This window comes from Oncorhynchus kisutch, linkage group LG30 (assembly GCF_002021735.2).
Source record: "Oncorhynchus kisutch isolate 150728-3 linkage group LG30, Okis_V2, whole genome shotgun sequence".
NCBI lineage: Eukaryota > Metazoa > Chordata > Actinopteri > Salmoniformes > Salmonidae > Oncorhynchus > Oncorhynchus kisutch.
Window position 1 is genome coordinate 9,495,250 of NC_034203.2, and position 128,434 is coordinate 9,623,683.

General features: G+C 43.1%; 4 protein-coding genes across 18 annotated transcripts; 2 read left to right on the forward strand and 2 right to left on the reverse strand.

The window, feature by feature from the left end:
• Positions 1–4,475: 4,475 nt before the first annotated feature.
• On the reverse strand, positions 4,476–10,700 carry LOC109875008 (nucleolin-like). Of its 11 annotated transcripts, XM_020467127.2 has the most exons (15): positions 10,582–10,614; positions 9,988–10,095; positions 8,834–8,909; positions 8,545–8,721; positions 8,261–8,389; positions 7,962–8,039; positions 7,739–7,862; positions 7,451–7,587; positions 7,216–7,342; positions 6,962–7,104; positions 6,660–6,789; positions 6,338–6,474; positions 6,121–6,247; positions 5,802–6,034; positions 4,476–4,837 (listed from the first exon to the last, which is right to left on the reverse strand). In XM_020467127.2, exons 2-15 carry the CDS (start codon positions 10,003–10,005, stop codon positions 4,803–4,805), a joined length of 1,671 nt encoding a protein of 556 aa, XP_020322716.1. In that variant the 5' UTR covers positions 10,006–10,095; positions 10,582–10,614; the 3' UTR covers positions 4,476–4,802. The 11 variants fall into 11 exon arrangements, with proteins under 11 accessions (XP_020322716.1, XP_020322720.1, XP_020322721.1 ...); XM_020467131.2 differs by lacking the exon at positions 9,988–10,095 and having other exon boundaries at positions 10,582–10,700; XM_020467132.2 differs by lacking the exon at positions 9,988–10,095 and having other exon boundaries at positions 8,545–8,718; positions 10,582–10,594.
• Positions 10,701–29,526: 18,826 nt separating this feature from the next.
• Positions 29,527–47,024, forward strand: dis3l2 (DIS3 like 3'-5' exoribonuclease 2). Of its 2 annotated transcripts, none has more exons than XM_020467480.2 (21): positions 29,527–29,648; positions 31,158–31,960; positions 32,111–32,241; positions 32,469–32,522; positions 32,604–32,705; positions 34,156–34,330; positions 34,492–34,532; positions 34,780–35,009; positions 37,392–37,565; positions 37,808–37,887; positions 38,041–38,153; positions 38,304–38,411; positions 39,726–39,959; positions 40,254–40,333; positions 40,450–40,633; positions 40,900–40,986; positions 41,809–41,956; positions 42,324–42,454; positions 42,870–42,974; positions 43,724–43,828; positions 44,610–47,024. In XM_020467480.2, the coding sequence occupies exons 2-21, from the start codon at positions 31,195–31,197 to the stop codon at positions 44,706–44,708; spliced, it is 3,147 nt and encodes a 1,048-aa protein (XP_020323069.1). In that variant the 5' UTR covers positions 29,527–29,648; positions 31,158–31,194; the 3' UTR covers positions 44,709–47,024. The 2 variants fall into 2 exon arrangements, with proteins under 2 accessions (XP_020323069.1, XP_031666056.1); XM_031810196.1 differs by lacking the exon at positions 29,527–29,648 and adding an exon at positions 29,727–29,881 and having other exon boundaries at positions 44,610–46,921.
• Positions 47,025–54,663: 7,639 nt separating this feature from the next.
• On the forward strand, positions 54,664–84,900 carry myo7bb (myosin VIIBb). 2 transcript variants are annotated; one of them, XM_031810764.1, is made up of 48 exons: positions 54,664–54,790; positions 55,184–55,221; positions 55,902–56,003; positions 56,386–56,538; positions 60,005–60,189; positions 60,391–60,512; positions 60,604–60,746; positions 61,112–61,225; positions 63,840–63,993; positions 64,158–64,234; positions 64,740–64,859; positions 65,147–65,289; positions 65,431–65,641; positions 65,731–65,866; positions 66,002–66,171; positions 66,327–66,470; positions 67,161–67,319; positions 67,469–67,561; positions 67,745–67,839; positions 68,075–68,159; positions 68,398–68,616; positions 68,706–68,915; positions 69,122–69,436; positions 69,689–69,844; positions 70,037–70,105; positions 70,205–70,329; positions 70,549–70,675; positions 70,854–70,973; positions 71,582–71,755; positions 72,642–72,869; positions 73,652–73,819; positions 74,051–74,168; positions 74,325–74,451; positions 75,290–75,462; positions 75,787–75,968; positions 76,857–76,969; positions 77,216–77,370; positions 78,586–78,739; positions 79,006–79,161; positions 79,385–79,490; positions 79,587–79,700; positions 79,826–79,937; positions 80,191–80,297; positions 80,585–80,770; positions 83,253–83,369; positions 83,758–83,841; positions 84,120–84,239; positions 84,471–84,893. In XM_031810764.1, exons 2-48 carry the CDS (start codon positions 55,204–55,206, stop codon positions 84,567–84,569), a joined length of 6,558 nt encoding a protein of 2,185 aa, XP_031666624.1. In that variant the 5' UTR covers positions 54,664–54,790; positions 55,184–55,203; the 3' UTR covers positions 84,570–84,893. The 2 variants fall into 2 exon arrangements, with proteins under 2 accessions (XP_031666624.1, XP_031666625.1); XM_031810765.1 differs by lacking the exon at positions 54,664–54,790 and having other exon boundaries at positions 55,204–55,221; positions 84,471–84,900.
• A 22,514-nt stretch (positions 84,901–107,414) lies between these two features.
• LOC109875023 (angiomotin-like 2a) lies at positions 107,415–116,881 on the reverse strand. 3 transcript variants are annotated; one of them, XM_020467150.2, is made up of 10 exons: positions 116,761–116,881; positions 114,837–115,639; positions 113,446–113,614; positions 111,543–111,687; positions 111,288–111,377; positions 110,087–110,558; positions 109,818–109,919; positions 109,495–109,655; positions 109,079–109,213; positions 107,415–108,712 (listed from the first exon to the last, which is right to left on the reverse strand). In XM_020467150.2, the coding sequence occupies exons 2-10, from the start codon at positions 115,574–115,576 to the stop codon at positions 108,618–108,620; spliced, it is 2,109 nt and encodes a 702-aa protein (XP_020322739.1). In that variant the 5' UTR covers positions 115,577–115,639; positions 116,761–116,881; the 3' UTR covers positions 107,415–108,617. The 3 variants fall into 3 exon arrangements, with proteins under 3 accessions (XP_020322739.1, XP_020322738.1, XP_031666424.1); XM_020467149.2 differs by lacking the exon at positions 116,761–116,881 and adding an exon at positions 116,311–116,646; XM_031810564.1 differs by lacking the exon at positions 116,761–116,881 and adding an exon at positions 115,841–115,956.
• Positions 116,882–128,434: the final 11,553 nt, after the last annotated feature.

Below are 128,434 nucleotides of genomic sequence, written 5' to 3' on the forward strand. Positions count from 1 at the left end.
GTGATGAATCACTCTTCACCATCTGGCAGAATCTGGGTTCGGCAGATGACAGGAGAATGCTACCTGCCCCAATGCATAATGCCAACTGTAAAGTTTGGTGGAGGAGGAATAATGGTCTGGTGCTGTTTTTCATGGTTTGGGCTATGCCCCTTAGTTCCAATTAAGGGAAATCTTAACACAACAGCATACAATTACATTCTAGATGATTCTGTGCGTCCAACTTTGTGGCAACAGTTTGGGGAAAGCCTTTTTCTGTTTCAGCATGACAATGCCCCTATGCACAAAGCGAGGTTCATACAGAAATGGTTTGTCGAGATCGGTGTGGAATTACTTGACAGGCCTGCACAGAGCCCTGACCTCAATTCCGTCGAACACCTTTGGGATAAATTGGAACGTCATCTGCGAGCCAGGCCTAATTGCCCAACATCAGTGCCCGACCTCAGTAATGCTCTTGAGGCTGAATGGAAGCAAGTCCCTGCAGCAATGTTCCAACATCTAGCGGAAAGCCTTCCCATAAGACTAGAGGCTGTTATAGCAAAGGGGGGACCAACTTCATATTAATGCCCATGATTTTGGAATGAGATGTTCGACAAGAAGGTGTCCACATACTTTTGGTCATGTAGTGTACCTTGACATTTTTACCTTTGCTTGCGTCAGAATCGGCTCGAAATTATGTCAATCCTTTTCTGACAAAATCATTGGTTTAACGTGCTATACAAATAACAATATTAATTGACTGACACTTGGCTTATCTGTGTTGTTGGTCTATGTTGTCTTGTTGAGGCCTCCTTAACAGCATTAAGAAAGGCTGTGTGCTCTTCAACCCTGTCTGTGTCAATAAAGATGTTGCAACATGTAAATGTTTCATTCTGTCCAGAAGAGGTTAAAGAGGGATTTTTAAGCCTTGAGACAATTGAGACATGGATTATGTATGTGTACCATTCACAGGGTGAATGGGCAAGACAAAAGATGTAAGTGCCTTTGAACGGGGTATGGTAGTAAGTGCCAGGCGCACCATTTTGTGTCAAGAACTGCGCTGCTGCAAGGTTATTCACGCTCAACAATTTCCTGTGTGTATCAAGAATTGTCCTCCACCCAAAGGGCATCCAGACAACTTGACACAACTGTGGGAACCATTGGAGTCAACATTAGGAAGGTGTTCTTAATATTTTGTGTGTATTTCCACACTATGAGTTTGGAATAATACTGTGAAAATGATAATAATGCCTTTTTAACATGAGAGCACTTTAAAAAGATTGCCAGAAATGTCTGCCTGTTTTTGGTGGGAGGGAGTTTTGACTTTCCATTGTGACATCACCATGCTGTAAATGAGTTAATACACCAATAAGAAAGAGAGTTCCAAACTTCTCTGCCAATAACATATAATTTTCAGTTTTCCCCTGCCCACTCATACCACTTCTTAGCAAAATTCTTGCATGGGAAATTGAGCTGGGTGCAGGCTGGGCTTGACTGGGTGCAGGCTGATCACTGATCAAGAACCATGTCTACAGTCTACTTCTCCGATTTGATAAGAGGTGGACTTCTAAACTTTGTCACTAATAAAAGTAGTGTCCGTAATGGTAGTATCAGTAATGGTGGTCTACTACACTACAGCATATGAGAGAATATTAACAATCACTTTTGTTGAACCTTGATGAAATGCTATTTTTCACCCATTGTACACCTGTCACTCTGCAAGAGGCAAAGTTTGTTTGATGAATGTTTGTTTGAAAAAATGTGACAAACAAAAATATTCCATTTCACAACCCATTTAATCAAGTATTTCTTTGAAAGTACACACATGGTAAATACTGAGTTTACAGAATTATAATACTATTATTATACTATACTATTGTTACTTCATTACAGTAATATCCTGCCCCCACTCACCTTCAACTTATTGGCAATTCAAAAGTTATATGTTCGATATATTTGCTTATAAACATGTAAAATACTGACTTACCAGAAAGCCTCTGGCCTCTTGCTGTCAGAAATCACTAATATTATTGTGGGTTAAAATAAGTTTTCAGAGGGGGGGGGGAGGAGAACATGTTCCAATTAATTAATTCAGAAATCTGTTTTCCATTGCTTTACACTACCCTATGCCTATCCAAGAGATGACAGAATTCTAATGACTTAAAATCGATTGATACCAGGACAATGCATGGCAACAGAACAGGTGTATTCCAAATGTAACAGTATCCTTATGTAAATGACCATATTACACTCAGGTTGGACATTGACATATTTGTAAAGTATTGTTTTCTGAGTAAAACATTGACAAAATGGTAGCCTACTGAATTAAAAGCCTTGGGCCAGTCACCGAGAAGTTGCTGGTTCCAATCCCTAAACAGGAAAGGGGGAAGAATCTGCCCTTGAAAAAAGGCAGTTAACCCCCAACAACTGCACCCTGGGCGGCGATGATGTGGACGTTGATTAAGGCAGCCCCCGGCACCTCTCTGATTCAGAAGGGTTGGGTTAAATGCCTAAGACACATTTTAGTTGTTTGCATTCGCTTCTGCAACTGACTAGGTATCCCCCTTCCCTCAAAACTCAACTAATTTGTTAAATCTGACAATTTCATTTGTTCATTATATGTAGTAACTGGTACATGGCCTATTTGGTCCACCAATGAGACCAAGTAGTCTAGATCATTTGATGACATGTGGAGGCTAAATTACACGCAACATTCGATTTCTAATGAAGCATAAGATGGGACATAGTGAGTATATCCCACTCTGCCCAAGTCGCATCTTCTGGTCTGGAATTTACTCCTCTGTATCATACCCACACATAATTACAATACCAGTCAAAAGTTTGAACATGTTTTTCATTTTTTTCTTCTACATTGTAGAATAATAGTGAAGACATCAAAACTAGGAAATAACACATATGGAAACATGTATTAACCAAAAAAAAGTGTTAAACGAGCCACAATATATTTTATATTTGAGATTCTTCAAAGTAGCCACCCTCTGCCTTGATGACAACTTTGTACACTCTTGGCATTCTATCAACCAGCTTCATGAGGTAGTAACCTGGAATGAATTTCAATTAACAGGTGTGCCTCGTTAAAAGTTAATTTACAGATTTTCTTTCCTTCTTAATGCGTTTGAGCCAATCAATTGTGTTGTGACAAGGTAGGTCTGGTATACAGAAGATGGCCCTATTTGGTAGAAGACCAAGTCCATATTATGGCAAGAACAGCTCAAATAAGCACAGTCCATCATTACTTTAAGACATGAAGATCAGTCAATGCAGAACATTTCAAGAACTTTGAAAGTTTCAAGTGCAGTCACAAAAAACATCAAGCGCTATGATGAAACTGGCTCTCATGAGGACCACCACAGGAAAGGAAGATCCAGTTACCTTTGTTGCAGAGGATAAGTTCAGTAGTTAACCACCTCAGAACGCAGCCCAAATAAATGCTTCTTCGAGTTCAAGTAACAGACACATCTCAACATCAACTATTCAGTTGAGACTGGGTGAATCAGCCCTTCATGGTCAAATTAATGCAACAAAAAAAAAACACTATTAAAGGACACCAATAAGAAGATGAGACTTGCTTAGGCAAAGAAACACAAGCAATGGACATTAGACAGGTGGAAATCTGTCCTTTGGTCTGTTGACTCCCAATTTTAGATTTTTGGTTCCGCCGTGTCTTTGTGAGACGCAGAGTAGGTGAACGGATGATCTCTGCATTTGTGGTACCCACCGTGAAGCACGGAGGTGTGATGGTGTTTTGCTGGTGACACTGTCTGCGATGTATTTAGAATTCAAGGCACTTAACCAGCATGGCTACCACAGCATTCTGCAGCGATACACCATCCCATCTGGTTTGTTCTTAGTGCGACTATCATTTGTCTTTCATTAGGACAATGACCCAACACACCTCTAGGCTGTGTAAGGGCTATTTTACCAAGGAGAGTGATGGAGTGCTGCATCAGATGACCTGGCCTCCACAATCACCCGACCTCAAACCAATTGAGATGGTTTGGGATGAGTTAGACTGCAGCGTGAAGGAACAGCAGCCAACAAGTGCTCAGCATACGTAGGAACTCCAACTGTTGAAAAGCATTCCAGGTGAAGATGGTTGAGAGAATGCTTTGAAGAATCAAAAACATAAAATATAATTTTTGGGGGTTACTACATGATTCCATGTGTTATTTCAGTTTTGATGTCTTCACTATGATTATACAATGTAGAAAATAGTAAAAATAAAGAAAAACCTTTGAATGAATAGGTGTGTCCAAACTTTTGACTGCTGCTGTATACTCTGGTACTATAGCATTTACTAAAGTGTTTTTGTTTTATCTTTAACATCGAAGCTTTCTCCTTGAGGAAACCTACTGTAGAAATACTAAAAGTCCACATTTTCCATAATTTGTTGCACATTTCTGTAGCAAAAAGACACAAGATCCCTCTAAAATCTCACAAAATAAAGATTTTCAAAAAGAAAAATCTGAAAATCCACATTAAATTTGGGAACCCTTTAATTACTCAGTCTTCAATATAGTATTTGCATAATCAAGAAATTAACAATTAAAAGGTAAACTAATGGAAAACAGACAAACTCAAACAAAATGTTACACATACAGTAAGTGTGTAAGACATTACATTGTTAAGTATGAACGTGGTAGAATCTTTTCACATAAATCATTTAAACTACGAACAAATTCATTTGTTTTATTGAAATTATTAGGGATAGATGCCCATTACAAGCTTGTCAGTTAATTCAGATGTTGAATTAGAGCTCAGCTGCAGCAGTCCATTGTAAAAAAAAAAAGAAGATATTTGCTGTTTTAAGTCCTCCTTCCACCGCCGCCACCACCTCTGCCTGAAAAACAACAATAACAACAAATGACACCATCTTCCAAAGCTTGATAGAATTGTTGGTAGATATAACTTGAGTAAAGAGACATTTCAGGCACTAGAACCACATTAAAAAGTGTGAAGTACACACACACACACACACAGTTGTGAAGAGGGCATGACAGATTTGGCACAGGCACTCAGATCATCAAAAAGTTATACAGCTGAACCATTGAGAGCATGTTGACTGGCTGCATCACTGATTAGTACGGCAACTGCAAGAAACACGACTGCAAGGCACTACCGAGGGTGGAAGGTACGGCCTAGTACATTACTGAGGCCGAGCTCCCTGGCACCCAGGACCTCTATACCAGGCGGTTTCAGAGGAAGGCCCCCAAAAAATTGTCAAAGGCTCCAGTCACCAAAGCCATAGACTGTTCTCTGTTAGCGCATGGCAAGCGTTACCAGTGCACCAAGTCTGGAACCAACAAGACCCTGAACAGTTTCTACCCCCAAGCCATAAGACTGCTAAATAGCTATCTGGACTACTTGCGTTTACCCTATTTTTTTTTTACACCGACAACGCGCACACACTGGACTCTCACTCACAGATAATTACACAGACACACACATGCATACTGACACAACACACACACTTTCACACTGCCCATATACACTGCTGCTACGGTCTATGTTGTTGCCAAGTCACTTTACCTCATACCCTTGCACATGGACTCTGTACTGGTATTCCCTGTATATAGCCATGTTATTTTGACTTGGTATTGTTATTCGCTGCATATTTATTCCGGGTCACTATTTCTATTTGATATTTTTTTATGGTTAACTCTGTATTGTTGGAAAAGGACCCGTTAGAAAGCATTTCACCTGTTGTTTACGAAGCATGTGACAAATCAAATTGGATTTTAAGTATCAATTGATATGTCCTCATGACTTTTCCCAAAAATTAAATTCAAACTAGATGACCTCACCTCCTCGTCCACCCCTGAAGCCTCCACCCCTGCCCCTGCCTCGACCGCCACCTCGACCTCCGGGTTTCCCTCTGAAGCTCCTGTTGAAGCCCGTTCCTTCTCCACGAGGTCCTCGTTCGCCCTGGGGCGTGGCATAGATCAGGGTCACCTTGCTCCCGTCAATCTGAAGGTCCACCACAGCCTCCTTAACAGCCTTGCAGACCTCTATGCTCTCAAAGTCCACAAAGCCAAACCTGAGAAGTACGAAGAAGGAGTATTCAAAGCACTGTCTGAATGTAATAACAATGTGGTTTCAAAAGGGTCATATTTTGAAACATACCCTCTAGATTCACCAGTCTCCTTGTCTTTCGTAACTCGAGCTTCAATGGCACCTTCAAAGGAGCTTTTCAAAGTCTCCTCGCTCGTCTCCTTGGCAAGATTCCTGACCATCAATGTCTTGGAAGGAACTACCAAGAGAACACACAACACATAGGTATGAATGATGGCACAGTCAAACAATGTGAATTATTCACCTACGAATGTTCTGCTATATTCACCTGAGTTCTCTTGGTCACCTTCTGGCCTCTTCTGGCTGAATTTTACTCCGATGGCTCTTCCACAAATCTCTTTGTTTAACGATGATTCCATGGCTTCTTTGGCATCCTCCACACTTTCAAACTGAATGAAGGCATGACTTTAAAAAAGGGGGGGGGGGGCGACAAATTGACACAATTGTCTCAAGTTACCATGTCCATTCTGAACTTGAAATTACTATCAAATTCATCCGAACAGAATATTTATAATGATCTATTTGATGGCGCTCAAAATGTTCAGTATAGCGCAGCAAAAAGCAGGTGCAGCATCAATGTGCACCCTTACCCTCTTGGTTTGCCACTGCTCTGTGGTATTCTGACACTGACTGCTTTGAGAAAGATCTTCCTTAGGGCATCCTCTTTCGCAGTGTAAGCCAGGTTTGTCACCAATAACTCGTTATTCGGTGTGGCCTCAGCTATGGAACAGAACATTTGAGGACATGTTAACCAGTGAATGAATACACTTTGTAAAATCGGTCTCATCTCGAAGATGCTATAGAGCAACGTGACTAGCCATATAGCTATTCAAGTACCTTGTGCTTCTACAGTAATGGGAATCCCAGTGACTTCATTTCAGTCTACCCTTACCTGGAGCATTGATCATTTTTTGTTGTTGACTCTTTTCTCCTAAAAAGTCAATAACGATGACACGGCCTTGGACATCAGTCCCCTGCTTCTCCTCCAGCACTTTCTCAGCAATGGCCTCCGTTTTGAACTCTATGTAGGCAATTCTGTCACAATTAAGTAGACGCCAAGTGTTAAGAGCTGAATCCTGGGATCCACACGGTACCTTGTAAATCAAGCATTGATATCAAACGGGCACTTCGGATGACAACTCTCACCCTTTGCTTGGTCGGCCAATGCCTCTAGGAAACCTGATTTCGACCGCTGTGTCAAAGACTTTCTTCAAGTCCTCCTTTGTTGCCGAGAATGAGATATTCTTGACGTACAAGGTCTTGGCATCTTTAGCTGTGTGGGGAGGGAGATGTCTGTCAATACATAGAAATCAATCAATCAATTCTAGAAATGTCTAATATATCAGTAGCATGGAAAACTCAATCAAGATGAGACTAGTACCTTTTTTTTCCTCTGCTGTGACATCTTTGACATTAGCCTTGCCTAGCCTTATCTTTTGGTCCAGGATCTTCACCCTATCCAGCTCAAGGGCTTTTGTCAAGTCTTCCTCTGTGTGAAAGTCTACATATGCAAATTTCCTAGAGAATGCATCCCCAAAAAACATTTGACATTATGTCAATATATTTGTACAAATCCTTTGCCATGGAAAGGGGAATAATCTGTCTCGTGAGGAAATGTACAAACATTTGAAGAGTTTAAGTTTATTAAGTGCATAAAAATGGTACCCACTTTGTTATGTCCACTCGAATAGCTTGAAATAACAGACTATGCGACGTAAAAAAGTTGGCCAAGGCATCATTGATTTCCTCCACTTCCTTGGATGTGTTCAAGTTACCAACAAAAAGACAAAAACCTAATAAAAAAAAAGAAACAAAGGAGCATGTTAGCTCACTGACACCATCAATCAAGCACGCAAAACAGGAGTGATATTAACTCTTGCTCATAACCATACCACCATTAATGCACTTTGTTTTCTTAGCTGGAGAAGTCTCATCCTCTGCTTTCCTCTTCACTGGGGCTACTGCAACAGCTGGAGAGAAACGCACATAGACACATGTATTAAACCCTATTCCATACATACCCTGATGGAAGGGGGGGGGGTGATTATTAGTCCAGTTGCGTTACGCAACAAAAACTTGAGTTTTTAATGGATAAATGAAGGTAGGTGCCTCCCCTTTTGCTTCCGTTTGGTTCGGAGTGAACACAACCCTGGCAAAAATGCATTACAATTCTGTTGTTCTTTGACCTCACCCTGGTCATTTCCATTGGTCTTCTCTTCAAAATTACTGGCATCTTCGATGGCATTTTCTGACTCTAAGGTGACCTTAACAGCTTCCTCCTCAGCAGCAGGAGTTGTGTCCATCTGCTCCGCTTCACAAGCTACATAAACAATATTCATTAACAAAGGAAATACCTACTGAATTTAATGGAACAGGAAATGTTTTGCATTTAAGAAATGTCATATGAACATTATCCCTATTCCAATTACATGCTGGGACAATGTCATACACACTAAATATATGGTCTATGCTTGCCTTCCCTCAAAGCATTTTCTTTAACTGGGACATCTTTGACCTCCTCGTTCTCTGTAACATCATCTTCAATGGGAGCTACTTTATCTCCATCCTCATTAGCATCAGGTTCTGTGGAAAAGATGACCTGTGGAGTAGGGGCAGCTACCTCTGTTGATGCTGGAGAATCAGTCTGGCCTTCTGAAAGTTACATTGATGTATCAAGGACGCATTAAACAAGTAAGTTTCTCAATATACGTTGCATTAAATATTGCACAGGCTATAAAGGAGAAAATAGTTGGGAACCACTTACCAGAATTATTTTCATCCTGTTTGTCGTCACCAATCTCTCCAACTTTCTGTCTAGTTGATGTTCTTGATGGGGTTCCCTATAAAACAACCTTTGGGATAAGCATTTCAACTGGTGTTCTTTAACCCATCATCACCAACCAATCACAAACAGACAACTGGGGGAGGGTTCGATTAATCCTGCCTGGGTTTAAAATTGATTGCAGTAGTAGAGCTTGCCAGTTTGTATTCCTAAAACCAGGAAATAAATTACCTCTGGTTCGTTCAGACATCCCTTTGTGAAAAATTAATGGGGAAAGAATAGGGTTATGGAATAAACACAGAAAATAAGGTCTGAGCTTAACACAGGTTTAGGAAATCTCATTTAAAAAATGTCTATGAGATAGCAGTCGGTTAACAGGGCCTTTACGAATTATGACGCCTTTATGTGATTTATGTATTTTAATATTACATAAATTCTTCAAAATTCACTGAAACGACGTTAGCTGACGAAGATTATATCCTAGAACCAAACGTATAAGATCTCAAACCTGTGTTTACCACATACCTCGTTTTCAGCGTTTACCCAAACCCAAATATAATTTTCCTCATAGGCTTTGTCCAACGAACCATGGTGGAGTTATTGCCTACAAAAAGGCGCCATTACATTATATTAGTGAGATTGTTTCCCCAAGCAAAATGGATTGCTTTTGATAAACGCTTCATCTGCCTTTTCAACGAAAGTTGTCTAGACAACTCTAACGAATTTCATGGAAATGAGATGTTTCAGGACAATGTACCATGCTGCCTTGTTGACAAAATGACCAAGCGGCTCAGATTACTGCTTGCTTTCGCCCGATGACGTGACGGGCCTATCTATGCCGGGTGTCCCGCCGCTCAGTGTAATCGAACCCGCCCAATGAGTATTCGAAATAGATCAATTGTAACTCAATGTTCAGCACGTGTTTCAAGTGAACAACAGTGATACAAAATAGCTAGGTAACTAGCTAAACATTCCATGCCCATAGAAGTGTAGTTCCACAATAGCTACAGTAGTTAACTCATTTGCTAACGTTAGCTAGCTAGCGAGTTCAACCATGTTGTCATTTAACTTGTGGCCGTGTGAGACCAACTGTCGTGAACCATTAAACATAAGGAGATTTTAGATGTCATTCTTACTTTGCCTGATTGTGCCATGGTTTCGGAATTCTTCTTTTAGTTAGCTAATGTACTGTGCACACGACTGTTCACATGAACGGCCATGAACGGTGGGCGAAATTTCCTTCTCTAGTAGAGGGGGAGGGGCGATACATTAATATTCATGATTTTCGCCGTAGAACCCGTCGGGTTACAGGTTGAGCCACAAATAGAACAATGAGTTGAAAAAATAATTGGTTGAGCCTTCTTGAGTGCGCAAGGTAACACAGACGTTCAACAGAGCCGCCCGTTTACTTAGTTCGTGCCGCCGGTTTTTTAAATATTTTTTATTCAACTATATAATTTACACATCTTATATATTGAGAACTTGGTGGCGCTTTTACAAAACCATTGGTATTGCTCATTACAAGCGTTGCGATTTTGACATTCGAAGTGTTTGTTATTTGTGACAAGACACAGCCCATTACTTGCACCACGTTTTCATTATACGATGTGTCAACCCACATTGTCATTCATTTCGTCAACAACAAGTACAATATTACAATGTTGTTCCAATATGTGAGATAATTAAGTTATCGGTAATATCGTATAGTTTTGGAATCGAGACATACGTACTTTCGAGGCAAATACACAGGTTTCTCAACTCATACCCTGACTTTGAGAAGGGATGGCGTGACGATTAGTTTAGCAACAATGTGATGCGGCATAACAACGTGAACGCGATTGGTCGACCGTCTGCTTGGTGAGGCGTTACGTGCCTCCATTTATTGGCCAATGGGATTCCTTTCTCCAATATCTCTGTGTATGCGTGAGGGGTCGTCACTAGTTACCACAACCACAAAGTTGTAAATCCCACCTCAAATCAAAGTTTATTTGTCACGTGCGCCGAATACAACAGGTGTAAACCTTACAGTGAAATGCTTACTTACAGGCTCTAACCAAAGGTACCCAAAAAAAAGGTGTGTGTGTGTAGGTAGGTAAGGAAGTAAAGAAATAAAACAACAGCAGAAAGACATTTGAAAAAAGAGTAGCAAGGCTATATACAGACACCTGTTAGTCAGGCTTATTGAGGTAGTATGTACATGTAGGTATCGTTAAAGTGACTGTGCATATATGATGAACAGAAAGTTGCAGAAGCGTAAAAATAGGGGTTGGCGGGTGGTGGAACACAATGCCGATGTGCGGGAGCACTGGTTGGTCGGGCCAATTGAGGTAGTATGTATATGAATGTATAGTTAAAGTGACTATGCATATAAGACAAACAGAGAGTAGCAGCAGTGTAAAAGAGGGGTTGGGTGGGGAACACAATGCAAATAGTCCAAGTAACCATTGGTTACCTGTTCAGGAGTCTTATGGCTTTGGGGTAAAAACTGTTGAGAAGCCTTTTTGTCCTAGACTTGGCACTCCGGTACCGCTTGCTGTGCGGTAGTAGAGCAAACAGTCTATGATGGGTGGCTGGGGTCTTTCTCAATTTTTAGGGCCTTCCTCTGACACCGCCTGGTGTAGAGGTCCTGGATGGCAGGCAGCTTTGCCCCAGTGATGTACTGGGCAGTACGCACTACTCTCTGAAGTGCCTTGCGGTTGGAGGCCGAGCAATTGCCGTACCAGGAAGTTATGCAACCAGTCATGCAACCATGCTCTCGATGTTGCAGCCGTAGAACCTTTTGAGGATCTCAGGACCCATGCCAAATCTTTTTAGTTTCCTGAGGGGGAATAGGCTTTGTCATGCACTCTTTACAACTGTATTGGTGTGTTTGGACCAGTCTAGTTTGTTGTTGATGTGGACACCAAGGAATTTGAAGCTCTCAACCTGCTCCACTACAGCCCTGTCAATGAGAATGGGGACGTGCTCGGTGCTCCTTTTCCTGTAGTCCACAATCATCTCCTTAGTCTTGGTTACATTGAGGGATAGGTTGTTATTCTGGCACCACCCAGCCAGGTCTCTGACCTCCTCCCTATAGGCTGTCTCGTCGTTGTCGGTGATCAGGCCTACTACTGTTGTGTCGTCTGCAAACTTAATGATGGTGTTGGAGCCGTGAATGGCCATGCAGTCGTGGGTGAACAGGGAGTACAGGAGGGGACTGAGCACGCACCCCTGGGGAGCTCCAGTGTTGAGGATCAGCGTGGCAGATGTGTTGCTACCTACCCTCACCACCTGGGGGCGGCCTGTCAGAAAGTCCAGGATCCAGTTGCAGAGGGAGGTGTTTAGTCCCAGGATCCTTAGCTTAGTGTTGAGCTTTGAGGGTACTATGCTGTTGAACGCTGAGCTGTAGTCAATGAATAGCATTCTCACGCATGTGTTCCTTTTGTCCAGGTGGGAAAGGGCAGTGTGGAGTGCAATAGAGATTGCATCATCTGTGGATCTGTTTGGGCGGTATGCAAATTGGAGTGGGTCAGGGTTTCTGGGATAATGGTGTTGATGTGAGCCATTACCAGCCTTACAAAGCACTTCATGGCTACGGACGTGAGTGCTACGGGTCTGTAGTCATTTAGGTAGGTTGCCTTTGTGTTCTTGGGCACAGGGACTATGGTGGTCTGCTTGAAGCATGTTGGTATTACAGACTCAATCAGGGACATGTTTAAAATGTCAGTGAAGACACCTGCCAGTTGGTCAGCACATGCCCGGAGCACACGTCCTGGTAATCCGTCTGGCCCCGCAGCCTTGTGTATGTTGACCTGTTTAAAGGTCTTACTCACGTCGGCTACGGAGGGCGTGATCACACAGTCGTCCGGAACAGCTGATGCTCTCATGCATGCCTCAGTGTTGCTTGCCTCGAAGCCAGCATAGAACTAGCTCGTCTGGTAGGCTCATGTCACTGGGCAGCTCGTGGCTGTGCTTCCCTTTGTAGTCTGTAATAGTTTGCAAGCCCTGCCACATCTGACGAGCGACGGAGCCGGTGTAGTATGATTCAATCTTAGCCCTGTATTGAAGCTTTGCCTGTTTGATGGTTCGTCGCAGGGCATAGCAGAATTTCTTGTAAGCTTCCGGGTTAGAGTCCCGCACCTTGAAGCGGCAGCTCTACCCTTTAGCTCAGTGAGAATGTTGCCTGTAATCCATGGCTTCTGGTAGGGGTATGTACGTACAGTCACTGTGGGGACGACGTCCTCAATGCACTTATTGATAAAGCCAGTGACTGATGTGGTGTATTCCTCAATGTCATCGGAAGAATCCCAGAACATGTTCCAGTCTGTGATAGCAAAGCAGTCCTGTAGTTTAGTATCTGCTTCATCTGACCATTTTTTTATAGACCGAGTCACTGGTGCTTCTTGCTTTAATTTTTGCTTGTAAGCAGGAATCAGGAGGATAGAGTTGTGGTCGGATTTACCAAATGGAGGGTGAGGGAGAGCTTTGTACACGTCTCTGTGTGTGGAGTACAGGTGATCTAGAATTTTTTTCCCTCTGGTTGCACATTTAACATGTTGATAGAGATTTGGTAGAACTGATTTAAGCTTCCCTGCATTAAAGGGATTTCTACAATTGATCTTCTTGCATCTGCTTTTTTAAAAATCCGTACCGTAACTACACTGCTAACCTTACACCTAACCTTAAATTAGGACCAAAAAGTGAAAACTGTCAATTATTTATGCATTTTTCCCGTGATGTATTGTTGTCTCTACCTTCTTGCCCATTGTGCTGTTGTCTGTGCCCAATAGTGTTTGTACCATGTTTTGTGCTGCTACCGTGTTGTGCTGCTGCCATGTTGTGTTGCTACCATGCTGTGTTGTCATGTGTTGCTGCCATGCTATGCTGTTGTCTTAGGTCTCTCTTTATGTAGTGTTATGGTGTCTCTCTTGTCGGGATGTGTGTTTTGTCCTATATTTTTGATCTATTTTTTTATCCGAGCCCCCATCCCCACAGGAGACCTTTTGCCTTTTGATAGGCCATCATTGTAAATAAGAATATTTTCTTGACTGACTTGCCTAGTTAAAAAAAAAAGGTAAAATTTAAAAAAAGGATTAATAAATGAATTTTTACTGCAGTATACAGCAAATTAGATTTTGTTGCTATGGTAAGTAATGGAAACCATGTGTGAGCTGGCCGGAAGTCCTTGCTGTTGAGAATGTGATTAATTGCATTGATCACACATAGCAGCATTTGGTTGAGAGGTGGATAGGTCAACACTTCACAACAACTGAGGAAGGCAACACAGTGGGCCAAAGAAGAGGGCCATCCCAATGTGGCTGATAAGACGTTTCTACCCGACACCAAAATATGTGTGGAACATCCAATGCTCTCTAGCCTCCACCACCAGGCTGGATGAGAATGACAGCATCAGCGTTGACAGACTGGTCAAGTCTGAGCTTCAACAGGTTTTTGTTTTCTACCCACCACTGTTCCACTCCAAAAAACAACCACTTGTCATTGTACTGCAAAGTGTTTGGCAGAGAGAGAGCAACTTGCCAAATATGGAAACGGAATGGTTTTCCTGGATGCAACCTACAAAGGAGTCACAGCTTATGGTTATGCATTTTATGCATCATTAATCATTCAGCATGAGAACGGCTGTGGAATTTCTGTTGCTTACTTCATTGTAAGTGAGGAGACAACAGATGTGCTGAAGGTGTGCTTACAGATGATCCAACAGGTTCCCCAGGATTTTCACAAAGGTGAAAAGCTCTAGCCTTTTAGGGGCCCTAAGTGAGATTTGGATGCGGAAAATGTTTTTAGTGCCCACCCTCTTGACGGTGGAGAGCAACATTTTAGTTTCAGTTCATTTCCTGCAATTATACACATTTTATAGTGACTTATGACATGTTAAAATGATATCTGAGTGAGAGTGACTAACAAAATCAATGGGGGCCCCCTGGAGGTTAGGGCCCCTGGGAACGTGCCCTCCGTGCCCGATCGGTATTCGGCAATGATTACATACGTTTAGATGGCTGGCTAGACTAACTACTACCAATTTAAAAAATGTTAGATGACTGACATAACAAGAGAAAAACTGCTGATGTACAACCAAATTTCAAATTTCAAATTTCAAATTTCTCAATAGTAAGTTGAGACCCCGACTGAGTGCCTAACACCTCGATCACACCTAGTTTTGGTATGCCAGAAGTACATTAATTTCCAATGGAACTCTGCTTTTACCTTGCAGCATTGCATTGCAGAGAGGCAGTTGCAGTGCGTTCTGTGTGGTGCATACGTTGGATTTCTCTAGTGTATGCATCACATTGTATGTGTAGACGGCTTGATGGAAATGGTAGCTGAAAGTTTAACTTTTGTTGCACACATATCTAGATGATGCTGCATACTATTCTGTGCAATGACGCTGTAGGTGTGATCGAAGTTTTAAAAGTAAAAAAATTTATACTTTTTGGGGGAGTCAGGGCCTCCTAGTGGCTTTATGTCGCTTACACCTGGAACCGGCCCTGTACCGGCCCAATTGAATCCAACTCAACTCATGAGTTTTGAATTGGCCACACCCCACAGGATGTAGAATTTGAATGACAGGAAGTAGAATTTAATCCAGTCAGAGATACTGGACATAATGATGAGATGCTTGGGTCTCTGCCCTAACATTGGGAATTTCCTGTTTACTACTTCAATTCAAATTCAAGAACTGAAATTGAATTTGAGGTATTCTCAATTCAATTCTGAATTGAGCCCAAACCTGCTATTAATGTGATTAGTCATATATACTCAGTTTTTTATTTAGGCTATGCACATATGGATGGTCAAGAGAAACTGAGGCCATTTGACACAGGAGAGCAGGAATACTGTTGTCCGTGCAGTTGTGGCCATGAGGAATGAATTGCACAACAGTAAGATCACACAATCTTTGTAGTTTTTGTAAAGGTGTAGCATGTAGTTTTGTCCATTGCTGCCCTCTGTGACACTATAAATGTGAAAACATACATTATACATTTCTAATAGCAGCATATGTGTAAACAAACAAAAGGTACAAATGGTACGTAAAGTCCAGTGTAGAAATGTGTATTAGTGAAATAAAATCGCTGGATAAGCAATCAATCAATTTTCACAATGCTAACTGTAGTGTTGTCTTAGGGCCAGTAGGATGCACTTGTTGTCCTGGTGTAAGGGAACATCAGATGTTAACATTGAGTGAATCAAAAAAAATTCCTGGATTCCTTGCATCCCCTCCTATACCTTCTCAAAGGGCATTGGATGAGAAGATCTGAGGTCCCATCCCTTGGATCATGACTTCCAATTTGAGAAACAGAAGAGAGGCGAGGAGAGAAGAGAAGAGAGTGCAAGAAATGAAGGAAAATCTTTTGAGATTCGCCCCTAGATTTGCTTTTGACCCTAGTCCATTCCAAATTAAGCACGTCCCTTTCCATTTTCCCTCCATTTGAGTGAGCCCTCCGCTGACGTTTCAATAGCTTTTCAGCAAGAGAGCCCTTCCCTTCTTGCCTAATAATCCCATTTTCTGATTTGGTAGGCTGCATTTACACAGGATTCTACCACCACAACAGCAACACCAACAACATAGTTGAAAGATGTGAAACTTTGCCTTACCCTGGTGGTAGTCAATTACCAGAGAAATTTGGTATGTTTGTATTTTGCCTAGTAGCCGGGGTTTGTTTTGTCATTGTGGTGATAGGGTCCCATTCATTCTAGAAATATGTACAGTCCAAAACAACTTACTCACAGATAAATTCAAGTTGTCTGTTTCTTTCTTTAAAAAAATAAATAATTGTCACTTTTTTATTGTTGTGTCCTTTAAAAATGTAACACAGGCAACATCTTAAGATTAGGATACTGTTATGATGTGACTTGAACTGGAGGGTTTGTAAGACATAATAATAAAACACACCCCGTCACACCCCGAGCAACTAAGTATCTAAGGTGGCAAAACACAAACCTAAAAACTACAATGAATGGGGCCCATTCAAAACAATTCATAACTATCTACTAAGTACAGTAAGGGTTAAACCAGAAGAAAATGCTTCTCAAAAACATGTAATTTTGCCACATCGTATTCCAACTATATTTAACAGAGAAAATTGCAATTCCTTGACAATTACAACCATGATCACTACTGTAAAACCTCCTTTCAGTTTAAAATGTTTGAAGCTGCAAGGAAAAGTCTTGATTTGTACAATAATGCATTTTACCTTTTGACACCAAAACTCTTCTTAGGTTCTTTCTCTCTTTGAAATACCAATTCCCGAGGGGAAAACCAAACAAGAGGGTAGATCAGCTGCTGAGACTCCTGTACAGCGATGCCCAGGACTATTACAGGTACATTCTGTTCTGTGGGCAGCAAATCCTTAGTAACTTAAGTCATAGTCTCTCGATATTGTAAGGATGAATTGCTATCATAAATAGAAGTAAGCATACACTTGAAAATTGGCCATCATCAAAACCAACCAAACACCAGATGCTTGACTGAAGAAGATACGGTATCTGTCAATTAAACACAGGAGATAATGGATTAAAAAAATACAAATCCTCTGGAATTCTCCCACCTGTTTCTTATTACATGTCATTATTCTCTTAATATATACATTTATTTTTCAGTTGCCTAGATCACCTGTCACAGATCAGACACATGAAACCTGCCAGGAAGGACCCCTCTGCCACTGAAGCTGCCGATTTGATGAGGAATGGAGTGGATGAGGGCCTGGTGATTGACGGCAATGGCACCTGCAGTGTTCCTTCTCAGTCCAATCCACAACATTACGTTGTTGATCCTGTGAACTTCACATGTGTGTGCAGAGCCTCTCAGTCATGAATTGTGTGCAAGCACATTTGCAAACATGGTGTTGTTGGTCAGAGGTCAGTCAGTGAATGAAATACGGCAAAAACGTGCTCAGGTTATATTGGAGAAGTCATACCTACTGATAGAAACAGTCTAACTGTATTTTTGGATAACGGTAGTACTGGTGTTGTCAGTCTAGAGGATGGTTATTGTTCATGTAACCCCAGCAGCTTTGGGCAAAAGTGTGTCTGTCAACATGTTTATCACATGATAACAGAGGACCAAACTGAGCATGAGGTAACTACATCAGTCCAAAGCAGGACCACCAAGCACTTATTAAGCAACGCCCCCCACTACTGCTACACAGACTGGCATGCAGACCATGCTTGCTGAGCTTCACCAGTGGAGCACCTCTTCTCAGTACATGGAGACAAGATAGTTTTTCAACTCTGTAGAGAGCCTACGTGATTGCCATTTGTAAATGTCCCTCTTGCACATCAGCCTGCAAAATCACACCTCTACATCCATACAGACAATGATCATCCATACTATCATCTACCTCTCCATAACTTTCAATGTTTTATGTCGTTGCCATATACAGCCTATAGGATACCTACTGCTTCTGGTGGTCAGGTGGTTTCAAAAGAGATTCCACTTCAGATAATTCATCTGATTCATGAAATGTATTCATCTCATCTGGGGGTGGTGAACATAATATTCCCATGAGTATTTTAGCCAGCTGTCCCAATAGCAGCTTTAACGTTAGATTATAGTTTAGCTAATTATTTATTGATTACAACCCTTACAAAAAAAGTTAGCCGTTTTGAAACTGCAGTAAAGGTGCAGCAACTGCAGTCGACTGTGGTATTTTGGATGCAGTAATTGCAGAATGACACTGCAAAATTACTAAAGTAAAAAAAAATGTTATACACCGCAGTGTATTGTAGTTATATCTAATATAAAGTCTGTGTTTCGTGTAGGATTACCCTGGCGTGAGGTTTTGATAGCCATGGGATTATTTTTCTAATGTGAGTTTTATAAATATTTTCGCCTCAATTTACTCTCAACATTTCTAAATGCTGGCTTTTCGGTTGGTGATGACGTCGGGTCCGGGAGCCGCAGCCGATGGAACCGGGGGGCCTAAGCCAGCTCGTCGGGCTTCCACGCCCTAGCTGGCTCGAGAGGTTTTCTTGTCCCGGTTGGCTCGGCAGGCGCCCATCCCACCTCAGGCCTCAGCAGGTTCGATAGGGTTTTACGCTTCAGCCGGGTCTCATCAGGCTCCCACGTTCCAGCGGGATCATCAGGCTGTCACGCCTCAACCGGGTCGTCAGGCTCCCATGCCTCAGCCAGTTCGCCAGGCTCCCATGCCTCAGCCAGTTCGCCAGGCTCCCACGCCCCTGCTGGTTCGCCAGGTTGTCACGCCCCAGCCAGCTGGTCCTGCTCCCGCTGCCCCTCCCCTCTCTGACGAGGAGGAGTAGTAAGGATCGGAGGACCAATGCGCAGCGTGGTACGTGTTCATGCTCTTTATTAAAACAAGCTAACACTGAAACAAAACTATAAACGACACGTGAAATAGCCAACCGAAACAGTTCCGTGTGGAACACACAGACACAGAAAATAAACACCCACGAAACACAAGTGGGAAAAGGTTACCTAAGTATGATTCTCAATCAGAGACAACTAACGACACCTGCCTCTGATTGAGAACCATACCAGGCCAAACGCAAAACACAACATAGAAAACGGAACATAGACAAACCCACCCAACTCACGTCCTGACCATACTAAAACAAAGACATAACAAAGGAACTAAGGTCAGAACATGAAACAATATCTATTTATTTGTGGTGGTACATGCATTCACACAGTCTTGATTTATATGATCAGTGTCACTATTAGATTGATATGTCAAGTGATAAAATTCCAAATTTTCAATTAAAAGTTGCAATTGTGTGAGAAAACAGATTGATGGCCTCGTAAAAAGAGGAGGATCCCATCAGCTACCTATAAGGTAGGCCTACTATATTTATTTCTCAACGTTCCTAATATTAAGCACATTGCTTCTCTTTGCAACAGGAGTATAGCCTACCTGGCTGGCATGAAAATGAACCATGGGAAAAGCGTCCTCCATTTGCTATTTAAGTACATAGATATTTTTTTTTACCCCCCATGCCCATTTCAAGACAGGTGCATGATAATTGTCCATTCTAAAACCAAGACACATTTCACACATATATTATTTAGTATATGTTAAGACAAGATTAAATCAAGAATATTCTGATGGGTGACAATATTAGCCTATCACTAGAACCTATTTTTTTTAACCATATTACTCCAGTGATAGCCTCTACAGGGCTTGTCATGACATTGCCCTGTTGAGTGAGGTTCATAACCCCCCCTCTATAAATACCTTTTCAATTCTCTCTCTCCACTCTACAGAATGGACTCTTGGAAAACCCTTTGTTACCACAGAGAAAGTATGGTCACATCAAAAGTTTGGAGAATGGAACAAGGGCAACTTGGTATGAACTTTGAACTATTATTCACTAAAGAAGGAGTGAGACATCCTAGACGTCGAGTTATCAGCTGCAGCTGTAAACATAACTACAACATTCTACGACACTACAACCAGAAAGATTATTCACAGGACAATGGCGATCTCGGCTGAGCAAACAAGTCTTCCATCTATCGAAGCGCAGCTAAGAGTAAATATATATCTTGCATTTCCCTTTTCCGAATGGGCAGTTATTAGAATGCATAAGACCATCCATGGTAGCATAGCTTCTCAAGGTCCGATAGAGACCCAATCCCTTTGTCCTTCAATCTTCTCGCTCTTTCATTCAAACCCATCCCTTTCCTTTGTGTAAACAGCTGTCATATCGGATTAGTCCACCAGGGACTTTTTCGTGACATGATTAGTAATCGATGTCTGATCTATCCTGTGTAGATATATAAATATGTAATTATGTGTGATTATTTAGGTATTTAGTAAATAAATAATTAAGCCAATTTGTGTATTGCTGATTCAACTTGTTAGCCAAGGTTCGTGCAGATAACCAAGTACTTTACGACAATCAGAAGGAGACTGAATAAGGTGACGCTATTGATATAAAAGATCTTCAGATCTTTCAGAGTTTATTCGGAAGACAGCAGCTCAATAAACACTCTTCCATGGTGCCCCAGGTTATTAATGTTACATAATGTTACATAGTTTAATTCAATCACGTAATCAATTAAATGTTAGGTAATCGACTTGATAAAATAGCCTGTCATCTCATTTAACCATAGTCAGAGACACAACAGGCTGATTTCAAAGCGTACATACAATACCTAAACGTTCGATAAGGTCACAAGATGCAGGCCTCCTTATTGACCATAGAATTTCTAAGCAAACAGCTGGAGGCAGGGCTTTCTCCTATAGTGGTCTGCCTATCCGTGTGAGAGACGCAGACTTGGTCTCGATCTTTAAGTCTTCACTGAAGACTCATCTCTTCAGTAGGTCCTATGATTGAGTGTAGTCTGGCCCAGGGGTGCAAAGGTGAACGGCAAGGCACTGGAATGATGTACTGCCTTTGCTGCCTCTGCCTGGCCGGCTAGAGTCTCTCCACTGGGATTCTATGACCCTATAACGGTGGCTGAGTCACTGGCTTACTAGTGCTCTTCTATGCCATTCCTAGGAGGGGTGCATCACTAGAAAGGGTTGAGTCACTGACGTGATCTTCTTGTCCGGTTTTGCACACCCTCTGGCTTGTGGTGGAGGAGATCTTAGTGGGCTATACTCAGCCATGTTTCAGGGAAGTAAGTTGGTGGTCTGTTGATATCCCTCTAGTGGTGTGGAGGCTGTGCCTTGGCAAAGTGGGTGGAGTTATATCCTGCCTGGTTGGCCCTGTCTGGGGGTATCATCGGACTGGGGCACAGTGACACCAGACACCCCGTCGCAGCCTCCAGTATCTATGCTGCAATAATCTATGTTCCCGGGGGCTAGGGTCAGTCTGTTTTATCTATATTCTCCTGTCTTATCTGGTGTCCTGTGTGAATTTAAGTATGCTCCCTCTAATTCTCTCCCTTCAATCCCCGAGTACCTGAGCCCTAGGACCAGACTAGCTGTCCATATGTTCTACAGGTTCTGATGGTCAGTGAGGATGAGAAATGGGACCGTGGTGCCATCCAGCCAGTCTCTCCACTCCTCTATTGCCAACATCCCCGCCAGGAGCTCCAGTACACCGACATCATAGTTGCTTTCTGCAGCAGACAGTGTTTTAGAGACGTATGCACATGGATACATTTTTTGTGGATTACCTTGACATTGTGACAGGACGGCCCTCAAGCCCACTTCTGAGGTGGTCACCGCAAAGGGCAGCATTGGATCAGCAACGAGGAGGAGGTGAAACACCCCTTCAGTAGGTGGAAGGCCTCATCAGCTGCAGAATCCACACCAACTTATGGAGGCCACCTTTTGAGGAGAGAGGTGAGGCAAAAACTGTTGTAGTCCCTTTATGATGAATGGGACTGGCCATGACCTGAATTCATCGACCTTACTCTCCTCCATAACCACTCCCTGCGGGTTGATCCGATATCCCAAGAAGGAGACAGCGGCCTGATGGAGCTGGCACTTCTCCGCTTTGACGTACAGATGGTTCTCCAGGAGGCGTCCCAGGACTACCCGGACGTGGGCGAAGTGCTCCTCCAGAGTGGTCGAATAGATCAGGATGTCATCAATATACACAACAACCTGTTCCGGAACACCTCATTAACAAATTCCTGGAACACCGACGGAGCATTGGCTAATCCATAAGGCATCACCAAGTACTCGTAGTGCCCAGACATCGTGCTGAAGGCCATCTTCCATTCACCCCCCTACCGGATGTGGATCAAATTTCAGGCACTCTGCAGGTCCAGCTCAGAAAAGAAACGGGCCCCTGTTCAATGGCGGCCGGCATCAACGGGAGGGGGTAGTGGTACTTGGTGGTGATGGCATTGAGACCTCTGTAGTCAATACACGGACATAGACCCCCCTCCTTCTTGGCCACGAAGAAGAAACCTGCCAACGCATGGGAGGTGGATGGGTGGATGAAACCATGGTGAAAAGCCTCCTGGATGTACCCCTCCATGGCCTTGGTTTCAGCCAGAGTCTGTTAGCAGGTCGATGGCACAGTCCCAGTGGTGATGAGGAGAGAGACAGGTGGCATGGGTCTTGGAGAAAACCTCTCGGAAATCCTGGTAAACCTCTGGGATGTCGGCCTGGAGGGCAAACACAGGACTCTCAACCGACGTGGAACCACAGGGTAAGGGAAAGCAGGTCTTCTGACAGCCGGTTGCCCAGGAAGTGATCTCCATCCTCAACCAGGAGATGGTGGGGTTGTGGCGATGGAACCACGGGAGGCCAAGTAGGACTTTGTGTACGGGTGCCTGGATGATGAGGAAGGGAAGGCTTTCTTTGTGCATGGGTCCCACAGTGATGATGAGTGGTACTGTTATGTGTATGATTGTCCCAGTTCCCATTGGTCCTTTATCCAGTGCTTGAACCGGAAACGGAGAGAAGAGCAGGTATGATGTTATGTTCAGGGAGGAGGCAAGAGCCTGGTCAATAAAATTCCCCGCGTCACAGGAGTCCACTAGACCTGTAGAAACATCACATGAGGGACAGCCAGCTAGTGAAATCAGTACAAAAAGGGTTTGGTGGAGAGTGAAGAACGGATTACTCACACCTACTCCAGGAGATGGATGATCACAAGGCCGTACCTCTGCTCTAGTGGCTCCCGGGTTGGGACGTAGTGAACACCGTTGAAGCTGGTGCCCCTCCTGACCACAATAGTGACAGAGTCCCAACTGTCTCCGTAATAATGCTGCCTGATGGGTGATAACAACGGAGTGCTAGATAAAGGGGGAGTAATCAGGGAAGTGATGAAGCCCAGGTGAGCCTAATGATGAGGTGCAGTTGTGCGTAATGAAGGTTGCCAGGTGTGCGTAATGATGGGTTGACAGGACCGGTGGTTAGTAGACTGGTGACGTCAAGCGCCGGTGAGCAGGAGTAGACTTGACACTAACATAAGGACAACTCAAGCGCATGCTATTCTGTTCTTCTGAAATAGCCTTCATTTTCTTCATATCATGTTTCTTAAGACCGGTCGAAAATACATAATGGCTAAATTCCATGGATTTATTAGACTTTTTAAAATGTAGATGTTCCAATAGTCTGCTTCAGTGGCTTGTAGACTATGCGTGGAAGCCAGGAGATGCAAAATGTGTTCGTTAATTACCGTGAGACCGGCAGTTATTTGCTTGACAATCACCGGCTGCTGAAATTTCATGACCGCCACAGCCCTGAGCATATACCCCATGAACTCCCGATCTAGCCAACGTTAGCTAGCTATGGTCCCATATTAGCATTTTGCTAGCTAGCTGAGCTGTTTTAAAAGTAAACTGATTATATTAATCAAACACTGGAACTAGCAAGCCCTCCTCAATGACAATGTTATTGGGTGCGGGTATGCCAGATTCGTAATTTACATTTTACGTTAAATGCTATTGAAGTTAGTTATTTTTTGTTGTTGTTGAATAGTTTTATTATTACATTTCCTTTAAAAACAGCTCATATATATTTATGTACAACATTTTATACACATTTTATACGCATAAAAGCATAAAACACAGCATTTGAACATTACATTTAAATTTGTATTAAATACTGTTAAAAACAATAACTGTTAGAAACAACCACGAATAAAAGCACTTTTCCTTGTAAAAACATAAAATCTTTAAAAGCCACTTAAAATGTGTACAAATGATTTAACAAAAGTAAAACATTTTTAAGACATGAAAACATGTATTAAAAAAAGTCACTTTGTTAAAAAAAGCTGTCTTCAGTCCTTTGTACAAGGACGGGGTGAGTCCATCAAGCTCGCCTCCTCCTGCTCTTCCGAATCAATAACCTTCCTTTCCTTACGAATAAGAATTTCCGATTAGTCCCATGTGCTGGGTAGTGCTGCAGGTGACGCCCTTAAATAGCTTCCGCCGCACTACTCCCACCTCTTCCTTTTCTCAGCTCATTCCAGAAAGGATTTGCTTGGTAAGAGCTCTATGTTAGAGTGTATAAGCACAGAAATGTACCTGCAGGTAGCTAGCCTCTCCACCTGGGTGCTCTGCTGTACCCCGCTCATTTTGGATTGTGCCATCCCATTTGTTTTTTGTCCTAGTTGTCTGTGTCTTGTCTGTCCACCGGAACACTGAGCCAATCACGGCACAACTAGAGAATATTACCAACCCCTAAGCTCTGTATTTTCTGCTGGCCCTACCACAACAAAAAGCACTGAGCTAGGCTGAAGTACCTGCATTTTGGATCTGCCTTACTCAAGAAAGCAAAAAAGAGACCATTTTTGCATTCAGCTTTATTATGTAAAAAAAAAAAATTTTTACATTGTTTGCAAACTGATGTGTGATGCATATTAATGCCAAAATAACATGCAAAACAGGTAACATAACATTTAGTTTTTTGCTAAACAGGTGGTCCTTATTTTATGTTCACCCCTGGTTATCAACTCATCTAGCTAACTACAGTAGTTAAGTATTTGACACTTATGTTTGTGTTTGACAGCATACCACTGTGAGAAAAGACGCTGATGGCTGTACTGTATAAATGTAGCCCCGTGCACGAAGTGCACGTTATATATATATCACTGCTGCGTCTGCCAGCCCTCTAGATACAAACCAAGAGACTATGCGTGTGTGTGGGCACACATGGAGTCACACAAGATTGAATGTTGTGCAGCATAGTGGTAAAAATTACATACACACATTAATTGCGCCACATCAGATATGAATTTTAGCTATGATTTCGAGCAAGGGGTGGGGGTTTATTGTTGAGCAGCGACTGTGTGTTTAAAAAAAAAAACTAAAAACAATCAATTCCAGCACCCAAAGTAATAGCATGCCGTTACACAAGACATTGTATTATTATGTGACATCAGCTCGAGTCTGCACACAGTAGTTGCTGCTCAACTCAATGATAAATCATGGAATTGAGTTTAGTCAGCTACCTGAAGCCTAGACTATCATTACTAGGGACACGTTCCTCGGGCTTTGCTGACGCCTACCAGCTCTTACAATGTCTGGATAGCTATTTTTCCTTATAGCTAACCACATAATCATTTATAGAAATCTGTCAGTCAATGACGTGACTCACAACCTATTTACACTTTCACTATTTGAACACTTGAATAAATGTTTACAAAGACAATTGTTGCTTATTTGGTTCAGTTCACTGTTGACTAATGTCTAGCCTGCTCATTTAACATTTAAGTAACTTAGCAGACACACTATCCAGAAATACCTACAGTAGTGAGTGAACACATTTTCATACTGGTCCCTCATAGGAATCAAAACCACAATCCTTGTTACACACCCAACGCTCTACCAACAGAGCTAAATGGGACTCAGTCTATGCCGTGAGGATGGGACCATCAAGTCTGGGTGTCTCAGTTCACACGCTTTCTGACTCTTCCGTAGGGCCCACTCAGGTAATATACACATAAAACAAATGTCAAATATTGTATATGGACCTCTCATCTTTTTTTCTTGATCTCTTACTCTCTCTCTCTTCCTCTTTCTGTAAATCTCTCCCTCTCTGTGTCTGTTTGGTTGGTCTCTAGGGAGGAGGCTTTCAAGTTTGTACATCTGGATGGCACTGTAAAAAAGAAGAGAAAGGAGATCCAGAGCGATGCACGTGTCAGCCCATTGAACAAGCAGCTATCATTCAAAACTGGACTGGTGGGCCTAAAGGCAACCTCACAGCTGCCTCTCATCTTCCTCATGGACCCAGCCTGGAACTTAGCAACAGAGGACCGCTGTAACCACTTCGGCCAGAAGAGGGACATTGTCATCCTTACGTTTATATAGTAAATGAGTCCGTAGGGGAGAACATGGTGAGGATTCAGAGGCAGAAGTAGGATTTGGTAGAGGAAGATGTCACATATATATGTGTGTATGTATGTATGTATGTATGTATTGTGTATGTATATTATTTTACTGCTCTAGGGATATAATTATTGTTTGGACAACCTTCTTTACTATTATGTATTGATTTCTACCTTACATTTTGTCACTCATTGTGCGATGCCCAATGCAGAGAATACCGGAAGAAGAATTGTTATTTAATTACCACAGTGAATTATTGTAATGTTTGTGTATGTGTCAATTAATCCCATAAGGGATGGGTTGGTGATTTGACACAAACATTTCAGTCATATAGGTGATAATTCAAGGAAAATTGTGTTTGATTACTGCTCCAATTCACACTTTCACCAAAGTTCAGAATGGTAAAGAATAGGGAATAAAACATTGTTCTTTTCAACTGCAAGCACTGCTTTGGGACTCCTGGTTATACACCACATGACCGCACCATCAGACCAGACTACATTGATGTGTGATTTTGACTCCCTTTATCATTAATAGTCTACTAGGTATAGCTTTTATAACAGTGTCATATTCCTTGCTTGAAACCTCAAAGTTGTATCTTTCCATAAATTATCTCCGCATAAATAGATTCCCACTAATACTAAGTAATTGGCTGACAAGGATAATATTTTTCAAGAACCAATTACAGTAAAATAACATCTTGTTTCTATGTAATATCGACCCATTAGTCCATATAAAACATTCATGAGGTGAAAAGTTGTTTATACAGCAAAGCCCAGCACATTAAAGCCTGCTTGTGAAAAGCCACCAATTTCACAGGAAGTTTACTTACAATATAATGGACATTGTTGTAAAAATTAAGCCCTCCGAGCTTCAGAAAAACAAAATGAGGTTACAATATTCCAAAATTAAGTTGTTCAATAGCCTATCGAAGAAACAGCAAGTGGTCTGATGAAACCAAGATTAAACTCTTTGGCCTGAATGCCAAGCATGACGTCGGGAGGAAACCTGTACCATCTCTATGGTGAAGCATGGCGGTGGCAGCATCATACTGTGGGGATGTTTTTCAGCTGCAGGGACTGTGGAGACTAGTCAGGATCGAGGCAAAGATGAACGGAGCAAAGTACAGAGAGATCCTTGATGAAAACTTGCTGCAGAGCGATCAGGACCTCAGACTGGGGAGAATGTTCACCTTCCAACAGAACAACGACCCTAAGCACACAGTCAAGACAATGCAGGAGTGGCTTTGGGACAAATCTCTGAATGTCCTTGAGTGGCCCAGCCAGAGCACGGAGTTGAACCCGATCGAACATCTCTGGAGAGATCTGAAAATAGCTGTGCAGCAACGCTCCCCATCCAACCTGACAGAGCTTGAGAAGATCTGCAGAGAAGAATGGCAGAAACTCCCCAAATACTGGGGTGCCACACTAGTAGTGTTCCACCCAAGAAGGATCGAGGCTATAATCGCTGCCAAAAGTGCTTCAACAAAGTATTGAGTAAAGGGTCTGAATACTTGTTGTAAATGGAATATTTCTTAAAAAATATATATTTTTAAATAAATTAGCAAACATTTCTAAAAAACAATTTTTGCTTTGTCATTATGGGGTATTGTGTGTAGATTGAGGGAAAAAAACTATTTCATACATTTTATAATAAGGCTTGTAGTGGTTATTTCTGTATTACCAAATAAGGAGAGACAAACTTATCACACAAGTCAGAGTTATACTTAAACAAAATCTTTATTCACTTATTAATAAGGGAGCAGGTCAATACAACACACACATACAAGGTGCCCTTGGAAGATAATAAAAGAACAGGATGGGCTGAAGAACTGTGGTCTCTTCTCAGAGGCTCTTTGTCTTATGCCGTGTGACCAGGTTACTCAGAAGCAAAGAGACATTGAAACAATACAGGTCTATCTGTTCCTTGAGCTGATCTCTATCTCATGTCCTTGACTACATGCCCAGAACAGCTGTGGGGAGTGAACGTGGAAGAGAAAAACCATCCTTTCTCAGAAGCACAGCATTGACACTGAAGAAATGTCTTTACTATTTGTTAAGCATATTAAATTGTTATGTATTAATATTAAACAAATCACTTAAATAGTGATTATTCTCTCACAGACTGTAACCTAACAAAATGTGGAAAAAGTCAAGGGGTCTGAATACTTTCCGAAGGCACTGTAGGTTACAGTATCTAGCTCCCGAGTGGCACAGCGGTCTAAGGCACTGCATCTCAGTGCTTGAGGTGTCACAGATGGTTTGAATCCAGGCTGTATCACAACCGGTCGTGATTGGGAGTCCCATAGGACGGCGCCCAGCGTCATCCAGGTTTGGCTGGTGTAGGCCTTCATTGTAAATAAAATAATTTCTTCTTAACTGACTTGCCTAGTTAAATAAAGGTTACTTTTTTTTTCTTCAGAAATGTTACAACCTGCCGGATTGAACCAACATCTCACATTTGGAAAGATTTAATACCAAACTTGAGATTTTGGAGAACTGCTTAACAATATCCAATGCCAATCTAGCCACTGACACATTTAAAAAAAAAAGTGACATGTCATCTGTCAATTGGAATATCTTGAGCGCTCTGGCCTGGAACGTAAGACTGACTGTGATAAACTAATGAGCATAAGGTTTGAGATACTAACAAAATAAAAAGGTGAGATTGGACAACTTTGTCGTATTCCTTGGTAAATGTTAAACATTGAGGATGTTCCATGACAGAGTTTGATACAGCTATTGGCACCATTATGCAGCGTTCTTAATAGCGTTACCGAACTTCCAATGCTTAAGACAATCAAAGATAAAACTGTGAGTTACGGTATCAAATGCTTTCTGAATATTCAAAAATAAGATAACATGGAAGTTATCCAATAGATCACAATACTCAACCACCTTAACCATTGTACATGTCAACTTCAATGCGGTAGGGTCGTCCCAAGGATCCCGAATAGCACGGAACATTTGGCGAACGGCGTCGTAAACTTTCTTTCCCAGCATGCACTTTGACCCAACCCCCGGAAATAGTTTAATGTTTGCTAGTCATTTAACTAGCTAACAAAAGCTACCTAATCGATTTCACGAAGCGAACAACAGCATTCAGGTAATGTCGTCTTGTTTATAGCTATCTACTTTTCGTATAACCAACTGTCATTTACAGCTGACTTGTTATACAAAGTTCAAGTTTGGTTATATCGACTAACTTACTAGCTAACGTTAGCGCTGAACGGCAACATTGGCGAGTTATAATAGCTACTACAATTGCTAACTGGATATATAGTTCAGCCTCAGGACATGTTATGACTCAGGAAAATGTATAATCGACACCTATAATTGGTGAGTGGAAATAAAAACTGAGGTGTATGAGGTTGCTTGTATTTCTGGTATAACTAACGTTAGGTAGCTAGTCGAGTTATCTAACTTGCTAAATTGGCTAAATCAAATTAGTGTTTGCAGCTGTGTCAACTTGGCCACAATCTCTGACCACACGTCAGTCAGTGCAGGGCTCTCAACCATGTTCCTGGAGAGCTAACGTTAACTTCCTGATTCCTGATTCAGTTTATCAACCAGCTAATTATTAGAGTCGGGTGAGCTAGATTAGGATGAAAGTGAGAACATACGGTAGCTCTCCAGGAACAGGGTTGGAGAGCCTTGCATCAGTGTGGGTGGAGGTCACGTAAACTAGCTAGACAAAGCAGCCTTTCAGTTTAACAGATTGGTCAAAGTGGCAACTAACTAGTCAATCTCCGTATCTGTATGTTTTTTGCTGGTATAATTGTATACGTGAAGAGTTTATTTCTGGAAACGCTCTTATATCCACCAATTTTCACATTGAAATGTTTGCTTATGGATACCTTCATGTCTAAAATATTAATGTTTTCACATTTAATTCATAGATTTTTAGCAGTGTTAATTTTTTTTTTTTGCAGAACGCTATCAATTGTTTAGGTGGGATGGAATGTTCGTATACTGTATTTGACAATGAGCTGGCAGAGACAACTACATAGCTTAAGATCAAAGTGGCTCTTGATAAGATCATCTACTAATTGACCACGTTTACATACAAATATCCAGTTTTTATTCGACATACTCAAGTATTCTGTGTTTGCGTTGACGCATTTAATAAACATCATATCCGTTTACAATATCCCAAAAAAGCTTGCATCCCGGTTATGGTTAAGATGTCTGGGATATGTTGCTCTTAGACGGTATACTATGGCATGTAAACGTCTTGTTTTTTTGTGGTCTGCACAGGCTGTTTCGCCTATCATGTGATGTTTGTCAAAGAAGTCACTCTGAAAAGTAGGCTGGCTACCTGCTCAGTTCGATCCACCATAAATATTTATTTAGCTGATACTCTGTACTGGACCATGTTGTCTACTGGCTTAGGCTACTTTCACCCCAAATTTAATTAGTTTTTGCTTATTTCTTACATTTGGTAGGCCATTTGTTTAACTATAGTTAGAAGAGAAGCTGCACCTAGGCCTGTCCTAACTTGTTGCCCTGGAAGACTAATAAAGCAGTGCTCACCAGAATAATGTATTACATAGATAGAATGAATGCATTATCAATCTATTTAACACCGGTAAAGTTCTGTTTTTACTTCTTCTAGGCACTACTCTCACAGGACAAGGACGTATCTTAGGCAAATGGATCCTCCTCATCAATCCAAGGGAGGCAACAGGCCTCGGGATGGCAAACGTGGACCGAGCCAGTCCACTGTCCCTCATCAGAAAGATGCCTATGCCAGACTCCTCAGCCAGCATCACAGCAGCAAGTTCAGATCCTACCTGGACCAGTATGTCCAACAACAGGGGGAAGAGAGAGGGCCGAGCGAACAGAGGCAGGGATTAGCATACAGCGAAAAACAAGACATACCGGAGAGAAAAAGGGACCAGGCGTTTATCGAGTGCTCTGACTCAAGTGACTTCTCGCCTTCGCCTATGAAAGGTAAAGGAGGTGAAGAGAGCTCTCTGTCCTTGTACATGGACAAGCTGAATAGTCGAGGAGCCCTGCAGGAGCCAGAGAGGAGGCAGGGGGTTTCCGACAAGCAGCGACGCGGGGAGAGGAGGGACACCAACACCAGTCAGGATGGAGATGTGGAGTCCGGTGAGGAGTTTGCCTCCCTCAAACAGAGGGACTCCCAGCAGCAGCAGCAACAACAGATAAGAAACAAAGACCATGCTTACAAAGTGCCCACAAGTAACCAAGTGAACAAGGACATGAGTTATGGGGCATCCCCCCCGAAAGCCTTCTCATCTTTCCCAGCTCAGGCGCAAGAGAAGAAGAAGTCCAAGAAGAAGAATGTGCCAAAGACCAACGCAGATAACAAGAGAGGTGGACACATGTATCCTGACTTCGATGCAGACATGTCAACATCCCCCCTTAACAAATCCAAAAACATGCAACCACAAGGTAAAAAATGGTCTTGACTAAAGTGAATATACTTTTTGAAATACCCTGACCGTAAAGTTGTCATATGTGATCAAGCTTTTACAAACAGCTGCATTTGCTGTTGAAGATGTAGGTGTTGGATTGTAATCAGACTTCTATTGTCATCCTCAGGTGCCTCTACGCCTTCTGACAAGGGTAAGAAGACTAGAGGAAGCCAAGGAGGATCAAAGAAGCAAGTGTTTGAAGCGTATATGACCACAGAGGACGTTTCCCACGGCCTAAAGAGAGGAGAGCTCATTCAGGTGAAACCAGCGTTCTAAGACTAGACCTTCATAAATATATATATATATATATATATATATATATATATGGTTATTGTATCAAACCAATTAACCTCACTAATGTAAACGGTTACTTGTTTACCGAAGGTCAGAAAATTCTGACCTAAGGCTTATCGGTTAAAGATTATCTGACACGATGGCGTGACAAGTTTAGCCTACTAATAGAAACATTTCCATATTCTTTTCAGGGATCCATAAGAATCAACCCCAAAAAGTACCACGAGGCTTTCATTGCAGCACCGGTGAGTGTGTCAATAGAAATATACACTAGCTTATAGGTGTTGGCAGTAATATTTGTCTAATGGGACTGTGCATCTCTGCAGGATGGCAAGCGGGATATCTTCCTGGATGGAACCGCAGCCCGCAACAGGGCCCTGAACGGGGATGTGGTAGTGGTGCAAGTTCTCCCTCAGGAGCAGTGGAAGGTGAGCTCCATGGAGGAAGATTCCGCCTCAGCATGAATACACTGTGTACACAACGTTAAGAACACCTTCCTAATACTGAGTCGCACCCCCCCCCCCTCTTGCCCTCAGAACAGCCTCAATTCGTTGGGGCATGGACTTTACACTGTGTCTAAAACGTTCCACAGGGATGCTGGCCTGTGTCGACAGGGATGTCCTTTGGGTGGTGGACCATTCTTGATACATACGGGAAACTGTTGAGCGTGAAAAACCCAGCAGCGGCCTCCCGGGTGGCGCAGTGGTTAAGGGTACTGTACTGCGGCGCCAGCTGTGCCATCAGAGTCCCTGGGTTCGCGTCCAGGTTCTGTCGTAACCGGCCGCGACCGGGAGGTCCATGGGGCGACGCACAATTGGCCTAGCGTCGTCCGGGTTAGGGAGGGATTGGTCGGTAGGGATGTCCTTGTTGGCTGGCTTCCGGGTTGGATGCGTGCTGTGTTAAGCCGTGCGCCTTGGTTGGGTTGTGTATCGGAGGACTCGTGACTTTCAACCTTCGTCTCTCCCGAGCCCATACGGGAGTTGTAGCGATGAGACAAGATAGTAGCTACTACAACAATTGGATACCACGAAATTCGGGAGAAAAAGGGGTAAAATTCAAAATAAAATAAAAATAAGAAAGAAACCCAGCAGCATTGCAGTTCTTGACAGACTGGTGCACCTACTACCATACCCCGTTAAACGGCACTTAACTATTTTGTCTTGCCCATTCGCCCTCGGAATGGCACACACACAATCCGTATCTCAATTGTCTCAAAGCTTAAAAGTCCTTTAGTGTGTCTCCTCTCCTTCATCTACGTTGGTTGAAGCAGATTTAGGAAGTCCCATCAATAAGGGATCATAGCTTTCACCTGGTCCGTCTGTCATGGAAAGAGCAGGTGTTTTGTACACTCGGTGTAGAGCAGCTATATCTTGTACACTGCTATGTAATAGGAGTATCCGTGTTTCCCCTACATTCAAGAATATTCAAGTAGATTTAGGTGGGTTACGACCAACTGTCAATGGTTATGACCAACGATGTCTATGGTTATGGCACTTTTAATTTTGTGAACCACTCATTTATATCCACTGAGGCAATAACTTGTCATGCTCTTCATAATATACACAATTTACCCGCTGTTGGCTTCAAGCTAGATTTATTCACCTCACTGGATGTTGCACCGGCAAAAGACCCCGACACGTCACACAAGCACATATATAAAATTTTTCTGACTAAGCCCCCCCTTCCAGACCCCCTTTGTACTCCTTCTGCTCAAATACAATGCACATAGATCATTCCATCTAACCCGACGATCACTACTGCCAGGTTAATTATACTGTTACAAACTGACCAAAACTGGCTCAAGTCAGATTGTCTCCAACACCTGCTGATGCACAGTGGCTATCCTAAAAACGGAACTAAGTGGTTGTACGTGTACAGGTTGTGAAGTCAGACAGTGAAGGCGTGAGCGAACCAGAGACCCAGTCTGGGAGGAGCCAGACACCAGGAAAGAAGACCAAACGCCCCCCCAGTCCTGATGTCATTGTGGAAGCCGAGACTGAAGCTGAGGAACAACTGGCCAAGAGGGTGGAGAACATCAGCCTCAACGCCACAGGTACAGGGATTTCCCCTCCACAGGTTTAATGAAACCACACACATTTATGGCAATAGTTCTCAAAACTGTAGAGCAAATCCATTTGACAAAAATAGGAAATCGACACCGATTGGTAACTTCCAGCACTTTCCCCAATTAATTTTGCTGTTCTTCCTCTGCAGAAGATGGAATTAAAAAAGATATACTCCAAAGGACTGCTAAGGTAAGCAGTTTTATTTTGAAATTGGATCCTTATGGCTGTTGTGCTATTGAGTGAAGAAAGACCTACTTCTAGTCACAAACATTTTAAAAGATAATGTACTGATTTCCAACAAACATCTCGCTCTACAGAAACATTTGCACTGAGACATATCTTTCTGTTAAAGGGTTCTCTTTTTGCTTTATTTTTTTTTTTTCATTAGTCAAAATCGATGTTCTTGTATCCTCTTCATCTGCACCTTCTCCCCTAGGTGGTGTACATAGTGGAGCAGAAGCACTCGCGGGCTGCCACAGGCTTCCTCAAGTTCCTCCCGGACAAACCCTTTGCCATGTTCTCTCCTGTTGACCACCGTGTTCCACGGGTAAATGTTCCCCTGCCAGATTGCCCCCACGACTTTTGCTCCCGCCCGGGAGACTACGCCAATATCCTGTTCATCGTCCGCATTACCAGCTGGCCAGATGACAGCAACTTTGCAGAGGGGTATGTAATGAGTCACTGTCTCACTGTAGGGAATTGTATGTATCCCTACCCCGTAGCATTGTCTCGTTCGTTTATACTCTCCTTCACGCATAAGTGTTTGACTTGATGGCTCGTAAAATAAGGTACACCCATCTGGTACCCATTAGGTACACCCATCTGGTACCCCCCCCCCCCCCCTCTAAACCAGCCTGAATTCTTCAGGGCATGGAAATGTTGGTATCGAGGGACCAAACAAGTACCAGGGAGAACATTACACCACCGCCACCAGCCTGTACTGTTGACACTAGGCAGGATTGAGCCATGGGCTCATGCTGCTTAGCCATATCCTGGTTCTACCAATCAACATGACGCAACAGGAACGGGGATTCGTTGGACCAAGTAATGTTTTTCCATGTGATCGCGTGCCCCCTGGAGCCACTTCTTGTTTTTAGCTGATAGGAGTGGAACCCGGTTGTGGTCGTCTGCTGCACTAGCCCATCCGTGACAAGGACTGACGAGTTGTGCGTTCCCGAGATGCGGTTCTACACACCACTGTTGTACTGCGCCGTTTGTGGCCCGTCTGTTAGCTTGTACGATTTTTGTCCGTCTCCTTCGACCTCTCATCATACAGTTTTCGCCCATAGGACTACCACTGATCAAATTTTTTTTTTTTGGGGGGGGGGGGTTTCCGCACCATTCGCGGTAAACTCTAGACACGTTGTGCGTGAAAGTAGGGTTAAGTCCGTTTAGTCGACTGATCGATTGTTTGGTCGATAGCTGCTCAAAACGCCTGTCTGCTTCATGCCTGTCTGAGTGGACTAATCCATTGCGGAGGCCTTGGATGGCACTGTACATTCTAAGACGCGCTACTGAAATTGCATATGGTTACATTATGTAAGGACGATGGTGCCACAATTAAAAAAAAAATATTTTATAACAAATAGCCTTTCTCCTGCGTTGGATAGCGGTCATTGTCTGCGGTTCTGAAACATCAGTGTGCTGTTGAATTGGCGCCTTTTCTTAGACCATGTTGCTTTGTGCATAATAGCAAAGTTAACCAGCATATTGGTTTTGAGAACAATGCCGACGGATGCATTGAGAAAACCGACTGAGGAGAGAAGAACAGCTCTTTCCTTATTGTCTAAGAAAAGTGAGGAGCGGGGAAACCCCAACTTGATTAGGTCTATAATCAATAGCCTAACTGTTAAATGTGCCTGACTATAAATCATCCATATACATATCTACAGAAATAAGACGGGTCATGCTTCTGTTGCTGGTTTTGAATGTTTAATAGCCTACTGATTCTGTGAGCTCCAAGCCTTACACAACCAACCACATGTTGGGGAAAGCAATTGCACAATTTTGGCTGTTTTTATTCTTTGCCATGCTGTGATTAAGGCTTTTCACTTTTTGTTGTTGTTAGAACGGCCTCTTTGGTTTTACTTCTCTCACCACCTGTTTGGCCAATATGCATGCAGCGCTTGCTTCGTAACTTATTTTATCTTGATCTTCAGTTTCCACAACTTGTCAAATTTCTTCCACACATCTGACTTCCCCTTTCCCTCCGGAGCAACCATTTTTCTGTCGCGTTTTCAGTTTTATAACCAGTTTATTGATGGGCTATATGTCAGGCACCAGTGGTCACGATGCGTACATGTCACATAAAGAGTGCAAGGGTTGAGGGAATTGGGAATGATTTCAGTCAAATAACTTTACAGTCAGATGGCTTATATTGCAGCAACACGAACAGTGCGATAAACCCTGTTCTGTGGTGGTTGCTGCAGCAGGGAGGCGAGCGAGACACAGGCACTCGCTGTCTTTATTTTTTTTATTTTTTACATTGCAGCAAGTCTGAGCCCGGCACAATGAAGTCCATTGCTTTTAGACTCTCTCTAAAGTAATTTGTCTGTCCTAATTATTTCATCAAACAGTGCCCTTAAAGCATCCAACAAGCTGAAAAAATAAAATAGATTGGTCAAAAGAACAGACTGTCGGCCCCAAGGTTTAAATTTTTTTCATGGACAGCCCTAGTGAAAGTCCCATGAGGCCGGATGTTTTAGCGGTACCGGAACCGGTGTGCCTGGCAGACAATCCTACCACGCTCAGTCTCTTAGATCACTCGTTTTGCCCATTCTAACTTTCAATGGAAATGTAACTGAATGCCTGCTTTATATTGCAAACCCCGGCCACATTACTCACTTTGTGGGCGTACAGGGTGGTGTACCTGCCCACTGAGTAAGTGCTTGTCTGTGAATTCTAGTAGGGGATGATGCACTTGTGCTTCTAGAGGATCAGCTCTACGACACTCATTATCTATGTAATAAACTTTTATAAAGTTACATCGAAGCTCACATCTTGCCCATATCTATCGGATGCTGACAGTCCTCCTTATGCCCCCCCCAGTCGACTTGCTAAGACTCTGGGCCAGGCTGGGGAGATTGAGCCGGAGACCGAGGGCATCTTGATAGAGTACGACGTGGACTTCTCCGAGTTCTCTGTCGAGGTGCTGGGCTGCCTGCCCCAGAAGCTGCCCTGGACCATCCCCCCTGAGGAGTTAGGCAACAGGAGAGACCTGAGGTGAGTAGAGGATGCTCCCAAATACGGCATCCATATCAAGAAGTCGTCAGTTCTCAGACGCAACTCCCTCAGTTGTTATTGACGCCGTACACGAAGGCTCTCGCATGCCCAATTCCAATGGAGCCACTCAATGTACATATGTATTGCGCCATTGTCTTTGCCTTTTTTATAAATACTAATTTGACACAACTGAAGAGGTGGAGACAACACTCATATATGCAGAGTTATTGTTTTCTATTCAGGAAAGAATGCATATTCACAATTGACCCAGCTACCGCCAGAGACCTGGACGATGCGTTGTCTTGCAAACCACTGCCTGACGGTGAGCCATTTTGTGTTTCTTTTGGAAACGAAGCATAGGGAATGCAATTTTGATGGTTTATTAATAAAGACGGGTTTTGAATTTACTCATGTTTTTATTGACTTGTGGAATTCATCAATGACAAAAGTTCTCCTGGTATGTTCTCTTTGTTAGGCAACTTTGAGCTGGGCGTCCACATTGCTGATGTGAGTTATTTCGTGGAAGAAGGCAATGCGCTGGACTTCATCGCCAGTCGGCGAGCCACCAGTGTCTACATGGTTCAAAAGGTCTTTGTTTGTTATTACTAAATGATTAATGTATTAGTCAATTGATAATGAATTAATGTATTATTGGAGCAAGTAAGTTCTGACTATTAGATAATTACCAGCTGGGCATACAGTAAGTTAACTGTTGACGTTGGCCTGTGCCACTCCCAGGTGATCCCCATGTTGCCTCGTCTGCTGTGTGAGGAGCTGTGCAGTCTAAACCCCCTGACTGACAGACTCACCTTCTCCGTCATCTGGAAGATCACCCCTGAGGGCAAGGTACAACACCTTCAAACTAAGTATGCTAGTGTTTCCATAGAAACCGGAAGCTGTGGCACTGTTTCTCAGATTTTTTAAATCTTTATAATACTATACAGTGTATTCAGACCCCTTTTTCCATATTTTGTTACGTTAGTCTAATTCTAAAATGGATTTTTAAAATCATAAGTCTACACAAAATACCCCATAATGACAAAGCGAAAAACAGATTTTTAGGAATGTTTGCTAATTTATACAAAACAAAAAACACCTTATTTACTTAGGTATTCAGACTCGTTGCTAAGAGACTCAATTGAGCTCGGGTCCATCCTGTTTCCATTGATCATCCTTGAAATGTTTCTACAACTTGATTGGAGTCCACCCGTGGTAAATTCAATTGATTGGTCATGATTTGGAAAGACGTGTGTGTGTGTGTATTTCCAAAGAATTTCTGCAGCATTGAAGGTCCCAAAGAACACAGTGGCCTCCTTTCTTAAATGGAAGAAGTTTGGAACCACCAAGATTCTTCCTAGAGTTGGCGTGCCTGCCCAACTGAGCAATCGGGGGAGAAGGGCCTTGGTCAGGGAGGTGACCAAGAACGCTATGGTTCTGCTGTGGAGATGGGAGAAAATTCTGGAGGAAACCTGGCACCATCCCTACGGTGACACATGATGGTGGTGGCAGCATCATGCTGTCGGGATGTTTTTCAGCTTCAGGAACTGGGAGACTGGTCAGGATCGAGGGAACTATGAATGGAGCAAAGTACAGAGATCCTTGATGAAAACCTGCTCCAGAGCATTCAGGCCCTCCGACTGGGGAGAAGGTTCACCTTCCAACAGAACAACGGCCCTAAGCACACAACCAAGACAACGCAGGAGTGGCTTCGAGACAAGTCTCTGAATGTCCTTGAGTGGCCCGGACTTAAACTGATCGAACATCTCTGGAGAGACTTGAAAATAGCTGTGCAGCAACGCTCCCCATCTGACCTGACAGAACTTGAGAAGAATGGGAGAAACTCTCCAAATACAGGTGTGGCAAACTTGTAGCTTCATACCCAGAAAGACTCTAAGCTGTAATCACTGCCAAAAGGTCCTTCAACAAAGTACTGAGTAAAGGGTCTGAATACTTGTATAAACTGAAATATCACACTTACATATTTTCAAAAAATTCCAGAAACCTGTTTCTTGTCGTAATGGGGTATTGTGATATAGAACCTTTTAGAATAATGCTGTAGCATAACTAAATGTGGAAAAAGTCAATGGGTCTGAATACTTTCCAAATGCACTGTATGCAGATGTGTGGCACATTCACCACACTCCGTCTCTACCCCTCTAGATCCTGAGTGAGTGGTTCGGTCGCTCGGTGATCCGCTCGTGCGTCAAGCTGAGCTACGACCACGCCCAGAGCATGATCGAGGCCCCCGACAAGCTGTTCCAGGCAGACGAGCTGCCCCCCTGTGCCGCCGAGCACCCCATGGACGAGATCCACCAGGCCGTGCTCAACCTGCACGCCATCGCCAAGAGGCTCCGTGCCCAGCGCTTTCAGGGTGGTGCCCTGCGCCTTGACCAGGTCAGAGGGCGCTGCATAGTATAGGACAGCTGTGTCATGCCATTTTTGTGCTGTTGTCAGAAGGTCTCAGAATAGGAGTACTGATATTGGATCAGTTTAGCCTTGTAGATCACAATGAATGAACAGGGGACCCGATCCTCGATCTGCACTGCTACCCCGAGACACTTTTTGAATCTAAAGATTTACAAAAACGTTTGCCTATTTTTACCATGTGGAATGAGTAGTGAGGATTGTAGTGAAAGGACAGAGCTAAATCTCAGAATGATGACTAGGATCTCCTTTGAATTTTCGCAGTTGAAGCTGTCTTTCACGCTAGACAGAGAGACCAGCATGCCCCAGGGATGCTATGTCTACCAGTACAGAGACAGCAACAAGTAAGTCAACCCCACACAATACACATACTCCGAATGTACGAAACTATCCGATTCTATACAATGTCTTGCATGTCAAGTTTTTGTTTTAATGCTTTTCTCGCTGTCTTCTCTCCCAGGTTGGTAGAGGAGTTCATGTTGCTGGCCAACATGGCCACGGCCCACCAGATCTACCGCTCCTTCCCCAACAAGGCCCTGCTGCGACGCCACCCCCCGCCCCAGACCAAGATGGTGGACGACCTGCAGGAGTTCTGCGACCAGATGGGCCTCCACATCGACTTCTCCACGGCCGGGACGCTCCATGTGGGTATCTCCAACTCCCAGCATGCACTCTAAAACACAACAAGTCTGTCAATGGGAGGCCTACTCAAAAATAACAGAAATGCAGAATACAACTTTTTAAAACAAATGTTCACATATGTGTTAAGTGGGTTTGTTTCTTTTTAACTTGTCCCTTGTCCTTACCATTTTCCCCACATCGCTGCTCATATATTAATACCAAATGGACACACTCATTCTCTGAAGCACATAAATTCAGCCGGAATGCATTCTGCCCCTCCCCTCAATAGAAAAGTTTGAATGAGACTCTTGGCGATGACGAGTACACCAGCGCCAGGAAAGAGGTCCTGACCCACATGTGTTCCAGACCCATGCAGGTTAGTGTGTGCCACTACCCGTCGTCTCTCTATATTGCAGTTCTATCGCTGGTATCTCTTTCCTGTGTCCCTCCTTTGGCTTCCTGTGTCGGTTGTTTCAGTCCACCGCTAGTCTACTGGGGCTCTAGCTCTGTTTATCTGGATTGTCCCCATGTGTTTTCCTCTTGGGCTGCCCCCAGCTAGCCAAACAACATGTCCAAATCATTTAGCAAATCTATTTGTATTATACTGGTTAATGTCAATGTTGTCTTGTTGAAGGCTACCTTCTACACTCTCTCTCGCTAACCTATTTTGCTTTTGAGCCAACTTAAAAAAAATTCGCTGTGTGCCTCCTGGGTGCCGCAGTGGTCTAGGGCACTGCATCGCAGCACTAGCTGTGCCACCAGAGACTCTGGGTTCGCGTGCACTGCCCCCGTCGCAACCTGGAGGTCTGTGGGGCGACGCACAATTGGCCTAGCGTCGTCCGGTTAGGGAAGGTTTGGCCGGTAGGGATATCCTTGTCTCATCGCGCACCAGCGACTGCTGTGGCGGACCGGGGGCAGTGCATGCTAACCAAGGTCGCCAGGTGCACAGTGTTTCCTCTGACACATTGGTGCGGCTGGCTTCCGGGTTGGATGCGCGCTTGGTTAAGAAGCAGTGCGGCTTGGTTGGGTTGTGTTTCGGAGGAGGCGTGGCTTTTGACCTTCGTCTCTCCCGAGCTCGTACGGGAGTTGTAGCGATGAGATAGTAATTACTAACAATTGGATACCATGAAAAGAGGGTCAAATTAAAAATAATTAAAATTCACTGTGACCAATGATATGTGAATGCTTCCCTCCCCAGATGGCTATGTACTTCTGTACAGGTGTGTTGAAGGAGGAACTCCTGTTCCGTCACTACGCCCTCAACGTACCCTTCTACACCCATTTCACCTCGCCCATACGGCGCTACGCTGACGTCATCGTCCACAGGCTGCTGGCCGCCTCTCTTGGTGGGTGATGAGACGCTGTGTGTGTGTGTGTGTGTGTTACCCCATTAGAGAACAATGGCTTCGCTGTGTTAAGAGGGGTGGACCGAGGGCAGGGCGGTGTCTCAGCTGTGTGGTTGTGCCCAAAGAAAATGTGGCTCTGGTGGTGGAATAGCAACGTGGTAAAACACGAAAGCGTCCCTTAGATTCCAAAACACCCTGAATCTGAGCTGATGTTTCTTTTTTGTCCCTGTGTCTGTCTGAGATTCACTACTTTTTGACGATGTAGTTCTGCCATCTCTGTAAGAGAGAAGTAGTTCAAGTTGACTCCAGTGTGTGTCGTTTTGCTTGTCTTTACAATACATTCTTTGCTTATTTCTGGTTTGTGTAGGCTGTGGTACTCACCTGGAGTTGAAAGGGGAGGAGGTGCAGAAGCAGGCGTCCCACTGCAACGATAAGAAGACGGCCTCTAAGAGAGTCCAGGAGCTCAGCTCAGAGCTGTTCTTCAGTGTGTTCGTCAAGGTACACCCAAGACTTTGCACCCACCTGGTGTCCCAGGTTTAAATCGTTCCCTGATTAGAGGGGAACAATGAGAAAATCCAGTTGAACCGGCTTTGACGTTCGGAGTTGCATTTGAGTGCCCTATACCAGATATGGTTTGTAACACTATCTGTTAAATTTAAAATAATATGAGCAATTAATTGAGCCTGCTAAGTCATAGATGGGTGGTGTACTTTTGGGACTGGTCTATTGGTTCCATTGCACCAGGCAACCTTAATTGAGTGCATCTGAACTATTTGAAAGAAAACAAATACTATTTGAGCCCAGGGATGTTACACACTCATATCTCCAGTTAGGATTTAGCCCCTGGTGTTGCATTCAGGGCAACCCAAGTGTGGCACTGTGCAGAATGTTATTTGCCCCCCCCCCCCTGCAGGAGAGTGGTCCTCTGGACTCTGAGGCCATGGTGATGGGAATTCTGGACCAGGCCTTCGACGTCCTCGTGCTGCGCTACGGGGTGCAGAAACGCATCTACTGCAAAGTGAGTGCCACTCGAACCAGGGCAGTATTCATTTTGTGTGACGATACCAGATTTGAGATTTTTTTTGTCTTATATACTGCTTGGGTCCATACAGTGCCAAACACGACGGCTGCTGATTTGGGGCACACCATATCAACTTTTCAAGTGTTTCTTTAAAAAAAAAAAAGTTCAGAAAGAAACTCTATTTCTGACAGTTGTCTTCAATTTTGTGCCATGTGAACATGACCCAGGTTACCATTCATAAGTGACTAATCTTTCCATCAGATACCACATCAAGCTTTATGGTCCTCTCTAGTCTTTATCGTGTACTATGATATACATGATAAGGTCCGGCAATGGTCTAGAGAGGAGAATTTACGTAAACATTGTTAGGTCGTCATTTCATAACTTTACACCCCAAGACCTTGGCTGACACACAGCATGATTGCATCCATTTGTCAGCTCTTGCACTACACAACTACAACAACAACAAAAATAAGCTTTAGTCAAATTTGAATGACATTTATGGATTCTAAGTTGAATGAAATCGGGTTCATATTCAATTGACATCAAACGGTAGAAAATGGACTGAAACGGGGAGGGACTACCTGGATTTATTTGTTTTCTGTTGCAAAACATTTATTTATTATGTGCCCTGATGAACACAACCCAGAAAATTATATTATTAAATTATTCTCCTGTTTTGGATGAACAGAATGAATGCTGATGTGTGTAGTTGATGTGTTAAGTCGTGTTGTCATGTTCTTCAGGGTCTACATGGCCTGGAGACGTTCCACTTCCACAAGGTGGGGAAAAAGGGGGAGTTGACTCTGGTGTGGGCCGCAGAGGAACCCGGGAAGCCTAGCGTACGGCAGGTAAGACCTAGGGATCGTGCCAAATAACTTTAATAAAAATGTAATGGTTTTCCTATAAAATTATTGGAACATTTCATAAACATCCAAGTGAAATCCTGTTGCGTGGCATGTCTGCTAAGGGGCAATGAAGTTCGACCGCAGTCGTACAGTGGGCTTAGGCATCTTCAATCTGCTTTGTAGCTGCCCGACCGGGCAGGTGACATTTTGTCCCGAAGACGACCGTTAAGCGTTCCTTCCATTTGTTATGTCCATTAGTGACTCACCACAAAAAAAGAAACCTAGGCAAGTGATCACAGGCCTTCTTCCCTCCATTCTCTTTTCCCTCTGGTACGTCTCAATAAATTTCTATCCGACCGCTCCCTCAACGCAAGATCAACTCACCCAAGCTCCCATTAGGCTTTCGGAAGTAACTGCTTACAGAAAGGATGTAGCCTCTCGAGTGGTAATAAAATAAAAGTATTGGATACACAAGCAAAACTCTAGATGAGCCATGTTCCAACTGCTGTTTTCAGAGGCCCCAACCATGGTACATTGAATGATTAAGCATATTTGCTACGATAACAGTTCTCTATACAAATCCAAGAGCTCAGCTGAACAGTGTTTTGGTTGGATTGTTTTGAAGGCGCTAGACCGCTAGGACATTTTTAAGCAGGATATCTTAAACAGTAGAGCATTGAAGCCCAACCCCATGTTAAACTAGCCGCTGAATGCAAACAGAATGTTATTATTTTGAGTGTCTGTCACTAACAGAGGGTTGTCCTGTTCCGGCCTCTCCTTCTAGGAGATCTCCATCTTTAGTCTGGTGGATGTGCAGCTGAGGGCAGATGGAGCGCCTATGAAATACAGCGCTGTCATCAAGAGGCCTAATGAGACGCCGTAATGAGTACTCTCATGTGTCCCGAATAACACACTCGCACACACATACACACACACACACTATATCACACATTCTCTGACAAACGCGCACACACACACACACACACACACACAGCACTGCCGAAGAATTTTGCCAGTATTTTGACATTGACTACACAAACACACACGTTCTTGCACGTTTTATATGTATTAGAAAAGCAACTTTTTTGTAAAACTTTACAGTTCAGTTACCATTGAGGAGCCGAGGCTGGACCGTAGCACTGAAGCAGTGGTATTGTTGCAGGGGCCTGGCTGCTTAACTGTAAAAGCGCCAAGACTGTGCAATGAACTTTTTATTTAGCAGTTTTTACCTTTTTTTTTAGGAGGTCATTTTTAGATATTATAATTATATACACAGTCAATGTGTGAAGATGACGGCTTAAACTATTTTAGGTTTCAAACCAGTTTTATTGAAGCTGTTCCATTAATGTCAAGTGTAATGTAACTGGTCGTTTCAGTCGCAATGCAATTGTCATTGTTTATTTGTAGCTGTAACCTAGTAAGAGCTTGTATGCTTTTCCACTTCAATTCATAGTATGACACTCGTCCCCACATGAATCTACTTTAAAGGCTCGACGAAGCGTTCGTAAACCTTTTCCGTAAGGACTTTGTAGAGGCTTCAGTTATTTTAAGTGAATTCGCACAATGAGCAACGTCTGACTTTTTGCCAAATGCTTTGCCACCTTTTTTATATAGCAAGACATTTGCTTATACATTGTCTGTGAAGCATCTACAGTGTCTTGTGAAGTCGTTTAAAGTGAGACCTGAAATCCTTGTTGACAGAACTGTTCCTTAGTGAAAAACAAAAAGATGAACCTAGCCTATCCTGCTAATATACCGCCGTTTATGTTTATGGCAGTGCATGCTGGTATTTACAGTGCAGATTCTAAGCATGCTAATCCATTGTGTCTCAAAGTTGTCAAGTGTGTGAAATTGACTTTTATCGTGACCGTTTTGACAGTGACTCTAAAATGACGGCGTACGATGCTGCTGTTAAGAACTACCTTGTGAATGTGAGGCCTTGACCATTTTGTCTCCCATAAAAATCCTCCTAATGGCCTGCATGTCCAAACAATACTGACACAATACTTTTTTTTTTGTCTTTCATCTCAGTATTGTACATGACAGTAATGATATGATTTATAAATCTCGTATTGTTTTGGAGGGCAGCCATCTTAGTGGTCTTGCTCCATAAGCAGGTGTGCCTTTTTCCGTAACATTGCTGTTTCTAGAGTAAAATAATATGTCTTTTTTGGTTTACATTGTAAATGAAGTTCAGCAAATATGATGTATTATAATATGATGTAAGACCATAAATGTTCTGCAAATTGTAAGGTGCCAGTAGCAAGGAACTCCTTTAAACTCTTGATACCATGTTCAAACTCACAAATCAGATGTGTTGCTAAAGTAGTATATTTCTAACGAGTAGCTGTAGCTCACTCCTAAATTTCTGTTTTGTCTTTGTGACCAGATGGAGTTACAATCTGGGTTTAAAAAAAACTAAAACATTTTCTTTAACTAATAAACCTTCTTGCCTTTTTACTAAGTAATTACAATTTTGGAGTCCATTAAATATTAGCAAAAACAACCCATTTCCAGAGCTTTCTATTTAAAGGGGGCTGTTTTTTGTTGGTGCGATTTAAAAAGCTTGTGATTGTCTTTTGTAATCGGGTCGCCGAGAGCAATTGAGTAGTGGGCCTTTAACAGGAAAGTGAGAGCTAGGCCGCCAGTCCACACAATACCTTTCCTTTGCGCTTGTTTTATGTAATATATTCCATTCATTTTGCCCACGTAATCTATGCCTTGCATGAAAATAAGTTGAGCTTTCAGTTGTAAGATTTAGGATTCAAGCATCTTTTCATTACTGCATTCCCCGTTCCATTCATGATGTTAGTACTGTATGTGTACTTGCATTGCCTTACTCATGGTGATGCCAATGTATATACTGCAGTGGTTGTCAATGTCTCAAACCTGTATTAACAGGGTCCACTATAACAAGGTTATGTTCAATAGGAAGAAAATGTAAGAAACCGTAACTTGTCCAATAAGAAAAAAAATTGTTTGCTTTTGCAAACGTTTTGCTTAATTGTGCTCTACTGAACATGACCCAGGTGTTGTCCTGTTGCTTGGGGAGTGGGAGAACTGTGCTGTGTTAACATGTTATACTATCCAACTGGACACAAAATATGAATGTATTAGCAGTGATCACATAGGAATTGGTGTAAAAGTGTATTTGATGTGGCTGGCCCCTGTGAACCAAATAAACATCGGCTTCACTAAATTGTTCTAGTACTGTCCATTTTGTACTGTACTGAATACATTTAAAAAATTCATAATTTAATAAAGGGTGTACCTATGTGAATTTTTACCAAATCCGTTATTAGATGGTTCTTGTGCAATAATGAGTGTGTCGACGTTGAAATGGTAAAGCATTGGTATTTGTCATTTGACTTCACAGCAAGCCCCACACCCTCCTAATCATCGCGACAAGGAAGGAACGTTATTAATTACTACAAAGGACTGACTGCTCAAAGGGTAGTGACTATTGAGGTTAATAGCAACAACGACTGATTATGGTTCTCTTACCTAGGCTTTGTTGAATGCACTAAATCGCTTTGGATAAGAATATCTGCTGAATGATGTCATTTTAGAAAACTGACATGAACATTTGGCTTGTGTTTTGAGATTAGCGGTATTCTGGCATGCCATAGTCGCTAGTGGGAGTCTACTAACCCTTTCCAGTCTTCACATTTTTCTGCCTTAATTTGACATGTTTTCTTATTGGTCTACACAACCTACTCCATGTTTTCAAAGTGATACATTTTTTTTTTTATTGGCCAAATTACTAATAAATACAAAATGAGGATGTGTCTTGCATAGGTCCAGTGCAGCCATTTTTATCTCTACCAAATGTTTTAGTTACAATTTAAGTACCTTAATGTGATTGATAAAAATTGTCAAAAAGAAACACAGCGTCTCAGCAAAGGGATATTCCTCAACTAATACTTTAGCTAGGACTGTCTGGGAGTGGTCTGAGTTGGGAGGGGAAAACTGAAAACTAGCTTTAATTGGCAAAGGTTTGGTTCTCTCTTATTGGTCTATAAACTAATTTACCGCCTGGTCACCAGACAGTCAAACTCCATCCCACCAAACACCTCTTACCATATAATGGCATTATCATTTACTCAATTTCACAGTATTATTCCAACCTCAGTGTGGAACTGTATACAAAACATTAAGAACACCTGCTCTCCATGACATGGACTGACCAGGTGAATCCAGGTGAAAGCTATGATCCCTTATTGATGTCACTTGTTAAATCCACATCAATCGGAGTAGATGAAGAGAAGACTAATATTTTTTATGTAATAAAAAAAAAAAGCCTTGAGACAATTGTGTATGTGGGCCATTCAGAGGGTGAACGGGCAAGACGACACATGGAAGTGCCTTTGAACTGGTTATGGTAGTAGGTGCCATGCACACCGGTTTGTGTCAAGAACTGCCACACTGCTGGGTTTTTCACTCAATTAGTTTCCTGTGTGTATCAAAAATGGTCCACCACCTAAAGTACATCCCAGCCAATTTGAAACAAATGTGGGAAGTGTTTGATTAACATTGTACCTACCTTACACAACACTTAGGGCAACATAAATTGTTCTTTATCAAAATTGCACTACCTCAGTCAATTTGTGTAATCATATGATGCATAATGTATCATACAGGGATGATTTCAGTATTTTGAAAGTTACATATCTTGAAAACATGAGTACTGACAAGCAAAACATTTTTGGGAACATGTCAGCAATGGACTAGTGAAACAAATACCAAAACAAAATATGTTTTTGAGTGAAATTTCTCTTTAAAGCTGCTTAGAAAATCTGAGACAAGGTTTGAATATTGCTGTCCATCAGTGATGTCCAACCAAATTTATTGCGCTTGAGCAAATTTGTCAACAATGGATACAGTATGTTTGCACAACGTTGGTAGAATATTACTCAATTATTCCCAGCTGTAATGGCTGCCAAAGGTGCTTCCACCAAGGATTAACTCTGGGTTGTGAAGATATACACAATCAAGACCATTATTAATTTGGAAAACATATATTTCATTAACTTTGAAAATGTGGAATAGGTTGTGTAGATCCGTAGGAAAAAATACAACTAAATCCCTTTTTAGATGTAATATTTAGGCAGCAAAATGTGAAGACTGTGCAAGGGGTCTGTAGACTTTCACTAAGTATTAACCCTTGTGTGTCTTAAGGGACAAAAATGACCCGCCACTATGTTTAACAGCAGAGAAAACCCCCTTAAATGACATTTTTTCACCTTGAAATTTGATTACTTTTCCTAGAGTGACCCCAACATCAGAAAAAGTGAAACATCACCTTTGTTCATAATTCCATGAAAGCTGTACACCACCAGGGTACAAAGATTGCCTTAGGGTAATTTCTGACCTGGCAGTTCTAAAATAATTTACACACCACAAAAACCACAAAGACACACACACACACACACAATGACAAATTGAGATTGTGTGCTACTGATTGAACTCAGACAAAACTACATCTTCCTTGTGCGTGTGCAACATCTCCCCTCCATGACCCCACACATGACTCAAGTTCACAGACAAAATAAAAACACTTTGACAAAATAAACATTTCTTGAAAGCATTGTTTAGTAATGGGGAATGCAGTCAGAGGCTATAAAGGTGCTGCAGATGACAGTACCGCCAGTTCTCTCTTTGCTGAAACCATGACTGCACGTTTCAGTGCCCAACAGGTCGTAGATGTGATTTTTTTCAGATATCCAGGAGGAACAAGAGAACAATGATTTAGAGGTGGTATCTGAAGAAGATGGGGAAGAATACAACCCAGAGCACGATGCATCATCTTCAGATGAAGAAGAAATCCGCCAAGCTGAGAGACATTTTTGTCAAAGAACAGCGAAATAGCATGGTCCTTGTCACCATATGACAACCAGGGCAGGATGGCAGCACAAAATGTCATAAGGATGACCCCAGGGCCCACAAGACATGCAGTTGCCCATGCCCAGGACATCGCCTCAACCAACATTCTAAATGTTCATCACACCAGCCATTGAAAAAAATCATCCTGGAGATGACACATTTGGAGGCACATATGACACATATGGAGACAACTGGAAAAGAATGGATGAGATTGACCTACTTGCCTACATAGGGCTGCTAATCTTAGCGGGTGTGTATAGGTCCCGAGGCGAGGCTACATGTAGTCTCTGGGATGCAGAGAGTGGAAGTGATTTTCTGTGCCAGGATACCACTGAAAGTCTTTCACACTTTCTCAAGAATGCTGCGATTTGATCACCGTGAGTCAAGACCTGCAAGACGTGTGAGAGACAAACTGGCGGCCATAAGAGAGGTCTGGGAGAAGTGGGTGGAGCGTCTGCCATACCTCTACAACCCTGGGCCTGAAGTAACAGTGGATGAGCAACTGGTTCCCCCCTGCCCTCCTTGCAAGGGGGAGAGAGAACTTCTCATCAAAGTTTGCCTTCACCACTCTAGTTTCTTACCTCCAAAGATGAACAAGAATGTGGTCCTCCTGAGCACACTGCACAAAATGGCTGAGATCAGTGATTGTGAGGACAGGAAGCCAGCCATAATCCTGGACTACAACCACAACAAAGGAGGTGTGGACAACCTGGACAAGGTGATTGGAACTTACAGCTGCAGGAGGATGACTGCCCGCTGGCCCCTGGTCATCTTCCATAACATCATTGATGTGTCCTCATACAATAACTTTGTGATATGAAACAAGATCAACCCTACCTGGATGCCTGATTAGCGGAACAAGAGGAGTGTGTTCCTGGAGCAGCTGGGAAAGGCACTTGTAACCCCACACATTCAAAGAAGGGAGCGCCTCCCCCGCACAGCAGCCTCTGCAGCGCTTGTGAAAGCTGTTCAGGGGGCTGAATCTTGTCCTGATCCACCTGAGGCTGCAGCTGGGGCAGGCAAGAGGAGGAGATGCCAATTCTGCTCCCCAAAGAAGGACTGTAAAGCAAATACTATGTGCTGTGTGAGAAATACATCTGCAAAGTCCATGCACACACACATGCATACTGTCCTACATGTGCTAATTAGAGTTGATTGATTTATGTTTTTCAAATGTTTTTTTGTATCTCATTTTATTATTTATTGGTGTTGTTTATACACCTTGTGGGTGGGGCAATGGTTAAAAAAAGGAGAAGACTAGTATTTTGTAGTTGAACTGTACAGTATATAAGAATATATCACTATGTTGCCAAAAAGGTTCAATACTATTATTGTTTCCCTTCAATAAAATGCATTCAAACTATTTTCTGCACATTTCTGCTACTTTCTTAGGCTATACAAGTGCTATATCTTGCTAAAAGGTGTTTGTTTACACCTATGCAGTACCTTTAGCAATACTAATGATAATTAACCCCTACTTTAGTAATGAAAACAATTCTGACAGGTGTGTTGTAATAAAAATATGTGGTGTCCACTGATTAAATGCAGCCTTTCTGAATTGTGAAGATGGAAAACCCAGATATTCACAAAGTTTGTGATGAATGACAGGTTGTTTCTTCATGCAAAATAGATTTGGGGTTTAAAATTCAATTAAGCTGCTTTATTTGAGGAGTTTAGTGAAGGCGGGTCATTTTTTACCCTTAGGACAAGGGGAGTATACAGAATGTTAAGACTACACAAGGGTTAATATGACATAACCGTAGAAATCTCTAGAAAGGATGTATTACCCTATGGATACACAGCTCAGTAAAACGATACTGAATTGTGTAAACAATTTACCAAGATGGCAGATTGCCGAATCTGTTTCATCAGGGGTTTTGTAGACAACGGGGCTTTTTAGGAGATAGAAATGTGTTGTACAGAGCTTACATGACTCTGAGATCTTTATATTTGACTCTCACATGATTGTGTGAGGGATATTTTTTTATCTGGAACATTGTCAAGGTTTCACCCTCAGGAATCATGAACCGACAGGGTTCCATGACATCATGGAGGAGGAGACTATCAATTTTAAGTTAATAAGTGAAAGAGTGTATGTAGCAACTCCCATGTATACACCCAGGCCTATCTGTATCTTTCCTCCGCCCCATTGCTCACACGCACTCATTTACTGACCATATCCACTGTGTACCGCTCCTAGAAACTCCATGCAAAGATGACTATATAAACTGGAGAATCCTCCCTGGAGATAAGCACAATATGAGCCTGATAAGATTATTTGGATTGTAGCCACTGACTGTATATCAAGGTGAAGGTCAATGGCAACAGTGCACTGGATGAACCCATAGCCAAAATGAAAGTGGACTCTTAACGTTGCGGCTTAATATATTGGCGTCTTGCAGTTTTCACAATTTCTTCTCAAATAAATTGAAATATGAGAATTTAGGGAGGGGGGGGGGTCTTCACACCTTGTAATTGGATTTGGAACATAAAGGGGCAATCAGCAGTCATCCATTTTTGGACTGATACATGAATAATATGTACCCATTGATTCTTGAAGAATATAACGTACAAATGCTCAGTTCGACCATCATACACTGTATCTCCAAACATGGTTAAAACTATAATTTTGATATCATTGATTATCAGTTCTTGCATCCATAACTCTGTTTATGAATTTGAGAGTGGTTACATTTCTCCAGCCACAACACTCCGCTTTTTTAATTTAGAAAGTGAAAACAAATGGCATTGACAAAATGATTGGCACCGAGGAGCTAGTGCTTGGTCGCACAGCCTTTGGCTAAGATAACTGCCTACAAACATTTCTTGTAGCCAAAGAGCTTTCTCCATCTTTCTTTACCGGCAATTTGGCCCACTCTTTAGTGGCAAACTGCTCCATATCTTTTCAGACCTCTCCATCGTTTTTGATGGGATTCAAATCTGGACTCATCGCTGACAAATTTCTTCAATTTCAACTTATTTATTTTATTATTATTATATATATTTTTATTTTACCCCCCCCTTTTCTCCCAGATTTCGTAGTATCCAATTATTAGTAGTTACTATCTTGTCTCATCGCTACAACTCCCGTACGGGCTCGGGAGAGACGAAGGTCGAAAGTCATGCGTCCTCCGAAACACAACCCAACCAAGCCACACTGCTTCTTAACACAGCGCGCATCCAACCCTGAAGCCAGCCGCACCAATGTGTCGGAGGAAACACCGTGCACCTGGCGACCTTGGTTAGCATGCACTGCGTCCGGCCCGCCACAGGAGTCGCTGGTGCGCGATGAGACAAGGATATCCCTACCGGCCAAACCCTCCCTAACCCGGACTACGATAGGCCAATTGTGCATCGCCTCACGGACCTCCCAGTCGCGGCCGGCTGCGACAGAGCCTGGGCGCGAACCCAGAGTCTCTGGTGGCACACTGCGATGCAGTGCCCTAAGACCACTGCGCCACCTGGTAGGCCAATTTCAACTTATTTCACAACATTTTTTGAATTATTTAAGAAATGTGAGATTGTGCCATATTAGAACGCAACTGTATACTTACATAGGTGAAAACACTGCATCAATTTGTGTATCAGGATTTCAGCGGTAAAAAGAAAAACAGCTGATATCATAGTTTACTTACAGTAAACACATTAGCTTACCCTGACCCTTCTTCGGAGGTGGAAGAAGGAGAGGACCAAAGCGCAGCGTGGTTAGTGTTAATCTTTTTAATAAGAAACTGAACACTTCAAAAATACAAAACAACAAAGTGACAACCGAAACAGTTCTATCTGGTGCAGACACACAAAGACTGAAAATAACCACCCACAAAACACAAAGGAAAACAGGCTACCTAAATATGGTTCTCAATCAGGGACCACGATAGACAGCTACCTCTGATTGAGAACCATATCAGGCCAAACACAGACATAGAAAATATATAAAAGCTAACATAGACTGCCCACCCCAACTCACGTCCTGACCATACTAAATAAAGACAAAACAAAGGAATAAAGGGCAGAACGTGACATACAGAGCTAATTAAGGTCAGGGCAGTGACTAGAGGCACAGGGAGTTGTTCATTTCGTTTCCTAATTGAATTTCCTTCCAATAAGCAATCCAGGAAATTGACATACCTTTATGATGTCCTTATCAGAACTGGTTACATAAACTTGACTCATTTGTATGTAATATGACTCGTGTGGCGCCTCATCAGGTGTATATCACCTGTTTTGGTTTTCTAATTCCACAAGGAAATCTGCCCTGCAATCTGGACCCCACTTGTTTCATATCATTTGTGTTCAGTGAAGAAACAATTATAATTTTACAGTCATGGACAAAGGGTACCACCGATTGAGGGCACCACAGAGTTTAGATGTCAGTCTGGAGTAGTTTGCTGTTGCTCGGTGAGATGTGCTCTTTGAACGGGACACAGCGCTTATTGTAGGAAATAAATGTCTTATTGTTGTACAGCCAATGACTGTCTGTGTGTGTGTGGTGACGCACAAGCCTTATTATCTAGAGGGAATTCCTCAACTAATCGTTATCAGAGTGACACAGGCAGGTGTGGGGACCGGTCTCCCTCCTAGTACTGTATTAGATGGCTAACTATCTCAGTGATTTACTGTGTCATTCGTGTTGTAATACCAGCGTCATCAGTGTCATCTGTCTTCAACCCATAGGTCCAAAGGGCACTCCCATAAGTGGCCCTAACTCACAAACTCTATCTAACATGTTCTGTAGTTGAAGTTGTTGCTTTTTAAATATATTATTATGGTGTTTCCACTATTAATGGTTAGAAGCAGGCCCAGAATTGAAGGGTGAATTGAACCAAACGCATTAGGAGAATGAGTGGGTAGGAGGTGACTTTGCCCCGGTCTTCCTGAGCTGTGAGTCTGCAGCATGACAGATCAAAGTCAAAGTGCCATAAAGGATATGTGTCAAGGGTGCCACCAACTTCCTTGTTCCTTGTGGTATCCAGGTGGGTTGGAGTGAACGTCAGCAAACAATCATTTGAGCTCCACAACAACTGCACAGGACTTACTAAAGGACTGGGATTTCAATGAGGACCATCACTTGAGTTGCTATAAGTAAGATGGCTGATGTGTTTTTTTGTGTGTGGTGGTAACGATGTGCAGTCATTTCAGTCACCCTTATAGAATCGTTAGGCTGAATGGTGTAGAGTAACGATGTGCAGTCATTTCAGTCATGCTTATTTATAGAGAAAGGTAGCAGAATTATTGACTTAAGTTCTGTATCGTTTGCCATGTATAGTATGTTGTTTGTATGGATGATTGTAGTCATTGCGCACCATTGTCACCATATAATCATCTTAAAAATCTTAAAAATGGAGTGACAGCGAAGTCTTTCATTCAACATTGAGAAGACACACACTGAGATCACACCTTGTCCAGACTTATGTCGTCCACAGATATGTTTTAGAAAATGCATGACTTTTTGTCTTTCTTGTTTCTTGAATTTAGGGAAAAGGAGGGTTGTAATTATGGTGATGTTGAGAAAGGTAAGATCCTCAACATAATCTTTGTTGACTATTTGATCAATGTAACCCGAATGCCATCCTTTGATGCTAAAGGTTTTTGAAATGTAATGTAATCAACACTTCCATTGCCAATTGTGTCTGGATGTGATCATCTAGGGTTTGGAGTCAATGCCATTGCCATTCATTTCTGGAAATGGCTTGAAATGGGAAATCCTTAGTCTTTTCCCATATCTGTTTGCGCTGTACATATAACCAACTCCTATGGCTAATAGGAGTTGGCGAGACAGCACAAACAGTGATATTTAGCACACATGAAATCTTGATGCTCCACAAATGATTTATTGGCTCTCATACTCGTTTACATTTGAGTCATTTAGCAGACACTCTTACCCAGTGCGACTTACTGTTAGTTCATTAATCTTAAGATACAGTGGCTAGATGGGACAACCACCTATCTCAGTCATAGTAAGTACATTTCCCCTCAGTAAAGTAGCTATCAGCAGTCAGAGCTAGCAAGAGGTGAACGAAGTCAAGTTCTCGCGTTAGTTCACAAAAGGCTCTTTTATTTATCTTTACTTTCACCAGTTTTGGTGGAATTACAAAAGCGCACTACTTTCGTCAATTGAATTTAATGAAGGGTAAAAGCTGCATTCTTTCGATGTATGACCCTGACCGTGACCCACTGTGCTCCTTGCTTTCAGGGTGAGTGGGTATGGGTGGACCCTGGTATCGGGGTGCCCATCGGAGCCCGGGTCAAATTGACCGATACTGGACACCAGCTACTGGTGGATGATGAAGGAAAGGTGACCATGGCATTTCTTTATTACATGTGTTCTGTTGAATTGTGTGTCTACTGTATTTGAATATACTGTTGGTCCCAAATGTAAATGCATGTAATCTTTATTGAACTAGGCAAGTCAGTTAAGAACAAAATTCTTATTTACAATGACGGCCTACCCCGGACGACGCTGGCCAAATGCAACAATATAATGGCAAACCCCCAGACTTAAATGGATGGTATAGAACCAAATCCTTAAATTTTCAGGCCTTCAGACCTCCAAAAAAGTTACGTTATATGTAACCAAAGATTTAGAACAAATCCTACATTGATGTCAATGGAAGATTTGCGCAAAGGTTCACATCGCACCGCCATATACCTTCCTGAATTGTCCTATGTCATTCCAGGAACACAAGCTCTCCCAGAAGGAGGAGGGCTCCATCAGAGTGATGCACCCCACCTCAGTGGAGGGGGTGGACGACATGATCCGCCTGGGGGACCTCAACGAGGCCGGGCTCCTCAGGAACCTGCTGGTCCGACACAGGCAGGGCATCATCTATGTGAGTCCCCTAATGGATTATGATGTACTACACCCACATGAAAAAAATACTATAGTGCATTACGGTATGAATATTATTGTATTCACTGACAGCAAAAACATTAAATCAAATCAAATCAAATTTTATTTGTCACATACCCATGGTTAGCAGATGTTAATGCGAGTGTAGCGAAATGCTTGTGCTTCTAGTTCCGACAATGCAGTAATCACCAACAAGTAATCTAACTAACAATTCCTAAACTACTGTCTTATACACACAAGTGTAGGGGGATAAAGAATATGTACATAAAGATATATGAATGAGTGATGGTACAGAGGCATAGGCAAGATACAGTAGATGGTATCGAGTACAGTATATACATATGAGATGAGTATGTAAACAAAGTGGCTAGTGATACATGTATTACATAAAGATTCAGTAGATGATAGAGTACAGTATATACGTATACATATGAGATGAATAATGTAGGGTATGTAAACATTATATTAGGTAGCATTGTTTAAAGTGGCTAGTGATATATTTTACATTTCCCATCAGTTCCCATTATTAAAGTGGCTGGAGTTGAGTCAGTGTGTTGGCAGCAGCCACTCAATGTTAGTGGTGGCTGTTTAACAGTCTGATGGCCTTGAGATAGAAGCTGTTTTTCAGTCTCTCGGTCCCAGCTTTGATGCACCTGTACTGACCTCGCCTTCTGGATGATAGCGGGGTGAACAGGCAGTGGCTCGGGTGGTTGTTGTCCTTGATGATCTTTATGGCCTTCCTGTAACATTGGGTGTCCTGGAGGGCAGGTAGTTTGCCCCCGGTGATGCGTTGTGCAGACCTCACTACCCTCTGGAGTTCCTTACGGTTGTGGGCGGAGCAGCCTCCTGAGGTTGAAGAGGCGCTGCTGCGCCTTCTTCACGATGCTGTCACGATGCTGTCTGTGTGGGTGGACCAATTCAGTTTGTCTGTGATGTGTACGCCGAGGAACTTAAAACTTGCTACCCTCTCCACTACTGTTCCATCGATGTGGATAGGGGGGTGTTCCCTCTGCTGTTTCCTGAAGTCCACAATCATCTCCTTAGTTTTGTTGACGTTGAGTGTGAGGTTATTTTCCTGACACCACACTCCGAGGGCCCTCACCTCCTCCCTGTAAGCCGCCTCATCGTTGTTGGTAATCAAGCCTACCACTGTTGTGTCGTCCGCAAACTTGATGATTGAGTTGGAGGCGTGCGTGGCCACGCAGTCGTGGGTGAACAGGGAGTACAGGAGAGGGCTCAGAACGCATCCTTGTGGGGCCCCAGTGTTGAGGATCAGCGGGGTGGAGATTTTGTTGCCTAACCTCACCACCTGGGGGCGGCCCGTCAGGAAGTCCAGTACCCAGTTGCACAGGGCGGGGTCGAGACCCAGGGTCTCGAGCTTGATGACGAGCTTGGAGGGCACTATGGTGTTAAATGCCGAGCTGTAGTCGATGAACAGCATTCTCACATAGGTATTCCTCTTGTCCAGATGGGTTAGGGCAGTGTGCAGTGTGGTTGAGATTGCATCGTCTGTGGACCTATTTGGGCGGTAAGCAAATTGGAGTGGGTCTAGGGTGTCAGGTAGGGTGGAGGTGATATGGTCCTTGACTAGTCTCTCAAAGCACTTCATGATGACGGAAGTGAGTGCTATGGGGCGGTAGTCGTTTAGCTCAGTTAACTTAGCTTTTTTGGGAACAGGAACAATGGTGGCCCTCTTGAAGCATGTGGGAACAGCAGACTGGGATAGGGATTGTTTGAATATGTCCATAAACACACCAGCCAGCTGGTCTGCGCATGCTCTGAGGGCGCGGCTGGGGATGCCGTCTGGGCCTGCAGCCTTGCGAGGGTTAACACGTTTAAATGTTTTACTCACCTCGGCTGCAGTGAAGGAGAGGCCGCATGTTTTGGTTGCAGGCCGTGTCAGTGGCACTGTATTGACCTCAAAGCGGGCCAAAAAGTTATTTAGTCTGCCTGGGAGCAAGACATCCTGGTCTGTGACGGGCTGGTTTTCTTTTTGTAATATGTGATTGACTGTAGACCCTGCCACATACCTCTTGTGTCTGAGCCGTTGAATTGAGATTCTACTTTGTCTCTATACTGACGCTTAGCTTGTTTGATTGCCTTGCGGAGGGAATAGCTACACTGTTTATATTCGGTCATGTTTCCGGTCACCTTGCCCTGATTAAAAGCAGTGGTTCGTGCTTTCAGTTTCACGCGAATGCTGCCATGAATCCACGGTTTCTGGTTTGGGAATGTTTTAATCGTTGCTATGGGAACGACATCTTCAACGCACGTTCTAATGAACTCGCACACCGAATCAGCATATTCGTCAATGTTGTTGTCTGACGCAATACGAAACATATCCCAGTCCACGTGATGGAAGCAGTCTTGGAGTGTGTAATCAGATTGGTCGGACCAGCGTTGGACAGACCTCAGCGTGGGAGCTTCTTGTTTTAGTTTCTGTCTGTAGGCAGGGATCAACAAAATGGAGTCGTGGTCAGCTTTTCCGAAAGGAGGGCGGGGCAGGGCCTTATATGCGCCGCGGAAGTTAGAATAGCAATGATCCAAGGTTTTGCCAGCCCTGGTTGCGCAATCGATATGCTGATACAATTTAGGGAGTCTTGTTTTCAGATTAGCCTTGTTAAAATCCCCAGCTACAATGAATGCAGCCTCAGGATGTGTGGATTCCAGTTTGCAAAGAGTCAAATAAATAAAGTTTGTTCAGAGCCATCGATGTGTCTGCTTGGGGGGGAATATATACGGCTGTGATTATAATAGAAGAATATTGTTGAATATACGTTGAATATTGTAGTATACTGTAGTATTAACAGTTACCTATAGTATAATACTGTAGTAAAATAAAATTGTAGTATATACTATACTAATTCATGTAGTATTTTTGTGGATTGTAGCATACTGTGAAAACGTGATCACATGTGAAGTGTTCCAAAAACACTATTTTTCACATGGTTTCACGTGAAATTTTGTGTGAAATCATGTGGTTTTTATGTAAGGGTGTACAATTCAATGTGTGCTTGTGAGTGTCTCTATATATGAGCATTCATGTATGATGTGCATGAGTTTGTTTGTGTTGTAATTGGTAGTAGGTGGTGACATGTGCATCAAATTGAGGGAAGTACTACATAAAAACTATTACATGACTGGTTGAAGTTATTACACTACTCATCAAAAAAGTTGTTACTCACCAGTTAATGTAATAACCACCGGTTAATGTAATAACATTACATTTAGCTGGTAAAGTTATTACGTTAACCAATCAACATTTTATTACGTTACCCAGCAAGTTATTACATTAACTGGTCTTAGTACATAATTTTATAAAAAAGTATTACAAATAGAAAAGTTATTCCATTAACTAGTGTTATAACATTAGCCGCTGTTACAGGGTGCTCCAAAACAAATGTGGGCGGCACAAGCCTAAATCGCTGTTATTGTGCTGTGTCCAGACCTACACAGGCTCTGTGCTGGTGGCAGTCAACCCCTACCAAGAGCTTCCTCTCTACACAGCCGACCAAGTGAGGCTGTACCACGGGCGTAGGCTGGGTGAGCTGCCCCCGCACGTCTTTGCCATCGCAGATACCTGCTACTTCAACATGCGCCGCCACAACCGAGACCAGTGCTGCATCATTAGGTGAGGCCAAAAGTACATCCATCCGCCTTTGACACCCAAGTCATTCGGTTGGACAAAAGGAAACCAAGGCAGAAGCGTCACATTCCAATGTTGTGGAAGATGCTCTTTGGAGTGGTTCAGTTATACTTTTTATATTGACATTTACACTGGAATTAAACTGAAATCCAAGAATATGACACACTATCTCTTTCTTCCTGTTAGTGGAGAGTCAGGTGCAGGGAAGACAGAGAGCACCAAGCTGGTCCTTCAGTTCCTTGCTGCAGTAAGTGGACAGCACTCCTGGATAGAGCAGCAGATACTGGAGGCTAACCCTATACTGGAAGGTAGGATTTCTTTACTATTAAAATATCTCTCTCCCACATTATCACAACTGTTGCTACCCATGACCCACTTCCTATTTCTGTGTTCCCCCAGCATTTGGGAATGCCAAAACAATTCGCAACGATAACTCCAGCCGCTTTGGGAAATATGTGGAAATCTTCTTCAACAAAGATGGCGCCATCGAAGGGGCTCGCATGGAACAGTACTTACTGGAAAAGTCTCGTGTCTGCCATCAGGTGTGGAAGCGCAGGCTGTAAAATCAGAACAATTGGTGAACCAGGATGTTTTGCTGTTGTCCTTATATTTGAATGAAATGTAGAAATATCATAGCTAATTGCCTCAAAGTGAATTGCTTTCAAAACTATCTCTCATAAACAACAGGTTTATCTTAATTTAAGTCTCATTGACATGCTTTGTTCGTACTTGGAAGAGGGCCAAATCCATTGCTGGATTGTCCAGTCACCAGGCAAAATGGTGTAATGTCAAGAGATGTTGTCTCTCATACTCGTTTACATTTTAGTCATTTAAGCAGACACTCTTATCCAGAGCGACTTACAGTTAGTTGTAACACTACTTGTTCCTTTGAACTAATTAACCCTAGGCCATGGAGGAGCGGAACTACCACATATTCTACTGCATGTTAGCGGGGATGACGACAGAACAGAAGAAAACACTGTGTTTGGGAAATGCCGCCGAATTCAGCTACCTCAAGAGGGTAATAGCAACACACTACTAAAACATCATCCCTTACAGGTTTTACCACTTACGTCTTCCTCATTAAGGACATTTTTACTGAGTACAACTAAGTTTTACTGACATCCTCTTTACTGACGTCCTCTTTACAATGCTCCTAGGAAACTGCCCCAGATCTGGAAAAACAAACTCCTGTATGATTTATGATTTGCTTTAGGATCCCCATTTGAAGAGAGATTGGGTGATAGTAGCTATAACTTTGTAGAACGCTGTAGCCCCTAACAAATATGATTTGCTTTAGGATCACCATTGAAGAGAGAGACGGGTCGATAGTAGGGCTGTTGTGGTGACCATATTACCGCCACACCTGCAGTCACAGTCATGAAGGCAGTCAAATTCCACATGACCATTTAGTCACAGTAATTAGGCTTCTCCAAGCTCTGATGCTGCTGATGGTCATTAGTAGCCTACCAAACTTGCCAACTGCCTCGTACTCGGCACTCTATTGTCCCTCGAATCACTCTGGCATCAATTCAAATGTAATCGAAAATCTAATCAAACACTTCATGAGAGCCCATGAGCTAATGTTGCGCAACATTTCTATAGGCTATGCAATTGTGTGAGAAAACAGAGTGATGGCCTCTATTAAAAAGAGGAGGATCCCATCAGTTCTCTATAGGCAAGGCCTACTATATTTATTTCTCAACTTTCCTAATATTAAGCACATTGCTTCTCTTTACAACAGGAGTATGGCCTACCGTGAAAATGAAAATGAACCACATGAAAAGCGTCCTCCATTCGCTATTTAAGTGCAGAGATGACATGTATTTTTTCCCCTGCCCCTGTTTCGAGACAGGTGCATGATAATGGTCCATTCTAAATCTTTCACACATATATTATTTAGTACATGTAAAGACAAGATTAGATCAAGATTAGTCTGATGGGGGACAATATTAGCCTATCACTTGTGAATGATATATTATCACTTGTGAATGATGCCCAGCTTAAGACAAGAAACAATTACTTAAAAAAAAAACATTTTCGAATCATGTAGCCTAGCCAGTAGACCTGTACGTTTTGATAAGGTTTGTATCACAACTAAAGTGGTCAAAGAACTTAACAAAATTAAGCACATTCATCCGCTTTTACAAGGGGTGCAGAGCCTAACTGTCATTCATAAGCAGCGTGTGAGTTTCAAGTTTGGGGAAGATCATTTTCACCATAAAAATGCACCTTTATAATATAAGCATTACATGCATAATTGCATGTGTGATCACTTTTGATAATGGTGTTTTCCAGCTGATGGAACATTCGTACTTATAACCTACGGCTGTGTGCACATTGCTGCACTTATCATGTGAAGAAATAGCCTAATAGTTTATGAACATTTTAAGCTAAATGTTCCGATCTGTTGCATCTGCCTCTGCATAAAAAAAAGTTTTTTTTGATGCTAGCGGTTGTATTCATTTGTGATTTATCGCATCCCACAACTTTCTCAGACTATGTTTGGAATATTTATTTATTGCACAGAATAGAATAGGTCAATATTGTACTATGGGGGATAGTATAAATAGGCTAGTGCTTTTGCTGTTCATTAGGCCTACTCATCTTGTTGGCTGACGAAAAGTAAATGTGGACAGTTCTTCCAAAATCTTCAATATGCACCTTGGAATTGGATAAGGATGCGCGCAGTTGCGTCCCCATTGTGTCTGTCTTCGCTTCTAGTGAGAGTGTGAGTGGGAGGTAGTAGCACTCAGGTTGAAGGGCTTCAAAAGGCATGGATTTTTTTAGGGTGCATTAAGGCCACACAAAGGAGATGCCGCCAGACAATTCACGGCATTATCAAGTGCTTCTCAAGTTTTGAATGAGAGACTGACAAAGTGTGTACAGCCTGCGCAAAAAAAAAAACCTGTACGCTTTTCAAGCAACTTTTTTCTAATGGTCATTAGAGTCGCATCATGCAGCCTTACAATGTATTATTAATCAAAACATATAGCCCTAAGTTTGTAGAACAACTAAAGTTACATTAATAACTGTAAATTAAGCACATAGGAGTACCTATTTCTTTGTTAACCGCTCAACACAGAGTGCATGTGCGCACTCCCTCAAATCGCTTGGAGAAAATATCCTTTCTATTTTATTCAGCTTTGTTCAATTGTATTCTTCATACTATCAAATAATTAAAAATAATGCCACAGAATTCTGAGCAAATCTTGTTCTCTAAATGAACTAGTGTAGCCCACAGCCATATGGCATAGCCAGATCAAGGCCTAACATAAGGACAACTCAGAGGATGCTATTCTGTTCTTTTGAAATAGACTACATTTTCTTCATATCATGTTTCTTTAGACCTGTCTAAATTGATTTATTGTGAAGGTGTAGGCTACATGGATTTATTAGACTCTTTAAAATGTAGACGTTCCAAAGGTCCGCATCAGTGGCTCGCGTGGAAGCCAGGAGACGCTAAATGTGTTTATGTTAATTGACGGTAATTACCGTGAGACCGATAGTTATTTGCTTGACAATCACCGGCTGTCGTGACCGCCACAGCCCTTGTCGATAGTAGCTGTAATTAAGTGGAGAGATGGGGCAATAGCTACAACCGACCGTATAACCTCTGACCCTGTGTTCTATAGGGTGACTGCATTGTCTGCGATGGACGTGACGATGCTAAGGACTACACCCGTATCCGCACAGCCCTGAAGATCCTCGCTTTCACTGAGACCCACTGCTGGGAGATCCTCAAGCTGCTTGCTGCACTCCTCCACCTGGGCAATGTCAGCTTCGAAGGTGGGGTCCTCTCTGGGTGTATGACTCGGTTAATGTCTGAGTGTATGATCTATGAGGGGGATGGATACCTAGTCAGTTGAACAACTGAAATGTTTATGTTGTAGATGTTTTTTCTACGTGAAAGCTGTGATTGACCAAGTTTTCTTTGTTTATTTGCCTTGCAGCCACCATCTTGAATAACATGGAGAGCTCTGATGTCAGTTTGTCGGATCACTTCACCTTTGCTGCCAAATTGCTGGAGGTATGTATGTTTATTTGGCATTTTCATTCTTTGCTGGTATGTTCTGTAATAACTTATAAACTGGGAAGTTCGAGCCCTGAATGCTGATTGGCTGAAAGCCAATGTAATTAGAGCAGTAAAAATACAAGTTTTGTCATACCCATGGTATATGGTCTGATATACCATCAGACCATATACCATGGGTATGACAAAACTTGTATTTTTACTGCTCTAATTACATTGGTAACCAGTTTATAATAGCAATAAGGCACCTCGGGGGTTTGTGATATATGGCCAGTATACCACGGCTAAGGGCTGTGTCCTAACACTCCACGTTGCGTCATGTATAAGAACAGCCCTTAGCCGTGGTATATTGGCCATGTACCATACCCCCTCGTGCCTTATTGCTTAAATATACAGTAGTTTATTTACAGTAGCTTTATTTAACTAGGCAAGTCAGTTAAGAACAAATTCTTATTTACAATGACGGCCTACTATATACATAGTCTTTGTCTGTTTCCTACAGGTGCAGCCTGCTGCTCTAGCTGTGAGCCTGACCTACCGCTCCTTCATGACCAACAGAGAGCGAGTGTCCAAACCCCTCAACTCTGAACAGGCAGCCGACTCCAGGGACGCCTTCGTCAAGGTAATGAGGCCGCTCCTGTTTGAAGGTACCGAGGCAAGATAGACAATAGGCTGTAACAAGAGAGGAGGCATAAACATAAATATTCACAAAGGCACATAGGCCCGAATCCTAACTTGAGATCTGTGGACGAATGGACGTAACTCAAGTTTTCGCACAAGTCTTCCATTGACATCAATACATTATTTATTTGATTGTTGAGTTAAACATGCACATTTCAAGTTAGGGGTTTGGCCCATATTCGACTCAAGTGTACAGAATGTGTGTCGTTTGTGTCATGATTTCATCAGGCGATATATGGCAAACTCTTCATCTGGATCGTTGGGAGAATCAACAGTGCCATCCATAAGACTCCCACCAACGGTCCCAAATACGTCCGTAACTCCATCGGATTGCTGGACATCTTTGGTTTTGAGAACTTTGACTCAAACAGGTATGCCAGTCAATGTCAAATACTAATTCGTTGTCGTTTGTGTGGGGCAATATACTCCTTGTATGTCCTTCATCTTCTCTCCCTGATGGCATATAACCAACCAGTCAATAACACAAACCTTTTCCCCATGCTTTTTCGTAGCTTTGAACAGCTATGCATCAACTTTGCCAATGAGCAGCTGCAGCAGTTTTTTGTGCGCCATGTGTTCAAGCTGGAGCAGGAGGAGTACACTAAGGAGGACATTGTTTGGAAGAACATCACCTTTAGCGACAACACGGACACCCTTGATCTCCTCGCTGTGAAGCCCCTCAACGTGTTGGCCCTGATCGATGAGGAGAGCCACTTTCCCAAGGTAAACAATCTCACATTCCTCTAGGCAACCATGTTGCGGTGGCAGTTTGAATTGGCGAGGTTTGTGACAACCTTGAATGTTTCTTCCAGGGCACAGATGTCACCATGCTGAACAAGATGAACCGGGCTCATGCGAAGTGCAACAAGTACATTCCATCCAAGAACACCCACGACATGGAGTTTGGGATCCGCCATTTTGCTGGGGTTGTTCACTACGACTCAAACGGTAAATAGAAAAAAAAGGGATCACACCTATACAACATTAGTTGATTCGCTCAAACATAGGAGGATGATCAATTGGATATTGTCACGTTTTTTTGGGAGGGGGGGCACCATTTGATCCTGTCTGCTCTTCCTTCAGGATTCCTGGAGAAGAACAGAGATGCTCTTAACTCAGGCATCCTCAAGTTGATTGAAGCATCCACCAACACGCTGCTGCAACAGCTCTTTGAGAAGGAGCTCTCTGCAAATGTGGTGAAGAACCTTGCAAGCAACAACAGGATCGTTATGACACCCAAGAGCTCTCTACGGGTTTGTAGCTGTTGTTACTATTACGATTCTGACTCTCACGCCAACTCCCATTTAACTATATCCACCAGTTTCTTCACATAGCTTTCCTGCAGAGATAGTCACTGACAACGGTCCAAAAATCCATGCAGTTGATATTGTGATTTTTCTACCCGCAGGTGGCCCAGACGGACGGCAGGAGGCAGGTGTCCACGCTGAGCGGTCAGTTCCGCCAGTCCCTGGACTCCCTCATGAATGCCCTGTCCAAATGCCAACCCCATTTCATCCGCTGCTTCAAACCCAACGACGATAAGAAGTCCATGGTGAATAAGGCAGCCATTTTGTAGCACTGGGCCAGATACAGGAAGACATGATTTATTGTTTTGTAGCACTGGGACAGATACAGGAAGAAATTATTCATTGTTTTGTAAGCACTTGGCCAGATACAGGAAGAAATTATTCATTGTTTTGTAGCACTGGGACAGATACAGGAAGACATGATTCATTGTTTTGTAGCACTGGGACAGATACAGGAAGAAATTATTCATTGTTTTGTAAGCACTTGGCCAGATACAGGAAGAAATTATTCATTGTTTTGTAGCACTGGGACAGATACAGGAAGAAATTATTCATTGTTTTGTAGCACTTGGCCAGATACAAGAAGACATGATTCATTGTTTTGCAGCACTTTGCCAGATACAGGAACACATTATTCATTGTTTTGTAGCACTGGGCCAGATACAGGAAGACATGATTCATTGTTTTGTAGCACTGGGCCAGATACAGGAAGAGATGATTAATTGTTTTGTAGCACTGGGCCAGATACAGGAAGACATGATTCATTGTTTTAACGGTGCAATGTCACAATCGGTAGAGGTCAAACTCACACAAAACAGAAACAATATAGGCCATTATACAGAATGAAAATGGGACAATTCCACGAAAGTCCAATTTGTCCATACTACAGTGCACACCACTCTACTAGTCAAGCTTAGGAATGTCTCTGTCTTCAGGTTTTTGACAGAAACCTGTGCATACGTCAGCTGCGGTATTCTGGAATGATTGATACCATCAAAATCCGGAAACTGGGATTTCCGATCCGTCACACGTTCAAGCAGTTTCTGCAGCGATACAGAGTGCTTCTGAATACAACCGTTTGTGACCCCAAAACTGTGAGACATATACCTTCATTATTTTGAATATGATGATGAAGATGACAACAATGATGATGATATTTGTTAGCACAAAAAGCTCCACGGTTACAATTGCTTTTAGTGGGGTGGTTATGGTTCCCAATATCCTCCTCCTTGTCCTAACTCAGGAGTCAGCCGTAGCCTGCTGCAATGCCATCTGCAAGGCCGTGATCACAGGGCAGGGTGGCTGGAAGATCGGCACGACTAAGATTTTTCTAAAGGTACAGTTATATCTACCACACTAGACAACCACAAACATTGGCACGTTGTAACAGTAGTGATGGAATCCCAAATGTCAGTCACAAGAAGCAATTCAAAGATGCTGGAATGATGTCGGTAAACCCTCACCCCAAAAAGGTCATATTCACCCTCTATAACCGGTTTCTCACTTTCATCCCACTCAGGATGCCCATGACTCCCTACTAGAGCGGGAGCGAGAGCGAGAGCTCAATAGGAAAGCCCTCATCATCCAGAGGGTCATGCTTGGCCAAAGAGACAGGTAAGGGATGAACACTGAGACACACCGCTTGGGCAGAACCCAGGATAGAGAATGACGGGCGACGTGTCATACCTGACACAGGTTTGGGATGTTGTGGGATGGCGTTATCTGTTATCCTCTAACACCCCAATCTAAAGCGTTACCCCAGAGTTACTTCAGTTGTTCCTATTGTAATACAGTAGGTGTTAACAGTCAGTAAATATTCCAGTTTGGTTTAATGTATTCCTCTTTGTAGGAAGAGCTTTGTGAAGAAAAGGAGAGCTGCCGTGGTTATACAGAAGCGGTGGAGAGGTTATAGAGAGAAAAAGGAATACAGAAAAGTAAGTCACTGGCAGTCAAGGTCTACTAATATCACGTCAACATGAGCACGGTAAGGAGTCAACTCAGATACACTTCTGAAGACAAACGGAGGTGATATTGATTCATTGCCGTAGCTTAGGATGGAAGAGTATTGTGCTGATGGAGATTTGCTCATATTTACTTTTTTTTTATAGACTAGATCACATGTACCTGCTGCTTCTGGGATCATTTCTACTCCTCTCTGTCTCGTTCAATCAGCTCCAGCTTGGCTTTGAGCGTCTGCAGTCTACGATCCGTGGCCGTCTGGCCCGAGGGCGTTACCTGAAGGAGCTGGCGGCGGCCGTCACAATGCAGTCCCAGGTGCGCGGGTACCTAGCCAGGAAGAGTTATAAGAGCAAGAGAGAAGCTGTGACAGTCCTGCAGGCCCACACCAGAGGCATGCTGGCTAGGAAGACCACCAACAAGATGAAGACAGATGTGAGTGCTGTCATTTGAGAAAAGTGGGTTTGTGCACCTGTGTGTGCAATTGTGTGAGTTCAATATTTATGTGTGTTTGTGTGTGTTAGGTCTTCCTATCTGCCCAGGAGCGGATGGCGAGGGAGCGGTCAGCCGCGGAGCTCCAGCAGAGGCTAGAGGACGTCCTCAGCCAATCACAAGAGGCTTCTGCCAAGCCGGAACCAGTCAGTGAGCAGGAAATGGTGGAAACTATGTTTGACTTCCTGCCCAACACAGTGGCAGTAGGAGGACGGGAGGGACCAGCTCCCGAGGGCTTTGAGGTTAGGCTCACAACCAATGGTGGATCTCCACAGTATATCAACATAGGCTTCTTGCTAAATGATTAGAATAGAATGACCGAATCGTTTCTTCTCATTGAAGAAGCATTATACTATTTTACTATTCCATAATACTTAAAGAAAAGCAAACAAAATGAACAGAGTATCCAACTGCACTCTCTCTACTCTCTCTCCCTACCCGTCCTCAGGACTTGGAGAGAACGCTGACCGTCCCAGAGGTGATTGAGGAGAGCCGAGAGGAGAGTCCAGCTCGAGAGGAAAGCCCAGCTCCAGTAGTAATACAAGTACCAGCACCAGCACTAGCTCGGACTGTACCAGCTCCAGAACCCGTACCAATCGCAGTACCAGAGGATCAACCAGTGGTGGACTACGATGATGAGAATGAGGAGTTCTCCTTCACCAAGTTCAGTGCTCTACACTTCCAGGGCTCTGCTACCTACAGTCACATCAAGCAGAGGCTGCGGCAGCCCTTGCTCTACCACGAGGACGAGGGAGACGCACTGGTGAGTAATCAATATCAGGCTTCAGTGTGCTAATCTCAGAGGAATCCAAAGCAAGTATGACATTTTTCTTCCTCAATGACATATTTCATATTTTACTCTCCTCTTTTCTCTTTGTGTACCCTACTTACTCCTCTCCTTATTCCCTTTCCTCTGCTTTCCTTCCTATTTTATTTTTTGTTCCTCACCTCTTTTTTTCTCCCTTTCTTTTTTTCTTCCCTTCCCCACTTTCTCCTCTGCTCCTCTCCTCCCCAGGCCTGTCTGACAGTGTGGTGGATCATCCTGAGGTTCATGGGGGACATAGCTGAGCCAAAACTGATCAACCAGGAGCCCTCCGCCCCCACTCCCAGCCAGAATAACCTGGGCCAGAGGCAGATCAGGAGGCTCAGCAACCTGGTGGGCCTGGATCAGGTACTGTACATTAGGACTCAACCTCAAATTCAGTTGAATTTCGTTCAGTACGACTTTATTCATCCCTGATTGTCATTTTACATGCTTGCAATAGGTTACTGTTGTTACTGAGTTTGACACACTATAACAGTTTGTCAGATGTCTAAATATAATAGATATCATATCCATTATTCATATCCATTTTTCCATCAGAAAATACTAAGGAAAAATAGAAAGAAACAAGGAACGGGGAATAGAAAAGCTTCGACCATTATAGAGGAGGTATGCTACATAAATATTATTTTGTACTAAGAACTCAAATTAAGCGGAATATCCATGATGCAACAACATAGGATAATAGGCTCTTCTCACCTCCTCCAGTCAGAGACTATGACGGAGGAGAAAGACATTCTGATTGGAGAGGGGCGCACCTTGGATCGGCCAATATCCGACCTTGAAAAACTGCATATTATTGTTGGATACGCCCTATCCAGACGAGATATAAGGTACCAAACCAAATAACATGTGAACAATGTCACCCAGAAATGTCCCAGTTATCAATGTCTAGAAAGGTGACTTGCTTTAATACCAAGATTGTTCAATTCCGAACTGATAGTAGATTACAGTTGCAATGCAAATGAATTGGATCCATCTAAACTGGATCCCTCTAAACTGGATCCATCTCAACTACTTGAGGCCTTGTCTGTCCTTGTTTGTCCGTGTAGGGATGAGATCTATTGTCAGATCATTAAACAGCTGGTGAACAATAAGAACCAGAAGAGTTCTCTCAGAGGCTGGGTCCTCCTCTCTATCTGTTTGGGTATCTTCCCCCCAACAGAACTCCTTATGCAGGTCAGTCTAAAGTTGCCATTTTTTAACTTACGGCTATTCTCTATGTCTTAAGGCGCTGTGTTTTTATGCATGACCATAATCATTTTATGCATAATCATCATTTTATGCACAGTCAATCAATTACATACACTGTAATTATATTGTGTTCTATTCTATTCTGTTTGATTCTATTCCACAGTACCTGGAGAGCTTCCTGGGCAGAGGACCAAGTAGCTACGGTCCGTACTGTGCTGAGCGTCTGCGTCGCATCGTGGCCAATGGGGAGCGAGGTGAACCACCCTGTTGGATAGAGCTCCAGGTAAGACACAACATCCGAGACATGGGATGGGTGCCATCTCCCTTCTAACACAATGCAACAGAATGGGGGGGGGGGGGGGGGTAGGCCTGTCAGGACTCAAATCACGGGTCCTTTCGATTGTCAGTCCAACACTGTAGCCAAAGAAGCTTACCTCTCTTGACAATGTTGCTAGGTGTGGACTACTGCTGCTGTCAAGCAGTGTCAGCATTACAAGTCATGGACAGTATTATTCTTGACTCGGGTTTGGTCCGACGACAAAGAAACAGAAACACACCGGCACACACCCACCCACACTCTACCACGAGAGGTAGCATCAGAGTTATCTGGGAGAAAGTTGCTGAACTACAGCTACATTAACCATTGTTAATGTCTGACCTGTAAAATCGATCCATTCTCTGTTTTTTTGCTCTGCCGACATACCTTTATGTAGGCGGATTCAGCATTGTGTGCAAATGGCAAATAAAGCAATCTTAGTCTAAATCTTATGACAGTGACTGTGTTGGTAAGGAGACATATACAGTATATATACAGAGCATTTATGGGTGCTGTTGTAGTACATCATGCTACAAGGACGACTTCTTACCACGACTCCATCTTCTCACGTGTAGGCCGTCAAGACCAAGAAGACCACGCAAGTGTCTGTGGCCTTGATGGACGGCCTTAGTGTCAGCCTGCCTGTAGACTCAGCCTGTACCTCCGCCGAGGTGTGCCAGGCTCTGGCCAAGAAAGTCAACCTCAAGGACATCTACGGATTCTCTCTCTACATCGGCTTCTGTGAGAAGGTGCGAATCAAATCGTATTTGTCACATGCACATGCGCCGTATACAACCTTACAGTGGAATGCTTACTTAACAAGCCCTTGACCAACAATGCTTTAAGAAGTTAATAATAATTATAATTAAACAGCAGCAGTAATATAACAAGCAAGGCTATATACAGGGTGTACCGGTACAGTGTTAATGTGCGGGGGCACCGGTTAGTCAAGGTAATATGTACATGTAGGTAGAGTTAAAGTGACTATGCATAGATTATAAACCATTTTTAGGGGAGGAAACCCCCACGGGTTTTGGGCACACCTAGCCATGCAACTAAAAGAAGTACACATTAACAAAGAAGAGGCATAATGAATACAGCAGTGTCAATAGGTTCTCTCCTTTGTCACATGGCTAGGGGATACATTACTGTGGTATCCTGGTTCTGGGCATCGTGCCTTCTGAATTGAGACGTTTATTGTGTCAGTTGAATATTAAGAAGGAACATTTAAAAAGGATTTGGAAATTAGTCTTGACATCATTTGACTACCATTTATTAGCATATTCGCTAGCTTTCAGAACTTGCATTGACTAGCCCCGTAACATGTTTTGACTAGCCCTGTGACATGTTTTGACTAGCCCTGTGACATGTTTTGACTAGCCCTGTGACATATTTTGACTAGCCCTGTGACATGTTTTGACTAGCCCTGTGACATGTTTTGACTAGCCCTGTGACATGTTTTGACTAGCCCTGTGACATGTTTTGACTAGCCCTGTGACATGTTTTGACTAGCCCTGTGACATGTTTTGACTCGCCCTGTGACATGTTTTGACTCGCCCTGTGACATGTTTTGACTAGCCCTGTGACATGTTTTGACTATCCCTGTGGCATGTCTTGTCACTGTGCTTTTTCCAGGTGTGGTCCCTGGGCAGTGGTGGGAGGCACGTGATGGACGCCATCTCGCAGTGCGAGCAGGAAGTGAGGCGGAAGGGCGAGGAGGAGCAGCACGCCCCCTGGAGACTCTACTTCCGCAAGGAGCTGTTCACGCCCTGGCACGATTCCTCGATCGATGCCGTCAGCACGGATCTCATCTACAGACAGGTCATCAGAGGCCTCAAGTCTGGGGAGTACCATTCTGAGAAGGTGAGCCGTTTTTTTGACAGTGCACATGTCTAAGAACCCACCCACCCAGACGATGTGGATATCATATCACAGATACGGCAATGGTGTAATTGTGAATGTGGCCTCCACGTCTCTCTCTCGAGGTAGATTGACTATGAACCAAGCGTGGATCTTAGGAGTCACATTGTCACACTGGACTCTATGTGAAAAGTCATGAAAGAAAAACAATGACCTCTATTGTTGAAAAAAAAAAAGGTATAAAGACTGCTTGAAGTGGATTATTTATTGTTTTACCCCCTTTTCGTGATATCCAATTGGTAGTTCCAATCTTGTCCCATCGCTGCGACTCGGGAGAGTTGAAGGGAAAGTGCCATGCGTCCTCGAAACACAACCCTGCCAAGCCGCACTGCTTCTTGACACACTGCTCGTTTAACCCGGGAAGCCAGCCGCAGCAATGTGTCGGAGGAAACACTGTCAAGCTGGCGACTGTTGTCAGCATGCAGGCGCCCGGCTCGCCACAAGGAGACACTAGAGCGCAATGGGTCAAAGAAATCCCTGGCCGGCCATATTCCAGACGACGCTGGGCCAATTGTGCACCGCCTCATGGGTCTCCTGGTCACGACCGGCTGTGACACAGCCTGGAATCGAACCCGGAGCTGTAGTGACGCCTCAAGCACTGCGATGCGGTGCCTTAGACTGCTGCCCCACTAGGGAGGCCTGAAGTGGAAATTCTATTAACTAAACAAGACTGTCTTTCTTTGTAATTGGACCTCAGATGTTTTGTTTTATTTTTTGTCATCCAGGAGGATGACTTTGTGCAGCTCGCAGCAATGTACTACTATGTGACGTTTGGGTCTGCCATCAGTGGAGAGAATGCCAAGAAGGTGGTGGAGGAATGCATCACCACTGAACTTATTGAGACCAAGTCACAAGGAAAATTGATTCAGCTGGTCAACGCAGCACACACACAGGTAAACTGCTAACTCGCTGGTAAAATAAGTAATGGCCGGACAGTTTGTATTTTCTAAAAAATGTCCTGCAATGACATTTTTATTTGTGTATGTTATCCCAATCAACCATGGTAAAGTTAAGTAATGTAAAGGGAAGTAAAATAAAAAGTTATGTTAAGTTATGTAGAGTAGAATAACGTTGATGCCAGACAAAAATGTATCAACAAATAATCATCCCAATCATTCTTACAGGGTCCTTACATAAACAGCAGAAGGAGCACAGACAGCGTGAAGGGGGACGTGGTTGACTACGCTCGTCAGAAATGGCCCATGTACTTCTCCAAGTTCTACGAGGTTACGCAAATGTCCGGTAAGTCTAACAGGAATACGTCTGCAACAATGGACCAGGTGAGGCTGGTTTCATTTCACACGATGAACCTTTTACAGTAGCTGGTTCACATCAGGCAAAATAGAAATGTTCTTTGTCAAAGAGGATTTTATTACTAAGCTATTTACACATCCACAGGACCTCCTCTACCCAAAAGCAATTTTATTGTGGCCATCAACTGGAATGGGATCTCCTTCCAGGATGAGAAAGAGAAGAAGCTCATTGAGCTGTCCTACCCGGAGGTGACTGGGGTGAACAAGTCAAGGTATGGACAAGGCCCTGTTCAAATATTTCAGAAATGCGTCCTTGTTTCTTTCCTTCCTTCCTTCTGTTAGGTTCAATTTTTTTTGAGTAAACACTCTACGGACATTATGAAACCAGGTTTAATTCTTCCCAGAGGATCAATACAGCTGCATTAGACAATGAAATATTCACACAAGCACTGATATTTAACTAGGCTGAGTCTCCTCCTACACAACTGAACAGCCAATGCATCTCTGTTGCTAGACAGAACCTTAGTGATATCTGTTCTTCCGCACTTCATCTGACCTGACCTCTGACCCAAACTGCTCACTTCTTCCCCAAGTCACGCCTGTTATGGTGACTGGTACCAGACTGTGTCTCTTCTCCTCCCAGAGGATCCCTCCCATAGGATCCCTGATGGCTAACAATAGCATATCCTGACATAATCTAAACGTTATACATGAATAAGTATATTTCATATTCTCCGAACCCAACACTTCCTTCTTTCAAGTGATCACTGATCTGAGTTGGTTGGATTTGTGGAAGCAATAGAGGGATAAACGTACTTTCACCTATACAATCACTTATAGATCTGTACTTACCTCAAGGAAACAAGAAAGGATGCATTTGTTAAGTTTTCAAACAAGGCCCAGAATACACAATCCAAACTAGTTTTCTACAGTGGCAGTTTATTGTTCAGTTGTCAAGTAGTGGTGGTCGTCACCGTTCACATACTCCCTCATACCGACACCCGAACCACCATGAAGTTATCACATATATTTCACACATGTTTCACATACACTTCACACATGTTTCACATACACTTCACATGTTTCATGTACGTTTCATATGTTCCTCAGTGATGATGGCAGGATCGACAGCGGTCAGTCGGTGAGCCTGGCCACACTGAGAGGGCAGTTCCTACTGCAGTCTGTGGATGCAGGAGAGATGGCTGACCTGATCCAGTGGTACCTGGAGGGCCTGAAGGAGCGCTCCGTCTACGCAGTGGCCCTGCAGGACGTCAACAAACAGGGTAGGAGTATGACGATGAATCACTTGATCACTCACCTCACAGCCCAGTGCTGTAAATTGTACTGTAAAACAATTTGTTTTATCCCTATCAGACAACACAGTTAGTAGGTAGTCAGTGTTTAATAAAAAAACAAGTATATCCAAAAAAGGACCAGTCATAGACAGTAGGTGTTTTTTGGGCTGGGGATCGTGCATGACCATTATGGTTCGTCTTATGTACGTGGGTGAGTTACTGATGTCTACTTCTCTCTCTCTCTCTCTCTCTCTCTCTCTCTCTCTCTCTCTCTCTCACACGCGCTTTCTCTCTCGCTTTCTCACACGGCAGACGACCCCACGTTGCTGAGCTACAAGAGAGGGGACGTGCTGGTCATCGTGAAGGATGGAGAGTACTCCCCCGCCCGGGGATGGATCAAAGGCACTAACGAGCGCACCGGGAACACCGGCGCCATCTCCACGGACACTGTCCTGGTTCTGCCAACCCTTGAAAAGCCCAGCGATACCACACTGGTAAGAAGGTTCTAGACTCAAACAGAAGGTTCTAGACGTAGTTCAAACACTTATTCGTATGGTTAGAAGAATAGGCCGTTGGAACAGTCAACTGGTCCCAGATCTATTTGTGCGGTCTTTACAACACACATAGAAGTTGGCAAGACGACACAAACAGATCTGGGACCAGGATAAAATAAACAGTGCAAAGACAGTTGTACAAACACAGAAGAGGGTGATAAAAAAGAAAATGGGATGGGATGGGACTATATTGAGATACGAACATAGTGCCAACGGGGATGTGCAAGGGTGAATGATAAGATTCTCATATGTAAGGTAATAATGGCACATGGCTGCATTCCATTCCAGATAGTTGTCCTTTGAACTGCTGTCTGTCTGTAGAGATGAGATAGGGGAAGACAATATAATGGAACCTTGGTGAAGTACACCTACATGTCTGTTTTTGCATATTTATTATATTGATTGTTGATCCCATGTTCCGTATCAGCATCTCCTGCACTGATGAAAGGCTACTCCAAACTCTGTGCTGTGTACAAGCCTGTGAATAGAACGTGTCTGACCATTTGGTGGAAAGACTACTGTATTTGTTTCATTTCTACTTTTGCGTTTTACTAAGAAAAGGCTGGATGTTTTATTTAAGTAGTCTGTGTTCAGCAAGTGGAAATGTGTCTAATAAGCTATAAGAAGTTTGTGAAGGGATATTTTTTATTTTGTGGTTTAAGTTGTCATTTCAGTTTTACTTGGTGTTTTCACTGTTACAAACAATACGCTTATGGTGGGGCAAGTCCACATCATGTCCAGTCCCCATTCTTAGGAGGATTGCGGCAGGGGAAGACTACCCTCTGCTGGTCGTACTAAAGTTGTGTTTTTGTTTGTTTGAACCATCAGAGTCTGCTGAATCTGAGCCCAGACCAGAAGAAGACAGTGACTCAGAACGCCCACGAAAGGGAAGAAGCAATCTCCCCCGTCTCACTGAAAGAGTTTGCCCTTGAGTACTTTAGGTAGAGAAAACCCTTCCATAAATCCACTCGAAATCCACTCTCACTTTTATTTCAATTACAGATGCAACCACTGACTCACCATTTCAAATTTAATAATTACCATGATGTTTTTTTTTTTATGATTCCAATGTCACAGTAACCTGACCAATTATCTCACTACCACATTTTGCATGGTTCACAGTCTATTTTACAGTTACACTTTATTCTCAAGGCAGCAACTTAACTTTGTTTTCTTTGTTCCCCCAGGCAGCCTGGTAAAGAGGGTGGCCGTGGGGCGCAAGCCAGAGGGGCAGGCAGGGAGAAACTGTGGGCTGCCTCCAAAGAACCCATCAAACAGCCCCTACTGAAGAGTCTGGTGGGCAACACCGACCTTAGCCATCTGGCCTGCATCTCCTTCACTGATATCCTTTACTGAAATACTTTATTTGTTAAAGGGGAAGTTCAGGATTTTGCAACATGATTGTTAGATGGTTCCTCACCCTGAAAGTAGTCTGTAGGCTATGATAACTGAACCAGGGATTACAGTTTTTCTTTAAACAGCCACTACAAACTCAAGCTAACTTTAGCCACCACTAGCTACCAATCAATTGAAATGATAGGTTCTTGTGTTCATGTATTTTTTTTTAAATGGCCAAATCACCTCTAAAGGCCCAGTGCAGTCAAAAATGTGGTTGTCCTGTATTTTATATATATTTTCATATATGAAGTTGTAATAATACTGTGAAATTGTGAAAATTATGCAAGAGCTGTTTAAAAGGACCACCTGAAATGTCATCCTGTTTTTGGTGGGATGGAGTTTTGTGCTGCATGGTGACATCACCAGACGGTATAAATGAACAGACCAATAACAAAGAGTTTCAAAGGGGTTCATATCCCTCCTATTAGGCTAGTCCAATTAGACCCCTCACTCAAACCACTCCCAGACAACCCTAGCAAAATTCTTGCTTGAGAAATAGCTTTTCGCAAAAAAACAGTTTTTGTTTCTTTTTGCCCGTTTCGTTTGAAAACAATCACAGTAAGGTACTTAATTGTTACCCAGAAAGGATTTGATATTGAGAAAAAAGCGTCTGCATTGGACCTTTAAATCTGCCATCCTTAATGGTAAAACTAACATGTCCCTTTGCGATATTACAACAACAAAGAAGTTGCTGCAAACCACACACACTGTTTCCCACTCGGAAATCATTGCACGTGCGATAAAGCAGTAGCAGATGTACTGCATTTTATTGAATTATTTTTCTCCCCAGCTCTGCTTTTAGCTAGCTGTGGCTAAACCCATCTGGAATTTGTAGTGGCTGTTTAGAGAATACTGAACCACGGATTACAGTTTTTCCTGGCCTTAGATTACTTTCAGGGTGAAAAACCCATCTAATATCAAGTTGTAAAATCCTGAACTTCCCCTTTAATTTAGAGCCATTTGATGATGTTCATGTTGCTATTGAGGCTAACACTGGAGATATTTGAAGAAGACACTCGGGACTGATTACACCTGTGTTTATTAGAACTGAAGACCTCTAAAAGTGAATAATAATTCAATGGAGTAGCACTTACCGAATTACCCCACAAAAATGTCTCTCCAAGTGGAGTTTTCCTGTTGTCCTTAACCTTTCCCTCACCTATCCTAAAGTACATGGGAGATTACCCTATCAAACAGGTGCGCCAGCCCATAGAGCTGACTGACCAGATCTTTGGTCCGGCCACTCAGCATGTACCTTTACAGGACGAGGTCTACTGCCAGATCATGAGGCAGATGACCAGTAACAGCAGCAGGTATGTGTGGTAATGACCAACGATAAACTGTCATGTCAGCTATTGCACATGTATTACTAGGAAATAATCATGTATATGTATGTATGTATGTATGTATGTGTGTATGTATGTATGTATGGCGCTCAATGTCTTATTCTATGATAAAAATGCTCTCTATCTCTTGCTATCTTTCCCTTCTCTCTCTACTCTCTTCCCTCTCTCTCTCACCCCACCATTATCTCCACCCCCCCCCCCCCTCTCTCTCTCTCTCTTTCTCCCTCTCGCAGGATGAGTGTAGACTATGGTTGGCAGCTCATGTGGCTGTGCACCGGCCTTTTCTCCCCCAGCCAGTCCCTGCTGAGGTACACCCAGCGTTTCCTAGAGTCACGGCCCAGAGAGCCCCTGGCTGCAGACTGCCTCCAACGGCTACAAATGCTGCTCAGGTACGGCTCCAAAACACACTGCAATGAATTTGGGGGGGCGACTGTGACTTGAACCAATGCCCCAGCGAATACAACACCTAAGCCAAGTTACCAAGAGGTCTCAATCTGAATCACTTGGACAAGGTTTCTGGTGTTGTGCTAACGATGCTACAATATCTGGTATTGAGGTATTACGTACTAAAATGAGTGGTGGGAAATTAACGCTACTGTCCTCTGGTTGTAGTATGGAGCCCAGGAAGCTGCCTCCCCATCAGGTGGAGGTGGACGCCATTCAACAGAACAGCAACCAAATCTTCCATAAAATCCACTTCCCCAATGACTCAACTGAGGTGAGCCACATAATTCCATTGTACTTGTTTAGTACAGTTATCTTATGTCTATCACAATATAATGTATCTTGTCTTATGTGTTACTCTTTAATTTAGCTCTTCGAGGTGACTTCAACAACTAGGATTCGTGACCTTGTTCGTAATATTGCCTACAAGCTCATTCTGGCCTCAGCTGACGGTTACGGTCTTTTCATGAAAACGCCAAACAAGGTTAATTTCAAGTCCTTATCACAACTTTTTGGAGAAATAAAAAAACATTTTCAAGCCACAGCTTAAGTTTGTGTTGGTAGTGCGAATGAGTGCACGTAAACATTTTCTTGCTTTGTTGCTTTCAGGTGATGAGCTTGGAGGATCAAAACTACTTCTTTGACAGTTGGAGGCAGACCACAGACCAACCTAAGAAAACGAAGAAAGTCAGAGAGGCAAGAAAAGGTGGTAAAACGGAGGGTAAGGCACAATATTGAATTGAACAGATACAATGAACATGTGGCCACCAAATTGTCAGTGCTTTAAGATGGTTGGGCAAAAAAACAAACAGGCAAAAGCATAATATAATGTATGCAAAATATCAAAGTAGACCCTTACACCCACCAAGTTGTCAGTGGATTGAAACTGCTATGCTATGCTATGCTATGCTATGCTATGCTATGCTATGCTATGCTATGCTATGCTAGAAGGTCTGAGGGTCACTGTTTTTCAGGAGCTCCGGCCACCATGCCCTACCTGGTCATCTTCATGAGGAAGCTGTGGTTCAACGTGACCCCAGGAAGAGACCTGACCGCTGACCTTACTTTCCACTTCCCACAGGTCGAGCAGAAAACACACATACACATACGCGCACACACACACGCGCACATACGCACACACGCACGCACGCACGCACGCACGCACACACACACACACACACACACACACACACACACACACACACACACACACACACACACACACACACACACACACACACACACACACACACACACACACACACACACACACACACACACACACACGCACACCCACCCACCCATCCATCCATCCATCCATCCACCCAGTTCTTCACCATCACTCATACACAAACCTCTCCCCCTCAGGAGTTGCCAAAGTACCTGCGTGGCTACCACAAGTGTACCAAGGAGGAGATGATCAGCCTGGCTGGCCTGCTGTTCAGGGTCAAAGTGGACACGGACAAATCACAGTTTGTCATGATTCCCAGGATGCTGAAAGAGCTGGTGCCGGCTGATGAGATGAAAACCATGTCCCCAGAGGACTGGAAGAAGGTAGGAGGAGGAGTAGGAGGAGGAGGAGGGAGAAGAGGAGGGAGAAGAGGAGGAAGATGACACAAATATGACTTTTACAGTTGAAGTCAGAAGTTTACATACACTTAGGTTGGAGTCATTAAAACTCATTTTGCAACCACTCCACAAATTTCTTGTTAACAAACTATAGTTTTGGGAATTCAGTTAGGACTTCTACTTTGTGCATGATACAAGTAAAATTTCCAACAATTGTTTACAGACAGATTATTTCACTTATATGTCACTGTATCACAAATACAGTGGGTCAGAACTTTTCAATACACTAAGTTGAATGTGCCTTTAAACAGTTTGGAAAATTCCAGAAAATGATTTCATTGGCTTTAGAAGCTTCTGATAGGCTAATTGACATCGTTTGAATCAATTGGAGGTGTACCTGTTAATGTATTTCAAGGCCTACCTTCAAACTCAGTGCCTCTTTGCAAACAACAACACAGAGTTACACATGGCTGTAAACATACAGTCAATAACACAATAGAAAAAAAATATATATATATACAGTGTGTGCAAATGGCGTGAGGAGGTAAGGCAATAAATAGGCCATAATAGCGAAGTAATTACAATTTAGAAAATTAACACTGGGGTGATAGATGAGCCGATGGTGATGTGCAAGTAGAAATACTGGTGTGCAAAAGAGCAGAAAAGTAAATAAAAACAATATGGGGATGAGGTAGGTCGATAGGGTGGGCTATTTACAGATAGGCTATGTACAGCTGCAGCGATCGGTTAGCTGCTCAGATAGCTGATGTTTAAATCAATCCCAGAACAACAGCAAAGAACCTTGTGAAAATGCTGGAGGAAACAGTTACAAAATGATCTATATCCAATGTAAAACGAGACCTATATCGACATAACCTGAAAGGCCGCTCAGCAAGGAAGAAGCTGCTGCTCCAAAACCGCCATAAAAAAAGCCAGACTACGATTTGCAACTGCACATGGGGATAACGATTTTTGGAGAAGTGTTCTCTGGTCTGATGAAACAAAAATAGAACTGTTTGGCCATAATGACCATCGTTATGTTTGGAGGAAAAAGGGGGAGGCTTGCAAGCCGTGAAGCATGGTGGTGGTGGACTGGTGCACTTCAGTCAGGAAGTTAAAGCTTGGTCGCAAATGGGTCTTCCAAATAGACAATGACAATGACCCCAAGCATACTTCCAAAGATGTAGCAAAATGGCTTAAGGACACCAAAGTCAAGGTATTGGAGTGGCCATCACAAAGCCCTGTCCTTAATCCTATAGAAAATTTGTGGGCAGAACTGAAAAAGCATGTGCGAGCAAGGAGGCCTACAAACCTAACTCAGTTACACCAGCTCTGTCAGGAGGAATGGGACAAAATTCACCCAACTTATTGTGAGAAGGTTGTGGAAGGCTAACCAAAACGTTTGACCCAAGTTAAACAATAAAGGCAATGCTACCAAATACTAATTGAGTGTATGTAAACTTCTGACCCACTGGGAATGTGATGAAAGAAATAAAAGCTTAAATAAATCATTCTCTATTATTATTCTGACATTTCACATTCTTAAAATAAAGTGGTGATCCTAACTCACCTAAGACAGGGAATTTTTACTAGGATTAAATGTCGGAAATTGTGAAAAACTGAGTTTAAATGTATTTGACTAAGGTGTATGTAAACTTCCGACTTCAACTGTATTTCTATCTATTGTACACTGCTACACTGTCAGTCCTTCATGTTATTTAGCTTTATATGAGATTTGGAATGCCTCTCTTACTCTCTCCATTACTAAGTGGTGGAAAAAGTATCCAATTGTGATACTTGAGTAAAAGTATAGCTACCTTTTATGAAAAGTCACCCAGTAAAATACTACTTGAGTAAAAGTCTAAAAGTATTTGGTTCTAGATATACTTAAATATCAAAAGTAAATGTAATTGCTTAAATTAAATAAAAGTAAAATTATAAAATATTTCAAATTCTTTATAGTAAGCAAAGCAGACACCACCATTTAAAAAAAAAAAACATTAACAGATAGCCAACACTCAATCATGGTTTAATGAGTCCGCCAGATCAGAGGCAGCGGGGACGATTACAGATGTTCTCCTGTGCTTGAATTGGACCATTTTCCTGTCCAGCTAAGCATTCAAAATGTAACGAGTACTTTTGGGTGTCAGGGGAAATGTTTGGAGTAAAAAGTACATTATTTTCTGGACTACTTAAGTAGTTCTTTGAAGTATTTTTATTAAAGTACTTTATACCACTGCTATTACTAAGCAGATGGCTCATTTCAATAAAGGATTCTTTCTGCAATTAGAACTACCATCATGACCTCAAGACTAGTTATTCAGCCAATACCCCAACAGTGTATTAATAGCATCACTATGACACATTTTGCCCAGATTTATATCATGCATATGGTAATGATTGAAAGCATAGAGTAGTAAAGAAATACTGAAACTCGCATTTCTGAATCTGTTTTCTTCCCTTAAAGCACATCATCTCCTCCTACAACAAGCAGGCCGGGATCACCTTGGACGAGGCTAAAGTGGCCTTCCTAAAAGGCATCTGCCACTGGCCGACGTTCGGCTGTGCTTTCTTTGAAGTAAAGGTACGTTGGGAGATAGCTCAAGTCAAAGGTAGCTTAGTGGTTAAGATTGTTGGGCGTTGCTGGTTCAAATCCCTGAGCTGACTAGGTGAAAAATCTGTCAATGTGCACTTGAGCAAGCCACTTCACCCTTGTCAAATAAAAAAAAGTCAAATCAAATCAATCTTTATTTGTCACATGCGCCGAATACAACAAGTGTAGACTTTACCGTGAAATGCTTACTTAAAATATTTACCAAGTAGACTAAAATAAAAAGTAATAATTAAAAGTAACACAATAAGAATAACGAGGCTCTGGATAAGAGTGTCTGATGTAAATGTGAAAATGATGCATGTTGACACACCAAACTTTTCATGCCAGTGTTGACTTTCTGTATGCTCTTGCTTCACAGCAAACCTCTGAACCAAGTTACCCGAGTATTGTCCAGATTGCAATCAGCAAGCAAGGAGTCAGCTTTATCGACCCCAAAACAAAGGTAAAAGCACAATAGTTGTATATGATTATTTCAATTTTTATCACCATTATCAGATCATTTGACTTACATCTAGAGGGCATTTACTGCCAGATGGTCATACGCAGTAACTATGCTGACCTTTTCTTAAAACCACAAATCTGAGATGCTTACACGTGAACTCCATACGCTGCACCACAACACCAAGCTAGGATCCCACTGCTGCCACCATCAGCACTATAAAGTATTGACCTTCCCTGTTTTAACCAAACATGACCTTTTGATCTTACCCTAAACCTCAGGAGTTGCTGGTCATGCACCTGTTCAACCGCATCACCAACTGGTCCAGCGGGAGCACCTACTTCCACATGACCATTGGCAACCTGGTCAAAGGGAACTCTTTCCTTTGTGAGACCTCATTGGTAAGTGGCCATTACGTCTTCGCTCTCAAACGAGAGGCAGAATGAGAGATGTTACCTCCTATACAACCAGCACGTGTACATTTTGTGTGAATCCAAAGTGCTGATAGTGTTTGTTGAGGGCGTACTAAGTGACCTTCACAAACACTTGTATTGTAGTGACTTCACTAGAGGATGTGACTTAACTTTGCCTCAACGTACATACCCCAACAACTGTGTTTGTCTCCTCTTCAGGGTTACAAAATGGATGACCTCCTATCATCTTATGTGAACATGTACGAGATGCAGAGGCAGTCTGTGCGACCCAGAAATAACTCCATGTTCCCTACCTAATGCCTGCTGGGAAATAGGGAGGACAAGGCAGATTAATTTATAAAACAGTAAACCAAGCATGAAGGGAAACCCAATGGATACAATTTGTAATTTGACGGAGGGATTACTTTTCATTTGGTCTAAACACCTTTTCATAGCTTTGTAATGGTTGCCATATTGAATTGGCACTGTGCCTTGTCTTGTGTTGTGTGTAAAAGGGTTCTCATCACCATTTTGAATACCAGTATCCACAGTGTGGAACTAGAAAAAAATGACAAATCATGTGTATATACAAACAAGGCTTGCCTCACAGAACAAAATTAATAAAGCATTTTTGAATTATGAGATGGCAGCTCACGTTGTGTGTGTGCATAAATTGGACGTTTTTTATTCTTCATTAAAACGTTTTGACTTTTTTATTGGCCCACCCACCAACTCTTCAGAGGACCAAAGCTACTTTGTGTTTTTGTTTTTACAGCTTTTGTGTTACATACACACATTTGACACACATGGTACTTTCATACACAGTAGTTACGTAACAAAGATATATCGTTTTTATATATGTAGACATTACATTTAGGATAGATAGTACTCAGACATCTCCGGCATACACGATTATCTATAGTGTTTTCAGTAATAACTATTACCAATCAGGAGCTTTTTAATCCCAACCATCAGCTCCTCAATTTTTTTGCCAACGAAACTCTTAGACATATTCATGTTGACATGGAGGTCCAGATGAGGCGGAGGCCAAGTGGTTCATTTTAGGAAGATGTTGTTGTTAAGAAGTGGCAGGAGATGTGGAATCCGGTGTGGAAATGCTAGATGGGCGTGTCCATTTTTAGCCTAGTGGGCCAGTCTAAATTTGGGGTTTTGAGCATTATTATCATTATTTGCCTAATAATGGGGGCCTTGAGGCAACAAAAAAAAGGGGTAGGTGTGGGGGGCCTTGAGGGGAAGGAATGGGCCAGTGTGTTAGAATTGCCCGGGCTGATTTCTGGTCCCAGTCCACCCCTGTGTGGATTAAAGAGGGAAAGGGCTGACATCTTTATAAGATCCTGGGAAAGGTGGGGGCCAGGGAGGTCATCAGGTAGACAGAAGGGAGACCATCATTTCTAGGCCAAGAGTGGGTCATATTAGGTTGAAAGCATACTACGTTGAATAGCATAGGCAGCACCCATCTAGGAGGGGAGATTATGGCCAGTTGGAGACAATGGAACATGTCAGCAATATGGGAGGGAAAGGGAGAGTTTCCTGGTGAGTTTAACAGCATTCAGGAGGCAGATATGAAAAAGATGCTTAGTAAACCATTTCTATATTTAAATGTTGTTTCCTTAGGGAGTTGGTGGGGGCAGAGTTCTAACACCATATTGTCAAGTTTTTTTTCCCTGCCACTGGTCCACTCTCCAGTTCAGTAGTGGGCGGTAAATAATTCACCATTGAAATTGACAATAAAATCCACAGAAGAAGAAGAAGAACACAGACATAGATTGGAGGTGAGTTTGTTAGGATTTTTATCATTCCTTGTTGTTTTTTTTTGTTTTGGCAAAAGTCCGTCCTCAGTCCTTTCTCCTCCGTGACCTGGTGGTCAAGGAGTGTGTTAATTCATTAGTAGGCAAACAAACCACGGTCCTCCCCTCCTCGATAGCGAGGAAGCACAAGTGTATCCTATCTGAGTCCTACACAGAGTTCTGAAATCTGCCACACACCCTTTGAATCAGCTATTGTTTCTTGAAGGAGAAAAGCGTGCAAGCATTTTCAAAGAATATGCTACTTATCCTTTTATCTATAAAATGTCTTGCACAACTAGCTACATTTGTTTGGATCACTTTATACATTTATTTGCAAATGTAATTTGCCTGATGATGTGCGATTGGAAGCGCATTTTCTTTTTCAAAAGGAGGCCAGAGGACGGAGGAGAGAGGATGCAAGTTGATCAAATCTAATTGAGAAAAGGCCCATGTGGACTACGCTAGCCTGAAATATAGAAGCTAATTTGCTAACATTACACTCCTTGTACTCCATGTCATTGCTAAACATGACAAGGAGTAGCAAGGAATGGAGTCATAGCTAAACAGACTGGTACCCAGATTAAATATCAACTGAATACCTCTCTTGGTCCACTATCTGAAAATTACAGTCGTTGCAGGGGAGGGGAGCCTCAGGACCAGCCAGGAGGAAGAGCAGCGGGGGTATTCCTTCACCCAGCCCGAGGAAAACCTTTTGATATCCACCTACAGTTTAAGCATTCCCTGTGACCCTCCAGATAACCACAACAATGCTTGCAGCCACAGCTTAGTCATAGGCAGTGACCCAGTAAACCCACCTGTCCACCAAAGACCCATGTCTGACTCTGTCACAGCGGCAAATCGTACCCCTGCCCCGTTTGTGGCAAGAACCTCAAAACCCAAAGGGGAGAACCTATTTGGCTGTGGTGACTGTGGAAAAAGCTTCATTCGCAAGGAAAACCTGAAAGCACATACACTGAGTGCACAGAACATTAGGAATACCTGCTTTTTTTCCATGACATCGACTGGCCAGGTGAACCCAGGTGGAAGCTATGATCCCTTATTGATGTCACCTGTTAAATCCACTTCAATCAGTGTCGTTGAAGGGGAGGAGACAGGTTGCAGAGTGGCACAGCGGTCTAAGGCACTGCATCTCAGTGCTAGAGGCGTCACTACAGACACCCTGGTTCGAATCAAGGCTGTATCACAACCGGCTGTGATTTGGAGTCTCATAGGGCGGTGCACAATTGGTCCAGCGTAGTCTGGGTTCGGCTGGTGTAGGCAGTCATTGTAAATAAGAATTTGTTCTTAGCTGGCTTGCCTAGTTAAAAAAAAATTAAAGAAGGATTTTTAAGGCTTGATTCAATTGAGACATGGACTGTGTATGTGTGCCATTCAGCGGGTGAATGGGCAAGATTTAAAAGATTTAGGTTCCTTCGAACAGGTTATGGTAGTAGGTACCAGGCGCACCGGTTTGAGTGTGTCAAGAACTGCAACGCTGCTGGATTTTTTACGTTCAACAGTTTCCCGTGTGTATCAAGAATGGTCCACGACCCAAAGGACATTCAGCCAACTGGATACAACTGTGGGAAGCATTGGAGTCAACATGGGCCAGCATCCCTGTAGAACGCTTTCGACACCTTGTAGAGTCAAAGCTCAAACGAATTGAGGCTGTTCTGAGAGCAAAAGGGGGTGCAACTCAATATTAGCAAAGTGATCTAAACAGGTGAGAAAGCTGTGGTTACTGTGGAAAAAGCTTCAATCAGAAGGAAAACCTGACAACACATATACAATTGAAGTCGGGAGTTTACATACACTTAGGTTGGAGTCATTAAAACTTGTTTTTCAACCACTCCACAAATTTCTTGTTAACAAACTATAGTTTTGGTAAGTCGGTTAGGACATCTACCTTGTGCATGACACAAGTCATTTTTCCAAGAATTGTTTACAGACATATATTTCACTGTATCACAATTACAGTGGGTCAGAAGTTTTCATACATTAAGTTGACTGTGCCTTTAAACAGCTTGGAAAATTCCAGAAAATTATATAATGGCTTTATAAGCTTCTGATAGGCTAATTGACATAATTTGAGTCAGTTGGACGTGTACCTGTGGATTTATTTCAAGGCCTACCTTCAAACTCAGTGCCTCTTTGCTTGACATCATGGGAAAATCAAAAGAAAGATGCTGGAGGAAACAGGTACAAAAGTATCTATATCAGCAGTAAAACTAGTCCTATATCGACCTAACCTGAAAGGCAGCTCAGCAAGGAAGAAGCCACTGCTCCAAATCTGCCATAAAAAAGCCAAACTACGGTTTGCAACTGCACATGGAGACAAAGATCGTACTTTTTGGAGAAATGTCCTCCGGTCTGATGAAACAAAATAGAACTGTTTGGCCATAATAACCATCATTATGTTTGGAGAAAAAAGGGGGAGGCTTGCAAGCCGAAGATCACCATCCCAACCGTGAAGAACGGGGGTGGCTGCATCATGTTGTGGGGGTGCTTTCGCTGCAGGAGGGACTGGTGCACTTCACAAAATAGATGGCATCATGAGACAGGAAAATTATGTGGATATATTGAAGCAACATCTCAAGACATCAGTCAGGAAGTTAAAGCTTGGTCACAAATGGGTATTCCAAATGGACAATGACCCCAAGCACACTTCCAAAGTTGTGGCAAATGGCTTAAGGATAACAAAGTCAAGGTATTGGAGTGGCCATCACAAAGCCCTGAAAGAGCGTGTGTGAGCAAGAAGGCCTACAAACCTGACTCAGTTACACCAGCTCTGTCAGGAGGAATGGGCCAAAATTCACCCAACTTATTGTGGGAAACTTGTGGAAGGCTACCCGAAACATTTGACCCAAGTTAAACAATTTAAAGGCAATGCTACCAAATACTAATTGAGTGTATGTAAACTTCTGGGAATGTGATGAAAGAAATAAAAGCTTAAATAAATCATTCTCTCTAGTATTATTCCGACTTGTCACATTCTTCAAATAAATTGGTGATCCTAACTGACCTGATTAAATGTTAGGAATTGTGAAAAACTGAGTTTAAATGTATTTGGCTAAGGTGTATGTAAACCTCCGACTTCAACTGTACGTACATAATCTCACATATTCCCGACTCACACAGGGGAGAAATCCCTCTAGCTGTGGTGACTATGGAAAAAGGTTCAAGGACAACCAAACATTTTCCGCAAAAGGGCATATACGGATTCACGCCGGGGATAAATGACATATCTGCGGAAGAGTGACCAGCTAATAACATCCGCAAGGAAAGAGGATTGGACAGAAACAGAAACAATGCAGAAGATAAGAACAAAAGTATATTTTATCTAAGATGGGAAGAAGAAGGCAGGATGTGACCAACGCTTTAAAGAAAGCACAGCAATCCTTTGGATGACAGAGAGGAAATATGGAGGGAGGCTCACTCGGAGAGAAAGAGAGGTGGACCACAACTCCGTAAACATGTACTTACACTCAGCTGATCTCTCTTTTTCTGCAGAGATTGTTCACCAAAAATGTATTCAGTGCCAACAAGAGAGAAATGTGTCAAACGACTAAAGGGTAGACCCTCTACCAGGACAAAATGCCAGTTGTTCCTTGACTGTCAGATGGTTATGTTTGAAGTATACGTGACCTGGGCTGAATCTCAAATGGCACCCTATTCCCTATTTGCAATTTGGGAGACACAGCCCTTCCCATCCTCCTCAGAGTTAGGGTGGTCATTCTGGTCCACAGCCAGACCTGCACAGAACACGTGTATTGAAATGCAAGATCGCGTTTATTATTGACTACTAACATTTTGAGTTTCTCCTAACCACGGCGCTTCTGGGGTTTTTAGGCTGAGTATCTGTAAAGCACTTTGTTACAACTACTGATGTAAAAAAAGAGCTTTATAAAATACATTTTATTGGCATATTGAATTTGATGAACCAAGCTGGTCAGGGCCATTAGGAGGCAGTATTTCGTTTTAGTATATCGTTTTAGCATGTCAAGGGCAAAACCACTGGTGTACAATGGAGCATTCACACAATGTAGATTTCTCCCTTTTTCCTTTTAATGCTCCCTGAAAACGTTACATTGTAAAGACTGGCAGTCATTGATTCTGGACCGCATACCCCATAATGCTTAGAGACATGACACATACTTTCCCACAAGCTTTAGCTTCACTCGCTCTTCACTGAGGGATGTTTGGACAATGTTTCGCTGTGTGGAGAGGGGAAATTATGTCAGTGAGAGGTGGGTCCCAGATGAGTGTGAAGGATGGGCGGTAAAAAACTGAATTTTGTACCCAAAATAAAACAACACTTGTGCTTGTGTTAACATTGTGGGTGTATAGTGGGGAAAATAAGTCAAGGAAATCTCCTTCTGGAGTTATTTAGGCCTATGTTTTTGCCATCCCCTGTCCTTGCTGAAGGATTCCAAATACGAAAGCTCAATTGTAAAATTCCTGTCGATTCATCGTCAACCGTGTCTGCCCAATGGCCATTTCCCCTAGTGATCATCAATAGACATTGATTAACGTGTCGTTTTTTTAGTTCCCTAATTAGGTCTACCCAAGTTCTAAATTGGTTCACACTCACTAAATGGTACGATCGCATTAGAACTAAGTGCTCATAAAAAAAGGCTTCAAACCTAATGAGGGAGTGAGCAAATGGGCAAATTAAAAAGGGGCTAGAGGTGCCGCTAACAGCTTTTGGCTTTAGTAGGCGAATAGGTGGTGCCAGTTACCTCCCTCAAGCATTACCTAAGGTCCAAAATATGTTTTGGTTTGACGACAAGAAAAACAAATGTCGCGCGGCTAAGTCAATTCATTTCCCCTTCGGGTGTTTTAGAAATCCCAATAAACTGGAGCAGACCCGGGCTCTGAACGTTATTCCATGTGTCCATTAATCAATAGTGGAAATGTCTGCCCTTGGAAAAGGGAATCAATCTCACCACTGAAAACGTCACAACAACATACTATGAGCTCAGCCCCAGTGGGGCGCATTCATGGGGACTTAATTGGACACAATCCGAGTTTGGAAGATCAAAACTGGTTTGCGCAAACTTCAAACACAGACGACTGGAAATTACATTGCTTCACAGCATTCCTACCAGCATAGAGCAGAGAGCCCATCCCTCGACATAGGCAGTAGACTGAAATGTTGAGTATTTCTTTGTGGTGTCTAATGTTTGGAATAAAAAATAAATGAATCATTAAGTATGTGTTCTTCTCTTGAATCACTTTCAAGGATCATACTTTTACAACACTTCTTGCCAAAGCCAAAATGAGTTTGAAATGGAGTGCTATGCATACCATGTGTTGATAGGCTCAATATAAAGATCTCTAATCTCCACTGCCTGATTCACACGATCATGCCAACCCGAAACATACTGTGCTGGCTCTGGGATTTCCTTTTCACATTGTCACTTCTAGCACGGTTCCAGCAACTATGGTGGATGCCTAACCAGGCCAGCCTAGCACGGCTTGGCTTGGCTCGGCTTGGTTTGGCTGTAATGTGACTTCCAAAGCTCCTCCCACAACACCCACTGCTCTGATATCACTTTTTCCCATCAGTCTTCTAAGCCCATCAGTGTTCTACTACAACGCCTCTTCTAGCCTATTAGGCATACATTGTAATACGTAAAGGGCCCAAGAAGCCACAAATGCCACAAAAACAAGTGTACATCAAATCATTTCCTGTGTATAACACATCAACTGATTTGATCCTCCAATCACAATTGACGGAGGACAAGGCAGAGCTTCCAAGTGGTTGAGCAACAAAATAAAATGTATTCTCTCCTGACATGCTAGCCCCACTGCGGAATTTCACCTGTTACCCTGTCGACATTCCTGTCCATCGTTTAAAGTCTGGGAAAGAGAACCTTGGTTGAAACATGTCAACCGCCTTGAAGAGAATCAGAAAGAATGTTGGCAGCTCCTCAAACTACTGTCAGTGAAAGGGGGAAGAAAAACACACTCAGTTCATAAATAAGATTGATAGCTGTGCGGCGTGCACATACCTCCAGTTCCTGTGTTCCCATAGAGGCTTTTCCGCTGCTATTAAATCAGCCATATCTTGCCATCTGATTTCTGCTGGCTTATACAAGGGAGGGCCCTGCCAAGTTCATACTTGTTGAGGTGCCAACCTCTAACTATCAACCAACCTACAGTACCTCTGCCTGTTGGAATCGTGCCTGCCTTGGATGCTTGTATATGAAAATCTGGGCACACCACTTTATTTAAACGTACATAATTGGGCAATATTTGGTTGAGACCTATAATTCATCCACTCAGAAAGACAGTCAAAAGTTAGGTTGAATTTCCAAAGTGTCATTACTATGCTTTCAACCCTCTAAAAGCCCAACCAAATTCCAATGGCAAAACAAAGTCTGATTTTTTTTCAACCGTTTCAAAGCACAGCAAAGTTGAAATGGGAATACAATGTCAGACATTTTGTTTATTTATACGAGACGAATGCGTTATCACTGTGCTTTATCTAATAGCGGAACCAAATAACCTGGATTGCAGTCGAGATTATATTAAAAGTACAGTGCCTATAGAAAGTCTCTGAATTACTTCACATTTGAATATGATACCAAGTGGAATTGAAATTGATTTAAATGTAATAAAAAAAAAAATCACCCCCCCTGAGTCAATACCAGTGGCTGTTCGTGCCGTTTATGATGAGGGAGGACGATTTTCTTTTTTTCATGAACATGGCCTTATTTCTATTACAGCATATTGGATGGCTGTCATTCATATTTCATTCACCCAGCTCAACGTAACATCGATAGGTTTAGCCTACTATGAGGTTGCTGCAACCTAGCCTATGAATCAAAGTTTACAATCTAGGTGCACACAGGTCGAGAGAAAAAGCTGAGGTGACATACAGTGACACGTTCAATAACGCCTTGCACACTATTGCCTGCATCTGGCTGACCTACAGTAGTGTGTAATCATAATCCCTTTGCTTGTGGCCTTCAATGCACAACAAATTAGCTGTATGTGACCAGGCAATTAAAATCTTTCCAAGCCAAACCATATCATAACCGTTACACACAGTCTACATCGTTGTCACCCTATTAGCTAAAGTAACGTCCTAGTCAACATAGCTAATAGAACTAATGCATTAGTAAACCCTCTACAATCATGCAGTAATGTTACAGTGTATAGTCAGTAAGCAGTTACACCCGCGGGCCACGGTGGTAATAACTTAATAAAACCAAAAGCTTAACTTGACTTGGAAGAGTTCCAGTGTTGTGTTGGATAGTCATAGCCAGCTAGCTAACATAGCATCCTTCTGTTTGAGCCGGGTGTTTGAGTAGGCTAAACAAGTTAGCTGCATTTGCTAGCTAAATAAGTGAAACCGAAGTGAAAAGCTCTTGCTTCTCCTTCATTTTTGAAGAAATTAATTTCAACTATTATCTGTCTCTCTCTTTGAGTCAACTACTCATCACATGTTATGCACTGCAGTGCTAGCTAGCTGTAGCTTATGCTTTCAGTATTAGATTCATTCTCTGATCCTTTGATTGGGTGGGCAAAATGTCAGTTCATGCTGCAAGAGCTCTGATAGGTTGGAGGATGTCCTCCAGAAGTTATCATAATTACTGTGTAAGTCTATGGAAGGGGGTGAGAACCAAGAGCATCCTAGGTTTTGTATTGAAGTCAATGTACCAAGAGGACTAAAGCTAGCTGTCCTCCAGCTACACCATGGTGCTACCCTACAGAGTGCTTCCGAGGCTACTGTAGACCTTCATTGCAAAACAATGTTTTTTCATCTATTATTTGGTGACGTGAATATATTTATTATAGTTGTATCTAAAAAGCATAACTTTTTAAATGTTTTACTATGTTTATTTTTATGAAATTCACTGATGATGATGGTCTTCCCCATCCTCCTCTGAGGAGCCTCCACTGGCCAATACTAGTTAGAAACACATTTGGCAGCGATTACAGCTGTGAGTCTTGGGTAAGTCTCATAAGAGCTTTGCACACCTGTATTGTTCAATATTTGCCCACTATTCTTTACAAAATTATTCCAGCTCTGTCAAGGTGTTGGGGGATCATGTCTAGACAGCCATTTTCAAGTCTTGTCATGGATTTAAGTCAAATCTGTAACTTTGCCACTCAGGAACATTCACTGTCTTCTTGGTTAACAACTCCAGACTGTAGATTTGGCTTTGATGTGCTAGGTTTTTGTCCTGCGTAAAAGTGAATTTCTCTCAGCGTCTGGTGTAAAGCAGACTGAACCATGTTTTCTTCCAGGATGTCGCCTGTGCTTAGCTACATCCCATTTCTTTTCATCCTGAAAAAGTCCCCAGTATTTGTCGATGTCAAGCATACCCATACCATGATGCAGCCACCACCATGATTGAAAATAAGGAGGCAGTTACTCAGTGATGTGTTGGATTTGCATCAAACATAAGGCTTTGCATTTAGGCCACAAAGTGTATTCCTATGCAGTGTTTTTCTTGTCAGTGTTACTTTAGTGGCTTGTTGCATTACATATGCATGTTTTGTATATTTGTATTCTTATTTTTACTCTGTTATATAGGTCATTATTGTGGAGTCACTACAATGTTGTTGATCCATCCTCAGTTTTCTCCCGTCACAGTCATTGAATTTTGTAGCTGTTTTAAAATCACACATGGTCTCATCTCTAAGCAGTTGTCTTTCTTTCCCGCAGCTCAGTTCAGAAGGGCGACTGCATCTTTGATGTGTCTGTGTGGTTTAATACATCATCCATAGCATAATTATTAACTTTAACATGCTTAAAGATATTTTTTACTTTTATTTAATTAGGCAAGTCAGTTAAGAACAAATTCTTATTTACAATGACAGCCTAGGAACAGTGGGTTAACTGCCTTGTTCAGGGGCAGAACAACAGATTTTGTACCTTGTCAGCTCAGGGATTCGATCTAGCAACTTTCGGTTACTGGCCCAACACTCTAACCATTAGGCTATTTGTTATTGTTACCCATCTACCAATCACTGCCCTTCTTTATGAGTGAAAAATCTCCCTGATCTTTGAAGTTGAATCTGTGCTCTAAATTCAATACTTGACTGTGGAAGAGGTAGTCATTCAAAAATCCTGTCAACCGTATTTCACACAGAGTGAGTCCATATACAGTGGGGAGACCAAGTATTTGATACACTACCGATTCTGCAGGTTTTCCTACTTACAAAGCATGTAGAGATTTGTAATTTTATCATAGGTACACTAAATAGGTACACGGAATCTAAAACAAAAATCCAGAAAATCACATTGTATGATTTTTAAGTAATTCATTTGCATTTTATTGCATGACATAAGTATTTGATACATCAGAAAAGCAGAACTTAATATTTGGTACAGAAACCTTTGTTTGCAATTACAAAGATGATACGTTTCCTGTAGTTCTTGACCAGGTTTGCACACACTGCAGCAGGGATTTCGGCCCACTCCTCCATACAGACCTTCTCCAGATCCTTCAGGTTTCAGGGCTGCTGCTGGGTAATACGGACTTTCAGCTCCCTCAAAAGATTTTCTATTGGGTTCAGGTCTGGAGACTGGCTAGGCCACTCCAGGACCTTGAGATGCTTCTCACGGAGCCACTCCTTAGTTGCCCTGGCTGTGTGTTTTGGGTCGTTGTCATGCTGGAAGACCCAGCCACGACCCATCTTCAATGCTCTTACTGAGGGAAGGAGGTTGTCCATCCATCCTCCCCTCAATACGGTGCAGTCATCCTGTCCCCTCTGCAGAAAAGCATCCCCAAAGAATGATGTTTCCACCTCCATGCTTCATGGTTGGGATGGTGTTTTTGGGGTTGTACTCATCCTTCTTCTTCCTCCAAACACGGCGAGTGGAGTTTAGACCAAAAAGCTCTATTTTGGTCTCATCAGACCACATGACCTTCTCCCATTCCTCCTCTGGATCATCCAGATGGTCTTTGGCAAACTTCAGACGGGCCTTGACATGCGCTGGCTTGAGCAGGGGGACCTGGCGTGCACTGCAGGATTTTAATCTATGACGTTTTCTTTGGTTTTCTTTGAGACTGTGGTCCCAGCTCTCTTCAGGTCATTGACCAGGTCCTGCCGTGTAGTTCTGGGCTGATCCCTAACCTTCCTCATGATCATTGATGCCCCACGAGGTGAGATCTTGCATGGATCCCCAGGCCGAGGGTGATTGACCGTCATCTTGAACTTCTTCCATTTTCTAATAATTGCTCCAACAGTTGTTGCCTTCTCACCAAGCTGCTTGCCTATTGTCCTGAAGCCCATTCCAGCCTTGTGCAGGTCTACAGATGGAGATGGAGATGTGGATACAACATATCAATTGTTAATTTGCAGACACACTGGAATTAAAGCCAGACTAAGTCAGTGGCGCTGTTCTAACTTCCCAAGCAGAAGATACATCTCCTTCAAATGTTGATATATGGTTGCATCAGGGTAGAACAACTGCCCCCTCACTTACAGAGAGTCACGGAAGTTCAAAGCTGACCATGGTACTGCCAGGCATTGTAAGCAGATAACAGGATCCCCCATTATAGCTAATGGACAAATGGAAACCTTCGTGGTCAATCTTCATGTAAATAATTGCTTCTAACACACCAGAAGTAGATCCTTGAACAGATTATTTTTAAATATCACAGAGAAGAGTTTCTAATGGCAGCCTGCAGTACCCTGGTCGACCTTCAACTTGAGTTAATCAATGAGAGGGGGCAGCAATAAGCTAGCCTGCAACGTCTCCTCCTGGAGTAGCTCAAACTGCGCATCTTATGTCTCCATGAGACGCCATCTTAACCGACTTCATTTGACTTCAATGCGCTACTTACATACAGTAGGAATGAATAGTGTCACGTCGATGGCTTTGTCCATTCATATGTACAGTCATTGGGTTGCGTTGACAACCAAACACAATTCAATATTACTAAATATCCTTACATTTCAAATCAACCAGATCTTGAAACCCTAGGCCTATCTATTACTTATTTGTACTTAAATCTGGGAATTAATTGAAACAATAGCTGTTGATGACTTTGCAGAATCTAATAGCATCATTGATGATATATGACTGATAAAGTATGGTCACATTTCATTGGCTCTGTTAAACCTACCCTTTGGAATGATTTCGATAGCAATCTATTTAGTTTTTAAGTACAGATTTCTCAACAACTGTTCTCACGATAGCACTTTGGTAATATTTAGTGACAATTATCATTGTTAAGCTGGGCTTGGTTAAGACCCTGGGTGGGTGGCCAAAGGGTAGCAGATAAACTCTCCAGTAGGAGGTGCTGTTAAGAATATTATTTTATGAGAGTAGATATAACATTGAAGATCTGACATTGTTTTAAAGGATCCCCCACAGAGCAAGTTGCTGCCAATATTTGTATGTTTTTTTCCCAAATTTGTCCTAGAGAGGAAATGCACGTTTAGTTTCCACCTCCAAAGAATGATGAAATCTACTTATACTTATACATGAATTGGGTGTGGGAAATTCCACATGGAGTTGATAAACATCAACAAATAGGGCTAGCACGCCTATCTTATCTAGCTAGCTAGCTATCTTGCCAACCTTATCTAGCTAGCTAATGTTATCTGCTGTTGCTGTTTTTTTAAACTACATTGTATTCAAAAGATTAGCCAGCTGGCTCTATGGCTGGATCTACAGCTGAATTTGACATCAAGTTTAGGCATCTTCCAGAAATTTCCACCGTGAGTCTGCCATAGAAATAGTTAGGAAGAATTAAAGGAAGCTCCAGTAATATGGATCACTATTGAAAGATAGCTGATATGCGTTTTTCTTAAAAGGAAGTAAAAAAGTACAAATTATCCTATCGATTATGATCATTTTCCATAAAAAAATTAAGTGGATGTGCAAAACCATACATTTGCAACCCCTATTGCGCCATGTCTCAGGCACCCAAGTGGGCACAATACTGTTTGTCTCATCTCAGTTGTGAAGAGGAAAAACGTTGCAGCTGTTTCTGATTCATAAACAATGTCATGCTGGTGGGTGGTAACATTCATATAAAATCATTTGTATGTCATATCACAGGAAAAGACACAGCATTAATACAGATTTGCACAAAGTGGGCAGTTCGGATTTGTCACCAAATATATCACACTTTGACAAAACACGATGATTGCATTCGGAAAGCATTCAGAACCCTTCACTTTTTCCACATTTTGTTACATTACAGTTCCAAAATGGATTCATTTAAAAAAGAAAAATCTCATCAATCTACAAAATACCCCATAATGACAAAGCAAAAAAGAATAAAAAAAACCAGAAATACCTTATTTACATAAGTATTCAGACACTTTGCTATGAGACTCGAAATAGAGCTCAGGTGCATCCTGTTCCCATTTATCATCCTTGAGATGTTTCTACAACTTGATTGGAGTCCACTTGTGGTTCATTCAATTGATTGGACATGATTTGGAAAGGCACACACCTGCCTATATAAGGTCCCACAGTTGCATATCAGAGTAAAAACAAAGCCAAGAGTTTGAAGGAATTGTCCGTAGAGCTCCGAGACAGGATTGTGTTGAGGCACAGATCTGGTGAAGGGTACCAAAAGATGTCTGCAGCATTGAAGGTCCCCAAGAACACAGTGGCGTCCATCATTCAACCACCAAGACTTTTCCTAGAGCTGGACGCCCAGGCAAACTGAGTAATCGAGGGAGAAGGGCCTTGGTCAGAGAGGTGACAAAAAAACAATGGTCACTCTGACAGAGCTCCAGAGTTCCTCTGTGGAGATGGGATAACCTTCCAGAAAGACAACCATCTCTGCAGCACTCCACCAATCAGGCCTTGATGTTAGAGTGGCCAGACGGAAGCCACTCCTCAGCAAAAGGCACATGACAGCCCGCTTGGAGTTTGCCAAAAGGCACCTAAAAGGACTCTCAGACCATGAGAATAACAAAATTCTCAAGATTGAACTCTTTGGCCTGAATGTCAAATCACGTCTGGAGGAAACCAGGCACCGCTCATCACCTGGCCAATACCATCCATCTGGTGAAGCATGGTGGTGGCAGCATCATGCTGTGGGGATGTTTTTCAGAGGCAGGGACTGGGAGACTAGTCAAGATTGAGGGAACAATGAACGGAGCAAAGTACAGAGAGATCCTTGATGAAAACTTGCTCCAGTGCGTTCAGGACCTCAGACTGGGGTAAAGGTTCACCTTCCAACAGGACAATGACCCTAAGCTCATGACAATGCAGGAGTGGCTTTGGAAAGAGTCTCTGTTTGTCCTTGAGTGTCCCAGCCAGAGCCCGATCTAACATCTCTGAAGAGACTTGAAAATATCTATGCAGTGACGTTTCCCATCCTGACAGAGCTTGAGAGGATCTGCCAAGGAGAATGGGAGAAACTCCCCAAATACAGGTATACCAAGCCTGTAGAGTCATACCCAAGAAGACTTGAGGCTGTAATCGCTGCCAAAGGTGCTTCAACAAAATACAGAGTAAAGTGTCTGAATACTTATGTAAATGTTTTTTTGTTGTTGTAACTTTGCTAACATTGAAAAAAACGTTTTTTTCCTTGTCATTATGAGGTATTTTGTGTAGATTGATAAGGGGATAAAAAGATTTAATCCATTTTAGAATAAGGCTGTATCGTAACAAAATGTGGAGAAAGAGAAGGGGTTTGAATACTTTCCGAATGCAGTGTATTGACTTAAATCATGGTGCAACATCATGGTAAGCTCTGGCCACCATCTTTCAGCTCGAAAAGTTTATTTTTACTGGTGTGGGCGTTTAAAGATACAAATTCAACATATTTTGTAAAAGGTTTGTCTGTTTGTCTGTAGAAATGTGGTTACCAAGATCACATAATCGTGTGTTTTATATTTCACCCTAAAACACAAACTTTTTTTTCAAATCCAATGTATTTTCCACCTAGATTCCATGTCTATGTCTAGATTCCATGTTCAATACATTGATAGATGACATTGTTGATTCAATCAGTTTTTGACCAGTGGGTTCTGACTTGACTTGAAATTAGTGTCGACAGCTCTGTATCTATGGGTCGGTTGCACAACTATGGATCGGTTATGGATCAGATGGAACTGAATGAACAACTCAGGATACACAGAGGTCAACATGAAGTCATGGCGTTTGACATCCTTGCTCACTAGAGTTAGTCAAAACTATAGAACGGTCTGGCTTGTTTTCCACATGAATATCTGGGAGCTCATAATGACACCCTCTCACACACACACACACCCACAGGGCACATTGAGGCACGTAAGTGAACCTCTGGTACTACCATACCCCAGTACGTTCTCTGTCATTGTCCTGTACTCAGACACCTTATTGTGGTGTACAGATGAGCACTATGAAAGCTGGGTCATGGTCAGTAGGGCAACCCTGTAGAAAAACATTTTGCAACGGAAAACAAAAATCGTAGTTCTTATTGGCAAGTTCAAGTAGTACCTTCCTGTTTCCCTCAGGTTCAGAACATTGTCAAATAAAATTAAATGTTATTTGTCACGTACACTGTTCAAAGCAGGTATAAAAGGTGCAGTGAAATGCTTATGCGCTAGCTCCTTCAACAATGCAGTACATTAATCAATTACAATAATAACAGTCAAGTCAAAAATAACAAGTAATAGAAGAGGTAGTATGCATTGTAATAATGACTGTTTTTACAATGTATTTACAACTATAAAGTGAGTAACGACTTGGTGTAATAAATAGTGTATACACTATAACTACAAAAGTATGTGGACACCCCTTCAAATGAGTGGATTCGGATATTTCAGCGGCACCCATTGCAGACAGGTGCATAAAATCGAGCACACAAACTTTGGCCGTAGAGTGGCCTTACTGATGAGCTCAGTGACTTTCAATGTGGCACCTTGCCAACAAATTAGTTTGTCAAATTTCTGCCCTGCTAGAGCTGACCTGGTCAACTGTAAGTGCTGTTATTGCGAAGTGGAAACATCTACGAGCAATAACGGCTGAGCCATGAAGTGGTAGGCCACACAAGCTCACAAAACAGGACCGACTAGTGCTGAAGCGGATAGCGCATTAAAAAAAACACTCACTACCGAGTTCCAAACTACCTCTGGAAGAAACGTCAGCCCGAAACGTCGGGAACTTTATGAAATGGGTTTCCATGGCCAGGTAGCCAAGCGTCGGCTGGAGTGGTGTAAAGCTCCTCACCATTGGACTCTGGAGCAGTGGAAACGCGTTCTCTGGAGTGATGAATCACGCTTCACCATCTGGTTGTCCTACGGACAAATCTGTGTTTGGCGGATGCCAGGAGAATGCTACTTGTCCCAGTGCATAGTGCCAACTGTATAGATTAGTGTAGGAGGAATAATGTGTCTGGAGCTGTTTTTCATGGTTCAGGCTAGGCCCCTTAGTTCCAGTGAAGGGAATTCTTAACGCTACAGGATACAATGACATTCTAGACCATTCTGTGCTTCCAACTTTTTGGCAACAGTTTCGGGAAGGCCCTTTCCTGTTTCAGGAAATGGTTTGTCGAGATCTGTTTGGAAGGACTTGACTGGCCTGCACAGAGCCATGACCTCAACCCCATCGAACACCTTTGGGATGAATTGGAACGCCGACTGCGAGCCAGGCCTAATTGCCCAACCTCACTAATGCTCTTGTGGCTGAGTGGAAGCAAGTCCCTGCAGCAGTGTTCCAACATAGAGTGGAAGGCCTTCCCAGAAAAGTGGAGGCTGTTATAGCAGCAAAGGGGAGACCAACTCCATATTAATGCCCATGATTTTGGAATGAGATGTTCGACATGCAGGTGTTCACATACTTTTGGTCATGAGGTGTAATGGAACAGCAGTATTGACTGTGTGTGTGTGTGTGTGTGTGTGTGTGTGTGTGTGTGTGTGTGTGTGTGTGTGTGTGTGTGTGTGTGTGTGTGTGTGTGTGTGTGTGTGTGTGTGTGTGTGTGTGTGTGTGTGTGTGTGTGTGTGTGTGTGTATAAGCGTTGGATGTGTGAGTAGTCAGTGCAAATAATCTCAAGTGCAGATAGTCTCTAAATTGCAGGGAGACCTAGGTTTAGCTGTTCAGCAGTCTGATGGCCTGGTGGTAGAAGCTATCTCGGAGGCTATTGATCCGAGACATGATGCTCCAATACTGCTTGCCAGATGGCAGAGTGAACAGTCCATGGCTCAGGTGACTGGAGTACTTGACGATCTTTTGGAACTTCCTCAGACACCGCCGGGTGGAGATATCCTGGAGGGCAGGGAGCTCGCCCCCAGTGATGTAATGGACGCAGAGGACACAGCCGGTCACGTAGCCGGTCAAGATGCTTTTGATTGTGCAGCTGAAGAACTTCTTGAGGATCCATGGGACCATGCTGAATTTCTTCAGTCACCCGAGGTTGAATATGCATTGTTGCGTCTTCACCACAGTGGTGTGATTGGACCATGTCAGGTCTTCTGTGATGTGCACGCCAAGGAACTTGACGTTTTTGACACTGTACACTGCAACGCCGTCGATGACAGTTGACCCCCCGTTTCCTGTAGTCCACGATCAGCACCTTGATTTTGCTGACGCTGATGGAGCAAAACCAATCCCTACTGAACACGACCCCAGTAAAGCCAATCCAGGCCAATGTGGAGCAATCTTCCCTTTCAAACAGAGTTGAATCCAATGCAACACCCTATCAAATGGCAGAAAGCATCTAAAAAGGTCTGTTTATATATACAGTATAAAAAACATTAAAGACACCTGCTCTTTCCATGACATAGACTGAACAGGTGAATCTAGGTGAAACCTATGATCCCTTATAGATGCTGTAGCACAAATTCCAAAAAGTTCTTGGACACTGTGAAGTCCATGGAGAATAAGAGCACCTCCTCCCAGCTGCCCACTGCACTGAGGCTAGGAAACACTGTCGGAACCAATAAATCCACGATAATTGAGAATTTCAATAAGTATTTTTTTTTGCGGCTGGCCATGCTTTCCGCCTGGCTAACTACTACTCACATATTCAACGTCTCTTTCGTAACGTCTGAGATCCCTTCAGAGGGGGAGACACTCTAGACCCAAACTGTTACAGATCTACAGTTGAAGTCGGAAGTTTACATACACTTAGGTTGGAGTCATTAAAACTCGTTTATCAACCACTCCACACATTTCTTGTTAACAAACTATAGTTTTGGCAAGTCGGTTAGGACATCTACTTTGTCCAAGACACAAGTAATTTTTCCAACAATTGTATACAGACAGATTATTTCACTTATAATTCACTGTATCACAATTCCAGTGGGTCAGAAGTTTACATACACTAAGTTGACTGTGCCTTTAAACAGCTTGGAAAATTCCAGAAAATGATGTCATGGCTTTATTGACATCGTTTGAATCAATTGGAGGTGTACCTGTTAATGTATTTCAAGGCCTACCTTCAAACTCAGTGCCTCTTTGCTTGACATCATGGGAAAATCAAAAGAAATCAGCCAAGACCTCAGAAAAAGAATTGTAGACCTCCACAAGTCTGGTTCATTCTTGGAAGCAATTTCCAAATGCCTGAAGGTACCACGTTCATCTGTACAAACAATAGTACACAGGTATAAACACCATGGGACCACGCAGCCGTCATACTGCTCAGGAAGGAGATGCGTTCTGTCTCCTAGAGATGAACGTACTTTGGTGCAAAGTGCAAATCAATCCCAGAACAACAGCAAAGGACCTTGTGAAGATGCTGGAGGAAACAGGTATAAAAGTATATTTTTCCACAGTAAAATGAGTCTTATATTGACATAACCTGAATGGCCACTCTGCAAGGAGAAGCCAATGCTCCAAAACCGTCATAAAAAAGCCAGACTACGGTTTGTAACTGCACAAGGGGACAAAGATCGTACTTTTTGGAGAAATGTCCTCTGGTCTGATGAAACAAAAATCAAACTGTTTGGCGTTTGTAGGAAAAAGGGGGAGGCTTGCAAGCCGAAGAACACCATCCCAACCGTGAAGCACGGGGGTGGCAGCATCATGTTGTGGGGGTGCAGGAGGGTGCTGCAGGAGGGACTGGTTCACTTCACAAAATAGATGACGTCATGAGGAAGGAAAAGTATGTGGATATATTGAAGCAAAATCTCAAGACATCAGTCAGGAAGTTAAAGCTTGGTCGCGAATGGGTCTTCCAAATGGACAATGACCCCAAGCATACTTCCAAAGCATACTTCCAAAATGGCGAAAGGACATCAAAGTCAAGGTATTGGAGTGGCCATCACAAGCCCTGAACTCAATCCCATAGAACATTTGTGGGCAGAACTGAAAAAGCATGTGCGAGCAAGGAGGCCTACAAACCTGACTCAGTTACACCAGCTCTGTCAGGAGGAATGGACCAAAATTCACCAAACGTATTGTGGGAAGCTTGTGGAAGCCTACCAAAAACGTTTGACCCAAGTTAAACAATTTAAAGGCAATGCTACCAAATACTAATTGAGTGTATGTAGACTTCTGACCCACTGGGAATGTGATGAAAGAAATAAAAGCTGAAAAAAAAATATCTCTTCTATTATTCTGACATTTCACATTCTTAAAATAAAGTAACTGACCTAAGACAGGGAATTTTTACTATGATTAAATGTCAGGAATTGTGAAAAACTGAGTTTAAATGTATTTGGCTAAGGTGTATGTAAACTTTCGACTTCAACTCTATATCTATCCTACCCTGCCTTTCTAAGGTCTTCGAATGCCAAGTTAACAAACAGATCACCGACCATTTCGAATCCCACCGTACTTTCTCCGCTATGCAATCTGGTTTCCGAGCTGGTGATGGGTGCATCTCAGCCACGCTCAAGGTCCTAAACGATATCATAACCGCCATCGATAAAAGACAATTCTGTGCATCCGTACTCATCGACCTGGCCAATGTTTTTGATTCTGTCAATCACTGCATTCTTATCGGCAGTCTCAACAGCCTTGGTTTCTCAAATGACTGCCTCGCCTGGTTCACGAACTACTTCACAGACAGAGTTCAGTGTATCAAATCGGAGGGCCTGTTGTCATGACCTCTGGCAGTCTCTTTGGGAATGGCACAGGGTTCAATTCTCGGGCCGACTCTTTTCTGTGTATGATGTCGCTCTTGCGGCTGGTGATTCTCTCATCCACCTCTACGCAGACGACACCATTCTGTATACCTCTGGCCCTTCTTTGGACACTGTGTTAATTAACTGACCTCCAGATGAGCTTCAATGCCAGACAGCTATCCTCCCGTGGCCTCCAACTGCTCTTAAATGCAAGTAAACAAAATGCATGCTCTTCAACTGATCGCTGCCCGCACCTACCCGTCTGTCCAGCATCACTACTCTGGACGGTTCTGACTTAGAATATTTGGACAACTGAAGGTACCTAGGAGTCTGGTTAAACTGTAAACTCTCCTTCAAGACTCACATTAAGCATCTCCAATCCAAAATTAAATCTAGAATCGACTTCCTATTTCGCAACAAAGCATCCATCACTCATGCTGCCAAACATACCCTCGTAAAACTGTCTATCCTACCGAACCTTGACTTCGGCGATGTAATTTACAAAATAGCCTTCAACACTCTACTCAGAAAATTGGATGTTGTCTATCACAGTGCCATCTGTTTTGTCACCAAAGCCCCTTATACTACCCACCACTGCGACCTGTATGCTCTTGTTGGCTGGCCCTCGTTCATTTTCGTCGCCAAACCCACTTGCTCCAGGTCATCTAGTCTTTGCTAGGTTAAGGCCCACCTTACCTCAGCTCACTGGTCACCATAGCAGCACCCACCCATAGCACGCGCTCCAGCAGGTATATTTCACTGGTCACCCCCAAAGCCTTGGCCAGGTTGCAGTTGTAAATGTGAACTTGTTCTCAACTGGCCTACCTTGTTAAATAAAGGTGAAATAAAAAATTATTTAAAAATAATAAATCCCTGTGGAAGGCTTTCGACACCTTGTAGAGTCTATTCCCCAACTAATTGAGGCTGTTCTGAGGGCAAAAGGGTGTGGTGCAACTCAGTATTAGGAAGGATTTCGTCACGGTATCTCTGTGCATTCAAATTTACATTGATAAAATGCAATTGTGTTCGTTGACCGTAGCTTGTGCCTGCCCATAGCATAACCCCACCACCCCCATGGGGCACTTTGTTCACAACATTGACATCAGCAAACCCGCTCGCCCACACAACGCCATACTGCCATCTGCCCGGTAAAGTTAAAACCGGGATTCATCTGTGAAGAGCACACTTCTTTAGAATGCCTGTGGCCATCGAAGGTGAGCATTTGCACACTGTCAGTTACAACGCCGAACTGCAGTCAGGTCAAGACCCTGGTGAGGACGAGCACGCAGATGAGCTTCCCTGAGACAGTTTCTGATAGATTGTGCAGAAATTCTTTGGTTGTTCAAACCCACAGTTTCATCATCTGTCCGGGTGGCTGGTCCCAGATGATTATCCCACAGGGGAAGAAGCCGGATGTGGATGTCCTGGTTACATGTTGTCTGCGGTTGTGAGGCCGGTTGGACATACTGCCAAATTCTCTAAAACGACGCAGGAGGCGGTTTATGGTAGAGAAATTAACATTAAATGATCTGGCAACAGCTCCTTCAAAACTTTTGTCATCTGTGGCAACATGCACATTTTAGAGGGACATTTTATTATCCCCAGTACAAGGTGAACCTGTGTAATGATCATGCTGTTTAATCAGCTTCTTGATATGCCACATCTGTCAGGTGGATGGATTATGTTGGCAAAGGAGAAATGCTCACTAACAGGAATGTGAATACATTTTTGCACAACATGTGTGTACATGGACAATTTCTGGGATCTTTTATTTCAGCTCATGAAACATGGGACCAACACTTTACATGTTGCTTTTATATTTTTGTTCAGTGTATATACGTATCGAATTGCCTTGAGAGGGAAAGATGCACATGCCAAATATATATATATATCCATATACCTGTATATATAGCAAACCTAACTCAAAACTATACGGCACATACTGTAAATATACACACAGGGGTTGTAAAGCATTCAAAGTTACTATAGGTGTTGTCTGAATTTGATTGTGCGTGGCAACTTCAACCAGGATCAGTTGCAATTTTTTGTTTGTTATTTATATTGTTCCATGTCCGTTTAAGAATGCTAACCATGTCAACTGTGCTCTTAAAAGGTGCAAAGGGATAACAACAGAGCTAGCCATTTGGGAAAATTGAGCCTGAAGAATGCTTCTCTGGCTTTCATTAACTAACGAGAGCCCTCAATCCCTCTCTTCCTCTGGAAAGAAGGAATGAACGTGTGAAGAGAAGATGAGAGGTAGATTGAGGGAAAGAGAAAAAATAAATAGTTAAAAACTTGCCAAAAAGTTTTGCGTCGACGTCAAAATTCTTCTCAGAAAGATCATGTTTTTTTCAAGAAGAAAATGGCAACAAAGTAACAGGAGTTATATATTAGAATATTTTATTACTTTATGAAATGTTGTTTGAATTCAAATTCACAACCTTCATATTGTTAGGAGTTCACAGAAATGTATTTGCTGGAGGTCAACGCTTTGTCTGTTGTTGGACAGCTCGACAGAACCATGATTGTCAGCACATAACTTACAACACACAAACCTCTTTGGCATCCTGTTCATAACACTACATATCCAAAATAATTATACAAACATCTGTATAAAATATATTAACCTGTTAGTTCAGAAAAAGGCTCACGGTAAACAAAAACCAAATGGTGTAGTTTACAGCTTAAATCCCTATGATGAATCTGACCAGCAGATTCACCACATCAGAAAATACACACAAAGAAACATTTGGAAAATAACAATAAAAAGAACTTGGTGAAAAGCAAAATATCATATTTAGAAATCTAAAGAAGAAGAAAAAAAACAGACCATCACAACTTATATTTCTAAACCTGTAGAACCGGCTACTGAGGCTTAGGGAATATGGCTGGTGAAAATATGAGCGTTAAAGAGTTTTTGGCATTTTTATTAAATTATGGAGATGAGGGAGTTTTGCTCAACTCTGAAGAATTCAATGGCACAGGAATGTGGCCAGATTCACTCGACATTTCTGCACAGGGAGGGAACGGGGGTTAAAAGTCCATAAAAAGATAACCTTGTCTGTAGAATTTATCTGGAAAAGCGTGAGGCTTTCAGTTAATATTTGGAAATGAGAAAAAACAGATCTAATTAATTAAAAAGAGAATATGAAGTTCCCGAACTCCATGGATCATTGTACACGACAGAACATGAGAAAGGTGTTGTGAATATGTGAAAAGCAGCAAATATATATACGTTGGCATACACTGACAGGACAGTAGTATGTTGCCCGTTACAAAACAGCAATACTGTCCAAGTACCTAGAATGTTTCACATTTTGTCTCATAGACCCAGATGGCTAGCCTGCAGTCGCCTGGCTAAGAGAGAAAGAGATAGAGGAATAGCACAGTTCCCCTCTAAATGTGAAAGCACAAGTCCTTTTTCCATACGTTCCCCTCTCATTCTGCAACATTCTTGTCTTTTGTACATTTTTCTTCAGAACTCTGACCATTGACGTAGTCGGTACTCTGCGCAGCTTCCCGAGAGCTCACACCCCCTCGAGTGAATCGCTTGTCGAAGATCAAAAGTCTGACTTCCTCAAATGAAGATTTCCACTGCCTCTGCCTCCAAGTCATCCAGGCCTCTCAATGTGTTCAAGGAGGAGGACTTCAGTTGTTGAGCAGCAGCGTTGTCTGGAAAACAGTGAGAGGTCAAATGATTAGAGGAATGTGTGGGAAGAGTGGAAATGGTGGAAAAATACACCACTATTACAGTACATTATCTTTAACCAAAGAAACATGATGATTGTTCTACATTGGGATGAGCCATTCGGTTAAATCAGTGCAGTCAATAATCAGGGCTAAGTGTGACAACATAGCACATTCCGGCAGCCCACAGACGACCTCCGACCTACAAGGCCATCGCCGATTGGCTGGTTCTACGGGGGTATGGTTGGTAAATCAATGACTGCTCTGACACAGAGTGTGATGCAATTACAAATAATGGTTTGGGTGTTTGGGTAACTGTGTGTGCGTATGTGTGTGTGACGGACTACTCACCAATGCTGAGTTTAGAACCAGTGGTTGGCTCCTTGACCTTAGCTCCATCCTCTGATCCACAGCTCTGGCTGGGGTGAGCTGGGGAGGAGCACCGGAGAGGAGAGACAGGAGTCTGGTCGTCTGACAGACTCTCACCTACAACACAGAGCATGTGAAATATCAACCACTGTCTGGCACACATTTAAATGATAAACATGTGCTCTAATTCTACCCTCAATCCACTTCAATGTCCATCAAATGATCATCAATGATCTTTGACAATAACTCCCTAGTTCATATTCCGATTAGATTGCATGTATGAAGCGAACAACAATGGCTCCTGAACAGAGCCCTGAGAGACCCCTCAAGTAATAGTTAAAAAGGTGTTAAAACGTTTTTTTTTTTTTGTCTCTGACAATGTCGTGACACGTCCTTACCTTTGCTTACGCTGGCGCACTTGGCCGTGCTAATTGAAGAAGTGGACATGGCGGCGCGCAGACAAAACCCACTCTTCTCGACCTGGTCCTGGTGCAAACGCTGGTGGAGTACCTTAATGACAGCATCTTTCTCCAGGATATGGGCGTAGAGAGCACGGATCCTACGTGCAGGAAAGAAATGGCGTCAGAGTAGACAAATGGTGGCTCTCTGAGCATTGCTATCTGATACAACGAAGTAGATCAGAAGTATTAAATGCATACAAAGTGTCATGACGGCAACAATGCTACAAATGGCAGATCATTTCTCGGAAAAATCTTCATACCGGTTTTCCATCTCCTGGTTTCGGTATTCAGATACAGGCAGGTCCTCGTTGAAGCTGTTGTTTGAAGAGTGACAGGGGGAATGGTTGATGATGGTTGTGTCTCTGGAAGGGAGAAAATAGATTCCGTTAGGAACTGGATGCAGGTAAAAAATGGGAAGTACAATAAACATATTTAGCCCAGACGTTTTGAAAATGTTCTCTCTCGTATGTGCATACAGAACACAACCCTTGAACCATCGATCCCCTAACGTTAAACCTCTGACCCTCACCTCTGAGCGGCGGCGGTGGCGGCCACGTCCATGGCGAACTGCCTCATGGTGCTCTCCTCCAAGTACTTCTGCTCCCAGCGCATCATGTCCGCCTCCAGGGCTAGGATACGCTCCTCTCTTTCCCTCAGACGCTCGTGCAGCGAGCCCACCGTCACACCCGGCGGGTGAGACTGCCTCTGCTGTGCCCTCAGGCTCTTCAGCTCTTGCTCCAGGCGTGTCCTCAACCTCATCTCCAGGCCTTCGCGCTTCTCGCAGGTGGCCTGCAGCTGAGCCAGGGCGCTCTGCAGCCGCTCCACCTTCTCCACGTAGGCCCGCTTCCGCCGCAGTTCCTCTTCCAGCTGCCGGCCCCTGCACCGCTGGGCCTCTAGGGCCTCCTCGAGCTGCTCCGCCCTCAGGCCCTGCTCCTCTGCAAAGTTGCGGAGCCTCTGGAGTTCGCGCTCGGCACGCTCACGCTCAAACTGCTGCTCCTCGCCTGATGGGGGGAAAGAAAGAGGAGAAGAGAAGGGGGGAAAGAAAAGTCAGACACGGTAAAGCCACAAAGCTACAAACGGTACAACATTCACACACAGGATAAATTGACAGGATACATCAGGATACAAGCTGGTCTTGGGTACAGGGACGGACACAAGGCATGAACCAGTCTAAGGCCACATGAAGATATTTCGAAGGTGAAAATGAGAGCTTCGTCGAAGTCTTAAGCCATCACACTACCATCGCTCTAACCCAGCTAATACGTCCCAGAATTCAGCCATCACGGCCGACGGTCTTCATTTGCTCAAGCATTTGTGGAATGTCGAGGGTTAGAAAGAGGAGGGGAAGCTCCTATCCCTTTGACCCACTTAACAAGGAACATTCCTCCAATCAAGGCCATACACCTCCAACCCTCTCTCATCTGGCCCTGGGAAAGGCCCACTGCCTAAATAGACAACGTAAATCAAAACCAACAACCCCAGGAACCTGATGTTAGTTCAACAGTTCTCATTTATAGCTCCCCTTCCTTCCTCGTAGCTGGGTTGCGTTTACTGAGGCGTTCTCACCAAATAAGCGGAGGTTATGCAATGGAAATTCTTCCATACAGGATGTAGCTTAGCTACAGAGTGGCCCTGTGCTATGCTCCAATCCTGTGAGGAATGCACAACATGGCTGAAGTGGGTCTAAGACTTGGAGTGGTAGGAAAGGAGATGGGATGGGTGACACTTACTTTGCTCGAGCAGTTTGGTCATGATGTGCTGGTTGTGGTCAGCAGCTTCCACTTCTTTGGTGGCCTGTGTTCTGGCATTTTCCAGGCTTTCTGTAACGCAAATATTGAAAGTTAAGCATTATACACTAAAACTGATTTGGGAAAAAGTTTCTCTGCAACCAGTTCCACTCTTTATAAACCATTATAATCTTTAAAAAATGGCTCTGGACTAAAGTGCTAACCAACCTGAGATGTTCTGGTATTTGTAGTCCTTACCTCTAAGGTCCATGTTGAAGTCCTGCAGCCTCCTGATCTCGGCCACCAGTCTGCTCCTCAGGGTCTGCTCCAGGCTCTCCCTCTTACTGCTGCCCTGCATCAGAGCCTCATAGGCCTCTGAGATCCTCTGGATCTCCTGCTCCAACTGAATGGACAGAGAGAAGCAAGGAGGGGAAAGAAAAACATTCTTGGTCAGCCATCTTGTTTGTTTGTTTAATATCTTTATGCGTGCGGGAGATGGGGGGGGGGGTGTTGGTTCAGACCTAGTACATCTGTATGTGCAGTACAGCACATAAACATGTGGGCACGTATATAAACATACATATGGGCATATATACATAAATATACCTGGGAGCACATTCCATACATGTGGGCACATAGCCTCATACTGTGTTTATACGGTACATACACTACATGCCTATAATCCAGAGGAATTTGAGCTAACACCACTCCCCGTGTGTGAGTGGTTTATATCTGCATTCCTGGGAGCTAACAGCCATGGTTCTAGGTGTGGGTGGTTCACGATCACACGCACAGACATACAGAGAGAGAGAGAGAGAGAGAGAGAGGTATGGGCGGGTTGTCATTGCGGGGAAGGTGTGCACGCCTGTGCTGTGGAAACAGAAACAGGCAGAGAAGGGAAGAAGTAGAAACGCCCACCATTACAGCAGCCACTAAGGCATGTTTACTCAGGGCTGCGGCCCGACGGTCAGGGGAAATTTTCCAACCCAGTAATTAGCATTCTTTAAGGCTGAGGGAGCACAAGAAGTGGGGTGACGTAACTCCACAGGAGAGCAGCAAAGTCTTGCTACAGTATGCATTTACCATAAGATATAGGAAGATGGATATAACCTATTTTAGTCCTCCATCTACCTCTATTGCATCTACCAAGATAAATATGTGAAGTCTGTCAGCTAATGATGTTGCCACTATCTTGATTTATAAGAGGCAATAACATACTCAAGTAGTGATGGGGGGAGGGGGGGACAGATAGTTACATATCGCAATATTATTTTTGCGCTAGTTGGCTGTACCTGCACCAAAACTCCAGTATTTTCCCTTTATAGCTTGATCTTGATCTTTTTAAATAGGGAGCCAATTTGTTTCCAGCACTTTTATTTCCCTGACTCATCAAAACGTATTTTCTCATGTTCTTTAGTCTCTTTGCAGCAGACGCATAGTTAGCAATACGTTTGGAACATCGAATCGCAATAAAATCACAGTATCGAAACGGGGGGGGGGGGTTCAGTTTCAACACACACAGTAGCCCTGCCACCTGCCATGGCGAACAGAATATCTCTCTCTCTCTCTGGGCACTCTTGAGCATGTCATCTGTGCCAGGGCTTTACGACCCTATCGACTGCTGTCTGTCATGCCCTGGATAGGACGAACAACAAAAAATCTATGGCTAAAGGGCACATGCTCACAACCCCCTGGCTGCAGCACAATGCAGGGAGTGTGGACACAGTAGCAGACTCTGGCCTCCTATATGTTCTCTATTTGCAGCCAATGGTAGCAGCAGTTGTACAGATGGGGCAGTGTGCCTGAGGTGGCTCTACACAAGCTATCTGCTATTTTGGGTTTCCCTCCATTCCCTTCATTAAGCGACACATGTTGCAGACTACAGTCCTTTGCTATTCAGCGTGGGCATGCCTACTTCAGAAGTTCCACGTGCTGTGTGTAACTCAAAGTTGTGCATTCCATCATGCAATCGATTTCAATGGGAGATTTGCCCAAAGTTGAACATGATTTGTTTCTCCAATATAATATCGGTCCTTCATGCATATAGCAGTGCAAACGTATCCAATGGCATGTCACCATTTTAGAGAGGGACTGAAAGGAGAATATTCCCAACATATAGATACAATATAATTCTCTTCAATGAAAAATGTGTGATTCTCACCTTCTGGATGCGGCAGGCCTTCTCTCGGTGGCTCTCCAGCTCCTGCCTCAGCCTCTCGTTCTCCAGCATCAGCAGTTCCACCTGCTTGGGCTCCTCCACGACACCAGGGGGCCGACTGGTGAACATGCTGTAGCGGGTCTCCGTTTGCTGCTGAACTGGGGCCACATACCTGCGAAGAAGGACGTGTGTTGTTGAATTGAGTGTGACTGGCCACTACAGTCTCCCCATCAGTGTGACTAGCTAGCAATAGTACCGTAGCTCATAGAGCTGTGGTTACGTGAGCAACCTTTGCTCGTTAAAGTTTACCACAAGCTTCCCGCCGCTGATCTACATATGTCCGTGCATGTGGGTGGAGTGAGATTTCTGAGTCGCTGACACCTTTTGGTAACATATTCTTGCCAGTCCCACTCCCATTCGCAAGGGGGCGAGTCAACGTTTTTTTGTTTTTGTCTTTTCATTTTGTGAAAGCAAGGAAGAGTCGCCATCCCCTGGCTAGTGGTAGATAGCTGGCAGCCTGGCTAACTGGCTTTAGCCTGGCTAAAAAAGCTAGCCTTTTCAGCTTCCCACATCTCTATGTAAATAAATATGCCCCGGGAAGTATTCTTATAAAACATTATCCCAGTTTGATATGCTGCTTTTGTATTCATTCCCATATCGGCTAAAAATAGAATGTCATGTTTTGGTCACAGAGAAAAAAAAGCACATGGCTAGCCAGTTGGCTACCGCAGGTTCTACCCTTTACAATAGCCTATAATTACTAGTTTTTGGGTGGATTCTTGTCATTTGATTTACTGTTTGAACAGTCGCTGAGATTATATTTGGTTATCAATGCATAATTGGCTACTTTGATGAATTGCCTATAGCCAATTAGGCATTGATATAGATACAAGAACCAAGAGTCAACACTGCCCCCACTGCTTGTGAGTTCTGCGCCGTGTATCATTTTCAGGTAGTAAAAAAGTATGTTGAATGCCGGCGGGTATTACAAGAAGCCGCCCCTTTTGTGATGAAAAACGTCATTGCGACAATTCCAAAATTGGCATCCACAGATATCACAACTATCTTATATTATAATGAACACATCAACTCCACCCTAGGCGGGTTGACATAATAGTGTTTCAGAAAGGCGATCGGAATTCCAACCTACGCATGTAATGATTCACAATGCATGCTAGGGAGGTAAGGAAGGCAGGACGCACAATGACAAGGCTTGGAATCCATTATGTGAGCGTCTACGGCCACAGAAATTAGCACGCTATTTAATGTGTGATCGCTGTTGATTCATGGCAAAGACATTGGGAACACACAAACAGCGGGAACACCTTTACATGATTTCACTGTATGGCCAACACCCACACACACAGTTGTGCTTTGCCGTAATGCCTTAGTACCTGTGCTGCTCGGTCTGGATTGGCTGGGGAATGTCCCTGTACACACACTGGGGCTCTTGGGCGTGGATGGGCATATATCCTTGGGACATGATGGGAACAGATGAGTACTCTGGGTGTGGGCTACATTTGTCCTGGAGGCCTTGTGGGGGGGCGTAGTAACCCAGCTCCGGGTAGCTATGTGAGGAGCTCTTGACCGCCTCAGACTTCGCCATGGCACAATTCCTCTCCAGAGACAGCTGCAGGAGATGCTCACTCAGCGATCGCATATGCCCTCGCTTCAACTCAATCAGCTCCTCATCCGCCGCACGGTAGTCCCGTTCGCGCAGCTGCTTGTGGGCACCTGTGGCGGGTGCCCAATGCTGAGCCAGGTACTGAGAGTGGGCTTTGGCCTGCTCGTAGGTGGGCAGCTCCTCGCCGTGGAGCTGGTAAAGCTGGTAGCTACTCTCCGAGTGCTGGTAGTCTCCCTGGTGTTCCTGGCCCTGGGGCTCCTGGCGGGCTGACAGTTGGAGGAATGAGGAGTCTTCCTGGGTGAGGCTCTCCAGAGAGGAGCGAGGACTTCCACCGGGGCCCTCTCCTGCTCCACTCCCAGGCCCTCCACCAGGGGACCCTCCGCTGCCTCCGCGCAGGGCCTGCTGCTGGATGGCCAGGAGGGTACGTGCGTCTGTGGGGTTGCCGTAGCGTAGTTGTTCCTGGATGAGGCGGTGCAGGACCGTGCCAGACGGCTCTTCTGTGGATGACATGATGGTTCTGTTGTTTGAAGCTAGTGATCAAGTGTAGACAGAATTTTATAGATGGCTGTGAACCTGGAACAGGATCAAAAAAATGAATCAATAAGCATACTTACAAGTAGTCCTACACCTAAAACAGTATAGTTGATCATTGCTAATGTACGACATTTACAAGATCATGCAAATGATTTGTGCTCCTCCAAAACACTACTGTAGAATACTGTAAAGACTGCAAAAAAATAACATAATATTCATGATTTGTTGAATATCCCATACATTACTCAAGGCCTTTGTCATCCAGGTAGAGTGAAGCAAAAATCAAGTATGCTCTACTTTTGAGTGATGGCATTCCATGAATTTCCTAATGGAAATAAATTCCCCCTCTTAATTTTATAAGTATTTTACTTAAACATGTTCCATTTTACATGAGTTAAATTGTCAACATTATGGATCAAATGTTTGTTGGTCGTGAAAAGTAACATTCATACAAGCCACATAGCGACAGAAGGGAAACGTGGTTGCTCCGTGGTACTACTGCTGTTAAAATGTGCGTCGAAATTCCATTCTCACCCAGGAGCCAAGCGCATAATTCTACAAACAGTTTTAAGAACCAACGATGGAACAATTAAGTTGCATAATAAATTAGAAACCACAATACAATATGTTTTGTGTTAACGCGCGATAACCGACTGTTTACAATTCAAGCCTCGAATGTTACAAAGTAGCCGAAAACAAACAAATCTTACCAGTTCACGCTGTCATCCCAGCAAAAACGTTTTTTTTTTAAACGTTCAAACTTTAAAATAAGGTCAAAAGTAATGCACAATGTTTCGCTTAAACAGTTATCATCCTTCCACCGCGAGTTTGTGGTTTACTCTGGTCAGAACTTGCTCAACACTGAACCGGTTGTCGAGAGCTGAGCGATAATAAGTAACTGGGGACGGAGGGACTGAGGTCGGGAATGCCAGGAATGTGAGAGCGCGAGTTCCCTCGGGGATCAAAAGCGTAACCCACACGGTTCCAATATGAGAGAGGAGGCCAAACGGAATAGCTGCAATTCTCCTCACAACCATGAGGACAGCGATAGTGTTCCAGGTAATAAACTACATATGGGAATTAATCACAGGGAAACCAGCAGGCAGAAGTTACATAGGCCTAACAGCATGTCAATAACATGTTATACAGATGATAATAACCTGAATGTAGATAGTCCACGTTGACATTCCTTCCCTCTCTGAGTGTCTGTCTGCTATTGGCATTTTGCAGATACTGATTGAGCGGATAGCAATAGCCTATAGACTAACTCTATAGATCTGTTTTGACATTTCATTCAAGGGCAACTTTGCATGTGACCTTGTCCTGACTCTGTTTGCTCTGGGGGGGGACACAATGATTGCACATAGATTTTTTTTTTGCCCCTATCCAGTGTTTTCAGTCCATATGGCTCTAGGATTTAGCTAAAGAAAAAATGCCTATAGATTCAGGACCACTAAACTATAAACTATAATTATCTAGTGATGAAAGTAGCCATTGACTTGTATGGGAGATGAGCGTCTCAACAGGACGGGACAGAGTATATGGATAGGCAGCTGTCCATTGGAATCTGTGGCTTTTCCCTGTGACCAAAGACATAGAAAGTCGTTGAGCCCCACAAGCACTACATGATGCAGAGTGGTAGAGAATGTCAAACAGAAGCACCTGATTGAACTATGGGTTCAATCTCAAATATGTAGGAGCATAAGGGCTGTGGAATGAGACATGAGGTTAGCATGCTTCATGAATTAACATAATTTGCCTCCATAGCCCAAGGAACTAAGAACACAATTTTAGTGGCATTCTGTGAGGCCACAAAGCTTCTAAACCTTTCAAAACACATAATGAAGGCAAAAAAAGGCACAACAAACCACCATCTTGATGGTTTTTCTCTGGAAGTTTACAGCACACATTCCACACATGTTTTGGGTGGTGGTAAAGCACAGGAGGTTGGTTTCACCTTAATTGGGAAGGACAGGCTCGTGGTAATGGAATTGGTATCACATACATGGTATCACATACATTAAACATGTTTTGATGCCATTCCATTTGGTCCGTTCCAGCCATTATTATGAGCCGTCCTCCCCTCAGCAGCCTCCACTGGTGGTAAGTATGCTTAAACATACTTTTGTTTACGCAGCCAAGTTGTCTGAATGTCTAGGCGGCCATTTGCAAGGTATTAAAAGCGTGTTTGAGTTTCCCCTCAAATGTTGACAGTGGTGGATAGTGGAAGCACTCTTTAAAAGCGTGGCTTTTCATTTAACACCTCCCCACTACTTCCTCTTCCACCACGCCCCCCCCCCCCCCCCCCACTGACCCTCACCCCCCTTCATCTCCGCTGGTTAACTCGCAGCCTCTAGCCATTTGCCCCCATTGTGGCAGACTTCCTGTGAACTTCCAAAGGAATGCTGAGTGGAGTGGCCCTTTGAAATCATGGACATTGAAAGGAGCCATTCCTGGTGTTAGTGGACATTCAAAATCGCTGGCCATAAAAATTCCTGCTGTCTGCAGACTCAGGCGGGCTTCAGTTGACCAAAGGGTTATACTTTATACGATATGTGAGAACAGCACTGCAAGAAAGATGTCACCTGGTTCTATTTAGTCCTTTTTCCTTATTCCCTCATGTTTGATTTATTTTCAATTCATTTACTTAGAAGTGCTTCAATATTTATTTATTCCTATCAGGTGCTGTGTTTTGGTTTACTTCTTATTTACTTATTTGAGTGACTTCCTTGGAATTGGTTAACCCCTTTTGAGTGTTTGTCTTGGTGTGTGAATGAAGGCATTTGATTAACCCGGCATAGTTGGAACCGGACTGCCTCCCGGGTATGAGCCGTGTGCCCCGATCTGGCCGACGGCTAGGTTGGCTCAAAACAAATGTGATTTAGGTTAAGCACATGGAGTAATGAGTAGAATTCTGTGTTTTCACATGCAAAAGTGAATGCCATAGTTTTTAAAAATTTTTAAAAATATCTATCTGCCTTCCTAATTAAAACTAGTTTGAAAATTCAAACATCCATTTGATGGAAAAGAGATGTATGTTTCCGAACAATGCACCATGCTGCCTTGTTGACAACATGACCAAGCGGCACAGATGGCTGTTTATTTGAGCAGGGCGTGCCTCCCTCACTGGCTTCACCCAGAATCCCCCCAATGAGGAGTGTCGGGGTTAATGAGCACAAAGGCAGCTCTCAGTCAAAGTTTGTCAGATGCCTAAGAGAATGGTATGGAAAGTGGTGGTGCAGAGCTGGCAGGAGCAGTGGGACAGAGACACTAAGGGCAGGCGTCTATTCCAAGTATAGAGTAAAGTCGGGGAGGGGAGGGCGGCAGGAAGAGACAGAAGAGAGGAGGCCATCTTTAAAAGGCTACGGGTGGGACACATCCGGTTGAATACGAAGTTAAATGTGATAGGAAAGCATCCAACAGGAAGGTGTGATTACTGTGCCAGGAAACCGAGACAGTGGAGCATGTATTGATACTGTGTGAGCAGTAGCAGAGGGAAAGAGAGAGACTGATAACCAGTATGAGGGAAAAGGGGATACAGGAATTGAGTTTATATAGCATACTGAGTAGAACATCAGTAGATACAGTCTGAAATATGTAATATTTCTTAATAAAAACATGGCTGGCAGGTGGGATTTAGTTTGTGCCTGTCTCTGGCCCACACTCCAGTACAGTAGGTGGCGGCAATGCACCATACCGTTGGATGCCAACCGCCGACAAACCCCACAGAAGAAGTTTGTCAGATTCTAGCCAGCAATAGGAGAGGACAGGTGCCCACAGGCCGTGCTCAGCCACACCCCTACCACTACCGCTGCCGCGTCTGGGGGAAAGGGGAACCAGATGAGTGTGACCCTAATCGGGACCTTCTGGGGATGAAGAGCCAAATGACGTGTGAGTGCGTACCAATGGTTTCCAGTATGATGACGTTTCTCCCCAGAAGTTCGCCCCCTCCCCAGAAGTGGCCTGCTATGAGGAGACTGCAGATGCCACAACTGCCTCATCGGAAACCCATGTTGGCAATGACGAGGGGGCGAACGTTCTATGCCAAACGACTATGGACTGTAACGTGTATGTGGTGTGAGTGCCTGGGCCTGTGTGTTCTGTGTTGCTTTTATCCTGTAACCCCCCTTTTAATACTGAGAAAATACAATTATTAAAGAACCATAAACTGATTGTTTGCCTCCTGCCTCTGTTTGTGGTTTTGGGATTGAAAGAACACTGTTTTTTTTTGCTGTTACACCAAACCAAACCGTTTTTCTTCATTACATTTGTTTTTTTTGGGTCAAAATGAACACAATATTACACTGAAGAAAAGTTCCAATTCATAAAAGGAAATCAGTCAATTTAAATAGGCCCTAAACTATGGATTACACATGACTGGGAATACAGTTATGCATCTGTTGGTCACAGATACCTTAAAAAAAGGTAGGGGAGTAGATTGTCATGCTGAAACATGAGGTGATGGCAGCAGATAAATGGCACAACAATAGGCCTCAGGATCTCATCTCTGTGCATTCAAATTGCCATCGATAAAATACAACTGTGTTTGTTGTCTGTAGCTTATGCCGGCCCATACCATGACCCTACCGCCACTATGGGGCACTCTGTTCACAACGTTGACATCAGCAAACCGCTCGCCCACATGACGCCATACATGCTGTCTGCCATCTGCACAGTTGAAACCGGGAGCACATTTTCCCAGTGTGCCAGTGGCCATCGAAGTCGAGCATTTTCCCACTGAAGTCAGCTACGACGCCGAACTGCAGTTAGGTCAAGACCCTGGTGAGGACGACGAGCATGCAGATGAGCTTTCCTGAGACGGTTTCTGACAGTTTGTGCAGAAATTCTTTGGCTGTGCCCTAACCCACTGTTCTATCAGCTATCTGAGACGGTTTCTGACAGTTTGTGCAGAAATTCTTTGGCTGTGCCCTAACCCACTGTTCTATCAGCTATCCAGTGGCTGGTCTCAGACGTTCCTGCAAGTGAAGAAGCCGGATGTGGTCGGTCCTGGTCTGGCGTGGTTACGAGGCTGGTTGGACTTCCTGACAAATTCTCTAAAACAATGTTGGAGGCTGCTTACGGTAAAGAAATGAACATTCAATTCTCTGGCAACAGCTCTGGTGAACATTCCTGCAGTCAACATGCCAATTGTATGCTCCCTCAAAAGTTGAGACATCTGTGGCATTGTGTTGTGAGACAAAACTGCACATTTTAGAGTTGCCTTTTATTATCCCCAGCACAAGGTGTGATGATCATGCTGTTTAATCAGCTTCTTGATATGCCACACCTGTCAGGTGGATGGAAAATCTTATCAAAGGAGAAATGCTCACTGTGTTTATATTTTTGTTCAGTGTACATTATTCAAACTACCAGTTGTAGGACGGAATACATCCTGAAGAGGGACTGTGTTTTGGTCCGTGTTCAGCATGCTATGATAAATTACTTTCTAAAAGAAAAAGAGCAACACAAAATGCAATGGATTTTGATTTGACACAAGACATTTTGGAAGGAAGGAGCTTTCACCGAACTGTGATAGGCCAAGCAGGTTGGCATTACTTCACTGAATGACTTCCTCTAAAAGAGAGTAGGAAGAGAGGCCATCTCACTGATGACTGGGTTTGTGCCTAGAGGCTCAGAGTGGAGTGGACAATGGAATGGGATTGAAACTGAACATGACAGAACCGGGTAGAGTAGAATTCTAAAGGGGTGAGATACAATGGGATAGGATAGTGTGGGAAATAATTGGACTGAATGGAATACAGAGTATTACGATAAGGTGGGGTTGGATTTGGGTGGGATGGATTCCTTCTCTGGGCATTCACATTCAAACAGAGAGCAATAGATAGGGATATAATGGAATGTGTTGTGATGGCATTTTGTTCTGGTACGCCAATGACATTGGATATTCCCAAATATTCATATTTCAATACAGAACGACTGACTTTGACTGTTTATGTGCATTTGAATGATTCTGGGAAATGGTCTCAGATAGGACTGGATAGTGTTGTTTATTTGGTTCAAATTCCTCATTATTAACTTCTGAGAAGAACTATCGTGAGGAAACGCAGACATATTCCTGCTATTACTACAGCAAGTTATCGAGCAATCTCCTGCTTGCTCCATCCACTCCAGTTGAAGGTCAGAGAATTTCCAGCACATTTTCTGGCAGACACATATCAGACAATGACTCGTAGGACCGGAATCCCAGAAGTCTTTCACTAGGCCACACCGCTGTTGCAGGATTGTGTAAATACAACACTATTCTTGGCTGGCCTACATCTTGGAAACAACTTGAAGGCTTAAAGCAAATATCGAACCTGTTAAAAGAATTCAGGAACCTTTTGAAAGAATTGAACTAATGTGTGCTTGTGTATTGTTATATGCTGCGTGTACTGTTTCTGAACACACGGTAAGCCAGCATTCCCCCTTATCGCCTGACTTTCTGTGTCAAACCGGACTGGTGACATTTTTTCCCTGTGCCTTGATATCTGAGACACTCTTCTCATGAACGCATTAGCTGACGCAGGATGAGGCTTAGTGCTGTTGGGAATGAATGCAGCAAAGGAAAACGAAAAAGTCCTAGGCCATTTCCCACTTTTCTATAGGAGCATTTGACTCTTTCTGCTTTGTACTTAAAGCTCTTACGCCACCATTCCTCTCCTCCATATTGAAAATACAGAGAATGTCATGACATCGCCATGGGGACTTGATGGTTGTTCCCCTTTGTCTGAGAACACTCTAAATAGTTGGCGTCTGCTCTCACACATATTAGTCACACGCCTCTGATCGCAAATAGTTGAGCGTCACCGTAAGGATGTTCTCTGTTCCCCCTCTCTCTATCTATCGCTTTCACTCACAAACACATACATGTGGCCTGCCTTCACTGTTTTTAAGTAGCTCGGAAAACACCAAAGAACTTGACAAGTTCCTAAGTTCTTAAGATGACACTTTTCTTTTCTTTTTTAAGTGTTGCTTAGTTCTAAAGAGGGGAGGAAACAAATCATTAAGACAGACATGACAACTCTGGTGCGAAAGAATGCTGTTTGAATGCTCATGAACTTTTCAACCAGGGTTTGCTTGTGGAGCAAGGATGGGCAACTTTGATGAATCTGAACTCATCATGAGCGGCTGAAGTGGCTCACGGTTCTGTGTACCCACATCCATATCCATACATGCAGTCAGAGCCAGCCCTAGCCTTTTGGGGTCCCTAAGTGAACTCGCGAGCAAAACATTTTAGCGGCCCCCCTCTTGACAGGGGAGAGAAAAACGTTTACTGCAATTCTACACATTTTGCCATGGAGCGGGTTTTTGAATGTTGCCGTTTTACGGCTAATGTCCTGCAATTCTACACAATTTGCCATAGGGTGGAGATGTTTGGCGTTATTAATATAATATCGGAGTGAGGGTGACTAACGATATCAATGGGGGGCCCGGTCGGTAATTGCACCATGATTACTACAAGTTTAGAAAGCTGGCGAGACTAGTTTACCTTTATACTGCTTTTTTTTGTGCACATGAGGCTTTTCCTTTGCAGTCACTCATCCAAGTGAGAGACAAATGACACAGCAGTTCTGTGTCCAACGATGACATCTGTTCCTAAAACGGTCCTCCACCAGCCAGGGGGGGTGGGGGGGGGATCACAGGAATGCCAATCATTCAGCCACGCTCGGCATGTGTGCCCACAGTACATAGCTATCTGCTGCCGCTGCTGCCTCTGCCATTGCTGACCCGGCACATAGCGGAAGAGCAGTCATGTTGGCCACCGGCAGCGTGGTGGAAAGAGAGAGCCCTTTATGACTGGAGCTGGGAACCGCTGAGGGACTTTCCGTCGACATACATGGCCTGGAGGGGAGTTTAGACATGTTTGCGGATTCGTTGATCATTATTATGCTTAGAATTTGATTGGACGACGGATATCAAATGAAGTGAATGTAGTTTTGCCCCTAAGAAACATTGATGGTTGAAACATTGACTTGGACTGATGTAGGATGCAACCTCTAAGTCAGGCACACTGAGAGTTGGAGTTGAAAGTGACTCATGACTCTCTACATGTGAACATGATTCAGCCATGAAGCATGTCAATGGAGGTACCTCGTAGCTCAACACGTCAGCTGGTCTCACATGAGGCCCCGTGTATTGTTTGGTGCGCAAAAAGAGGGGCATTGTCTCTTTCCGACAGAGACTATTTTTAAGACATTGGGGGGGGGGGAAACATCTATTTTGGGATTAATCAAAATCGAAATGATGTACGACGTGCAGTTTAACAAACACATTCGAATAGTTCTGAAAATGAGGAGATGAACAATGCTACTGTTCATTAACCACGATGGACGGAGCGGGCAAGTTAAAGTTGAACTCGGGTTGAAGTTTGAACTCAATACTTCTGTTGTACACAGTTCATTGTGTTAAAATAGAACAAGTGCGCTCCTGATGCAGCCTGTTACAAAACTTAAGTTCCTGTCAATCACATTTTATTATCATGTTACCGTAGATCCCATAGAAAGGAGTACCTTTATTCTTTATAAAGGAATTAGATGCAGTTGTCCTAGTCCACTGAAAACACATGGATTCACTCTATTATTGAACAGCCAGTCAAGTTTTATCATACTATCTTTCAAACTGTGGGAACTCTAAGCTCGCTCCAACTAGCTGCCACAATCTAATATACTATGTTATATTTCATCTAGGAATTCTGTGCAGCTACCTTCATAGAGCATCAATGTCTAGGGCCAGAAGTTTGGCCCTTAAATGGGGAGGAGTGTTTGCTGACCACCTGATCTGACCATGAATAAAACGTGGGCCCTAGTTACAGTAAAATGTGGGCCCTAGTTACAGTAAAATGTAGGCCCGAGTTAGAGTAAAACCTCAAACTAATCTGGAGTTTAATCCCAGTCAAGTCCCATGGTCAGGAAAACTCCTGGCCCAGCTATGTCCTAGTCCAAATTCCCGGAGACGCACAACATCGGCAAGCCTCCACTTCCAACCTCATGTATAATTCTCACTCAGGACAAGGCAGTGATCACAGGCAAGCACTGTTAGCACCAACTTCTCTGGGGGAAGAATGCAAACACGGAGCGCTTCCAAGAATCCCAGGGCCATTCCGGAATGCCCAAAATGGGATTCTACGGGTCGGTGTTTACCGTTCCAGGCCGACGTTATCCTACAATTTCCCTCCAACCATGTCATTATCTTGGCCTTGCTCGGGGGGAGAGTTGGAGTACTTTAACATTTTCTCCTGTCTTATTGGATGTCATGGACGTCTCTCCATCTGACCCTCTTACGCCGGAGAACACTTAAACCACAGACAGCTATGTGTGTGTCTCATACCAAGTCTCTTTAAGATGCAGTAAACACTATTAGGAGGAGATGTCTAGACAAGCATCTGGGCTCTTCTGTTATGTTGCATAGTTACATGTCACACTAGAAGGCTATACTTGTCATGCCTGCTGTTGGGTGGTTTCGTCACATTAGTAGTATGCCACCTCTTGTCATTGCATTTTTTTTAAAGAATGTTTGAGGACATTGTCAACCCGACCAATGAGCATTAACTTAGTTTTACTCACAGTAGCGATATTGTTGGTTGTCTTACAAAGTACATATTTTACGTTCCTTCCTTATCTTTGCGTACTGTAGAGCTAGAAATTTAGGAGGCTGTGTAGCCTAGTGGTTAGAGTATTGGACTAGTAACCAAAAGGTTGCAAGTTCAAATCCCCTAACTGACAAGGTACAAATTTGACCTTCTGCCCCTGAACAAGGCAGTTCCTAGGCTGTCATTGAAAATAAGAGTTTGTTCTTTACTGACTTGCCTAGTTAAAATAAAAGTGGAAACATACTTTTTTTTTATAATGGAGCAACTATGCAAAAACAATTGGGCATTTTGTGATATAAGCAGTAAATTTGATTTATGGACCCTGAAAATATTTATATATGGCGCCACCCCAGATTTGACCCCTGGGGGGCGTGGCAGCCATAAAAAAAAAAACTGCCCCTCCCTACCTTCAGGCTATGCTGAAACGCTTCAACCCAACCGGAGTACTCCGTTCTGCCATCTCTGGTCAGTATGAAGAAAGTATGAAAATGTATGCACTCACTGCTGTACGTCAATCTGGATAAGAGCGTCTGCTAAATGACTAAAATGTCAAATGTAAATGGTCTCTTGGCCCTCCAGCTCCTGCTCAACCCAATTAAAGCTCATCTCTATCCTGACACCCCAATGGTGGAACCTGCTTCACCCTGAGGCTAGGACAGCTGCCCTGCCCATCTTCCGAAAACATCTGAAACCCTACCTCTTCACAGAGTATCTTAAATAATCCTCATTCGGTGTGAAAGTAATGTTGGCAGGCTGGTAGGGATAACGTCATCAGGCTAGTAAGGCTATTGTTAGCAGGCTAATTGGCTCGCAACCTTGCAATTTATTTTGTAACAATAAATTCGTAAAGTATTTGCTTGTAAAGTGAACATTTTATTTAAACCAGTAGTCGTGAGTGCAAATGATTTGTTTTAATTTGAAGTTATACATGGAGTTTACATTATAGGGAATAGGTTGGCTTGCCGGGTCCTCCATATTAAGTCACACCCCCTGGAGAAAAAAAAATTCTGACATGACTTCGACATTCTTCAGAATTCTGATCTAACAATAGAAAAGTGAGGTGTAACTTTGCATTGGGACTTTTGATGTGTATGAAAATGTATACTAATGCAAATCCATATGTTGCATGTGGTTACGTTTATGCTACCTACCCTTTAAGTTGCAGGCAGTGCTACCTCATCCCTAGAGCATTTTAACTCCCGTCCGCTACACTCATCCTAGAAATGTTTACTTTCTTCTACAATTTGGCCTACATGACTGCTGTGTTTCACTCTGTAATATTATACTGTAATATACTGTGTGTTACTGTTAAACCTTTGACTTTCAGTAGATACAGGGCAAGGAGTATAGGCAAGAAATATATGACTTTCAAAAAATAATAAAGTATAGGCAATTACTTTTTGTAGATTAAAGGTTTGTAAAATAGTGGTAAAGTCTGCAGCTTTTAGTAAAAAGGCTACCATGGCCCCCAGGGGCCAAATCTGTAGTGGCTTCATATCTAAATATTTTCAGGGTACCTAAATCTACCTCAGTGCAAATTTGGTGTGTTAATCTCAAAATATACCTTCTAAACTTTCAGTGGCCATTTCATAAGATGACTGCCAAGGCCCCCAGGAGCCTAACACGCTCCCCAGGGGCCAAATCTGTGGTGGCTCCAAATTTTAAGCTACATGAATCTACCTCTGTGACAAATTTTGTGTGTTTACATCAAAATAGTCCTTCTGAATTGTAAAATAGTTTTACCGTATAGGTCCATTTTGGATATTGGCTACCACGTCCCCCAGGGGCTAAATCAGGGTTGGCTTCATATCTAAATCTTATCAGGGTCTATAAATTTAACTCTTTGCCAAGTGTGGTGCTTTTATCACTAAATGCACGATTGTTTCGATTGTGTGTATGCACGCGTGTGTGTGTTTGCGCTTGAGTGTGTGTGTTTGTGCGTGCCTGCGTGTATTTGTGCATGTATCCGCGTGTGTGTTCGTTCATGTGTGTGCACGTGCGTAAGTTCGTCCGTGTGTGTGTGTTGGTAGGGAATTTGCCCCCGTGACTCTATGTTCTGTTCCACTTCAGTGAGATGTGAAAGAACAAATAGGAACAAAGTCTAGCTGGCTTGATTGACTTTTAAACACGGTTATATAATAGAGTAGTAGTAAATAGAGTACAATACTATACCAAAGCTGGCTTGAGTGTCACATTCCACAGGAAATGGAATGTACAATACAAAATCCTTGGGTTAGGACTGTACTGGATCCATGTAATAAATTATCTCTACCTCAACAAACTATCCATTCACTAGCACTTAAATACAATAAATGTACATGTACAGTACCTGTAGGGCTCAGTTCAATCAAATAAAATTGCTTGACATGTTTCAGTACTGCAAAAACCTACTGCTACATCTACTATTACTACTACTAATAATACTACTAATACTAATACTACCACCAGACTTCACAGGTAGATACTATCAGTTTTCTGGCTAAGATGTGTTGATCTGGTAGTAGTTTGTAAATGACGGCTTTGCTTTGGCAGCTTTAATTGAATTCCAGCGTCAAGTGTCAACTGCATGTCTGTTGACTTTTAAGTCTTACCCCCCAGTGTCAGCCCCAGAGCCCACCCAACCACTGCCCTGCCATTCACTGATTGAGGACCCCAGCCTAGGCTGGACCCACAGAGGCAAAGACAATAAGCACCACTTCATCTCCAATACCAATGTTGGTGTTGCAAGAGAGGGGTCCTGCCTGGAATTCAAGCTCACCTCATCTCCCTCAGATCAGTCATGGCACAACAGGAACACCCGTGTGTAAGCTGCACCCAAATAATGCCTGAGTAGATTCTCTGCAAGGTAGAAAAGCTGTGAAAAGAGTTGAGGTTATTACATTATTGCATAGAATTCCAAGGCATGAGCAACAGCACAGTGACAGGGTCTGGTGGAAAGCTCACCTTGAGAAGTAGAATGAGAGATCACCTCTGTATGTGCACGCACACATATGGCCCCGTTTTATCACAACTCACAGCCCAAACATGAAACAAAAATGGCGGAGAAACATTCCAGCCTTTCAAAACAAAGATGACTTAAGCGTAGGGTTGAACCACAAAGATACTTAGTGGTAGAGGGAGTACAGTAGTTTGGACATTTGTAAACAGCAACATACACAGATGTAGAGTTTGCTACAGCATGAAAATAATCCTGCAGCTACAGGAAATGTGAATTATTACGTGGATTCTACTTCATAGAAAACATT

Coding starts and splice junctions, on each gene's coding strand:
- LOC109875023 (XM_020467150.2), bottom strand. CDS start 115,576: ATGTCATCCACAGAAGAGCCGTCTGGCACGGTCCTGCACCGCCTCATC. Junction 111,688..113,445: donor AGGCCTGCCGCATCCAGAAG/GTGAGAATCACA, acceptor CTGTCCATTCAG/TTGGAGCAGGAGATCCAGAG. Junction 109,656..109,817: donor AACCAGGAGATGGAAAACCG/GTATGAAGATTT, acceptor TCCTGCACGTAG/GATCCGTGCTCTCTACGCCC.
- dis3l2 (XM_020467480.2), top strand. CDS start 31,195: ATGGATCCTCCTCATCAATCCAAGGGAGGCAACAGGCCTCGGGATGGC. Junction 38,154..38,303: donor GTGTCTACATGGTTCAAAAG/GTCTTTGTTTGT, acceptor TGCCACTCCCAG/GTGATCCCCATGTTGCCTCG. Junction 42,455..42,869: donor TCTTCAGTGTGTTCGTCAAG/GTACACCCAAGA, acceptor CCCCCCCTGCAG/GAGAGTGGTCCTCTGGACTC.
- LOC109875008 (XM_020467127.2), bottom strand. Junction 7,588..7,738: donor ATTCGAGTGGACATAACAAA/GTGGGTACCATT, acceptor TGCATTCTCTAG/GAAATTTGCATATGTAGACT. Junction 6,790..6,961: donor AAAAATGATCAATGCTCCAG/GTAAGGGTAGAC, acceptor TCTGTTCCATAG/CTGAGGCCACACCGAATAAC.
- myo7bb (XM_031810764.1), top strand. Junction 68,160..68,397: donor AGAAAAAGGAATACAGAAAA/GTAAGTCACTGG, acceptor TCGTTCAATCAG/CTCCAGCTTGGCTTTGAGCG. Junction 75,969..76,856: donor AGCCCAGCGATACCACACTG/GTAAGAAGGTTC, acceptor TTGAACCATCAG/AGTCTGCTGAATCTGAGCCC.